Source organism: Thamnophis elegans, chromosome 13, assembly GCF_009769535.1.
Source record: "Thamnophis elegans isolate rThaEle1 chromosome 13, rThaEle1.pri, whole genome shotgun sequence".
In the NCBI taxonomy this organism is placed as follows: Eukaryota; Metazoa; Chordata; class Lepidosauria; order Squamata; family Colubridae; genus Thamnophis; species Thamnophis elegans.
Window position 1 is genome coordinate 22,684,102 of NC_045553.1, and position 103,266 is coordinate 22,787,367.

The 103,266-nt window shown below is 43.8% G+C and overlaps 1 protein-coding gene across 1 annotated transcript; it reads right to left on the reverse strand.

The window, feature by feature from the left end:
• Positions 1 to 8,787: 8,787 nt before the first annotated feature.
• On the reverse strand, positions 8,788 to 88,843 carry KAT6A (lysine acetyltransferase 6A). The gene is made up of 17 exons (XM_032229130.1): positions 88,741 to 88,843; positions 86,075 to 86,980; positions 63,053 to 63,161; positions 59,555 to 59,670; positions 56,737 to 56,818; positions 54,257 to 54,392; positions 44,016 to 44,332; positions 43,407 to 43,525; positions 36,951 to 37,066; positions 35,266 to 35,407; positions 34,451 to 34,612; positions 30,646 to 30,739; positions 21,481 to 21,712; positions 20,089 to 20,293; positions 17,524 to 18,234; positions 15,791 to 16,124; positions 8,788 to 11,472 (listed from the first exon to the last, which is right to left on the reverse strand). Exons 2-17 carry the CDS (start codon positions 86,675 to 86,677, stop codon positions 8,846 to 8,848), a joined length of 6,105 nt encoding a protein of 2,034 aa, XP_032085021.1. The 5' UTR covers positions 86,678 to 86,980; positions 88,741 to 88,843; the 3' UTR covers positions 8,788 to 8,845.
• Positions 88,844 to 103,266: the final 14,423 nt, after the last annotated feature.

The window sequence follows — 103,266 nt, forward strand, 5'->3', positions numbered from 1 at the left end:
TCCTTCTGGGCACAGCTCTACAAGGGGGACTCCTCCCTCTGGGCCCAGCCAGGTTTCAGTAATACATGCCAGGTCTGCCCTCTCGTCTAAAATTAAGTCCCGGACGAGAGGAGCTTTATGTACCACAGACCTGGCATTTAGCGACAGCAGCCTGAGTCCAGGGTCCTGACTACTTGCGCCATCTGGTCTCGGAGTGGGACTCATAGGGCCGGAAGGAGGGATCTCTGTAATGTAGCGAACCCTCCTTCCCCGGTAATGGCCTGCCCTAAAGTCCCCGCCATATCTGCCCCTCCCTGTTACGACCGTAATACCCCGACCCTCTCCCGTGTCTCTGGTCCCCTCAACCACCCCCATGGCCCCCGCATCTCCCGGCAGGTCCTCCGAATCATACATACCCATGCACTCCCCCAAACAGTCCCCACGTAAGAGTTAAAACACAGAAATTTACAACAATATAATAATAAAAGTGGGCCATTCATTCAATCACAACCAATCCCATACACTCATCATACTATTTAAAAAATTGCGCAGTTAGATGTGTAACAATGTGAAAAGGGGGGGAGAGGTACTCCGTTTCTCTCCCCTCCTATGTCCTGGGGAGACGTCCTTGGCCGCCAGATCAAAAGTGGATGATATATAAGGCGGCCGTATACAGGCAGGGCAAGATGTAGAAAGTAGAAAGTCCAGTGATTCATAGATGGCAGCCTTAACGATGAGTAAGTGCCCCAATCCAGGGGGCCAAAGTTTGGAACTAGCCTGAGCCACTTTAGCAGAGGAGGAGGGGAGTGCTGATGTTTTTGGAGCCCAGTCTCTGCCACCGTGGTCGCCATCCCCCATTACTCTCACACCAACTCAGCCACAATCCTACTCCCCTAGTGGCTGGAGCGGGAGGCAAAGAGCAATGTCCGGAGGAGGCCGCAATGACACAGGGCTCAGTTCAGGGGGTTTAGGGGGTCGTCCTCTTCCCCACCCTAGCAAGCACACCAGTCAGTCGAAACGGCGAGGTCTTTCCTAAGCCGTAGGGGCAGATAACGAATAGCAGGGTGAGCGAGATAGAACCGAGGGGGGGGGGGGCGTCTAAGGCGGCAACAAACACAGCCAAAGCTTAAGGTCTCAATAAAGCTTCCGACGCTTCCTTCTTTAAATGAGAAGTTGATTAAAGTTAAAACCCTCCAGGCTCACCAGTCACTAGGGCTCGTCAGGGCTCACCAGTCCTTCAGCGCGAACAAGTTCAAGCAGGCTGGCTAGGGAAGAGGCGTCCAAGATGTAAAAATGCTGCGGATCAGCTGTTTAAGATCGCCATCTTTCCGGACTACAATTCCCAGACGTCCTGGGAGCCTGGAAGGACGAGGTAAAGGTGGGAGCGCCGTGCAGAAATGCCAGGCGCACAGCTCTGCTTCCCCCTCGCACTTCCTCGGCTGCTGTGCAAGGAGGCATCGGTCGATCCAGCTCCCAAGGCAACAGGTCGCGCAGAAGGAAATGCTGCGGGGAAATGCAAATGGGGCATCACCCATCCCTGGCTAAAAATGCCTGCAGGGAGCACGCAGGAGGCATCCATTAGGATCTTTTCAATGCCATGGGCTCTGCTGTCTGGGGAACATGGGCACCGGGATCCATCCCCTGTTCGCAGGCTCTCCTTTGAGGCAGGAGATCTATAGGTTTTGTCTAAGCAAGGGGTTGGACTAGAAGACCTCTAAGGTCCCTTCCATCTCTGTTATTCTGTTCTGTTCCGTTTCTTACACACTTGAGGTGGGCAACTTCTAGGATGGGAACACCACGACTCCAGTAAATCTTTTGGTTCATCCCAGAACATGGCAGTCATGGTTACAGGGCATGCCAAGGCTCAGAAGGTGGCAGGTGTAAGCCTAAATTAAAACCTCCTTTCCGTCTCCTTTTCCATCTGCTTGTGCCAGTCCAAACCAGCCTTCGCAATGGGCACAACTGGCACACAGAATCGATGAGCCTGCAGCCCCTGAATCCCAGCCAGGGTGATTGTTTTGAGTCAAGGTTTAAAAATTCTTTGTTCTTGTTATTCAGCTTGTTCAGTTCTTTCTCCAAAGATGCCCCCCAGTGGTCCACCTTCAGAGCCGTCTCCTGAAACCAGGTGGCATTTATTTTATTTATTTTTTTAAGAATTTTATTTATTTATTTTATTCTCTGACATACCATTTTAAGTATACATTCACATTGTTATTCTTCTTTACATTTATCATTCTTATACATTTATCATTTCATTTAATAGGTTATAATATAATATAATAATATAGTTTGGTTGCTTTATTTACCATCCCTTCCTCCTGTTGTAACACCACCTTCTTTTCCCTTTCTTTTCTCCCTCCCTCCCTTCTCTACTTTCCTCCTTCCTCCTCTTTCCCTTCCCCCCTTTCCCTTCCTTCTACCCTTATCTTTCTCCTACTCCTACTTTTTCTCTTCCTCTTCCTACCCTCTCTCCTTCACTTCCTCTCCCATCCTCCTCTCCTTACTTCTTTCTTCTTTCCCCCATCTTCCTTTCATTCTCTCCTCCTCTCTCTCTTTCTTTTCTATTATTGTAGGGGTCTCTTTCAGGTCTCAGTTTATGTTTCCTTGGGATAATATTTCTGCAAACCCAATTATAATTTGATATCATTTCTTATTCCCTAATCTATCCTAACTATATTTCTCCCCTTTATGTATCACTCTTAGATATATACTTATATATTTAATATTTTTTCTGTTTTCTTCTCCCCCCTTTTCCATTTAACAGTGCCTCGTTTGGGTTCTATATCTTCTGCCTACTTTCTTTTCTAGTTTCCTTTCTTTAGCCAATCATAAAATCTTCCAAATTGGGTGGCATTTATGAAGAGTCCGGATGTAACTGCTAGGCACCGGTATAACACAATAACAGAGTTGGAAGGGACCTTGGAGGTCTTCTAGTCCAACCCCCTGCTCAAGCAGGGAATCATGTACCAGGGGTTCTCAAACATTTTAAACAGGGAGCCAGTTCACGATCCCTCAAACCGTGGGGAAGGGGAGTGGACTGGCTGGATGGGTGCGGCTAGGTGGGCATGTGACCAGGTGGGCATGGCCAATTTAGCAGTCCATTAAGCAATACACACAAATAAAACTTTAATTTGTAATGCTCCTGGAGGTGGAAAGCAGGGTAGTGAAGGGATGTGGCTGCCTTGAGGGGAGTGCGCCTCTCTCTCTCTCTTTCCCTCCCTCTGGAGGGTGGGGAGGGTAGGGCAGCCTTGTGGTCCTTCTCTGGCCTGATTAATAGCTTCAGCGGTCATATCCAGCCCCTGGGCCATAGTTTGAGGACCCCTGCCATATACCATTTCAGACAAATTGTTGTCCAATCTTTTCTTAAAACCTCCAGTGATGAAGCTCCCACAACTTCTGGAGGCAAGTTGTTCCACGGATTAATTGTTGACAAGCTCAAGAAATTTCTCCTTGGTTCTAGGTTGCTTCTCTCCTTGATTAGTTTCCATCCGTTGCTTCTGTTCCTGCCATTAGATGCTTTGGAGAATAGATTGGGGCCCTCTTCTGGTCTTTTGATCTCAAGATAATTTTTCGGTCCACAGTAGTTTTACTATTTAACATTTCCTTTTATCTATACATTATTAAATCTCTTTGTCCATCTGTAACCTTCAGTTAGACCAAATGGTGCATTGTAATTTTTTGTGGGGTGGGGGCGCGGAATCATGGTGCCTCAAATCCCCTAAGGTGAAGAAGGTGTGCAAAATCTGGGATCTCTTTTATGCAATTAAAATTTCAAGGATTGTCACACCAGTTGCAGCTGCTGCTGCAGTGTTGTGTCTTTGTGATTTCCAATGCTCCCCGCCAACTTCCCACAAGCAAAGCCAGTGGGGAGGACAGCAGGAAGTTGCCACTACTTCCACTGCTTGTTTGACCACCTGTGGTGAAAAAGGCTACGATGGTTAGAGAAGGAAATCTCTCTCAAGTGGGACCCGTGTTTTCTAGTTTTTACAAAAGGAAGCATAAAATTTTACTTACGAACATACTAGATTTGTACATTTTGTGGTGCGGTAGCTATAGGTGGAGCTCTCACCACAATCAGAAGGCTGTGAGTTCAATCCTAGGTAGAAGGCGATATTTCTCTCTCGGGGCACCATGAGAATATATCTGCTGAACTAAACTCCGCATTGGTGACAGGAGGGGCATTCAGCCAGTAAAACACTCTGCTAGCTCCATTCACTTGTCCAGACTTCACCCCAAAAGGGATTCTGGGGTCGTTAAAAGAGGATACTAGATGTGTATGTCTGAATGTTTATCCCAGGTGTTTTGACACACCCACTGTGATAGCTAACAAGCTATAGGACAGAACTTGCAAATAACCAGCAGCACTTCATGGCTCAATCCTTTCCATGGGTTTCATGCTGCCTTTGGATCTCGTATTTGAAGATTGTGTTAGAGCCGAGGTGGCGCAGTGGTTAAATGCAGCACTGCAGGCTACTTCAGCTGACTGCAGTTCTGCAGTTCGGCTGTTCAAATCTCACTGGTTCAGGGTTGACTCAGCCTTCCATCCTTCCGAGGTGGGTAAAATGAGGACCCGGATTGTTGTTGGGGGCAATATGCTGACTCTGTAAACCGCTTAGAGAGGGCTGAAAGCCCTACGAAGCGGTATATAAGTCTAACTGCTATTGCTATTGCTACTGATGCTCCCCTTGGGTCCTAGTGGTTTCTTGTTCTCCCTCCCTGGGACTATAGCTTGGGTATGTCCCACAGGTGACCACTCCCTCCCCTCCTCTGGAAAAAGAATGTTGGTCTTACCTGAACGTGTCTTTTAAGAGGAGGGGAGGGAGTGAATAACAAGAACAAAGTCTAACTGCTATTGCTATTATTTTCTCTTACATTTACTCATGCTGAGGTTCAGAAAATAAGCAAACGACAGTCACTTTGAACTAGGGGGGAAAAGATACATTTTCCAAAATGAAAACACCTCAGCTAAAGACAGCGGCAAAGCTCTTTGGAAGGATTGCAGCCAATTGTCAATCTCTGTATCAGAAAAGTGTTTTCAGCTTTCAAACTAAATCTTGCAGATTAGGGAAAACTAGGAACAGGAGAGCAAAAGGGAAGGGCAGAAAAATTGATTTTTTTCCCCCCGGAGTGAACAAATGGCAAACATCAAGAGAAAAAGAGAGGCCCGTTTTATGCGTTAGAGGCAACTCCATGAGTTATTTTTTTTTTAATCTACTGAACCTGTGTATAGTTTGCCAATTGCACAGTGGCAGATAGGACAGCACTCAAGGGCTAACGTTATTGCCCATAGAAGGAGTGGGCAATCTGCGGCTCTGGAGCCACATGTGGCTTTTTCATCTCTCTGCTGTAGCTCCCTGTTGCCGGTCAGCTCCACAATTGATAGGGCTCTCAGTTAGGACAGGTAGAGGGAAAAGAACGCTGCACTAGGAGAAGACTCTATGGTGGTGGGGGAACTGTACTTCTGGTTGGCAGAAGAAAAAAGGATGCCGCACTAGGAGACTCTATGGTGGGGGAATCGGACTTCCGGTTGGCTCCAGAATGGAATGGTTAGGACCTTTGTGACTCTTTGAGTGTTTGCTGAGGATCAGGGGTTCTCTCTCTCCTTTATAGCTCCCGCTACCTTAAGAAAGTTCAAAACATTCTTAAAGATCCATCTCATCCTGTGCACTCTTTTTTTTTTTTAACTTTTATCATCTGGCAGACAATACAGGACAATAAAAACAAGGGCAAATAGGCTGAAAAACAGCTTCTATCCCAAGGCAGTAACTATATTGAATTCTATTGTATAATAATGCAATATTAATGCATTAGGGGTTTCAATTCAATTGTGTAGAACGTGAAGGATGTGTGTTTGTGTTTTATTTTTAGTTACAATGTACGCTGAAGATGGCATTTAATTTTGTTGTACAAGCAGCGACAATCAAGCAAAACTAAATTAAAGCCTGCTCCGTTCAACGTTACCAGAGGAAGAAAGATTCCATGTGCAAAACCAGACCTCCAAAATGGCTCAACATAATTTATTTTTTTTTATGTTAAAATGTACAGAGTTCTTTTGAAAGTACTTGCTAGAAAGGGGAGAGGGAAAAAGTGATATTACATACAAGGAGAGGAAGAGAGGCCGACAGGCCCAGGAGCTCATGACATGGAGAATTACAAGGGTTTTCATCCAGGCACCCCCTTCCCCTTTTGAAGCTTACAAGTCACCAAGAACAAAGTACAAAGAAGTTACAAAACAGGAAAAGCAAATATAAACAGACAGGAATAGACGGCGGCTTCATTTTGTACATGCGGCTTTTAGAGGCATCTGGAGCTCTAGTCACACATTCTAGAGATCTCTTTAAAGAGAATTTTCATCTTTCTTAAAATAGTCTTTAATATTCTACAACAAAGATAAAAAATTTTAAAGATGGAATGAAATGAAAAAAGCTCTTTTTTTAAAAGGCATCAAAGTCACTAACAGTGAGTTTTTTCTTTTTTTTAAAATTTCTTTTAGAAGATTACCCAAGTTTTATTTTGCTAAAAATACATTATTATTTTCATTTTTTTCTTTTTTTTTTCTTAAACCAGAAGTGGAAAAAAAATGACAGGTACCAATATTACTGTGTTGGATAGTTTTTCTTCTTCTTCTTAATAATAATATAGAAAAGAACACCAGTTCATCTACAATAAGCTCTACAGTCACAAAGGTTTCTGGAAAAAACAGGAGCTGCCCCATTGATTAAAAAAAAAAGTAGAAAAATTCAAAATCAGGGGGGAAAAAGGTAACAGCAGATGGAATATATATATATATATATATATATATATATATATATATATATATATATATATATATATATATATATATATATATATATATATATATATATATATATATATATATATATATATATATATATATATATATATATAAAACGGCCCTTGTGCCAACAGCTTTGCTTTTGACACCCCCAACCAACCAGCTCCTACCCACCTGCATCCGGGAAGTGATGCCCGCCAACCGGTGCAGGTGATCTGAGGAGGGGGGCAGGCTGGACCACTTTTCAAGACAGATGAAGTGAGCCTGGATTGGTGGGTATTTACAGGGTCCCGGGTCCTACAGACACTTGGACACATGCTCAAGTACTTGAGAGAAAACGAGGGCTGGAAGCCCAAGGGATTCAGCCATTCCGTCCTCACGAGGACAGAGGAAGTCCACTTAGTTGCAGCTGAAGCTCTGGCCCCTCAGAACTGCCTTTTGGGTTGCTTTGAAAAAAACAAAACAAAAAATGAAATTTTTACACATCTAAGTCGATCTAAGTGCGTCTGTAGCTCTACAGGACTATACAGAGAAGAACTTTACATCAGGAAAGATAAGCTACATTGTTTCTCCTCCTCGCCATTGGCAGATGGTGTGGGCCCGCAGGTCTTGTGGTCCTTCGATCAGTTCGGTAGGATGGACTGCAATGCGGGGAAGGATCCTCCTGTCCTCATCCCCCACTCCACTCCCCAAAAGGAAGGCTCTCACACAAAAGGCAGTGGGGGGGGGGAGACTCCAGCTAGTGAACCTCCAAAGATGGAAGGAGGCAAAGGGGATTTTTTTTTAAAAAGGGGGGGCTGTTACCAGGAGGAGGAAGTCCTACGTGAGTCCTCGCTCCCCGCATGCTAGCACCAGGCCAGCCAAAAAAACCATTCTTTTTAAAATATTTATATATAAGACGCGACAACCTTTTAATGTTAACATCCCGACTTCCAGGAGTGGGACAGCTTTGCACAAGTGCCTCTGGGAACCGGGCCCTCCCAGCAGATTTCGTAATGCAAAGTCCAGTCGCTGGGTTTGGAGGGGGGTTCACCTCCAGAACTCTTGTTCCTCCCCCCACCCTCTGTTTTTGGCTGGACTGGAGCGCACATTTCCGGCTTGGATATATGTAATGGCTGCACAGTTACATTTAAACCGTTTTTCAGTTCACCCAGGGAGGGAGGGAGGGAGGGAGAGGGAGGGGGGAGAGAGGGGGAGAGAGAGAGAACGAGAGAGAGAGAACAAGAGGAGGATAAGAAGGAGGAAAAGGATTGTGGGGTCTTTGATGTTCTCTGAACTTGGTAGTTTTCTTGCAGATGTTTCATTATCAAACTAGGTAATGTTATCAGTGCCAGAAGGGAGCAAAGTAAGTGGAGAGGAGGAGGAGGAGGAGGAGGAGGAGGAGGAGGAGGAGGGAGAGAGAAAACAAAATATCAACTATTCAGAGTTCCTATATTTGGAGAAAATAGCAAGAGGTTCCGAAGATTTGCTTCGGGCTCCGTGCATCACTCCCAGTGCCTGCCATGAAGCCAAGGGCACAGAAGATGGGCAGGATCTGACCTCTCAGGATTGGGCCATCTGAAGAGCTGTGCACAAGGGTCAAGAAGAGAAGAAGACTCCAGCGCCTAAAAACAAAGAAACCACAGACTCTGCCCAGGTGGTTCTGGCAAAGTCAGGACTCTTTAAATTCAAGGACGGGAATATATTGTGTGCACGTTTTCAATCCCTCTCCTCCCCCCGAAGGGAACGGGAAAAAAAAGAGAGGAAAAAATCCCAAAGCCCAGTTCCCAAAATGGATTTGAATGGTGAAGTTTCCCCAGGTTGTGAAAGGAAGGAAAACTAAAATTAAAATAATCCAAGATCTGCAAGCCAGAGAACCAACCCCCCTCCCAAAGAACAAAAAAGAAGGAAAAATTAAAAAAAGACCAGGCCCCCTTAAAAAAATAAAATTAAAACCGAAAGGGAACCAAACCCTATCTAAGATCTACAGCAATATTTAACTGGGGGAGTAAAAGGATCCATTGTCTCTGCTTTTTTTGTCAGTATAAAAGGTTCCTTGATTGAGAAGAAGTTTCGGGGGGCTTGTCTTGCTCATCTCCTCATGTAGGGCCCATTGAGTGATTGCTTGGGGACCCCGGCAGCGTTCATGTAGCTGTGGTGCGAAGGGCCTGTGTACATCATGTTCCCGTGGGGGTTGGGCTGCATAGGCTGCTGGGGGTAGGCCTGGCTCCCCATCATCCCCATCTGCATCTGCATAGGATACTGGGCCGTCTGGTTCATGTAGGCAGGGTTGCTATGGTAACTGCTGTTCATCATGGGTTGGGGCATCCGGTAGCTGTTCATGGCGTTCAAGGTGTTCATATTCATGGAGTTGACGTTGTAAGGGGCCGTGGGCATCAGGTTCACCCCCATATTCATGCCCCGCTGAACGGCCAACGCCCGGGGACTGGCCTGCATGGCCACGGCTGGAGGGCTGCGGCCATAGAGCTGCTGCTGGTGGGCAGCCGCCGAGGGCAACGGAGCCGATTTCGACCGGATGGAAATGTGGCCCTTGACCGGCATCTGGCCTTGCAGCCGCTGGGTGTGAGGGATGCCGATGTTGGTGGTGGGCATGTTACACTGGAGCAGGGGAGAAGTAAGGTTCATGGTCGTGGAGGCCAAGTTGGGCGGGGGGGTCATGGTGGCTTGTGCTTGGGCCGCTCCGGCCAGAGGGTGAGAGGGGGCCAGCTGCGCCAGGCCCGTGTTTGACAAAGACACGCTGGTTGCATAGGAAGTCACAGCAGAAGAATGGCTGTAAGGCATGGCGTGTGGGTCCATAATCGTGTTGGTCAACTGCTGCAACTTGGCTAAGCTGAAAGTGGCCGAAGGCTGGGAGTAACCACCGGCCCCGAAATCCCCGGGGAGCCTCTCGTAGATGCTGATGTTGCCAGTGCTGCCGGATTCCGGGATTTCCATGATCATCGGCGCTGGAGTGAAACTGTTGTTCATGCTACACTGCGACAGAGACGGCTGCTGCTGGGGTGGCGGTGGCTGCTGCTGCTGCTGTGCTGGGGGCGGTGGCTGGGGCTGCTGGGCCTGGGGCTGTGGAGGCTGCGCCGTGGCTTGCTGGTTACTTGGGGGCCTCTCCACCACGCAGTTCTGGGGAGACTTGATATTGCAGTTGGCGGTCGGCTGGACGCTGCCTTGGGGCATGAGGCTGCAGCTGCTGCCCATGCCGGCCATTTGCTGGGTGACCACACAGCTGTTCTGGGTGAGGCTGCTGGAGGAGGAGAGCCCCCCGTAGGAGCAGCTGCTCTGCGAGGAGGCGTTGCCGCAGATGCTGCCCCCCATGGTGGAGTCGTAGCTGCTGGGGTTCTCGTAGTTCTCGGTGGTGCTCTCGATGCTGCCCAGGTCACTGAAGCCGCTGTCCACCACCTGCTGGGAATGGTCCGACACCGAAGGCACGTCCATCATGGGGCTGGTCTCCATGTTCTGCATAGAAGGGGCGGAAAGGGAGCCTTGCTCGGGGCTGATCTGAGTGTAGCTGCTCTCCAGCGCACCAGGCACACTGGGGCTGCTGACAGAGCGCACCGACTGGCTGGGGTGAGACTGGACTGAGGAGATGGGGCTGTTGTGTTCGGAGGCCTGGCAGTCTTCCACCATCGGCATCTGGGGGTCGTCTTCAGCCTGGGTGTAGCTCTGCAGGTTCTGGCAAGCAGCCAGGGTCTCCTCACAGTCCTGGTATGCCACGTCATGCTCGTGGTTTTCTTCCTCTTGGGTCAAGGACTGCACGGCCTGCACCGTTTCGAGGTCGAGTTCGCTGTGAGGGATGGGCTCGTCTTCCTTCAGCTCCATCAGCCCTTCCTTGGGATGCTGCTCTTCCTCTTGGTCATCTTCTGAGCCAGGAAGCAGGTCTGAGCCTACTGAGGTCTCATGGGACACCGGGTCCTCCTCAGAATCGGCCTCTCCTTCGCTCTTATTTTTGGCGTCCTCCTCTCTATCATCCTGTGTGCTTGTTTCTAAAAAAGGCTCCTGGACTTCCGGCTCTTCCTTCAGTCCTTCCTTCTCAGCCTGCTCTTCCAGCTCATCCTTTTTGACAGAGCCCAGGTGACCGTCGTCTTCTTCGTCATCGGCATCGTCGTGATCTTCGTGCTGGTTAGCGATGGCGGCAGCTTCCTCTTCTTCCTCTTCCTGGTCGTGCTCGGGCTCTTCAGCTTCCTGCTGCTCTTCTTCGGATGGCAGCCTCTGGTCTTCGAGGGCTTGAGGCTTCTCTGCGTCTTCCTCCAGTTCGGGTTCTTTAGAGTCCATTTCTGGACTGTTGCTGCTGTCCACGGGAGATGTTGCCCTCATTTCCCTAGCAGGCATAATATCTTCCTCTTCTCCTAAATCCCCGACTTCCGGAGGCCCATCATCATCTTTCCTTTCTTCAACACTGGGCAGAAGTTCTTCCTTCTCCTCAATCAGCTCTTCCTCGTCCTGTACTTTTGCCTTATGCCCCGATTTGGAACTGGCTTCCATGAGGTCGGTGGTCTCTTCCAAAGGAGGCACTCGGACTTTCCCCCTCCTCAATTGAAAGCCTGGCTTCCGCCCGGGCCTTTTCTTCCAATGGATGGGCTTACGGCTCTTGCCCTTGGGCCACCCTTTCTTCTTTTTCATGGGTGTAGAAGTGCCAGGCTGGAGCGGAGAATCCAGTGACTCGCATTTTCTCAGCAAAGGAACAGGCTTCAAAGTAGGAGAATCTGAAGAGAATACAAAACAGATGGCATCAATTTTGGAACAGCAATCCACAATTATTTATTGCTGGCATTGTCAATAACCGAGAGCTGATCAATAAGGTTTGTTTATGTTGGTGGTTTGTAAGGATTCAATAAGGTAACTATCATGCCTGGCAAGCCAGCTTTTCTTTTGGACTTCAGACCTGCCACACTATCTACTGTCTACTTTCTATTGTGGGAACATGGGAGGGGCGATTATACAGAATTGGATATGTAGCCATAACAACATTTTTCTTAGAAAGCCAAGGTCATCTTTGTCTCTGCACCTGGCTGGAACTGGATGGGTGGAAGCTACCAGTATCGCAGTGGAAGATTGGACCATGTGATTAACTTGTGGGTGTTTGGGGCAGGATCTTGAACTTTCAACTGGGTGGGAAAACCTGGAAGCTTTCAGATTTGGATTTTGCCAGATGTGCCAACATGGCTCTTTTAATAAGTTGGAACTTTGAGGAATCCTTTGCCTTGGACTCTGATTTAATTTTGGATGCTATTTAGAACCCTGACAGTAACTTTCTCAAAATCCTGACGTCTGTGAAATGTTATTATACACTATTAACGAGGACAATAATATTTATTTTCTCTTTTTCATTTTCTCAGAGACATATTTGGTCTGAAATAGTCAGAATTTGGGGAGGAGAACTATATCCCTTACTCTCACTGTTGCAGAAGATTGTCCCACACTATTGGCTGAGTAAGTGCGACCATATTAAGTAAACTTTTCAACCCTATATACTTGCATAGAATCACACAAGATTTTAGTCAACTATATTCTGGGCCAGTGTGATTGGGCCAGTGTGGTTTGTTTCACTGGGAAAATTAAACTTCTCAACTCCTAGACTCAACGCATATGCTACTGAAGCATTTCTAGAAAATAATAATAAAATAATAACAATAATCATAATAATGAGTGACCAACCATAATAACAATTAACTTAATACCATTAAAAATAATGATAATCTGGATATTGGACGTGGCAGAACCTGGAGACAGCAGAATAGAAGAGAAAGACCTGCAAATGGAAGTAGAGCAATTGTGCCAAAAGGAAGCAAAGGTAGTGCCAATCGGTGCCTTGAGTGCAATCCCAAAACAATCGGAGCACCAACTGAACACCATCAGCATTGACAAAATCCCCATCAGTCAATTGCAAAAGGCAGCTTTACATAGCACAGCTTACATCCTGAGACAATGCCTCTTGAACTTCTTCAAACATTCCTATCTGCCTATCCAGGTCCTGGGAAGGACTTGATAGGTGGATAAAAATACCAAATCTAAGTCTCAGCACCTGACTGAGCATCTGATGAACCATAGTAAGTTGAACTTGTATGCTACTCATCTCTCAACAACCTTGGGCGACTCACAACCATGAAACAAAGGGGGGGGGGGATGCAATCAAATCAATAAAAACATAAAAACCAAAGATAAGAGAATCTACTAGTCAACCAGAAAGAGAGATGGAATGTCAATGGAAAACTACTTTTTATTATGCATCTGTGTGTGCTTGGATATCATGATATCTAATTTGTCACAAGTATTTTGCATGCAGGCGATTAGTTTTTTAAAAAAAAAAAAACACCTCAGTTTGAGAGGCATATTCCAAAAAGCACTCAGGGTGGGTGGGTGGGTGACTGCTATTTTAAGATGTCAGCTAAAAGACTTGGGGGAAACATGTGGAAGGGCTAAGACCCATTTACACAACACCAGTTTCCCCACTCTGTTTTCTTCTGGCAAGGGAGTTCAGCCTGGTACATCTGAACAAACATAATTGGAAAGCAACCTTCTACTGGGCTAAAAATACATCATGCTACTTTCTAATTTTAGTTTAGTCATGGATGAGGTGAGGGTTGCAGAGGGAAAAGGTAGGGACAGAGAGGGATGCAAAATAGGTGCTTACGCCACTTCTTCTTCAGCGGCATCATTTTCTAGCCTCTATATCAGAATTTTAACCTTCATCTTTTGGAGGTTGTTCTCTAGGTATTCTCCTTTTTGCAGCATCTTAATTCTGGATAAGGTTTTCAAGGGATCTGTGAAAACTACAGGCAGCCTAAAAAGGCAAGACAGCTACAGGGAACAGCATGCCTAGCCTATTCCTGCCAGTTCTGGGCCCCTTAAGCAGCAGCTTTGGGCTGAAATACCAGGAAAGTGGGCTGGTAGGAATAATTCTGCTAACCTTATCAGATGGAACCAAGGTCAGAACTCTTGCTTGAGCTGCACAAGCACAGCTGCTTTGGGTTGTTTTTTTTATTTCTCTCTTCAAGCAGGAACATTTATTTACAGCGATTTCAGCAAATTTATCTCCAGCTAGCTAACTATTTCTCACAATTTTCTTGAAAAGGGAGGGAGTCATTGATGCTGAAGGCATGGAGCACTTTGGACAACACTTCTCACTGCCCGACAGTCCCTCCCTGAGTCTAGGTTTTGTATCTTGCCTATTCCCCACGTCCTCCTTGCTTCCCCCCCCCCGCCCCCTTAATTACTATTCACCATACAATCAAACCAGCCACATGACCACAGAAACGTCTTTGGACAATGTTCAGCCCCTGTTCTGACTGAGGCTTCCCAAGAGAAGGAAGCCAACTCCTTGTCCTGACAAAAAACCCTTTTATTAACTGGCTATGAATTCTGCTCATTCACATTCAGCGAAGTCTTTCGAGGGAGGATTTACAGTCACAGACCTTATCTGGCTTGGAGAGCTGCTAGGCCCATATCTGCAGAACTTGACAAGGAGTCTCAGAGAGTCACAAACCAATGAAGCCAACTAATTGTCTCCTGCAAACTCTACTCCCCTTTCTCTCCTCTATTATTTCCTCTGGGAGGGGCCATTCACTGTCCCCCTGTGGCCTTACTCCCAAGTCGACCCGTTCTTTAGCTGTTCCCTTCGTCTGGCAACTCTGTGCATGCGCACACTGGGAACAGGCTCCAGTTGTTCAGCTGCCTCCCTGATGTCCGACTCTGAAGGCAGCTGGTAACTGGGAGACGGCCCTAGCCCCCTCATTGCCTCCGACACAGAGCCCTCATCAGAGCCTTCCTCAGACTCCAGGACTGGCCCATGTTCTTCTCCAACCTCTTCACTGTTCGAATCTGCTGCCAGCTTTGCTGGCCGCTGGCGGGCCACAACAGTCCCTCAGCGAGGAAACGGAGATGAGTACTGCTCTCTAGAGGTAGACACAACTGAACAGGGGAAACCTTTACTTGTTTATATTTGGGGCAACCCATCTGTCACCTTTTGACCTATCTAGCTTCCTGCTAGCCGTATTTCCCCTTCCCTCCATATGGCAAACGTTTGGGGGTTTTGTTTTCTTCAAAAACAGAGGAGTATTTTGGTAAAGTAGGGCTGGTAGTTAGATGGGTGTCATCCTTACGAGGTAGACCAAACAGCAAACAAGACCAGGTAAGCTAATTTTACAGTATTGGAGAACTACATTAACACAGTCTTGCATGTACAAATCACCAGCCCACCTCCTTTACTGCCCATGACACTAGGGAGGGTTCTCCTCTGAGCTTCTTCTCCTGCCAATGTTCCTGCTGTGGACTCATCTGCCTTTTATCTGACCGTCACACGGTTGCATCTCTTTGCTCTGTCTCTCTCAAAGGCCATTCCCTCATACCAAGATATTGGGTATGCCCACCTAAGCCCCAAAACAATTACCGTGTTTTTTGGACTATAAGACGCACCAAGATTTTGAAGATTTAGAAGATTTATTTTTTTTAAAAAAAAAGTTTTTGCACTCTGCAGGCCTCCCAAACCCTCTGCACGTCTCGTTTTTTGTGAAAAATGGGGCATGCAGAGAGTTTGAGATGCCTGCAAAGTGCTCATGGGACTGGGGGAGGGAAAAAATGAGCAAAAAAGTCACCTTTTCACAAAAATGGGCCCATTTTTTGCAAAAAATAGGGCATGCATAGCCTTTAGGAGGCTTATAGAGTGCTCCTGGGGGCTGAAGGGGGGCAAAATTGAGCAAAAAAGCCCATTTTTCGCTCATTCCTGCCCTCCCCAGCCTCCAAGAACACTCTGAAAGCCTCCTAAAGGCTATGCACGGCCATTTTTGCAAAGAGGGCAGGGGTTTCAGGAGGTCAAAAATTATGTATTCAGTGTATAAGAAGCACCCAGATTTTCACTCTCTTTTTTGGGGGGGAAAGGTGCGTCTTTTACTCCGAAACATATGGTAACTCAAAATTTATAGAATATCAACCTTGGGCATTCTTGATCAGTAGATCCTAAGAAAGGGAAGAGATCCACCATCCTGGATTCAGATAAAGACAGAATCAAATTATCAGGAAACCTACCAGCCATATCGTCCGATTCCTCTGCTTCTTGACTTCCTCTCTTTAAGGAGGACCTGTGCCTAAGAGAATCCTGTGGAGAGAGACGGCGAAGATATCCTCGGGAGAACAACTCGCTCTCTTCCTCCTCCTCCTCCTCCTCCTCCTCCTCCTCTTCTTCCTCCTCCTCCTCGTCCTCCATTTCAAAGGTGGGCTCCAGCTGAGGCATGGGCCTCTCGGAATCAGAGTCCTCAAATGGCTCATCCAGGACCTCTGTTGTTTCTGAGATTGTTTCGGTAACTACGCTGCTGTTGTGGTATTTCCGCTTACGGACTCGCCTCTTCCGGGGAATGGGCTTCTGTACAAGACAGACAAAAGAAAAGAAAAAAAGAAAACAACAACAACAAAGTGAGAAAACACTGCGAAGTATCTCCACAATCTGCTAACTCATAAGCTATCAAGACTGCAGCCATCTTTTCTTTTGGATCTCATAATCTTCCTATTATGCTACTGTGCATTTTCTATTGTGGGAAAATGGGAGGGGGGATTGTACAGAGTTAGATTATATGCTGCCATAACAAAAACATTTCTAGAAAGCCAAGGTCTCTGCACCTCTGCACCTGACCGGAACTGGATGGGTGGAAACTGCCCATATGGCAGTGGGAGATTGGACCATGGGATGGACTTATGGGTATGGGGGGCAAGATCTTGAACTTTCAACTGGGTAGGGAAAACCCAGGAAGATCAGATTCGGGTTTTCCCAGATGTGCCAACATGACTCTCTTAATAAATTGGATCTTTGAGCAATACTTTGCCTTGGACTGATTTAATTTTGGATGTGAATCCTGACACAGACTCCTAAACAGCCCTTCTTTTACCAGTCTTGGAAATGCCAGAGACCCTTATGGCAGTATTGGGGAACCTTTTCGGCACTGAGTGGCAAAACAGGAGCGTGCGCCAGAAACCGGAAGAACCGCCTGGTGCGCATATGTGCGCCAGGAGGATGATCTTCCGGTTTCTGATACGTGCATGCACACTGGCCACCTTGTCTTCTGGCACGCATCTGCACGTGCGAAGACCAGCTGGCTGCTGCGCATAAGCCTGCTGGAAACCAGAAGAGCAGCCTCCAGGTGCGCAAGCCTGTGCTGGGAAGAGGATCTTCTGGTTTCTGGTGCGCACATGCGCACTGGCCAGCTGGTCTTCCGATTTCTGGTACGCATGAGTGTGCAAAGACCAGCTGGCCAGTGCGCATGCGCATGCCAGAAACCAGAAGATCCTCTTCCCAGCACACGCATTCGCATGGGGGCGGCTGTTCTTCCGGTTTCGGTTCTCCCGCGCACGTGAAAAGACCAACTGGCCAGCGTGCCATAACCCGGAAGAGCAAAAGGCAATGGCTCAAGTGCCCGGAGCAGTGGCTCTGCATGCCACTTCCAGCATGTGTGCCATAGGTTTGCCATAGGCTGCAGAGTTCAGCTTTCTGAGCTCATGCTTATTTTTTAACATAGCAAATCGCTGATCTCTGTCACATTTAAAGATAATATTGGAGAAATGATCCATAAGATTTCCAGCAGCTGCCAGTATGATCCCTTCCTTATCCTTCTGCTCCACTATGCCAGCTAACCAAACTCGGATGGAAAACCAGCAGGAACAAGGGGGTCCCCGAGAGTCCATGTGCATCCTGAGGCTGAACCCTTCTTATTTGTTTAATGCACTTTCATCTCCCGAGCCCTTTCAACAGTGGGGCAGCTGAAACGCACCTTCCGTTTCAGCGCTGGCTTGGTGAGAACCGGTGGGGAGCTGGAGCAGGGGCTGGTGGGCTCCTCGTCTTCGTCTTCGCTGCTCTCGCTGAAGTGCCTGAGTGCTGTGCGGTCCCCTTCGCTGTGCCGCCGGGCTATCCTGTCACACTGCTCCGAGACGCGGCTTTTCAGGGGCTCCAGAGCTTTCAGCTGCCCCTTCCAGACCTCCATGCCTTCGCTGCATCGCCTCTGGCCGGCGGAGGGCTTTTCGCCCTTGCCAAACGGCCCCTGGGAGGAGGTCGGCTTGTCTTCCTCTTTACTAAAGTGCCCTCGGGGAGTCGGGGTCTTTTCCTCGCATTTGCCGCACTGCCCCTGGGAGGACGCCATCTTCTCTTCGTTCTCGGCAAATCTCCCTCGAGAGGCTGCCACCGCTGCTGCCGCTGCGGCTGCCTTTTCCTGGCACTCGCCGCATCGGCCACCCCTGGCCATGGCCGACTTCTCCTCCAAGGTCAGTTTTGGGTCCTTCTCGGCGAAGGATTCCCGCAGCTTCTTGTTCTTGCGGCTCCACCGGCCCCTGCGCGGCGTGTGGCTGTTGGCGGGAAGACCACTTAGGGGAAGACTCTGCTTGCCAGATCGCAGGGCATTGACCGGGAGTATCTCTGGCTTTTTTTCACTCTCCAAGGGAAAGCAGGACTCTCGTTCTTTCCTCTCCCAGGAGACGCACTTTATCACCTGTGGGTGGCAGGGAAAAGGGGGGGGGGCACAAAAAGAAATTTGATTCTTTTTCAGGCTGCCATTGAAACAAACAAACAAAAAGCTCATGGGACTGGTAGAGCAGGGACTGGTAATTGTTTTAAAAGCGTGGTTATGAAATTGGTGAATGAAGCCATTGGAGTTGTGGAAGTCCCAGGTTGAGCAGGGACAGACTTTAAATGCCCTTCAAGCAGGGATGAAATCCAGCAGATTCTGACAGACCGGTAGCAGACATTTTTTAGGAGTTCAGAGAACCAGCAAATACCACTCTGGCTGGCCCCAGAGTGGGGTAGGAATGGAGATTTTGCAATATCCTTCCCCTGCCACACCCACTAAACCACGCCCACCAAGCCACGTCCACAGAACCGGTAGTAACAAAATTTGAATTTCACCACTGTCTTCAAGAGGTAAGCAAAGAAGTCAGCTTGAAGGGGAAAAATAGAGAATGAGATTTGTTTCCAGTAGGATTTCTGAAAAATTGCGAGACTCCTTTTCGACAACCGCTCTCTGAATTGCTAGACCATCATTTCTCAATTTCTTTGTCCCAAAAGGTGCTTCTTCAAGAGGCAACTGAACTTTCTGATTTTTTTCTTGGAAGACGTTTTGCTTCTCATCTGAGAAGCTTCTTCAGCTCTGGCTGGCTGCTGGGGAATGGAAGGATTTATGTTCCTTGCTGGTCATTTGCATCCTTTTAGAGGGTCATTGAGGCCTCTTGGAGATTTGGCTCTGTCCTCAGGGTCATCTGAGTGGTGCAAATGGGTGTGCAGCCTTTTTGGAAGTGCTGAAAGGACCCGTGTTGTAGACTGGAGCTGGACAAGGGGGGAGGGAGACGACATCATCTATCTCCAGTGTTCAACACAGTCCTTTCAACAGTTCCAAGAAGGCTCCACACCCATTTGCACCACTCAGGTGACCTTGAGGACTCAGATAAACCTCCAAGTGGCCTCAACGACCCTCTAAAAGGATGCAAATGACTAGTAGTCTGCAAAGAGTATAAATCCTTCCATTCCCCACTATCCTGTCAGAGCTGAAGAAGCTTCTTGGATGAGAAGCGAAACATCTTCAAAAGAAAGAAAAAAACAAGAAATTCCAGTTGCCTCCTGAAAAAGCACCTTTGGGATAACCATGACCTGGATGACTAAGAATCTCTACAGACTCAATCTCTTTGCTGTATATGGATATATAGACTTTGGTCTCAGAATTCCCGGCTAGGGAATTCTGGGAGCTGGAGTCTACAGGTCTTAAAAGTTGCTGAGATTGAGAGACACCATGTTAGAGGAGCCCGTAGGTGTCAGGCTGCGTTGAAACTCCAGAAAGCGTACAGAGAACAGCAACAGAGAGGATCATGGGAATGGAGGCTAAAACATATGATGAATGTGTCAACTGCCAAGAACTGCAGGCATGTCTGGTCTAACAAAGAGAAGATTAGGGTTGACATGATGAAATAGTATTTCTGTCAGATAGAAGATGGGGTGATAGAGAAGAGGGGTGGGGGTGTCAATCTATTTTCTGTCACAGAGAAGATGGGGGCCAATCTATTTTCCAAAGCACCTGAGGGCAGTACAAGAAGTAATGGATCATTAAAGAAAGATCTAACCTAGAACTAAGGAGAAACTTCCTGAGCGTGAGAACAATTAAACAGTGGAATGGATTGCGTCCAGAAGTTGTGGGTGCTCCATCACTGGAGGTTTTTAAGAAGAGACTGGACAGCCATTTGTCTGGGATCATATAGGGCCTCCTGCTTAAACAGTTTGTTGGACTAGAAGACTTCAAAGGTCCCTTCCAACTCTGTTATTCTATGATTCTACACTATCAAACGCCTTGCATTCTGACCTCAATGTCTCTCTCCCGTGACTGCTGTGGGACCTCGATTTCTGTCTCTTCGGGATCATCCTCTTCATCCTCAGAAACCACTGAGTTTGAGACGATGACAGGGGTCCAGCGCAGACATTCTGGGTCCACGACTACAGGCCGGATGTTCAGTTTCAGCTTTGCCATATGGTCTTGGATAAGTTTTTCCCGTCGAACAATCACAAATCTGAGGAAGGAAGGAAGAATGATGGGGAAAATTGTGAGAAATAGTTAGCTAGCTGGAGATAAATTTCAAATTCATGCTATCATCTTCTTTTAATGACCCCATAATCCCTTGTGGGGTGGAGTCTGAGCAACTAAATGGAGCCCTTCCTGTCCACAATGCGGAGTTTTATTCAGCAGATACTTTCTCATTGTGCCCAGAGAGAGAGAGAGAGAAATATCTGCCTCTACCTAAGATTGAACTCACAGCCTCTTGATTGTGAGGCGAGAGCTCCACCTCTAGGCCACTGCACTCCTCAGCATCATGTTCATGCTGTAAATATGTAAACGTAGGGAGAAAAAAGGTGATTGGGAGACTAGAAGCATTTGCTACTAAGCAGTGCAGCTGTTGCTCACCACTGTAAACCCGTGGCCTTCAAAATGTCACAGAGACTCTGGACACGGAATTATTCCACATTGGTTGGGCTCATAATAATGCATCATCCCATATAAAGAATGGTTGCAGAAACTGGGTATGTCTAGTTTAATGAAAAGAAGGACTAGGGGGGACATAATAGCAGTCTTCCGATATCTCAGGGGCTGCTCCCAAGAAGAGGGAGTCAAGCTATTCTCCAAAGCTCCTGATGGCAGAACAAGAAACAATGGGTGGAAACTAATCAAAGAGAGAAGCAACTTAGAACTGAGGAGAAATTTCCTGACAGTGAGAATAATTAATCAGTGGAACTCCTTGCCTCCAGAAGTTGTGAATGCTCCAACACTGGAAATTTTTAAGAAGGTGTTGGATAACCATTTGTCTGAAGTGGTGTAGGGTTTCCTGCCTAAGCAGTTGATTGGACTAGAAGACCTCCAATATCCCTTCCAACTAAATCTAATCTAATCTAATCCTATTCTATTCCATGTTCTGAGCTATTCTATTCTATTCTAGTCTACTCTACTCTACTCTACTCTTTTCTTTCCTTCAACTTCTCAGTCACTTCTCTGGCTCTCTAAATTCACCTTGACTTCTGAGATTGCAAAAAAAAAAAAAAAAAAGATTCCATCCCTCTCAATAAATCTTGATAGCACAAGCTATAAAAATTGAGTATTTAAAAAAAACATTTTCCATTTTTTGGGATTTTTGCCTCTTTGAGAGTAATCCTGCCACTTCCCAAAGTCCCCCGATTCCGTGAGAGAAGGAAGGGTGATGCTCACTGATCGTTACGGAAATCAAGCATGCGCAGGTGATGAAGAGTCGAGGTGATGTCTTGAGGACAGATGCCGGTAAGTTTGCTTAACTTCTTGATGCTGATCTGCTTGTCGTTTTGGTGATAAAGGCACTCCAAGATGACACTTTTCCAATATGCCATGTAGGAAAGACGACCCAAGTCAGACAGCGGCTTCTCGGGGGATCCGGCTTGGCCTTCGCGTTTGGATAGGAGATAACCTAAGAGAAAAAAGAGAAAGCACTCAGGACCAGGTTTGGTTCACACACAACCACACTCTTCCAAGTTTACTTGGAAGTTTAAGTTGAGAGCAACTAAGGGCCCATGAAAGACCACTAGTGACACCTCTGGTGGGAAGGGGATCACAAAACAAATTGTTATGGCCAACACATTGTTACTCTGGGCCTTATGAACATCAATCTCAGGGAGCTTCCCTTCAGCTCCTGCACAAAAAAATGGGATAGAAGTCTACCATATTTTTCAGAGTATAAGACACACTCCCCCCACCCCAAAAAAGAGGATGAAAATTTGGGTATGTCTTATATTCAAATGTAGCCCCGCCCACCCTTTGGCCTCCATGTGTCACGTTTTAGACTTGTTCCAGGTTGCAGGGATTGCCACAGGCCATTGCCGCCTCCGTGCATTGCGTTTTTGAACTTGGCTCATTGTGTTTTCAGCCTCCGTACACCCCGTTTTTGGCCTCTGTGTGTTGCATTTTCGGGTGGTGACCAGCAGCAATGTGCTTTGGCAATCCCCGTAGCCTTGAAGGTGTCTCAAACGGAGCGTTTGGAGGCTGAAAACGTGAGGTACGGAGACCAAAATGGCAACCCAGAACAGCAGCTGCACGAACTAATGTGCTGAAGCTGACCAGGCTGTTTGCTAAGGTCGCTAGCCAGATGACTACTGATGGATGCTAGTAGGCAGAGGCAGATTTCGCCCGCCCAAAAAACTAAGTGCATCTTATACTCCAGAGCGTCTTATACTCTGAAAAATAAGGTAATATGTATTAATAAATGCTATCTTCTCCACTGCTTAGTCAAGAAAGGGAGCCAGAACACCAAGAGAGATTTTCATAAAGAACTGAGATTTTTCTGGAAGACGGATGGACATGTGAAAACCATAGTAATATGGATCCCTCTAACCAAGATCTCAATTTTCAAGGACCACAAGTCATTCTTCCAAGCCACAGAGAAGGGCTTTAGCACCCGTTCTACTGAAGAATGATGTCCATGTTGATTATAAACATGTATTGGAAGGTCCCTTCCAAGGGCGGTGCGGTGGCCTAGAGATGGAGCTCTCGCCTCACAATCAGGGAGGCTGTGAGTTCGATCCTAGGTAGAGGCAGATATTTCTCTCTCTCTCTCTCTCTCTTTCTTTCTCTCTCTCTCTCTGGGCACGAGATTATATCTGCTGAATAAAACTCCGCATTGGTGACAGGAAGGGCATCTTCCTGTAAATACTCAGCTAGTTCCATTCAGTTGCTCAAACTCCACCCCACGAGGGATTATGGGTCATTAAAAGAAGATGATGATGATTGGAAGGTCCCTTCCTATTCTGTTAAAATATAAATACATTTCTGCATCTGAGTTTTGTTTGTGGCCACTAGGGCTCAGATACGCCTGTGATGATTAACAGCCTACCAACAAAATGCAAGAGGGCATCTACTCTCTTTCTTTTACAGTACATTCTATTCTGTCTATCGTCCGCCTCAAGATGGCAACAGGAGTCATGCTTAACTTTTAATATGCTGTTGTAGGATTACTTTTTGCTCCCTTAAGTTCTTCTACTTAAAATTCTGTACTATTTCTATTAAACTCTGCGTTCTCGTCTCTTTTTTTCTGTGCCTCTCTTCGGTACACACTGACCAACTGAGAGAAAGCAGGATTCTCTGTAAGATAAAAAGGCACCTCAAATTTTGGAAGGGGGGGGGGCTTACTTCTAAAAGTGGATACTTTAGAAGTTTCCCCAAGACGAAGAAATCTGCCTCTTCTCCCAAGAGAAGCATCTGCCATTCCATTCACCTCATCATGTGAAGAATTTGAACTCCACGTTCATCCCCAACTTGTAGGAAGGGGACTCAATGCACATTTTCAAATTATACATCATTTTATTGTCTTCATTAGTGTGTGTGTGGGGGGGTGGGGTGGCACAACCAATGGTGTGGTCTACATTCCACATAGGTGTATGTCATGGTGAATGTGCTGATCTTCAACCTGTTGTAAAAACCTTATTTGTCAAACCTTCTTAGGGTAAAGGTTCCCCTTGCACATATGAGCTAGTCGTTCCTGACTCTAGGGGATGGTGTTCATCTCCATTTCAAAGCCAAAGAGCCAGCGCTGTTCAAAGATGTCTCCGTGGTCATGTGGCCGGCATGACTAAACACCAAAGGCGCACAGAACGCCATTCCCTTTCCACCAAAGATGGTTCCTATTTTTCTACTTGCATTTTTATGTGCCACCGCGTCCCATACACCTTAGGGTAGGAATGAGCAACTACTGTATGGCAACTTTACGACTTGTAGACTTCCACTCCCAGAATTCCTGGGCCAGGCATGCTAGCTCAAGAATTCTGGGAGTGGAAGTCCGTAAGTCATAAAGTTCCTTTAGTTGCTCATCCCTGCCTTAAGATGTGCTCCCTGGGTGATTTGGAAGGCAAGCTACAGGCTGGATATGATTAAGTGCCAGTAACTGCTTTTTAAAGTTCCAAAGGGCAGCTCCCTGTCTAGGATGTTACAGCAGTCAAGCTCTCAATATCAGGAATATAAGTGACTGGGGAGAAGGAGCCAATGTCGCAATGATACGGACATGCGGTCTTGATGCTCCGAGACCGCAGCTGATACTTTTGCCACTGGGTGGTCCAATCGGACCTAAACCATCCCACAGAGAACAGGAAGCATACATCTTGCTGATCTCAGGGACATCGCAAAGTCCCTGATCGATCCAAGAGAAGTTCTTCAAGCCGGCGACAAAAAATCCAGCCATTAGGCTGATGAAGTCGGGGCGGCTCCAAAACGTAAGGATACGGAAAAAGTGTTTCCAGCTGGTGAGGAATTTTTACCGTTTTAAAAGTGACAAAAAAAACAAACTTTAAATTAATTTAAATTGGAGAACAGAAGAAATAAGCAGCGGAATTAAGTTTGGAATGGCTTTGGACAGTGGGACATCTTACTTTTTAAATGCTATCTTCATGGATGGAATTTATGCAAGCCTTTTAAAACGAATGGATTAAATTTTCTTCTTCTATTTTTTTTTTCTTTTATTATTCCTTGTAACCTATGGACTAAAATTCTCCTCTTTCATTACTGTGGGTGTTCTTCTAACTCATTCAAGAATCGGAGTTTTTTTTAACTTGAAATACAAAAAGATACAAAAAGAAACAAAGAAAATTGCAACAATAACACTGCTACTTGGAGGCTGGAGGTTTGTGTATTGGAAACGAAACACTCTTACTTTTCTCACTGATTATCCTGGCTTGGCACTCCAAAGTCTCACTGCTTGTTTATAGAGAGTGATAAGAAGAAAAGCATACAGATTAACCAGAGAAAAGTGAAAATAAAACGTTATTGCAAATCTATGCTTAATCTTGTTAAAACCTTCCAAGCTAGAGCAGCAGTGTTTGTTAGCTGGAGATAATGGCACAATTTCAACAGCAGAAAGAAACTTTAAGTTTGCAAAAGATATTCTCAGAAATACAGAAATTATCAAACACGTATGAGAGAATAGAGAAGAAGTTGGAAGACTTAGAGCATCTAACAGTAAAATATGATGAAGATGTTGGAGACGTTTATCAAGTGGGAAGAGGAAGAGGAAAATGAATATAAAGAAATTAAATTTGCTGATATTTATGGTGATTGGTTTGTCTCTGAAAATGGAAAGAGTAGAATACTGAAAGAGGAATTAAATTGAGGGGAAATCTACCCCAGGTGGCAAGATACAGAAGAAGAAAAAACAAAAGAATTTATGGATTTAAAGAGAGAAATTTTATTAACAATTTTGTTATCAATGATAACAAAATTTAAATTTTGTTTTCATTGATAACACTACCCACAATCAAAGATACGGTGATTAACGAAACAGAAGAAGGGCATCAAAATTACATGAGAGATTTTATAAGCTAAGTTGCTAAGAGGAGTCCATAGAAAGTTAATTAAGGAGATGATTAGAGGACTGACACCACAAATGGCAGAAGATATGAGACTGTTTTGCTACTGGAAAGATACAGGTTGATAGATGGAAGAGTATAATTTAAAACTAGTTAAACTTACTGAAATTTAGTGACAACAGATATAGTTAAATAAATAATTGATAATGATAATAATGTATACAATGTGTAATGTTATGATAAGTAATAATTGGATATGAATATTGAATGGTACCCATGAAAGGAAGATTAGAAATCCTTTTGGATTATATATAAAGGTTAATTAAAAAGAACTAAGTTAGCTACAGTTAAGTCTTGATTATTAGGGGGGAAATGTTATGATACAGGATATAGTTAAATAAATGAGGGATAAGGATAACAACGTATATATAGGTATAGATACAACATAAGGAAACTGGATGTAAATTGTAAACAGTGATTTGGAAAGGAGGATTAGAAAATTTTGTTATTAAATATTATGAATGTTTAGCTAGAATAGGACATAAGGATTCCGTGTTATTGGAGGATTTTAAAAATAGTAATTAAAAGGCCAGTATGTGGTTATGTATTAAATCTTGGTATATTTTATGATGAAGGACGCTTAAACAATTATAGTCAAATGAAAATGGAGGTATGATGATAGTAACATGTATAAATATCTGAATTAAAATACTTGAGTTAATATGAATCATGTTTGTTCTGTGGAAGAGATGCACGAAAGCCTTTTTGTAACCAATTGATACACTTTCTACAGTATGTAAAGAAGGATGTGTTGTGTTTGTTTTGAAAATTAAAAATAAAAATTTTTAATTAAAAAAAAGGTTTACAAGTGACTGTTTAGAGATACAAAGAAAGGGCTGGCAGCTGCTTGATTTTTCTGGTTACTGGTCGTTCTCGACTTACAACAGTTCATTTAGTGATGGTTCAAAGTTACAATGGCACTGGGGGAGGATGACTTATGACCGTTTTTCACATTTATGACCTTTGCATCATCCCTGTCAACATTTGGACCCTTGGCAATTGACTCATATTTATGAAGGTTGTAATGTGATTACCTTTTGCAAGCAGTCCATCGGGAAGCCAGATTCCCTTAACAATCGTGTCACTAACTTAAGAACTGCAGTGATTCAATTAAGACCTTTGGCAAGAAAGTTAAGTGAGGCTAAACTCACTTAACAAATGTCTCACTTAGCAACAGAAATTTTGGGTTCAATAAGTCACAGACCACTTGTATATTGGTGTTGTGGTCCGCCAGCAGCCAGTGGAGCTGGCAGCAGTCAGACAGTGAGGAGGTGGGGGAGGAACCTGGACCAGTCCTGGAATCTGGGGAAGGCTCTGATGAGGGCTCTGTATCGGAGGCAGAGAGGTGGCCAGGGCCGTATGCCAAATACCAGCTGCCTTCAGAGTCAGACATCAGTGAGGCAGAAGAATAGCTGGAGCCTGTTCCCAGTGTGCGCATGCGCAGAGCTGCCAGGAGAAGGGAACAGCTAAGGAAAAAGGGCCAACTCAGGAGTAAAGCCACAGGGGGATGATGAATGTCCCCTCCAAGAGGAAATAAAAGAGGTGCGAAAGGGAAGTGGAGCTTGCAGGAGACAATTATTTCGCTTAATTGGTTCGTGTCTCTCCGAGACTCCTTGCCAAGTTTTGCAGATCTCGGCCTGGCAGCTCTCCAAGCCAGATAAGGTCTGTGACTGTAAATCCTCCCTTGAAAGACTTTGCTGGATGTGAATGAGCAGAATTCACGGGTTTTTTGTTGGGACCAGGAGTTTGCTTCATGCTCTTGGGAAGCCTCGGTCAGAACCATTGATCAAATCAACAAAGCTAATTAGAATGATTCTTCACCTTCAAGTCAGGGAATCCATCATTCATTATGTGACCTGGCTTTATAAAAAGTAAACTTGAGTCGCTTCCTCCCATCCCAAGATCAACGGGATCAGTTAAAACAAAGTAGCTCTCATAATTAAGAGGGTTTTCCTCCCCAGACTTCAAATCAGTGTTTACCTTGAGCAAGCTGATGATGAAAGTCAATTTAGAGACTTGTTTGAAGCCCTAATATTCACTCAGCTTTTCAAATACACCAGACAGCAACAAGATGGTAAACAAGCAATTACTTAAAGAAGGTAAAAAAGAACGGGAATGCCAGCCAGAAATTGTTATCAGCGCATAGCGTTCGTTTCAGATAATGAGGACGGAAATGTCAGCATCCCTTTAGGGCACATTATGTGTGCAGCTCACTTTCGGAGACAGAGGAAGCTGCCTGCACAAGTGAGCGTCTTCTCATTTAAAGATGGGGGAGAGAATGAGTAAAGAGGTACTTAGTTTGGCTTTGAAAATGGAACTTCTCTTCCTCTCCAGAAAGCACTAAATTGCTTTATATTTCCTGTCATTGCCATCAAGTCCAGATAAGGTACTTTTGCTATCCAACTGAATTTGGCTACTAGTTGGCTTCCGTGCACAATTCAAGATGCCTTTTTCAAAATAAAACAATCTGCATGTATCAAATTTTTCTGGTCTTTTGAGATCAACTGAAAAGAATAATCAGCTTACTTCTTCTTTCTCAAATAATGTCTGAAGTTTCAGGTTGGTACAGAAGTACACAATTCATTTTTTCTAGACACAACAGTAGTTTGCAACTCAAACGTCACCTCTTTGTTCTGTCAACCAAGGTTCGAAGGCAGAATCACAGAATTGCCATCGATTCCTCCTTTGCAAAATGGATTACCGTATTTTTTCGGAGTATAAGACGCACCTTAGTTTTTGGGGAGGAAAATAAGAAGGGAAAAAACCTCTGCCTCTGCCTACTACCATCAATGGTATTCAGCTGACACAAGGTAACAAGGTCAGCCAATGAATAGCCATAGCAACTAAGTCAGCCAATGAGGGCTATTTGGATTCTGAAACAGTATTTGCTGTGTGAGCTACAAGGAGACTGGAAGGAGCCTGGCTTAGCTGAGTACTGAAAGTGAAACTGCTTGTGTTTTGCTTGTATTGACTGCTACCTTGGAAAACCTGCTTTTGGTATTGTATATTATTATTATTTTGAATCCTGCTGAATCAGTTACTTGTGTGTGCTTTCTGAATGTGATTGCTGCTGCAAACTTTGACTAGCCAGGTCAGCTTTAGCACTTACTGCAGCCTGATTCAGCACAGCTGATTGGCGAGTGCCAGAATAGCCCCAATCAGCTGTTCCAGGCTGCAGGGATTGCCACAGACCATCGCTGCCTCCATGCCTCGCATTTTTGGCCACTGTAGGGGTGAGTGGGGCTACATTCAGTGCATAAGATGCACCCAAATTTTCACCCTCTTTTTTGGGGGGGTGGGGGGAAAGGTGTGTCTTATACTCTGAAAAATACAGTAATCCAAACTTGGGACAAGTCAAAGGCTCTAGAAGCAGGGATGCCCAACCTTAGCAACTTTGAAAGCTTGTGGACTTCAACTCCCAGGATTCCCCAGTCGGTGGATAAATAGATATCATTTTGGTGGGAAGGTAACAGCGTTCTGTGCACCACGGGTGTATAATTATGCCAGCCATGCAACTATGAAAGTGTCTTTGAACAACCCTTGGTTAAGAAATGCAGATGAACACCGCCTCTACAGACAGACATGGATAGGGAAATCTTTGCTTGTTTGTTTGGCTGGGAACTAGCAAGCAACCACAGGGCATCTCCAGATAGCCACTGGAACTCCCCTCACATTCCTCTCTGAGATTCCAGCAGGCCACTCTGACCCCCCCCCCAAGGCTGATGGACCTAAACAGAGGTGTAAAAAGATAAAAAGTTTCCTTCACACATATGTGCTAGTTGTTCCCGACTGTAGGGGGTGGTGCTCATTTCCGTTTCAAAGCCGATGAGCTAGCGCTGTCCGAAGACGTCTCTGTGGTCATGTGGCCGGCATGACTCAATGCCGAAGGCACACAGAATGTTGTTCTCTTCCCATTGAAGGTGGTCCCTATTTTTCTACTTGCATTTTTGCCTGATTTCGAACTGCTACGTTGGCAGAAGCTGGGACAAGTAACAGGAGCTCACTCCGTTACGCGGCGCTAGGGATTCAAACCGCTGAACTGCCAACCTTTCTGATCAACAAGCTCGGAGTCTTAGTCACTGAATTACCGCATCCCTAAACAGAGGTGTAACAGCACCACAAGTCCATAAAGTAAAGGTAAAGAGTCCCTGTAGATTTTACTCAGCTAATTGTTGCTGACCATAGGGGGTGATACACATCTCAGTTTCAAGGCCATTCAGCCAGTGCTGTCTGAAGACATTTCCATGGTTCAATGGCCAGCATGATGTCACGGAATGCTGTTACCGTCACATCAAAGTGGTTTGTCTGTCTGTCCTTCCTTCCTTCTTTCTTTCTTTCTTTCTCCTTCCTCCTCCTCCTCCTTTTAGCCATTATCTATCCACTGCAGAATGAAGGCCTCTTCCATGTATTTCCAACAAATATAGTCCTGAGCTTTCTTTTCTTTTTATTTTCTATTCACATTTGCACGCTTTCAAACTTCTAGATGGGCAGAAGATGGGAAGAGGATGGGAGTTCATCCTATCACGTGGCGCTTGAGTCTCAAACCTCTGGACTGCCAGCTTTTCAGAGAAGCCCAGCCTCTTAACTGCTGAGCCACGCCACTATTATATAACTATGATCTAAATTAGCAACAATTTACCGGAATGGATGTCTGGATAAAAACAAGTTTCAGATTTAAAGCCGGAAGACTGTTAATTTAAGATTGCTGAAAGGACATGCAACGGGGGAGGGGGGGAGACACTGATGTAAGACACACGCAATAAATGAAACATTTATTTTCACAGAAAACAGCTAAGAGGCAGGGAAAAAAGGTTTCCTGGAATTGCAAAATAGAGCCAATTCAGGTAAAGAATCCTTTTGAAGTCACATCCTGCCAAATGAGTTGCAAGAGAATTGTACACTCTGTAAATTGTAAAGCCAAGTTTTAGATGAGGGGGATTTTTTTTTAAAAAAACCAACAATTTAGAAAAACAAAGAATAAGAAGGGGCTTACTGAAGTCAATGAGGAATCTGCCATAGCCCTTGCGTTGGTACTGGGGAAGAATCATGATGCAAGAGACGTTGTATTTCTGCTGGCAGTGCTTCTCCTAGGAAAAAAAAGAGAAAGGTGGGGGGATGAATCCACTTATTAAAAAGCACGGCCTTGTGACACGGAAGAGCTCTTTAGGACAATAATTAATACGGAGGGAATATTCCAGCTAAAGACCCAGCTATAATTCCATCGGGGAGTCAGAGAAAAACCAAGTGAAAAACATGTCTCTGATGGAAGAACAACAGTAAACCTCTAATTATTTGGGAAGTGGGAGGGGGGGAGATAATGGAGTAATGTTTTGGTTCCTGAAATCCAGCAATGTTTATTTCCAAAGGACTCTGGCTTCTCCCTCCCCCAAGGGTTTTGCCTCTTTGGAACTTTCTAAAATAGAAAGGCTATTCCCCTCCTCCCCACTTAAGATGGGGGAGAATATCTGGGAAATGTTGATACTGTTTGGATTCTAGGCTATATACCCAAGAGTATTTATTACTAGGAAAACAGTTTCTTCGGCAGCCATGGCTCCCTGAAGCTATGGAGCTGATCAATGGGGATAGTAAGAACTGGAGGAAACTACCCAAGTGTCTGCAGGGAAGAGTAAATGTAATGGGAATGAGGGAGTCCTCAACTTGCAACGGGTCCATTTAGCGACTATTCGAAGTTACAACAGTACTGGAAAAAAGTGACTTATGAGAACCCAACATGACCGTTGCGGCAACCTATAGTCACGAGATCCAAATTCAAAATTGCGACCTTCTGATAAGTGAACTGTGTTACTAGCTGCAGCAATTTATTTAACAGCTGTGGCAGGCAAAGTCATAAAATGGGGCAAAACTCACTTCACAAATGCCTCGCTTAGACACAGAACTTTGGGGCTCAATGGGACAAAGGGGGAAGCTCGAAGAGGGGCAGTCTTGCCAAAAGCAATAATGCAATGAGCGTGCGTGCCCCACCCTGCGCATGCCCCTCGCCCCCACGCATGCGCACAAGATGCCCCACGCAACCCTCCCCAAAAATAAGACCAGGACTTATATTAATATGCATTAGGTCTTATTTTCTAGTTAGGTCTTATTCTCTAGTTGTCTTATTTTCTAGTTAGGTCTTATTTTGGGGAAATAAGGTATTAAATGTGTCTGCCTAGTTGATGATTTTAATTGGGTCTTGTTTTGGGGTAGGGCTTATATTACGAGCATCCTGAAAAATCATGTTAGGGCTTATTTTCTGATTGGGTCTTATTTTCAGGGAAACAGGGTATTTAATTATACATGATATTATTGTATCACAGATTTGCAGGTGCGGATAGGACACGACTAGGACACGACTTTGGGCTCAGAAATCCCTTCAGTGTGTTTCTCCAGATGGGCTTTAATGCACAACTTGGGACTCCTTCTAAATGTACTGCTCTTGCTGGAAGAGTATGTGGCAGCTATGGTTAGGAGGGCTGGTGTAACCAATGCATTCTTTTTTTTTAGACTAACCCACTTTTACTATGGGCACTGATTCATTGCACCTCTCATTTGGACTATCACAGTGCAAAGCATATGTCTTGTCTCCTGCAGTAACTAAAGCTGGTCCAGAGTACAGCTTTGTGAGTAGCGCATCCACATATCACCTCTATGACAGGCTGCACCAATTACAGTTGATTTGGGGGTACATTTTGAAGTTCCAGCTGTGTTCTATAAAGTCCTTCAAGGATCAGGCTTCAAATTCAAGTTCAATTTTAGAATAGAGCTGGAAGGGACCTTGGAGGTCTTCTAGTCCAGCCCTCTGCTCAAGCAGGAAACACCATTCTATTTCAGATAGGTGGCTGTCCAGTCTCTTCTTAAAAACCTCCAAAAAACCTCAAAATCTAAAAAGAAAACCCTATTCAACTTCTGGTGTCCAGCTATTCCACTGATTGTTAATTTCTCCTTAATTCCAGGTTTGCTTCTCTCCTTAGTTAGGTGTCCATCCATTGTTTCTCATCTTGCCTTCTGATGCTTTGGAAAACAGGATGACACTCCCACCCCACCTTCTTTGTGGCAGCCCCTCAAATACTGGAACACTGCTATTATTTTACCCCTAGTCCTTCTTTGCTCTAGATTGGCCATATCCAAATATTCAGTATTTGTGGAAATGCTGGCCTCAGCATTATGTCAGTCTGTCCTATGAGACCTGGCATGCTGGGCATACTCCAGGCCCACCTATAAAATAATGCCACCTTGTGGGACGCTGGAGGTGTGTTGTCCCTGTTGTTGCTTCTCCCCTCTGGAGTAGCATTTCCCCTCAAAGCCCATTTGGACAAACACAGGTACACATACATAGATACACACAGAGACACACACCTGATCCTGCTGTTCTTCAGGGAAACAGCATTTCTGGGTCAATCTGTGAGCCATTTGAACAATAGCTGTTTGAATATTTGCACATTTCCCAAAATGCTATTATTTTATTTAGCTCTGCCTTGATTCCTAGGTCTTCTTTTGATATTGTTTTTAACCTATTCAGCATTGCCTTATCATGAACACACACACACACACACACTTTTCTTTCTTTGCCTTGCAGAGTGAAAATTGAAAGTCTGCAGTGCCTCCCAAAGAAAACAGAGAATTTGGGTCCTCACGGCAGACCTACCATCCAGCAGGCATACCCCATTCTGCAGGCAGGCTAGCTAAACTACACGGCCTGGTTATTTCCTCCCCTCTTCCCACCCACCCCACTGGAAAAATTTCTTCTCCAAGCAAAACAGCTTCTGCAAAAGGCAACCCTGAAGCCCTCATGCCTGGACCCCTTGTCTATGCAGGAGGAATACGAAAGCCATGTTTGGTCTCAATTGCATGTTTTTTTACCAGAGCACAAACAAAAGCTTTGCAATGAGATCAGCATCTGATTTGAGGAGCAGCGGGTTTGGTGGCGCGGTAACAATGAATGTTTACTTCACCAACTAGCTGTACTCTTTGCTACCCAAGGGATGAGGAAGTAATTTAAAACCTCCCTTTAGAACCGCGAAGCTGGAATTCACGCTCCTCAGAGGATACACTCTGTTCAAGGCAGGAAGAGAAAGCCAGACAACGTTAACTGCTTCAGTTCCCTGGATTTGTCTAGACAAGAGTCTTAAAAGGGAATAGGGAAAACTGCACCCAGTGCTTCAGAAGTCCCTCATGTAGTTAAAATCCAGCAGACTTTTGGAAGAATGACTGCAGAATCACTTTGAATTCACACACTGAAAACACCGGCCCAATTATAGCCACTGGAATGCTGTTTTAGACTAATTTCAAAGGTAATTTCCAGAGATAAAGAATCAGCACAGGAGGCTTAATACCACGGCAAAAAAGAAAAAGGCAGAGATAGGGGAAGGAAAAATTAATTATATTCTTGCACAAATCATATCTCGTGATGGCAGAGGTTCAGAAGTGGTGCTGGGAGGCCGGGGTGGGTGGGAGGAAAGCATGGGAATGGATGCTGAATGCAGCACTTACTATCCTTAATCACTAGCAAAACTACAAAGCATGTAAAAACTGAAATAAGCAGGTGAGGAAATGCCTGTTAATGCACATAGCTAGCATCATTTAAATGGATTTCCAAAGTCCACATTCCTTCCCCTACTTTTTATAGCAGTTTTTTTTACAATACATAAGCTATTTCCTTCTCTTAAGGGATCAGAAAAGATCCAATGGTCAGCATTGCAAAAATGAAACTAAAAGTCCCCTTCAAATGGAGTTCATTTATTTCTTGGTGACTTAGGAGGACACACTCATGAAAACCCAGGTTTCAAGGTCGGCACCCTCACCTTAGAGAAGTAGCCGACAAGGTGACAGCCCTTCATATCATTTTGCGTCAGCACGTAAAAAAGAAATGGCTCCACATCGTAGTAGAGAGTCTTATGGTCCAGGAAGAGTTTTGCCAATAGACATAAGTTCTGGCAGTAAATAGTACTGACGTTGCCATCCACCTTAAAAGAAAAGCAGGTTAATTAATCAGAAAACCACAATGAAATACCATATCCTGGCCAAATAATATTAGAGCAAACAAGGGAGATAACATCCATTTTTGAAAGCATTAAGAGAAAGAGTACAGTTGGAAAGCATCACTACTCTGACCTTTGGTCCCCCCAAGGCAACCCATATTTTTTAAGCTTAGCAACCACTTAGATTTGCTTATATGGCCAAGAATTTATAACCCTATTTAAAGAGTCACTAAAACGGCTATGCACTACTCCTAACTTATGAAACAGAACTCTTTTTGGAAATGGTATTTAAAAAGCCAATTTAGAAGGCAGAAATTTACAGCAGAAACATGTGAACATAAATTAAATTCTCACTCACAGTATCTTCACTAAAAATTGCTGACTGCCCACGTCTCTGCAAACAACATACTCAAAGACTATTCAAAATATATTTCTGTGTTCTAGAGCCAGTTCCTACTCCTTGGTTCTAGAACTTGCTGTCCAAAAACCGTGACCTGAGAATTCCCTCTGAAGGGGGTTGATCCAACCATGGGAAACAAAAAATTCAATGTAAACACACTGTATAGCTTATATTGTATATTACTATTGTACTAGTTGTAACACAGAACAAACAGCAGTTAAGAGCTGTTGAAATTTACCTCGAAAACTGAAACATTACTCTTTCTATATATTTCATTGGCTGGGGGATGAAACCAGCCACATTTCTTCGTGTGCTGCTGGAGAATAGTTCTGCTTTTCATGTATTTGAGACAGAATTCACAAATGTACAACTTGGGCAACCTGAAAAAATATAAACCAGTTAATACCCACTCAGCGCTAAAGAAAAAAGACAAAAAAATAAATGAACAACCTTGGACCAAAATACATACATGGTTAGGAAAAAATGATAAGGCAACACATTGATTTTAAACCAGAAATATTTTTGTTGGGTATTTTACTAGAACAATCTAATAAAGGGAATACATACTGCATTTTACATGTATTAACAGCAGCAAGAATTGTCTTTTCACAATAGTGGAAAAATGAAGAGATCCCTTTAGATGAAAATGTTATAAAAATATTGGCAGAGATGGAGAGATTAACACTAACAATAAAAGAGAAGGAAGAAAAAGAATATTTTTTAACATGGGACCTGTTTTACAATTGGCTAACAGAAACAGAGGTTAGAAATTAAACGAGACCAAGAGAGTGATTAATTATACAGGGAAAGCTTCCTAGTATGGACAAGCCAATGTTACTATTATGTGATTATTATCAATGTTATATATACTATGATTGCTATTATGCTTATTGTTTTTTTGTTGTTCAAAACTAACTGTATTCAGACAACACGCTATTCATATAGACATTGAGGGTTTTTTTATGTTTATTAAAGAAAAATGTATCAATAAAATATAGGTATAGGTAAAGTTTCCCCTTGCACATACATACTAGTTGCTCCCAACTCTAGGGGGGCAGTGCTCATCTCCATTTCAAAGCCGAAGAGCCAGCGTTGTCCGAAGACGTCTCTGTGGTCATGTGGCTGGCATGACTCACCGCCGAAGGCGCATGGGACGCTGTTATCTTCCCACCAAAGGTGGTTCCTATTTTCCTACTTGCATTTTTTAGGTAATTTAGAACTGCTAAGTTGGCAGAAGCTGGGAAAAGTAACGGATTCAAACCACCGAGTGCCAACCTTTCTGATTGACAAACTCAGCGTCTTAGTCACCCAGCCATTGCATCCCTTCAATAAAATATTATATCTATATCTCTATCTATCTATCTCTCTATCAATCTAGTGTTTTCCCTTAAGTAATTATTCACTGGACAGTATTGAACCAAAGAGATACAGGAGCAGATGGAGCCCTGTAGAGTAAGCGAAAGACTACCTAAGCTGACTTCCGGTGTGATACAGGGAGTCCAAGCTCAAAAGTGAGCAGTGTAAAAATGTTACAGGAAAGTAACTAGAGACTCAATATTGGATATTACCAAACCTATTAATTTAACTATACACCAAGCACAACACTCAAATAGGCTCTCTCATATAAAAGCATCTATTAAAAGGATTCAAAGCTCTTTTGAAAAGTGAATTTAGGAAACTGATTGTTGTAAAAACATTTTATCTGTATCTTTATTTCTTTATCTGCATCCTTCTTCTGCTTATTACACTGCTGGCTACTATTTCCTTTCTTCATCTGATACACACCCCATTTTTAGGAGAGGGCAAGAGCTTAAAACATGTGTACGGTAACAGATAAACATGTAATAGCTGTTATTTTATTTCCAGCAAAGGCAAAAAGTTCCAGTGGGCAGCACAACGCACATCATCAAAAGTGCTTCGTACCTGGAATATTCCTGTGGATATGGAGAAGAATACCAGGTGTGGATTTCATATTTTCCAAACTCGATGACTGATGGGCAGCGGACCTGGGGGTCATGTGCCCCTGACACTCCTACTTTCTGTAAAAAGAAATAAACAAATTTAATCCCCTCAATTTTACTCCACAGATTTGAGAATCTAGTTTAAAAAGCAACAGGTTTATGTGAGAAAATAAAACATTACATAGGAAAATGGTTATTAACCCAGTCATACTTCATATTTCTGGAAATGTTTGTTATTGTAATGATCCAGGCAATGTGCATAAGGAAATTAAATTCCCCTTATCATTCTAAGGAAATAAATGTCCTGGGATTGTATTTATTTATTTATGTTTCATTTATTTATTTGCTAAATTTGTATGCCACTCATTTTGCAGTTAGAATAGAATAGAATTATTTCTTGGCCAAGTGTGATTGGACATGCAAGGGATTTGTCTTTGATGCATATGCTCTCAGTGTACATAAAGAAAAATAAAATAGAATACATTCATCAAGAATTATAAGATATAATTAGTGAAAGTCATAAATTACTAATAAGCCATCAAATCATACTAGGAAACAAATAAAACAATAAAAAATTTAAAGATACAAGCAACATGGTTGCCATAAATGGAAACAGATAGGTAGCGAAGAATAATAGTAATACAGTCTTAGTAGAAAATTTGACAGTGTTGTGGGGATTAGTTGTTAAGCAGAGTGATGGAATTTGGGAAAAACTGTCCTTGTGTCTAGCTGTCTTGGTTTGCAGTGCTCTACAGCCTCGTTTTGAGGGTAGAAGTTGAAACAATTTATGTCCAGGATGCGAGGGGTCTGTAGATATTTTCATGGCCCTCTTGTTGACTTTTGCAGTGTACAGGTCTTTGATGGATGGCAGGTTGGTAACCATTGTTTTTTCTGCAGTTCTGATTATCAGTTGAAGTGTCTGTCTTGTTGGGTTGCAGAACCAAACCAGACAGTTCGGGGCAAATAAAGTGAAGAAGGAAAACTGTATATCAAGGGCATCTATAATAAACAGTGGGAATTGCCATAGGGTACTGAGTTCAATTTAAGAGCTATCGGTTGAGTTCAGGCCTCTAAGGGAAAGGTTATACGTTCTTTATTCGCAAATATGTGGAAATAACCCATCCACATTATCAACTTAGATAGATAGGACTTTTAAACGAGGACAAAAGAAACCTTCTCTCTACACATGCTATTTGTGACAGTAGAAACAAAGTTAGGAATTCCAAGAACCTTAAAGGAAACTGCAAAGGAAACAATTTCATTTGGGGAAGGGAAAAAATGGGGATTTTCTACAGGAAGACTGGAGGTCATAAAAGTTTAAGTGTTCTGGGGTGAGGAGGGGGGGGGAGTCATGCCTCTGCCTTTCAAGTGATCAACATAATTTTGGCCTTAATTATTACTCAGTTTTACTTCTCTGTAAAACAGAGGACTCCTTTCTTTCTCCTCTCTACCTACTACCCCTTTTCTCTCTCTCAAGCAGAGATGGTAATACCTTGCAAATTGCCCTAACATGCAGAGGCAGAAAGATGAAGAGAAAATGCCAATTAGGCTCTTTTAATCCTTTCCTGTTTAGTTTCTCCCGTGCACTAAGAACTTTAAACAATAAAGACTATAAATGTTTTACAGCTTTTCCTAGTGACAGGCATTGTTTTTTTCTCCCCTCTTCTTATTACTCCAGCTGATTCTTCTTAGGTACTAAGGTGTCTTGCTATCAGCACGGTATATTTGCACACCCTGCCAAAAAAAATATTCTTCACCTACAGATGGTTTCAGGTGTCCAGTTCTTGCACCTGAAAACCATTACCGCCAGAAGGTCCAGCTCTAGCTTTCTCTCTCTCTAAAAAGGTAAAGGTGAAGGTTCCCCGCACATGGCAGTCGTTCCTGACTCTAGGTGGCGGTGCTCATCTCCATTTCAAAGCTGAAGAGCCAGCACTGTCTGAAGATGTCTCTGTGGTCATGTGGCTGGCATGACTAAACGCCGAAGGCGCACGGAGCGCTGTTCCCTTCCCATCAAAGGTGGTTCCTGTTTTTCTACTTGCATTTTTTACCTGCTTTCAAACTGCTACGTTGGCAGAAGCTGGGACAAGTAATGGGAGCTCATTCCGTTATGTGGTGCTAGGGATTCAAACAGCTGAACTGCCGACCTTCTGATTGACAAGCTCAGCGTCTTAGCCATTGAGCCACTGGGTCCCCCTTCTTTCCCTCTGAACCCGCTCAATTTTTATTTTTTTCCCAGTTGAGGAAGGCTGTGCAGATGGCTCCTCGGTAGACATTAATTAGTTCATCTTAGGCAGCACTGAAACTCCACCGTAGAACCATTTCTTGCTGGTTGTTTTTCCTTTATGTCCCTTTTCTAGGGAATTACAGGAACATGTTGAAACGTTTAGATAAAAGAAGAAGGGTTGGGCCTACACAATTTCCCCCGTCCTCATGCACTGAACTGAACCACGGCAACGTGCCAAATCATTGTTTAGCATTTTAATCAGGCAAGCAAGCCTCCTGGGTCCGTGTGCTCCCTTTTTCGTTTCTTACTTCAGTCCCGTGGATTATTTTCTTTTTAGCTTAAGCCACAATTACTATGTCCCCTAAGATTTAGGACTGCCCTTCAACCAATTATTTAATCATCTTCTAAAGCTAGAGTTTGGCAGGATTCATTTAGAAGACCATGAAAAGCATGTATTTTCTGATTTAGGTTAACAAGGGTCTACTTTTACTGCACTGGAGCTGATCTCCCTCCAAGTGATAATTTGGCGGTGTGAAAAAAAGTTTTATGATGTCTAAAAATACCTATAAATGGCGTCTTCTTCTTTTCTTTTTTAGTAAATCAACAGAGAACGATGAGTTAATTTGTTTCCTCTTCTCTCGCTCCCTAGTTTCCAAATTTGTAGTTCAAGATTAAACTAAATTTCCAGAGTTGGATGTGACATGAAGCCGGTTAATGTCCTACATTAACCTACATTACATTAAACCTACATTAAATCCTCCATTATAAAGCAGGAGTGGAGAGATTACAACATACGTTGTAAGTCTAGGAAACACCAGTCTATTAAACTGAGGTAACTTCAGAATTCAGCACACGAAACTTTGGAACTGAATGAACATTATGTAATTTAGGTGTAGATGACATTTTATGCAAGATAAGGATGAGTTTTAATAGCTAGACATAATTTGTGTATTTAGGACCAGCAAATCTGATCAACATATACTGAGGATAAAACAAGAAATGGCTAGTTACTGCCATCCTGCCATGCTCACAAAACTGCTAGAGAGCTCTGGCTGACAAGTGTTTAAAAAGGATGCTACAGTAGGTAAACCTTTGATCTTAACCAACAAAGCAATCTGTGTATTCCTATACCAACCTCAGGGCAAAGCAAATCCATGAGAATTTATAGATGTGCCTTACTTACGCCTCTTTTATTTCATGTTTCAAAGAAGCAATGAGTTTAACACTGCTGTCTGCAAAAGTGCTTTCACACTTACCAATATACTAGCACACAACCTGCTAGATCTATTCACAACACGGCACAACAAAAGCTTTCTGTCAGTGTATCGCATTGCACACCAGAGGAAATTCACGTTCTCCAAATGTCATCGCTTTGCCAGAGTTCACCGACTGATTTCCAGCGCTTTCTTGCAAAAAGAAGAGCCTTAATCCTGAAGGATTGACTGCTTTATCTAGGGAGTTAGAGCAAATCCAACTAGACAACGTGTTTTCTTTGCAGTTTAAGAAAGTCTCTTTGTTTTGCCGGGGAGGGAACACAACAGGTAAATTGGAAAAAAGTTTTAATTCTACAATCTGCCTTCAATTAATTGCCCAGGTGCAAGTGCACTAACAAATACACTAGTCAGTGGAATAATAGCCTGTAAGAATACGCCCTACTGAATGCAAGGAATATCAATCCTTCCCCACCATCCTGTCAGAGCTGAAGAAGCTTCTTGGATGTGAAGCGAAATGTCTTCAAAAGAAAAAAACAAGAAAGCCCAGTTGTCTCCAGATGAAAAAACACCTTTGGGCCCCACTGTATCAATTGCCATTTCATTCCTAGTAGGAACGGAAAATGTGTAATTGTTTTTAACAATGGAAATTAATATAAATTTATAATCTCGCTACTGAAACTGCAAATATTTGTATTTTTTGGGTTGTCAAGATTTAATTGTACGCAAAGATGCCTCAAGCAGGAATGCCGCTCACTATACCTGTGATAACAGCGCGTGAGTATGCACCTTCCCGACAGCCGCGAAGCTTTCCTCCAACTGAACATCCGAAATAAAGGTGAAATCCCAGTTCCAATACAACTGCTTGCACATCACAACAGCCCAAATCCCCTCCAGATGGCCCAAGTTCCATCAAAAGCTGCCGATACCCAAACTGGCTACATCTGTTGTTTGAGATTCTTCTTGTCCGACAGATTCCCCAATAAATTCAGCGCGCCATCCTTGCATTTTTTACTGAGTGAATTCCCTTTTGCTCAGGTGCGGCCCTCTGGTCTACCTAGAGACGGACTGCGTCAGCTACTCAGCTGCACTTAACCCGGTACTTGCCAAAACAAACCAATTAGCAAAGTTGTAGCATGAAACAATAGATCTAATGTTTCCTAAAACCTATAAAATACATTTGCTTTCTTCCTAGCCCCACCACGAGTGCTTCACACTTCTATCTTGCTATAAAAGCTAAATTTTAGCATGTGTAGCAGCTAAAAAAATTGTTTTGAAGGTTTAAAGACATCATACATTAACAGAGATATGCATTTTGCCTGGCAGTAGCTCTTTGGCTAGTAAAATTGAGAGAAGTGCACATTTAACCAGTTCATTTAAGTTTGTATACTTTTGCATGCTTTTTTACCTTTGTGTTAGTTCCAAATAAGCCATAGCAATAGCACTTAAGACATATACCGCTTCATAGTGCTTTACAGCCCTATCTAAGTGGTTTAGAGCCAACAATCTGGGTCCTCATTTTACCCACCTTGGAAGGATGGAAGGCTGAGTCAACCTTCAGCCGGTCAGGATCGAACTCCTGGCAGCTGGAATACAGAATAAGCCTGCAATACTGCATTCTAACCACTGTTCCATTACAACTTTTGAGCCTTTTCCCCATCTTCACCTGTAAATGCAGCCCAAATTTCCCCCTCTCTCATAGTTTTCCAATGTGGTCAATCCTTCCTTCATTAAAAGAGGATAATGTATGGCTGTGAAGGTTGGACCATAAGGAAGGCTGAGCACCAAAGAATGGAGGCCTTTGAACTATGGGGATGGAGAAGACTCCTGCAAGTCCCTTGGCCTGCAAGGCGATCAAACCGGTCAGTCCTAGAGGAGATCCACCCTGACTGCTCTTTAGAAGGCCAGATCCTGAAGAGGAAACTCAAAGACTTTGGCCACCTAAGGAGAAGGAAGGATTCCCTGGAGAAGAGCCTCATGCTGGGAACGATGGAGGGCAAAAGAAGAAGGGGATGGCAGAGAAAGAGGTGGCTGGATGGAGTCAAAGAAGCAGTCGGCATGAGCCTTAATGGACTCCAGAGGAAGGTAGAGGACAGGAAGGCGTGGAGGAAGTTGTCCATGGGGTCGTGAACAACAACGTCTGGCTATTGAATAAGTGTTCCAAAAACATGAAACATTTTAGAGACTGACAAACCTTCTACTGAATTACTATTCCCTCCTACTCAGAAGTAACAAAGCAAGAAAACTGTACAAGGATCTCAAGGGAGCTCCCACACAACTAAGTGTGCATGAAAAAAGAGGAGCCACAAGAAAGTGCTCAGTTAAAATGTACTCAACCCTACAGTAGTAATTCCATATTAATCCTGCAACAATCAAAACTATTATTTTCCCTGGAACTCAGTCTGCCTTATGACATCAGAATCACAGTTAATAAATTGTGTATCAGTGGTCTGATACTCAGAAAATCTTGTGTAAATGATCTCCTTCAGTTTCCTGAACGGCAGAGCCCTATGCCAGTTATCAGTTGCCTTTAGAGTCAGACATCAGTGGGGCAGAAGCAGCTGGAGCCTGTTCCCAGTGTGTGCATGCGCAGAGTTGCCAGACGAACAGCTAAAGAACAGGGGTCGACTTGGGAGTAAGGCTACAGGTGGACAATGAACGGCCCCTCCCAGAGGAAAGAAAAGAGGAGCAAAAGGGGAATGGAGTTTGCAGGAGACTTTGCTTCATTGGTTCATGACTCTCTGAGGCTCCTTGCCAAGTTTTGCAGATCTCGGCCTGGCAGCTCTCCCAGCCAGATAAGGTCTGTGACTGTAAATCCTCCCTCAAAAGACTTTGCTGGATGTGAATGAGCAGAATTCACTATAAATTAATAAAAGGGTTTTTTGTTGGGACAAGGAGTTGGCTTCAGGCTCTTGGGAAGCCTGTCAGAATAGTGAGCTGCTTTGACTGTGAACACATTGGATGAAAGTTGACTTGACTTTACCTGCAGTGCTTGCTCCTGAATGTCTCTGAACAGCTCCATATCTTTCTCCGCCATGACATCTGGGCCTCCTAGAAGCCACTCTTCATTTTCTTGTTTTCCATCCCAGCCATCCTGATTGTCTGAAAACAGAACATTTAGAATTCCTTGATGGATTGTCGACAATTGAAACAGCAAGCAAAGTGATTTCTCATTAAGAAATGGCTTCTGAGCATTCCCTTGCTTTCAAACAAGACAAACACATCCTCCTTAATTTTGGCAAGAGAAGAAAGTCTTACTTGGTTACCGAGAGTGCTTTTCTTTCTTCTACATCCACCCAAAACCCGTCCTCAAAACAGCCCTGCATCCTCTCTTGATTTATGACAAAAGCCTCTAGTTAATAGACAGGGTAATTCCAACTAGTTCCCAATGCTCTTTAGAGTATTATTGACTAAAATAATAAATTGCAGCAATAAATCAAGATAATGATTTGCTCTGATCTTCCTATGATAATACAGCAGGTTATTTCTAATGGACAGCTTTCAAAGGTGGTTATCGCAGTTTCTTTATAGCCGTTCACCCAGATAACCTCCCAGTTCCATAAAACACAGAGTCAATCTCTCTCTTCGCTACCTGTGGGCCAATCTGAAGTGCTTGATTTCCTATTGTCCTTTCTCCTGATCCTATATTGCTGAGAGTAGTCCACGACTTCTCCTCGGGCTTTACGTCCATCGGGGGATGGTGTGAAGAATTTGGTAAGGCCATCGATAAGCCCTTTGGTTTTCTTGTTGAATTTCAAGGTGATGCTGGCATCCCCACAGAATTCCAGACCATCGACTTGCTCCAAGTAACCCCCATCCAATGAGCAAGTCGACTGACTGGATAAGGGGGTCTTACGCTTGCGACCCCGACCGGGTCCCGTCTGAACTTTGCTGAAGGGAGCTTTCGATCTGAAGAAATAATTGGAGAGGAAAAGAAAGGGTGTTAGAAAGAAGACAGAGAAGCATCAACCAAGCTTGCAAACAGTAATTGATTCAAAGTGTGTGTGTATATGGGTGTGTGTTTGTGTGTGCATACACAAACATATATACATATATACATACATACATACATACATACATACATACATACATACATACATACATACGTGACACAGTGGCTCAGTGACTAAGATGGTGAGCTTGTCGATCAGAAAGGTCGGCAGTTCAACGGTTTGAATCCCTAGCACCGTGTAACGGAGTGAGCTCCTGTGACTTGTCCCAGCTTCTGCCAACCTAGCACTTCAAAAGCTTGTAAAAAATGCAAGTAGAAAAATTGGAACCACCTTTGGTGGGAAGGGAACAGCATTCCGTGCATTTAGTCTTCAGCATTTAGTCATGCCGGCCACATGACAGCACTGGCTCTTCAGCTTTGAAACAGAGATGAGCACCGCCCCCTACAGTTGGAAACGACTAGCAGGGGGGAACCTGTGCGGGGAAAACATGTATGTATGTATGTATGTATGTATGTATGTATGTATGTATGTATGTATAAAGGAGTCTATGAAATGCCATGCAAAATCTGCCCATCCACATACATTGGACAAAATAATAGGAGAATAAATGCACACATCGCAGAACACAAGATTGCAGTCAGAAAAGAAGAAAAAACTTCCTCCCTTTTCCAGCACCTTAAAGCAACAGGACATGAAATTGATTTTGAAGGAACCAAATGACTCTCCAAAACTGAACTCTTCAACAAGAGAAAGAATGTTGGTCTTACATGAACGTGTCTTTTAAGAGGAGGGGAGGGAGTGGTCACCTGTGGGTATTCTCAAAGCCTGATTGGTCCAAAGACTGAGAGCAAAGTCTTAAATACTGGTGCCTTCCAATGCTGGCCCAGTTTCTCAAAGTCGAACGGTACAACTGAAACAACAAAAAACAACAACAACCAAACCCCCAGGATCACCTGGGCCCTCCCCTTGGCCCCAATGGAACACAACTCAGGGCGGCTCGTGACCACTCCCTCCCCTCCTCTTAAAAGACACGTTCAGGTAAGACCAACATTCTTTTTCCAGATGAGGGGAGGGAGTGGTCACCTGTGGGACATACCCAAGCTATAGTCCCAGGGAGGGAGAACAAGAAACCACTAGGACCCAAGGGGAGCATCAGTAGCAATAGCAATAGCAGTTAGACTTATATACCGCTTCATAGGGCTTTCAGCCCTCTCTAAGCGGTTTACAGAGTCAGCATATTGCCCCCAACATTCCGGGTCCTCATTTTACCCACCTCGGAAGGATGGAAGGCTGAGTCAACCCTGAGCCGGTGAGATTTGAACAGCCGAACTGCTGAACTGCAGTCAGCTGAAATAGCCTGCAGTGCTACATTTAACCACTGCGCCACCTCAGCCGCCACCCTCTGCAAGACCCTCTGACCAAACGACGCGTCCGCAGACGTGAAGCATCCAGACAGTAATGTCGGATGAAAGGCGTCGGAGAAGCCCAAGTGGCCACACGACAGATGTCCTCAAACGGGGCCCTCGTGGCCCACGCCACTGTAGTCGCGGCACTTCTGGTAAATGGGCCGTGATGCCCGATGGGGCCGGACGACCCGAAGCCCCGTAAGCTTCAACAACGGCCTGACACAGCCAATGGCCGATGGTAGCCAAGGACACCCTAGAACCCAGCGTCCCCGGCTGGAACGAAACAAACAAGGCCTCCGACCTACGGACTCCCTCGGTCCACCGGAGGTAGATCCGCAGAACGCAGCAGATGTCCAACCGATGCCAGAGCCTCTCCCTACCATTGGACGGACCAGGGCAAAAGTCGGGCAGGACGATCTCCTGAGCCCTATGAAAGGGAGTATTCACCTTCGGGATGAAGGTAGGATCAAGGCGAAGCACCACCCTGTCCTGGTGAAAATGGCAAAGGTCGTCCCTGGAAGACAGGGCGCCCAGTTCTGAAATACGTCGGGCAGAGGTAACCGCCACCAGGAAGGCCACCTTCAGCGACAAGAACCACAGATGAACAGACCGGAGAGGTTCGAATGGGGCCCCTGTCAAGGCCCTGAGCACCAGGGGAAGATCCCACGTGGGGAACCTGTGGATGGGGAGGGAGGCCTGAGATTAGCCGCCCCCTTCAGAAAACACTTGATCAGGGGGACATGGGAGAGGGAAGAAGAACCCCCCCCCCAAGGATCGATGACAAAGTCGCCACCTGGCAGCGCAACGTATTCTGCGAAAGCCTGCTTTCAAGACCCTTCTGGAGGAAGTCTAAGACGTTAGGAATGGTGGCCCTATTGGGAGAAATGCCCAGAGGAGAGCACCACTGGACAAAGGCCGTCCAGGTGGAATTGTAAATGCGGGTCGTCGATGGACGCCAAGACGCCTCGATGGTACAAATGACCACGGAGGTCAGATTAGCCCCCCTTAGAAGCCGCCGTTCAAGAGCCAGGCGGTCAGATGGAGCCACTGGGGCTCCAGGTGAATCAGAGCCCCCTGCAGCAAGACCACCTCCCCCTGTGGAATCCTCCACGGAGGGGCCACTGACAGTTGGACCAGGTCTGCGAACCAGGGCCTCCTGGGCCAATAAGGGGCCACCACAATGACCAGGGCCCTCTCCGCCACCACCTTAAATGGTGTAGTGCTTTTATGTTTTATGTTGTAAATTGTTTGTCCTTCCCTCCCCACTTTTGAACTGTGAGCCGCCCTGAGTCCCCCCAGGGAAAAGGGCGGCATACAAATAAAGTGAAACTGAAACTGAACTGAACCTTCCTGACGGTCAGCGGGACGAGGGGAATGGGAGGGAATGCATAAAGAAGGCCCGAGGGCCACTGGCTCCTGAGGGCGTCCGTGCCCTCCGCCGGCCTGGACTGGAAACGGGTGAAAAACCGAGGAAGCTGGGAATTCGCTGGCGAGGCGAACAGATCCACCAGAGGAGTCCCGAACCTCCGACAGATCCTCTGAAAGAGCGACGGGTGGAGCTGCCACTCGCCATTGTCCAGAGTCGCCCGACTCAGCCAGTCCGCCTGGACATTGGAGAGCCCGGAGATGTGTTCCGACACCAAGGACAACAGGTGGCTCTCCGCCCAGGCGCCCAGCCGCAGAGCCTCCAGCCAGAGGGCCCGCGAGTGGGTCCCCCCTTGACGATTGATGTGGGCCTTGGTGGCCACATTGTCCGTCAGGAGGAGCACATGGCATGGCATCGGACCTGGGTACCTGAGAGACCGCCTCCTGCCAATTACCTCCCAAAGACCGATTTGATCGCACAGGCTTGGCCTTCTCCAGATTCCATCTGCCAGCCAATGTCGGCTGGTGACCCCCCGGAGAAGGGCCTTCTCTGTTGCTGCTCCAGCCCTCTGGAACGAGCTCCCCGTGGAGATCCAGACCCTTACTACCCTCCCGGCCTTCCGTAAAGCTATTAAGTCCTGGCTGTTCCGGCAGGCTGGGGGCTGTTGAAGTATCTGGCCCCACTTCAATTGTGAATGTTGCTGTATTTTTTAATTGTCTTGTATTGTCTTATTTATCCCCTCTCCCTGTTTCATTGTAAGCTGCCTGGAGTCCTTCGGGAGTGGGCGGCATACAAAACCAATAAAACTCTAAACTCTAAACTCTAAACGTGACGCTCCTCCACCGAGGACTGAAAATGATGCAGAGCCAGGCGGGCTGCCTTCAGCTCCAGCCAATTTATGTTGTGGCAGAGATCTGAGGCCGTCCACCTGCCTGAGCCATCCGAGAACCCACCAGGGCCCCCACCTGAACAGACTCATGTCTGTGGTGACGGTCACCCTGTCCAGCTCCGAGAAGCAGCAGCCCCGCTGAATGGTCGGGGAAAGCCACCACGCCAGAGAGACCCGGACCCCCGTCGGGAGACGGAGAGTCCGAAGAGAGTTGCTCAGCCGCCCACTCTGAAAGGGGATGAGCTCCCACTGGAGAGGCCAAAGGTGAAGCCTGGCCCACGGGACAATCCCGATGCAAGAGACCATCTTGCCCAATAACTGTGACAGAGAGAGGACTGAAGCTAACCGCCTTCCATGAACGCTTTCCGCCAGTTGACAAAGGCTGCTCTGATGTTCCGGGGACAGCCACACCACCCCCGACACGGAGTCTATGACCATCCCCAGGTGTAGAATACGCGTGGAGGGGGAAAGATGGCTCTTGGTGAAGTTCACCGAAAAGCCCAGGCTCTGGAAGCTCCGAATAGTGAGCCGAAGATCCGAGACGGCCTGAGGAAGAGACCCCACCTGAACCAAGACATCGTCCAAATAACATTGGAGCCACACCGAGATGGAGCGCAGGTGAGCCGCCAGGGCCACCAGAATCTTCGTGAAAGTCCAGGGAGCCGAGGCCAGCCTGAAGGGAAGAGCCCTGTACTGGTAATGGCGGGTCCCGTGCGAGAACCTCAGGAACCGACGGTGAGTGGGCAGAATAGGTATGTGAAGATAGGCCTCCGTGAGGTCCACGGAGGCCAGGAAGTCCCCTTTCCTGATGCCCTGAAGGATAGATTTGAGGGAGGACATTTTGAAACGCCTGTACACCAGGAATCGGTTCAGGCGTTTGAGGACTAAAATCACCCTCCAGCCCCCCATGCTCTTCGGAACCACAAACAGATTGGAGTAGTGGCCCAAGCCCCGTTCCCCTAGAGGAACTGCCTCCACCGCCTGAATGTCGAGAAGGTGGGCGATCGCCTGATCCATCAGGCGGCGGCGCTCCCAGCTCCGAGACGGAGGGAACGACCTGAAGAGGTTCGGAGGGATGGAGAGAAATTCCAATCTGAGACCGTGACGAACCGTGGCTCAGACCCAGGTGTCCGAAGTGATTTCATCCTATTGATCCGCATAGAGGGAGAGGTGGCCGCCGATGGGACGACTCGCGTTCGAGTCACTTCCCCCTGAGGTAGGGACGGCCTCCTCCTCCACAAAAGGGCCGCCTGGACTGGTTCTGGAAACGATTCCTGTCCTGAAAGGACGACCCAGGGAACTGCCTATCAGAGTGGAAAGAAGAAAAACGCTGGTTATAGCCGCAATCCGCAGCCCTATACCTTGCCTACAGTAAGGGCGTGACTTAGTTTCGGGCTTCTTAGCATTAGAAGGAAGAACCTTCTTCTTGCCCTTATCCTCTACAAGGATGGGGACGAGGGTCTCCCCGAAAAGATTGGGCCCATTGAAAGGGGCAGCCGCCAAATCCCACTTTGCCTTGTTATCCATCTGCCAGTGACGCAGCCAAAGGAGCCTACGAAAGGTGACCGAAGTGGCCAGGGCACTGGAAGCAAACTTGACCATGTCCAGGATCGCATCAGCTGAGAACTGGCAGGCCGCCATGATCTTGAAGAGATCCTGGTGGAGCCGCTCGTCCTGGATGGGAATGTGCTCCTGGAGCTTCTTAAGCCACATGACAGTGGCGCGGTTAAAGTAGGAGGCAGAGGCCGCGGACTTGATAGCCCATGCAGTGGCATTAAAATTCTTCCGCAAGGTAACTCCTACCTATGGAATATTCTCAAACAGTACTTGGACCAAGAAAGACTGAGAGAACTGGGCCAGGATTGGAAGGCACCAGTATTTAAGGCTTTGCTCTCAGTCTTTGGACCAATCAGGCTTTGAGAATACCCACAGGTGACCACTCCCTCCCCTCCTCTGGAAAATAATTATGGAATCTATTGAAATAGAGAAACACCCCCACAACATGAATAAACGTGATGGTATCTCCTGCCTACCAGACATCTGGAAACTAGCCCTAGTCAATAAACGAGTCCCAGCCACAAAAATCGACACAGGACCCAGAACAACACAGGACACCATCACCAGACACCCTCACCAAACATCAATTCCATCAACCAATCAAGATGTGACAACACAGCCAACCAATCCGTTTAAAGCAATAAAGCCAACATTCCACACACCCTCATCTATATTTATAGAAAAACGGCAGCTCCTATCATGCTTTGCTCGCAGAAGCACGAAGCCAAAGGCACCAGCATGATGATGATGATGAGTGTGACCTCATCAAAACGTTGCAAAGATACTGTCAAACTTACACGGGAAAAGACATGAATACGCACGCGCACACACGCACACACATACACATATGTTGCATTTGTGCTGATAAATAAATAAAGGGAGACTAGTATAGAACTATTTCAAGCTATTTAGCTCTCATCGGCTAGCCATACTCTTACTGGGAATCGAACCCAGTAAGGGTATGGCTAGCTGGTGAGAGCTAAAGAGCTTGAAATAAATTTATTTATCAGCACAAATGCAACACAAATGTAACATAAAAAATGGCTTTCTGCCTGGATGGCTCCTAGGGTGAGCCGCAAGACAGAAAAGGGAAGCAGTCCCATATTTGGGCATACCAAGGGTTGTGACACAATACATACGTACGTACGTACGTACGTACGTACGTACGTACGTACGTACGTAACTGTTTTGTTTGGACTGAGAATTATACTTTAACATTCCTGCAAGTTTACTGGAATCCAACTCAAATCCAACTACGTTCAATAATTCAACAGAGAAATTACTTCCGTGTTACTGTGCAAATTGGCACCTGGTGCTGATTTCTTATGACTCTTTTGCATAAACGTAAAATACACCACCACTACAAATGTTGCACGCTTCCATTTTTGGTAAAGTATTAAAAATGTGTGTTTATGAGCAAGAAACGGAGATGAACACGACTCTCTATAGACAGCAATTACTAGGGGAGCAAAATGGTACTTCTTTACTTTTCTATGAGCCAGAACCTTAGGATCTGTTAAAGGGGTTCTGAAACAGTGGATTTAGTTGTAGGCAAAACTAATATTCAAGGAGGGAATATCCCAATATTTCCCAGAATGTCCCAATCCAGCTGTTCTGTTTTCCAGAAGTAAATCTTCCAGAATAAGGATAAGGTAAAAGTAAAGGTTTCCCTCACACATATGTTCTAGTCATTCCCAACTCTAGGGGGTGGTGCTCATCTCTGTTTCAAAGTCGAAGAGCCAACCCTGTCCGGAGACGTCTCCATGGTCATGTGGCCAGCATGACTCAATGCCGAAGGCACACAGAACGCTGTTACCTTCCCACCAAAGGTGGTTCCTATTTTTCCACTTGCATTTTTACATGCTTTCGAACTGCTAGGTTGACAGAAGCTGGGACAAAGAATGGGAGCTCACTCCATTATGCGGCACTAGGGATTCAAACCGCCAAACTGCCAAACTTTCTGATTGACAAGCTCAACAAGTATGTAATATTCTCTGTGTATTTTGGAACAGTGATGTGTCCCTGTTTTCACATCCCTGAATGAATGTTTTCTCATTTACGTCGCTTCGGAATATTTTTGCATTGGATTAACTGACAACCATCTTAATCATGCAAATGAAATAATGAACAAAGATTTCATTGTTGGGGTAACAATTTTGAACTTCTGGGGAGATAATAGGGCTCCAGGAAAGTAGATGGTCTTCTTTAATGAGTTCAATATCTTAGAACTGTTCTCTGTTTTGAAAGAGGGGCTAGAAAAGGATGCAAAAAAGGGGGGGGGGGGGTTGCAGAAAATAGTTTATGACAGTTGCAGTGTCCCAGGGTCATGTGATCACCTTTTGCGATCGTCTGGCAACAGGGAAGCCAAATTCACTTAACAACCATGTTACTAACTTGGCAACTGCAATGCTTCACTTAAGAACTGTGGCAAGAAAAAGAAAGTGTTAAATGGAGCAAAACCCACTTAACAAATGACTCCTTTAGCAACAGAATGTTTGGGCTCAATTGTGGTCATTAAGTCAAGGAGCGGTAATATTCCAAGCTTAAAACAAAATATGAATGTTCTAAGACACCCCCCACACACACAAGATTTCTTCTAGCAAAACATAAGGCAACTTTTGCTATTCTAACAAAATGGTCTGATGGAATGTTTCAAGCGAGACTCTTCTGTTAGAACAGAGGTTTTCAAACTTGGCAACTTTAAGACTTGTGGACTTTAACTCCCAGAATTCTCCAGCCAGAAAAACTAAAGTTGCCAAGTTTGGGGGCCCCTGTGTTAGAAGCCCAAAATAAAAAAATAAAATATTTAATGGACATCCCAAACTCAAAAGTTGTTACAATTAAATGTACAGGGCGGGGCATAACCTTTTCCTAGGGGGTCACAGCAAGATCGACAGCAGTTTACAACTTCCGCGACACCTCATTTTAAAGCCCATAAAAAACTGAATTGAATGAGCTATTAAATGTTAAATTTGCTTTAAGAATGGCTGGAAAATTCGATTCGGAAGAACAAAGGATCATTGACAGAATAAAATGCATTGCCTTTCGAGAGGCTCGCGATGCTGGAGCGACGTTTATCAATCGAAAATGGATTGCAAACAAATTGAAACGTCATCCGGATTGGGTTACTGATAATTGGAACAAAACAGCCCAAGAATGTTTCACAAAATTTGGAGAAGGGCGTCCTCTGCAACTGTCCCAAGAAAGCAAAGCCATCATTGCAACTGGCAATCGCAAACAACGAAAAGGAAACCGAAAAGTGGCCCAAGAAATCCTTCAAATTCGTGGAAAACGAGTTGATCAAAGGACAATCGGCCGATATCGAGAACGAGAAGGTTTGAAGCCATTCCACGTCATTTGCAAACCATTGAAAACTCAAACACACGTTCAAGATCGGCTTTGGTTGTGCGATTGGTTGTCTGAATGGACCGAGGAAGATTTTCTTCATTTGGCGCCATCTGACGAATTCTTCGTTTATGCCATTCGAAAACCGAATTTCCAGAACGATCGAATTTGGGCTAAAGACGTCGACGACATCGCCAAACATGAACGATATCGACAAATCGTTCGCAATCCGACTTGCATCGGGATTTTCGTCATTTTCACAGCCAAGAAACTGCATTGGGTTTTGAAGGATAAAGGGGAATCCTGGGATGGCAGTTATTTCCGTGAGAAAATTTTATTGGAGAATGTCATTCCATTTCTCAGTGATCCAGACAATGTCTTGGTGGTTGGTGAGGCTGTCTTTCTTCATGACAAAGCTCCTTGCATGCGTGCAAATGCGACTCAGCAATTGTTAAAGGAAAACAATGTCGAATTTTGGGGCAATGACGTCTGGCCGGGAAATTCGCCAGATCTCAATCCGGCAGAGAACATTGGGGCCATAATTAAGGATGAAGTGGAAGCTCTGATGATTCAGGAGCAAGGTCAAAATCGATATTCGGTTGAAACTTTGAGAATGAATTTGGAAACTGTGTTGAAAAATCTGGAAAATCGAACGGAACTGTTTGAAGATTTGTTGTGTTCTTATCCACCTCGTTTGAATGCTGTTCGAAGGGCTAATGGTGGTCATACTGACTATTAAATCGTGTCAATAAACTCAGTTTTTGATGGGCTTTCGAATGGTGTATGAATTATTTGTGTTGTTATTACAAGTGTTGCTGTGACCCCCTAGGAAAAGGTTATGCCCCGCCCTGTATGTTCAACATACGCTTTTCCCTAAGAATCAAAGCTAATGGCTCTAAATCAAATTGAAATCTGAACTCCCTGGAGGATTTTTAACCTAAGGGTAGCTCTGATGTAAAAATCCATTTCTGGCAGCGGTGTTCTTTTAGAAGGCAGAATTAAGAAATATCTAAATTGCCATCCTACAAAAGTGTTTCCCACCTAACTTTTTCCCAACCCTTCATTTGGCATAATCCAAAGCTAGAAATGGAAAATAAATGTAGAAACCAAAACAATGTTAAGTTTGAATATTATAGAATTAAGTGAATCAAAAAACAAATGTTTAAAGAGAAAATCTATTTAAAATTGAGGTAATACTAACCTCTTCCAAAGTAGGTACTAAGTCACTTGGTGTTTAAATTTGCAAAAAAAAAGGGGACATCTCTAACAGCAAAATTTCTTCAATCTCTATCAGACTTCAAGTCTCAAAGTACTTACGTTGCATTTTGGTTCTTTAATCTGTTTTTGGGACGTCCTATAGGGTTGGCATAACGCCGCTTAATCTGTGCTGCCTTCTTTTGGAGTAGTTTTCTTCCTTTTTTACGTGGTCGACATATTTGACATATCCACATGCCTGTAAGAGACAAACCTCGTCGTCATACAACCACAGTCCTGCTTGTTTGTGTTCCACATTTCTATCTTCCATCCGGAGATTCTCCCGCAGAATATAAAAGGTGAGTAAAACTGGACAGGGTATTGTTTCTAAAAACAATAAAAGCGTCACCCAGCCAAACAGAAAATGACTAAGAATAAATGCAGAACGTGAAGATGGCATACTAAAATCAATAAGAGAATTTTATTGGAAAACTCGGTTTTTAAATGTCTACAGAGATTCTCAGTCATCCAGGTCAGGGTTGTCCCAGAGGTGCTTTTTCAAGAGGCAACTGGATGTTTCGCTTCTTCCTTCCATTCCCCACCATGTGGGAATTCTGGGAGATAAAAGTCCACCCATCTTAAAATTGCTAAGGCCGAGAAACCATATCTTAGAGAAGAGCCCTATCTTCTTCAGAGCTGAAGAAGCTTCTTGGATGAGAAGAGAAACGCCTTCAAAGAAAAACCAGAAAATCCTGTTGCCTCTTGAAAAAAGCACCTTTGGGTCAGTTTTTAAATGCTTTCCGGGGGGGGGGGGAGGTAATTTGATCTCAACTGTGAGGCTGTTCCACAGCATCAATGCTGCCACCACACAACAGGGCCTCCTCCCTTTAGCCATCTGATCTTCCGAAAATGAAGAGTCGGTAATATATTTTCCCTATTAGACCTCATCAATTAGGCCAATATTCATTAGAGAAGGTAGCCCTGCAACTATCTGGTAACCAAACCATAAATGGCTTTAAAAAACAGCACCTTAAGTTGTATCTGGAAGCCAATTGGCAACCAATGCAGGGTTCACAAACCAGTGTTATATACATACTTCCAACAACAGACGCCAAAGAGTAGGCAAGCTGGTGCATTGTTGGATCAATTGTAATGTTGGGGTAGTTTTTAAGGGCAACCACAAACAGAGCACATTACGGAAGTCTAGCTAGATGGCGATAAGCAGGACAATTACTGAAGCTAGATTCATTGTGCCTGTTGTGGTCTGCAGGCAGCCTGCAGAGAGCTGGCAGCAGTCAGACAGTGAGGAGGTTGGGGAGGAACATGGGCCAGTCCTGGAGTCTGGGGAAGGCTTGGACGAGGGATCTGCATTGGAGACAGAGAGGGAGCTAAGGCCATCTGGTAGTTATGTGCTGCCTCCGGAGCCTCCAGAGTGTGGCATCAGCGAGGCAGAGGAACAGGGGGAGCCTGTTCCCGGTGCGCACTTGCGTAGAGCTGCCAGAAGGCAAGAACAGTTAAAGCAAAAGGGGCGACTCAGGAATAAGGCTTGGAGATGATTGGCCCCTCCCATAAAACATAAAAGAGGAGCAAAGGCAGGTGAGCCTTTGCAGGAAGCAATTTGTTCATTCTGGTCGGTTCAAGCTTTTGAGAAATCCTGTTTGACTCTGTGCTCAATTTGGCCTTGCAAAACTAACTGGCAATTAGGTCTCTGGCAGCGTTCCAAGGGAGATAAAGGTGGGTGCTTATCAGCCTTACCCTGAAAGACTGTGGCAGACTTCTGTTGGGCTCTTCACAGACTAATTGTGAATCATTACGGGCTGTGAAAAACATCATTCACAGCTGTTCAAATTTTAAAAAGGGGTTTTGGAGACTAAGTGTGTGATTTTTACTGTCTCAGGAAGCCTAGGTCAGAACAATGCCTGAGGTAGGGTTGCAACTGAAGCACCAGCTGAAGTTGGGAACATTCTAGCCATGACATCCACCCGCTGTTCCATCATGAATCCAGAAGGATTCCCACATTGTGAACCTGTTCATTGACAGGGAATGCTTGATGAGGTGCTGGAAAACTCCAGTGTGTTCACAGCAACTCAGATTTACCAAGCGCGTACTCTCTCCCATCCAAGTCCTGGCCATCCCTAGGACACCAATCAAAGATATTGATGATTCCACCACACCCTGAACCACCGAATGACATCTCCCCAGAGCTTCACATATAAAAGTAAGGAAGAAAACTACCCTGTTTTCCCGAAAATAAGACCTTCCTGGATAATAAGCCCAATCGGCTTTTGAGCGCATGCACTAAAATAAGCCCTCCCTCCCAAATAAGCCTTCGCCAAAAATATTGCAACACAGCATCAGCCATGAGGTGACCACGCTCGCTGCCTCCTGCTCCTCAAAAATAATAAGACCTCCCCGAAAATAAGACCAAGTGCTTATTTCAGGGATCAAAAGAAAATAAGACCTTCTTTTCTTGCATTGGAGCGCAAATATGTGAATTGTTTTGCCTATGAATTCTATCCTGCGTGCTCAAGATTTTCCACATAATCAGAAAAAGTTTACCTTTCCTTCTTGTATCATTTTTCACCCCGCCCCCTCCTCCTTACCTTTTGGCATCCTGGTCAAAGGAGGATCACAACACTCCATATGAAAGCCCCGATCACACGAGTCACAAAAGAGCATATTATCCTGTAACGGCACAGATGTTTCTGGTTAATGCATTGTATGTGCACACTCCGAGAGTTACAACATGGAGGCCATCAAAGCTTTTGGCCACGGTTCAGAATACCTAAGGGAGCCACTGGGATATAGCGGTTATAGCAACTTTGAGGCCATTCCCCAGCCACAAAAGTTCACCAGATAATTCTGGACCCATTATCTGCTCTCAGCCTAACCCAACAGTTCTCAACCTGTGGTTCATGGACCCATGGGCGGCCATGATGTCATCACGGGGGGACCACAAAGGCTTGAAGAAATGTGAGTCTCGGGCGTCCGTGGCCACAAAGGGTATTTAAAGGGGGTGTATGGTGAAGAAAAAGTGAGGAACCACTGGTCTAACCTATTCCCAGGGCTGTTGTGGGGATAAAACTGGTGATGGAATGTACTACTTTGCATTCTAAAAGGAAAGGCGGGATATAAATTTACCTTCTGTAACCAATTTATTTATTTTATTTGTAGCCCAAATAAACTTATTATTTTTACAAATAACTCAAAAGGTGGCAAACATACTCCTGCACTCCCAAACATACAACAACTCTGTGAGGTGGGCTGGACTGAGAGAGAGAGAGGGACTGGCCCGAAGTCACCCAGCCGGCTTTCATTCCTAAGGCAGATCTTGAACTCACAGTCTTGCACTTTCCAGGCTGGTGCCTTAACCACTAGACCAAATTGGCTCAATTAATGAATTAAGAGAATGTCTTCTTCATAACTGTCACCAGCCCTCTGATAAATAATTTATTTCATATGCCTTGCTCATATTCTAAAATTAGAAGACCAACGGAGGCTACCTTCTGTACGAAACCTGATGAAAAAACCCATTCAACAAGACAGCCAGGTGTAAAACTGGTTTTGCAATTTTTTTTTTCATTCAAAGCTGACTTCTGTCTATAGTAGTTGAAAATTATAAATCCTTCCTGCTCACGTTCCAGTTTGATTGTTTTACTGATGTATTGTCATTTCATTACCAATTACATTGTCATCATTTTGGAACTATTGCGTACAAAATTAACTTTTCAATAATTTTTTCACTATTGTGACAAGTAACATATTGAACTAAGAAGCATGAGAAGAAATATTTTGTTATTGCTCTTTTTAAAGTGTCAGCTTTTGTTTTCACATAGTTGTCTTCTGCTTTTCTATTTTTAAAAAACCATCTTAAATAATGTTTACATAAATAAAAATACCGTATTTTTCAGAGTATAAGATGCACCAGAGTATATGACGCACCGGACCAATATTTTGAAGAGGCAAATTTTTTAAAAAATTTTTTTTCATTCTGCAAACCTCCCAAAAATGGCCCGTTTTTCATGAAAACGGGCTTGTCCCCCCCCCCCCAAAAGGCATGAATAGCCTTTAGGGAGCTTGCAGAGTGTTCCTGGGGGTGCCCCCCAAATGTGCAAAAAATGGCCCATTTTTCACGAAAACGGGCCCGTTTTTTGTCAAAAAAATTGCATGCATAGTCTTTAGGAGGCTTATACAGTACTCCTCGGGGTGCGGGGGGGGGTGGCAAAATTGAGCAAAAAACAGCCTTTCTACAGGCTCTGCATGGTCATTTTGATGAAGGGGCGGGGTTTCAGGAGGCCAAAAATGCTGTATTCAGTGTATAAGACGCACCCAGATTTTCAGCCTCTTTTTTGAGAGAAAAAGGTGCATTGACTTATACTCTGAAAAATACAGTAAGTAAGTAAAATCAGCCAGGTTTCTCCACTATGTGCTTTGGAAAGAGAAGATTAAAAAGATCACCAAGTACAAGGACCACAAAAATGCTCTCCTGCAAACCAATTTATCTAATGTTAGCCACAGAATGACACAAAGCATCCCCTGCACTTGATGGTTTTAGAAAATGGTCAGGCCCACGGGAAATATAGTAGTTCACAGAATACAAGGCCCTTTGGAGCATTAAAAGGTAACCTGAGAGTTTTGGATTAGATCCAGAAACATGCTGGGAGTAAAACAATTGTTACAAAGGTTTCCTGCAGTAAGCTCCAGCTGGACTCCCCCCACTTTGTGCCAGCTGTAGTTTCCAAATAGTCCCAAAGTATCTTTAAAGTGCTCTAATTTGGATGTTACAAAGGTATACATGATGGTTGCCAAATCAAACCACAGTGTGCAAGTGCAAACAAGATGAATTCTGCAAAAGAGATTACTCTAAGTTTTATCCAGGCCAAGATCATCTTAGGAGCCATGGTGGTGCAGTGGTTGGAATGCAGCATTGCAGGCAAACTCTGCCCACTGCCAGGAGTTCGATCCTGACCGGCTCAAGGTTGACTCAATCTTCCATCCTTCCAAGGTGGGTAAAATGAGGACTTGGATTGTTGGGGACAAGAGACTGATTCTGTAAACCGCTTAGAGAGGGCTGTAAAGTCGTATGCAAGTCAAAGTGTTATTGCTCCCTTCCTTCCTGTCTGCCTGCCTGACCTCCCCTCCCTTCCCTTGCTCCCTCCCTCCCTTAGAATGCAGTATTGCAGGCTAACTCTGCACATAGGCAGCATTTCGATCCTGATGGGCTCAAGGTTGACTCTGCCTTCCATCCTTCTGGGTAAAATGAGGAGTCAGATTGTTGGGGGCAAGAGGCTGACTCTATAAACTGCTTAGAGAGGGATGTGAAGCACTGTGAAGTGGCATATTAGTCTAAGTGCTATTGCTGTGTGATGTAACTTCCAGACCACTGATTCAGCCAATAAAACCTTCAGCTCAGATACTCACAGCATTTTTGCCCTGGTCTCGACAGGAACTGCAGGTTTTGCACTCAATGCACTGCCATCGTAAGGCCTTCACCCGAACAGTTAATTCTGGGGAGAACTTCAAGCAGGATGGATGACCTGTACATGCCAAGGATACAGGAGGAATTTCCATGATGCCAAGGAAAAAACAGTAATATTTAGTAAAAGTAAGGTTACAGGTTCTAACGCAGTTCACTCTTGACTTCCAGAGAAGACACCCGGTTTGTCAAAAGAATTCAAAACATGTTCTCGGCACTTTGCATCAATTTGCAGGCTGTGTTTTCAAAAGGAAATGGGGTTTTTTTTGCCCAAGAATTTTATTTCGGTTATATGAGGAAAACTTTAGTCCCAAAAAGATTTTTGTGGATGGCTGAACCCAAATGATTTCAACATGTCCGTGATTCACACATGATTTTAAAGTACTATTCATACAATACTTGTTAAAATCTATGTCTATTTTCATCTGTGTAGCATTTTTAGACAAAGAAATGATTCTTGGCACTAAAAGTACTGCTCATAATGGAATGATCTGTCATCTGCTTTGAGGAAGCCATATATTTTGTTTTTGCTGTAAATGTATATCTAAATTCCATACAGACCACAACTGAGGGCAAAATTTGTTGCTAAGCATGACAGTTGTTAAATGAATCTTGCTCCATTCTATGATCTTTCTTGTCATCGCTGTTGAGTGAATCACTGCAGCTGTTAAGTTAGCAGCATGGCTGTAAAGTGAAGCTTCCCCACTGACTTTGCTTGTGTTGTGGCTCGCCAGCAGCCAGCAGAGCTGGCAGCAGATTCAGACAGTGAGGAGGTTGGGGAGGAACATAGGCCAGTCCTGGAGTCTGGGGAAGGCTCTGATGAGGGCTCTGTGTTGGAGGCAGAAAGGGGACCAGGGCCGTCTGCCAGCTATCAGCTGCCTTCGGAGTCAGACATCAGTGAGGCAGACGAACAGCTGGAGTCTGTTCCCAGTGTGCACATGTGCAGAGTTGTCAGACAAAGGGAACAGTTAAAGAACAAGGGGCGGTTTGGGAGTAAGGCCACAGATGGACAGTGAATGGCCCCTCCCAGCTGGAGCCTGTTCCCAGTGTGCGAATGCGCAGAGTTGCCAGACGAAGAGAACAGCTAAAGAACAGGGATCGAGTTAGTAGTACGGCCACAGCTGGATGATGAATGGCCCCTCCCAGAGGAAATAAAAGAAGAGCAAAAGGGGAGTGGAGTTTGCAGGAGAACATTAGTTCGCTTAATTGGTCCGTGACTCTCCAAGACTCCTGCCAAGTTTTGCAGGTATCGGCCTGGCAGCTCTCCAAGCCAGATAAGGTCTGTGACTGTAAATCCTCCATTGAAAGACTTTGTTGGATGTGAATGAGCAGAATCCACAGGAAATTAATAAAAAGGGGTTTTGTCGGGACCAGAAGTTTGCTTCCTGCTCTCGGGAAGGCTCGGTCAGAAAAGCTTATCCAAAAAAGGGGATCACATGATCCCAGGACTCTTGAACGGCCATAAATATGAATCAGTTGCCAAGCATCTAAATTTTGATCCAATGACTCTGGAGAATGCTGCAATGGTTTCAAGTGAGAAAAAGGGTCACAAGTCACTGCAAGTGTGACTTCAAATGGTCAATAAGTGAACTGTTGTAAATTGAGGACTGCCTGTAATCCAAGCACTTGTAGTTTTAGCCCATCATCCACCCATTCTGGCGGATGGTGTCATTTCAGCACTACTGTATGGTGATCGCATTGTTATTATGTCTACTTCATAGGTGAGCATGAGAAAAGCACCCGTTTTATTTTGCACAGAATAAAATCTATCAATAAATTGTCAGAAAACAAAAAGGTTTTGCTCGATGTCGTAAAATGTATAAATGGCAAATAAATAGGACACCAACTGAACAGGTGCACACCTATAAATACCCTGGAGTGCAATTTCATGCTTCCTTTTCCTGGCTTGTTCATTTTTCTTATCAGGCCATGTTGCAAAGCGTACCTCTATAGCTATTGTAAGATTTTAGCATCTGAAAGGAGCCAGTTATAATCCTGCAGCCTCATAAGGTCTTCCAAGCTCAAGGAGTCCCTCTGCTTCTTTATGGCTCCCAAATTGGCTCTTTTGCAAAGCTTAATGTTATTGAAACCCTCCAAAATAAAATGCATTAGAGCCACAATTCATGGTACTGACATTTATTAAAAATGTCATCCTACATACCGAACAGGCCTAGTTTCTCATGGTGCCTTTTTCTCAGCTTCTGGCTAAAGTTAATCCCATTTCCCATAGGTTTGGCCTCATTAGTATGTATAGATTGTTTTGAAATCATCATGGCTTGGAAAAGCCCTTGATAAAAATTCAGTTGCTAGATCTATGGAAAGTCTGTACTCGATAGGTTTTTTTAATGCTACAACTACCCTTAAGAAACTAATTTGGGATATAGATCTCCAAAACAATGTTAAGTAAAGTGTCACATTCCAATATTTATCATTTGCTTCCCAAAAAAATTGTTCCAGACTATTTAAACATTTATTGTGATTTCAAAATTTTGTTAAGGCCTTCACTGTAAGCCCTTTTATTAATTTCCTGTGAATTATGCTCATTCATATCCAGCAGTCTTTCGAGGGAGGATTTACAGTCACAGACCTTATCTGGCTTGGAGAGTTGCCAGGCCCATAGCTGCAAAACTTGGCAAGGAGTCTCACAGAGTCACAAACCAATTAAGCGAACTAATTGTCTCCTGCAAACTCTACTCCCCTTTTACTCCTCTTTTATTTCTATGGGAGGGGCTATTCATCATCCACCTGTGGCCGTACTACTAACTCGATCCCTGTTCTTTAGCTGTTCTCTTCGTCTGGCAACTCTGTGCATTCGCAGACTGGGAACAGGCTCCAGCTGTTCATCTGCCTCACTGATGTCTGACTCCGAAGGCAGCTGGTAACTGGTATATGGCTCTGGCCCCCTCTCTGCCTCCAACACAGAGCCCTCATCAGACCCTTCGCCAGACTCCAGGACTGGCCCATGTTCCTCCCCAATCTCCTCACTGTCCGATTCTGCGGGCCACAACAGTTATATCAACTCTAACTTCTAGACCCTGAGCCACAAGGACAAAGGAGCAGCATCTGGTTTAAACAGCGCACACTGACAGAGTCATGCATGATCTCCATTGAAACTCAAAAGTAAACCTCTGAATAGCTGGGAATTAATGCTCATAAACAAGAGCTGACCTCTGGGCCTTTCCTGCAACTGATAGAGAATCGCCTAGCAATCAATGCAGTTGAGAGGCTTGTGACAGTGCCAGGACGTTATAATAATTACCATTTATCTTTAGAAAATATTTACTTGCAATCAGGCCTATGGTAGTACAAAGACCAAATGGTGTGTGTGTGTGTGTGTGTGTGTGTGTGTGTGTGTGTGTGTGTGTGTTTCCAACCAGATGAACAGATCATCACCAGCGCCAACAAACCTTAGTGCCCCAAATTTTACATGGAAAGTCACCTACCACTATTGCCGCAATCAGCACAAGAGATGAGCTCCTCTGGTTTCTTTTCTCGGTTTTGTTCTTTTGTACCAAGGCAGAAACTGCAGATTGGGATTGGTTCAGCAACTGGCTGCAAGGGGAGGGAGGGGTGGAACAGGAGGGAGAAAGAGAACACAAGCTTTCTTTAATTAGCATGCTTGCAAAATACTGTATAAAAATGCCTGACTTTAACCTCAGGTGAGAGATGGTAGAACTTGGGGTGCTAGGACTGCTTCATTGCTTCTCCCATTCAAAGTCAAAATACTTCACAATGAACACAGAGTTGAAAAGAAACTGGATCCAAATCACACTGGCAGGAGAAAATATATGGGGGGGGGGGAGGGAAGTTTTATTGGCACCTTGGTCCAAAAGAGAAGCTGGCTGAACAATGGATGCTCCTTTACGCCCACATGATCCAGCCAGGATTCAGGTCAGTGGTTTGAGAAGACAAAGTCAGTCAATATTTCTGTCCAAGGATTATCATACAGGTGGTCCTCAGCTTAAACGATGGCAATTGAGCAGAGAATTGTTGCTGCTAAGTGAAACAGTTGTTAAGTGGGTTTTGCCCCCCATTTTACAACCTTTTTTACTGCAGTTGTTAAGTGAATCATTGCAGCTGTTAAGTTAGTAACATGGTTGTTAAGTGAATCTATCTTCTTTGCTAGTTAAAAAATCAGAAAGGGGAGTCATGTGACCCGGGAAACACCTCAACTGTAATACAATACAATACCAGAATTGGAAGGGACCTTGGAGGTCTTCTAGTCCAACCCCCTGCCTAGGCAGGAAACCCTATACCGTTTCAGACAAATGGCTATCCAACATCTTCTTAAAGACTTCCAGTGTTGGGGCATTCACAACTTATGGAGGCAAGTTGTTCCACTGATTCATTGTTCTAATTGTCAGGAAATTTCTCCTCAGTTCTAAGTTGCTTCTCTCCTTGATTAGTTTCCACCCATTGCTTCTTGTTCTGCCTTCAGGTACTTTGGAGAATAGTTTGACTCCCTCTTCTTTGTGGCAACCCCTGAGATATTGGAAGACTGCTATCATGTCTCCCCTAGTCCTTCTTTTCATTAAACTAGACATACCCAGTTCTTGCAACCGTTCTTCCTATGTTTTAGTCTCCAGTCCCCTAATTTCTTGGTTGCTCTTCTCTGCACTCTTTCTAGAATCTCCACATCTTTTCTATATCGTGGCGACCAAAACTGAATGCAGTATTCCAAGTGTGCCCTTACCAAGGCATTATAAAGTGGTATTAACACTTCACATGATCTTGATTCTATCCCTCTGTTTATGTAGCCTAGAACTGTGTTGGCTTTTTTGGCAGCTGCTGCACACTGTTGGCTCATATTTAAATGGTTGTCCACTAGGACTCCAAGATCCCTCTCGCAGTTACTACTATTGAGCAAAGTACCACCTATACTATACCTGTGCATTTTGTTTTTCTTGCCTAAATGTAGAACCTTACTCTTTTCACCACTGAATTTCATTTTATTAGATAGTGCCCAATGTTCAAGTTTGTCAACAAACTTGATAAAAATAAATGTTGCCAAACAGCTGGATTTTGATCACGTGTTCATGGGGATGGTGCAACGATCATCAGTATGAAAAACAGTCACTTATAAGTCACTTTTTCCAGGGTCATTGTAACTTTGAACAGTCACTAAATGAACTGTTGTAATTTAAGGACTACTGTAGGCCACTGTGTATATGGAACAAATTGTTCCCATACTTATTAATTTGGTCACCTTGTAATTTCAAGTTTACTGAGGATGGTAAATAATAAAATGCTGTTTTGACAAAATCGAAACAATAAAATGCTGGGAAAGACTTCTCTCTGTGGTTTGCTATAAATCAAATGTTCTTAGCACTTTACATCAGCTATATCAATCAGTCTCTTGACATTATCAGCAATATATCTCGCCCCTTTTTAACTGGGTTGATCAGAAAGTCATCTGAAAAGGAGGACAGCTCCTTAAAAAAGCAATTTTAGCTGCTAAGTAGAGATGGAGTGCACTATGTCCAATTTTTGCTGGAGATTTTGATTCTACAAACTCCAAACCAATTCTTATTATTTAATACTAGGACAGTGTTATTGAGTTGACTGTGTGCTGGTTCTAGATATCCCCCCCTTTCCTCATTCTGTTATGTAGATTCCAAAATCTCAACACAACCCATCCAACTAATATTGATGATTTTTAACGAAGATACTAACAAATAGTCAAACTAATCAGGCTTGATTCAAACTAAACCTTTTTGTAGGTGTTAAATCTGATGCCTAGGGTGCATTTCCCCAAACTGAATATACAGGAAGATCAGAATAAAATGTTTAAAAGATGTCAGGGGGTGCATCATCGTACAGGCAGAAAGGAAGGACTCTAACAGCTCCTTTCCACCTACTCCTAGCGGGAAAAGTCAGCAATGCATAAACGTCTTTTCTTTTGCAAAAAAAGAAAAAATTCTTTTTTTTTTTTTTTGAAGATTTGAGAAATTCTTGGAAAAGGTCAAATCAAAACTTCTGCCGCCCATCTCACTTGTTTTACACCACCTCACCTGACTCTTTTCTCATCTCTTCTGGTTAGCTGAGCAACAAATGAGCAACTCTGCAGGACAAATACGGAAAGACTCACGGCAGAGGGTAAGAAAAACATTTTTGAGAGTGTAAAAGCTTTCCTCTAGCTGGCATCCCTAAAGGAGTCGCTGAATAATAAACTAACAGTTTTTACAAGTGCAATCAACACCAGTACCTTCAGAAAGAAAAAGTTTATTGAATGCAGTTAGGATACGTGTAATTACAGAGAGTAAGTAGGCAGGGGGAAGACTAATCTTTTGAATCAACTATTATAGGAAGGGGTGTAAGATATCCCTGGTGATATACATAGGCAGCAAAGAAATCTGGAGACAGCGAGGAAAGAAATAAATGTACACAATTGAAGACCTGGGGGGAAAAAGACAAGGGACAACAGCAAGAGAATCTGGCAGACAGTCAACTCTCTCTCTCTCTCTCTCTCTCTGCTGTTTTCCTTTCAAGCACATCTATCGATGTAATGTCAGCACAGCCAAAGGGAAAATGGGAGGAGGGAAGAAGGAAAAGGAAGAGTCTGAGACTGGGGGGGGGGGGGGAGTGAGACTGTTTTAAGGATTGCCAGCTTCTCAGCGCACAACACAAAAGCTGTCTGGGAAGCCCACTTGCTTGACAGAAGGGAAGACTTAAACTGTTCCCATAGCAAAGCACCGAAAAGAGAATAATTTATGGAAAGGAAGGTTTAAAAGAAAAACACACAGAGATGTATACGTGGAGGTAGCCACCAACAATTTATCTTCTTCTCCAAGCGCAAGAGCTCCTTGAGTCTATTTTTGGAGTTCTAAGTCCAGATGCAGACCGGAATATCAAATCCTGTTTGTAGAAAAAGAGGTCCTTCCACATGTTATGCAATTTGCTGCATTTATTCCATTTCCATCCTTCTGCTTTAACTGCTTTAGGCAAACAACAGAAAGGGAGGAGGGAGCAATGACAGTCTGGGCACCCAGTTTAAACAAAAAACAAAAAACAGACAGGCACTCATGTTTACACACTGTAAGTACCTGGAGGCAGATTTACTTTTATGTTCTCAGAGCACAGGTAGGGAGTAGAAAGCCACTCTGCGAGGGCAGATATAACATTTCTCCCTTCTATGTATCACTCTTACTCAGTAGTAATTTAACCTTGGATGCATCATCTTTCATATCAGATCTTTGAAAATATATTCCTAATTCTCCTACCCTTGCATTACTATTAGTGCAGAATATTAGTCATCTGCACCTCAATAACTGTCTGGTTTGGTTCTGCAACAAGATAGACAAAGACTTCAGAGGATAATTAGAACTGGCAAAAAAAACCAAAAAACAATTACTACCAACCTGCCTTCTATTGAGAACCTGTACACTGCACGAGTCAAAAGGAGGGTTGTGAAAATATTTACAGACCCCTCACATCCTGGACATAAATTGTTTGAACTCCTACCCTCGAAATGACGTTATAGAGCACTGCACACCAAGACAACTAGACACAAGAACAGTTTTTTCCTGAACGCCAACACTCTGCTAAACAAATAATTCCCTCAATATTGTCAAACTATTTACTAAGTCTGCATTACTATTACTATTAGTCTTCTCATTTCCTCCCACTTATGACTGCAGGACTGTAACTTTGTTGCTTGTATCCTTACAATTTATATTGATATTGTTTCCTGATTGCTTATTTGTACTCTATGACTATCATTAAATGTTGTACCTTACAATTCTTGAGGAGTGTATCTTGTCTTTTTATGTACACAGAGAGCATATGCACCAAAAACAAATTCCTTGTGTGTCCAATCACACATGGCCAATAAAGTATTCTATTCTATTCTACACTCTATTCTATTCTATTCTATTCTGCACTTTCTAATCTACACTTTCTATTCTATTCTATTCTATCAGAGACAGGTTGAGAAGAGTGGCAGTGAAAACATCCCAAGCTAACTTCCTAAGATTGGCCGTCCATTCAGAATCACAAGGGTCTTTATGCCAGCTTGAGTGGAACTGGTAGTTTGATTTTTTATTTTTTCAAATGAACATCCCCCTTTTAACATCTCCAGATGAAAAGTATCATAAATCTCGAAATGCTCCGACAATTGACTACGCTCTGTCCTTGGCCAACTGTACCCTTGGAAATGGCAGGATCCTTTTAACGTGCAGCGGTTTTTCAGATCAGTCCCTTTTTTATTATTATCTATGGCTGCAGGATACAGAAAACGGCACTCAATTTTGACATCAGGTCCACAGCTTCAGAAGTGGCTGTGAGGCATTCTTTTGGGAATCCGTGTACTTTGAAAAAAAAAGAAAAACATTAGGGAACGATACTTGACTCAGCGAGTTCATAAATAAGTGTAATCTCAGAAGTCAAGCGTTTCTTTTTTGCTTCAGTTCTTGAATCAAACTGAAGATAAAGCTTGATTCATTACACTTGTCTTTTTATCAACTGCCTTCCAGATAGAAGTAAACTACAACTCTATCTGGCAGGCGTTAAGGGTATGCTTAGCGCCGGTCAGCCCAAACATAACACTACTGAATCTCCAGATGTGCCTTGACTACAACCTTTATCATTCACACCGGTGAGTATGGATGTGGATAATAAAAGTTGTAGTTCAACACATCTCCATATTCAGTAGGTTAAGACTTAAGCTCACTGTTCTTCAATCTTTAATGCAGCAGTGTCCAACTTTGGCAACTTTAAAATTGGTGCACTTCAACTCCCAGAAATGGGATTGAGGTCCACCAATTTTAAATTTGCTAAGATTGGATACCGTACTTTTCAGAGTATAAGACGCAGCAGAGTATAAGGCACACCAAGATTTTGAAGAGGTAAATTTTTTAAAAAAGTTTTGGTACTCTGCAGACCTCCTAAACCCTCTGCACACCTCATTTTTTTTTGTGAAAACTGGGTTATGCAGAGAGTTTGAGAGGCCTGCAAAGTGCTCCTGGGGGCTGGGAGGGGGGGGGCAAAAATGAACAAAAAACGGCCCATTTTTCGCAGAAACGGGCCCATTTTTTTACCAAAAAAGGGGCATGCATAGCCTTTAGGAGGCTTGTAGAGTACTGCTGGGAGGTGGGGGTGGGGGGGAATGAGCAACGAACAGCCCATTTTTCGCTAATTTTTGCTCTCCCCAGCCCCCAGGAGCACTTTGCAGATGTACATTTTTGTGAAGGGGGTGGGGTTTCCAGAGGCCAAAAATGCTGTATTCAGTGTATAAGATGCACCCAGATTTTCACGCTCTTTGGGGGGGAGGGAAAAGGTACGCCTTATAATCCTAAAAATATGGCACCGCTGCTTTTTAAGACTGCTTCTAAAAACATGCCATTGAAAGAGAGTGAATTCTTCATCACCGAAGACTGCATTCTTAGATCCCCTAATCTCATGGCACTTTTAAGTTCCTCTATCTTGGAAACATGACAACCAAATATGGTTTCTTATCATCACTTCAACGACTCTTTCAGGGTGAAAACAATTGTTATGAATATATTTTTAAATTGCTTGGCATTCTTACAGCAATCAGAATGATAGCCAGGTAAATAAATAAAATATGCAATAAAGCAGGTGTTATATATAACACCATAACATAACAGCGCAGCAGAAACAACTCACAGCTACTGCACCATGGGGTGGAAACAATATCAGCCTCAAATTGTAAAAAAAAAAAAAAAGTTTAGTATTTTACTACTGGTTCTCTCACTGGATTCACTAGAGTTAAAAGGAGAGAGAGAGTTCATAATCAAGGACATACCTCTTATCTGTTTTCAGTCATGAACAAAGAAACTGAAGTCAGAATAAAACAAGTTCAAGTACTGATCCACTGCAGGAAAGCACCTTGGACAAAAGAACGAATTAGTCTTCTTTTGAAGCCCTCTAAAGAATTCCGCCCCCCAAAATGAACAATGTTGAGTATCAAAAAAGTTCCCACTAAGGATCCATGGTTAATCTATTAATCCACGATACCTTGAGGATATCCTGAGGACATCTACTTCACTATGGGATATGTACTTCCTTCCTTCCCTCCATCCCATCCGTATGTGTGTCTGTTTGTGTGTGTATTTATATTTCTATATAAATTTATAGAGCTACACAACTCACACATAGGTGGTTCCAGGCAGCTTACAATATTTAAAGATCCATCATCATCACTGTCATTGTCATTATCCATCTCTACCTCACCCCCTCCCCCATGGCAGCAACAACACTATCAAATCAGCTCCATTCTACTTGAATTTATATAAATATCACCACTCACTGACAAAAGGATCATCGCCACTTGCCTTAAACCAACACTAGTCATTTCACTACTATGTGCCAAAGGATGAGTATTTATTGTTTTTAATTTCCACAATAAATTTCCAAGGCCTGGCTATTTGTAAAAGACACAAAAACAGACACAGTTCTTAAGGTGTGTGTATGTGCCTAAAGATTGGAACATTCCCCAAGATTTCAAAGTTGATCCACGGATTTTTAAAATTAACTCCGGCTGTAACAAAGATTCATGTTATTATCATGAACTGGCTTTTCTTGTGCCAAACAAGAAGAGGAAACATTTCTTATTTCTGTAAAAAGCATTTATTATTGGTTCAATGAACATGTTCTATCACATAAAGAACAACCATTTCAAAAACAACTTTATGGCTGACAGTAACTCAGTTCTGAGCTTCCCTTTGGCAATGACAAGGAAAGAAAAATTAGTTTCTAAACCAGGGACTTCAGTTGAACAAACAGATATAAAATATCCAAACTAATGACAAATGCCATAAAGTGAAAGGAGAGTGAAAGAGAGTGGATAACTTAGTATTTTTAAAATCCATGCTATAGTACTTGACTGGTTTATACTGAACATCAAATCAGAATGTGATTTTGTCCTTTTATTAGCCACGATTTGCACCGAAGCTCACATCAACTCTTGCTACTGACCATAGTGACTAGATTCCTCAGTGGAGCTATAGAGTTGCATGGCTATTTTGTCAATATATATCTGGGAAGACTTAATTCCTTCAAAGTTTGCAATTTACTTTTTACATGGCTGCATGCATCTTCTTTAACCTTGCTTGGGGTACCTTTACTTCTGAAGCCCCTGTTTCTTCCAAACTCCCCTTTATTCTATTCTCTGCATTCCAATACCCTGACCAACTACTGGGCAACAGCCCTGATCCTGGAGCTGCCTTAAACACACACACACAGCAACAGAAGTGCAATCCACATATTGAATCAATAACTAAAAGATAATCATAAACATAAGAATAAGCTTGCAAACATCACATCCTCCTCCAGCAAAGGAATAGCGTGATGAGATCACAGTGTTATACCTGCCCTCAAGTGTCTTCTTTTCCATCCATATTCTCTTCAATCCAATAGCATGAAAACAGAGGCCTGCTACAGCCCATTGTGAAACAGATAATCTACAACCTTCCATAATCTTCTTCCAGCCTTATTGTCATGTGCAGAGAAATTCCAACGGGTCTCAACACAGTCATAAAACAGCAGAAGGAATAAGTACTATACTCATGTTGAAACACCCATTTTGTAATTTGGCTGTTCCTGCATTGGGAAAGAATATCAACCTTTTCTTTTGCTTTTTAAACAGAAAATACAGAATTCCTGAACTGTGGAAGATGACACAAACTGCAAAAGTTAACTTATTTATCTCATCCTGAAAAATTGCTTACACTGACTGCAATCCAACCACGTTTTTTGCCAATTTCTGCAAAACAACTCTCAGAACACCAGATGAAAAAGTAATAAATAGTAAATATGCCTAATTTTCTAATATACATACATCATGGAACTGACCTCCATTTTTGGCACATAATTCCCATCAAATTCTAAAATGCTGAAAGGAAAAAATAATCCCTTTAAAATTTAAGTTTAAATTAAAAAATGCATAAGATGCACAGGCTTAGAGAAGAATACACTATAGCAATAGCAATAGCAGTTAGACTTATATACCGCTTCATAGGGCTTTCAGCCCTCTCTAAGCGGTTTACAGAGTCAGCATATCGCCCCAACAGTCTGGGTCCTCATTTCACCTACCTCGGAAGGATGGAAGGCTGAGTCAACCTAGAGCCGGTGAGATTAGAACCGCTGAATTGCAGATAACAGTCAGCTGAAGTGGCCTGCAGTACTGCACCCTAATCACTGCGCCACCTCGGCTCTATGCTGTGTAACCAAGCTGAATTTTATTAGGACATCATAAAAATTTGAAGGGAAACATTTTGGTAGATGATCATAGCAGAATGGAGTACTATACAGTACAGGTAGTCCTCGACTTACAACCGTTTGTTTAAAGATTGTTCAACAGCAAAAATGATTAATGCCCAGTTTTCACACTTACAATCATCCCTGTTATCACATGATCAAAATTTGGCCGCTTGGCAACTGGCATGTACTTACGATAGTTGCACTGACCTAGGGTTATGTGACTGCCATTTTTAACTTTGCCAGCTGGCTTCCAACCAGTAAGTAGAAGCCAGATGTGCTTAATGACAGCATAATTCACTTAACAACTGCACTGAATTGCTTACCACTTGTAGCAAAAATAGGTCATATAAAATGAGGCACAACTCACTTAATTGTCTTGTTTAGCAACTGAGATTTTGGGCTCAACTGGAGTCGTAAATCGAGGACTACCGGTATAGTAAAGAAGGAAATACAGACATAAGACCACTTAACTTTATGTAGGAAAAAGCAAACTTGGGCTGTAATTATTCCTGGGAACAGATTCAGCTATATTGCAGAGATCTTTTAGCATCTTTTAAATTGAAAGTTGAGCATACTTGTTCGTAATTAAACTTTTAAAAAAATATACCCCCCCAAATAGTGTTTTGAACCCCAGGTAACTATTTGTTACTATCTATATATCACAGTCCATATAATTAATAACAGGCTCATTGTTGTGAGAGGAAGACAGGGCAATTAACAGCTTTTCTATACATTGCTCATTCTTAAATAAGCTGGCAAATAAATCTGGAGGCTAATGGCTGACAAAGTTATAGCAGCCAATCTCCCCCATATTGGCAGATTGAACGAATCACCTTCCAATTAACTCCTCCCTACTTAGTTAGCTTTAATAAGCACAAATGAAGAGGGTGCATTCCAGACTATTAAAGAGAGTTTATGCCAGCACCAGAGTCCATTAACATTGTAATAACTGTTTTAACTGGGGGGAAATGTTTTAAGGTGTTATAGCTAGCTGCAGATGCTGTGTTATATCCATTAATGTTGGACTACCTTTGCAACTGGTTCAAGTTCAGTGCCTATAGCGACTCCCTTAACCAAATAAAGGCATTTTTCCACACTGCCTGTTTTTGGGGGGACCTCAGCTCCTGCATCTTTACCTAGATGGGGTCCTTTGCAGGCCTTTGGGACTAAATGCCAATAGTCTGTCGTGTTTCTTTGTTTAAAATTCCAACTCGGGCTCTGTTTCCTCCTGTTGCTTTGTTTCTCGTCGCTATTATGGAAACGCGCGGACGGATACCATTTGCACGATGCATTGTGTTTGTTATTAGGAATCATTTCACCTGTTCACCAACCCAGTGAAGAAAACTCAGACTAATTTTCTGGCACTGAGGTTTCCAGAGTTAAGCACAGATGGCGGCCATCTGTTGAGATCATGACTCCCCTTGTCAGATAAACAAGCTGGAATACAGCAACGCATCTAATCCCGCTCCACTTGGAACAGACCCTGCTCAAAGGGGTGTGAGGTCTGCTCTCATCTCACTACACTCCTCCGACAACCACAAATAATTTTTTTTTAATATTGGCTCCATCCAAAACAAACTATTCTATAAGCAATATGTCACTTTTCTGCTAGTTAATTATTGTCTCCAAAGTTTGCTTAGGAGGAAATGCAATATTAATGATATGGCAATGTAAAGAGCAAGAGATCACCTGCCTTTTAAAGATTTTCAGAAGTTTATTCTAGGCATGCCATTAGAGATGAATGACCTACTTGTTTAAGATACTAAAAATTCCAACAGAACATTGCAAACCTCTGTCTTATTTCTGTTGTTTTTAATCCCAGATTAAAATATATTAACCAGATGGACAGTGTCTTCTTTTTTTTAATGTAGAAAAAAGTAGATAAGAAATTATGGATCAAAAGCTTTTTGAAACAAGAAGATCATAGTTAGGCAGCTAATTTTTAATATGAAGTACATCCCTTTGAGAAAGCAATTCCATAATCTTGAGACTTCTAAACCTTTAATTAAATGGGTGATACTTAAGAAAGAAGATATTTGCTGCCATAAATTTGGATTGAGGCAAAGAGAACAGGATAAATTATGATTATACAAGTATTATATAGATCTTTTTTCCTGATAATTCCTCCCCACACTTTGTTGTCATATTTAGTTTATTTAAATTTTGTTGTATACATGACGTACAATGACAATAAAGGCTATAAAAAGGTCAAAATTGGTATACTGGAAGCTAAGGGAAGTCCATGGACAAACAACATACCATAATATTTTGATTGAGTAAGAGAGGCAGATAGTATTTGAAACCCACAAAACTGCCTGAATCATTTTTAAAGGTAGCTTCATTCATCCAATCTAAATTGGATGTCCCCAAGGCATAGCTCTACCTTCCAGGAGAAGGGCTAACGGATAAGACAGCACAAACCATCTTAAATAGGATTCACAGCATAACCTGGGTATATTTCATGAAGCTGATCTTAAAAGGAAGGTGTGATCTACTAGCCCAATGACTACCAATCATAAGCATAAATATAAAGACACAACTCCTCATCTGGATCGAATGAAAGGAAGAATTACCATCAGTTCACAGGAGCTCCTATGCAAAAACTATTTCCTCCAGATGTTTCTACATCTGTATATAAATCCATACTGAGGAACACACTGAACCCTTAGAACAACTATTGGGAATAGGTTTTGCATGACCTCAGATAGGAAAGCTAAGACTCAGAAGAACCTCCATAAGTCAATTCCCCAACTTCCAGCCTCAAAAAATGGGAAACAAAGGCAATCTAAAACTGAAACAAGCCATTTAAACCATCTACTCTAAACAACTAAAAAAATATTACTTTGGACTGTTAAACTTTTACCAATCAGTATTTAGATAATGTGTAATTTAAATAAGGCAGGGAGGGTAAACACAAAATAGTTGTTTTACAGCAACTAACTCGCCTTTCCTGTGAGAAAAGAAGCAATTCGTTAATGCTTTCAAAATGCTGTGTAAAACACCTAATGTTTCAGTTGCTTCTATTCTTAGTCGACGCCTAAGGAGCAAGCAAGGTTTCATTTCCTTCACACAGTGGTTAGCTGCTGCACCTAGTTTAACACCAAAAAATACCTTTCAGTTTAGAATCTTTCATGAGAAATGTTAGGAGACTGAAAAGGCGCTATGTCAACAAAAACTAAAATTAGAATTAGGTTTTAAGAGATACTTTGCTAGTGTAAACATACCTCACCCTTGATTTTTTTTTCCTTCCTAGGTTTTTTTTCCCTGCAAGTGAAAAGTCTTCTTTTTTTATCAATCAAGTATTGATCCATTGGTTGCAACAGTAATTGACCATCTGGCATCTCGCCTAAGTTTAATGTCATGGGGTTGAGAGAAAGTGACTATAATTCACAGTCTCCTGGTTTCTAAGACTGGTGCCCTAACTACTGGACCGAAATGGCCTCAAGCCTTCACCCTGATTTGTTTTCTAAATAATAATAAAAAAATCAAACTAAATCTATTTTGTCTTAGTTTAACTAAGGTTTTAACATAGTTAAGCTGAGTCTATAAATATCTATCCAAGCATAATTAGAACTGGATTAACTGGAGCTTGCTAAGAGGAATACAGATATTGTATTGCAGGTTGTGTCTTGAAGAAACTTTGTCCAAAGGTTGAGAAGACCTATCCTGCAAATCAGAGGCAATCCCAGGAATTATAAGTACAGATATAAATAGCTTGTTTACTTCCTCCCTAGGCTAAGCAGTATTAGCTATTCTCCTTTTGGCAAAAGGAACCGCAGCTGTATTACAAACTACTCTCATTAGTAAGAATATAAATTATTTGAATTATTTTTTTCTTGGGACTAAAGATTTCTCTGGTAGAATATTTTGTTTAAAATAGCTTTAAGCAACTCATCCAAAAATGCCAATAAAGCAGAAGATTGTAATAACATTGAGCTATCTTACCATTTAAAATGGATTAAAAACAGGGATTAAAATAGATTTTTAAGAGGCAGCCAATAAAAGAAAGTTGTAATGATCAGGTTTAAAATGAAATCTGAGTATAAATATGTTAAAACACAGCCACACAGAATCTTTTGGTGAAACACCGGTTTACCCACTTAAGGTTCTAGAAAATTTTGCATACTGAAAGACTAAGCAATTTTGCTAGGATTCACAAATAGAACCAAACAAAAATCCTTAATTCATAGATACACTCAATAAATATTTCATTTATTAAATTTCATTTATTAAATTTATAGGCCGCCCAATCCCGGAGTAGTGCCATAACGGAAATGGGTTGTATGGCAAGAAATCAGCTCATATTCATTTAAAATATAAAATATGTGGTTATTTAAAACACTTTAATTGTAAGAGCTAATCTGGAACATATATATCAAGTATCAGGGCCTAGCTAACCTTGGGTGATCTCAAAATGAAACCAAAGGTAGACATAGATTTTACTTAGATGGGAGACTACCAGGCTACAGATTAGGAAATTAAATCAAATCAGTCTTTATTTCAGTCATAGAATAGCAGAGATCAAGACGTTGAAAAAATATTCTGGAAGTAAGCTACCCTATTTTCTCAGAAAACTGCACTGGTGTCTCAGTTTAATCACTGGGAAATGAGTTTGACTCAAATGTAACTTTATCTTGTATTTTGCTTAGGAAATGTGTGCATTAGAAAGATGAAATTCAGGTAAGCCAATATGGTAAATTGTCTTGATTCATTTTACAAAATCAATGTATTTCATTACGGTTTTCAAATATTTGTATTCTAAGCATAGATCGTTGCGAATCATGCTACACACAGCAGGATTTGAAACAAAATGGGCATGAGTGCCAGAAACATAAATTACCAAGTCCTCCTCCAGATGGATCATCCTCTTATCTTTTGTTCCCTCCACAAGATTAGTGAGATACAGATACTTTGCAATATTAGTACAAATACTGTCAACTGATACAACTTTTTTCATTAAATCAAAACTGCTCTCTATTAAGTTAAACTATCACTTGGAAGTGGCAGTTCAGAAGAGCAAAAAAAAAACTGATGCACCAATTCATATAGTATGAATTTTACAATTCTTCTGTTAACTTGCTATTAAAATTGTGGTGCACAATATCTGGCATGTAGTCCTTGACTTACGACCACAATAGAGCCCAAAATTTCAGTTGTTAAGTGAGACATTTGTTAAGTGATTTCCGGAAGTGGTTAGTGAATCTGGTTGACTTTGCTTGTCAGAAGGGCGCAAAAGGTGATCACACGACTTTGGGACCCCAAAACATACATAAATATGAACCAGTTGCCAAATGTTGGAATTTTGATCACATGATTATGGGGACGCTGCAAAGGTCATTACTGTGAATAACGGTCATAAATCACTTTTTTCAGTGCCGTTGTAACGTTGAATGATCACTAAATGAACTGCTGTAAATCGAGGACTATTTGTATTGCTGAATTTGTCATAAAATGGGCCAAACTATATCTTTCCCCACATCATTTTCCCTGGTTCTTCTGTCCCAAAACAGACAGGACTTCTCCCCAGTTTCATGACAGTCCACAGTAGTAAACTTACAGTTTTATTTTCCTTTGGACATTGTTTAGAGAAAAAGCAGAGATAAGATATAATGCAAGAGGCAGAACAGTAAAAATACTTTTTGCTTGTAATCCTGTTTCCCCATCCACTCATTTCAAATTCCTGGCAAGAAACTACTAAGATTTTGATTCAGGGAGGTTGTGGCTATGAATAGCTCAAATAGAATCTGAAATGAATAGCTTACCAACGCCATTGTTTTTCTTTCCTTGTTTTTTTTGCCAATCATGATTCTATCAGGTGCTAGTGATAGCCCAATAGCACACATACACAAGACTTGGTCAACCTTTTGACTTGAAAACTATGATAGTCTAAGGACAGGGCTTGGATCTAAAAGAAGTTTGCTTAAGTGACTATTTGAAAAAGTCTGGAAACATTAAAAGACTATACTTCATGGTAGGGTAGATACACATCAAAGTACATGCACAGAGCAGAAGGCAGCAGTAGAATCACTCCACCAATAATTCTGTAGAATTAGGAGCATTCAAAAACTAACAGCTTTGACACTCCATGCAATAGTTTATGTTACACTGGATTTCTAAAAATGACTCAGAAAATATATGCAGGACATACAATAGGGATAAGCAGTCAGGCAATCCCCACCTGTTTTGGATCAGAACTCTCCTATTGCCTTGCAACTGACCATAGGGTCTGGGGCAGTTTGGGAATTCAAGATATTCAGACTCTCACCAAAGGCAAAGAAAAGTAAATTGCTGGAAATAGTTGAGCCAGTTCAATGAACAGCCAATAAATAAGGTGAGTATGAATTACATAGAAAGCAAACGTGGGAGATTTTCTACTTATTAAATTGGAAAATTACAGTTAAAAGCTGGGAAAAATATTAATGCCCTGCCTGGCATTAAATCATAATTTATTAGTTCGTCTTCGACAAGGAACTACAGCTAATGGAAGACTTCCTGGTTTGCTTGCCAGTTCATGAAAAGAGTGAAGGCATTCTTATATTTAGTTTAAGTTATTAAACTGAAATACAATGATCCAAATACAGCAATATCATCTAACCACTGTTTCAGGTTAATTAAATTTTGAATCACAAAGAGTTGTCTTTATGTCTTGGCACAATACATTGGCTCCCATGCAATGAATGGAGCCGTTGGTCAATATTAACATGCATTCTCCATAATTTACTAAATGGTGTTTCTTTTGAAGCATTGGGGGCCAAAGGAAACGTTTACTTGGAGAATTAGGAGCAACAATTCTAGAGGTTTTCCAAAACACAAGCATATACAGCAGCAAGACTTTCCTAACATAGGTCCCTCCAGCTGTTACAGACCACAAATTCCAAGAGAAACAAACCACAGGAGTTCCAGGCACAAAATATCTGAGAGCACAGTTTCTCAAATAATTTTCCCCCAAGGAATGATATGTCACTCTTTAAAATAAGGAAACTTTTATTCTACAAGAACTTTCAGAGTGCTATAGTTTAAAATATTTTATTACAAGGTTTCAAGATTGTCATATTCACTCTGAAAATTATGTTGGAGCATTTATGTATTTACAGGTAGTCCTCAACTTACAACAATTCATTTAGTGACCATTCAAAGTTACAACAGCACTGAAAAAGTGACTTAGGACAGCATTTTTCACACATAAGACCATTGCTGTATCCCTTGGTCACGTGATTAAAATTCAGATGACTTGGCAACTGGCTCATAGTTATTACATTTGCCCTGCCCTGCGAATCATGTGACCATCTTTTACAATCGTCTGGCAAGCAAAGACAATAGGGAAGCCAGATTCACTTAACAACCTTAATAACTGCAGTGATTCACTTAACAACTGTGTCAAGAAAGGTCACAAAACGGGGAAACTCACTTAACAAATGTCTCATTTAGCAACAGAAATTTTGAGTGCAACTGTGGTCACAAGTTGAGGACTATCTGTATTTGTTTTTGGCAGTTTCTGATTCCAGACCAGTTCTTCACTGACCTTACCAAACACATCAGCCCAGCTATTAAAGGAGATGAAATCTGTTAGCCAGGTAGCTGCATAGTTTAAAGACCACCGCTATGTCTCACTGTTTAAGGGCTGGATTTTAAGAAAATACTACCAAGAGTCTCTTTTTGGACTTCTAAAACAATGTTAATAAAAATGGATTTTCAGACTATTCCATTATATTAGACTTTATAGAACAAGTAGGCTCCATTCACAACACCATATTCAAGATGCTCAAAGGAGTTACAATTGAGAAATTAAACTGACAGATAATAAATTAAGTGCGGGTGCTGCTTACACACTAGTAAAAAGCATACACAAATATTCAAATGTTCTCTAAGAGGTGTAGAGAACGCTGCCTTCTTGAAAGAGATCGATAAAGGGCCAATTGTTTTGGATGTGGATTTGGAACTCAGCATGTGTTTACACTAGGTTTGTTTTTAACTGCTTGTCTGGTAGCCCACAAGCGAAGAATTCCATGATGATGAGTGACAGGTCTGGTGGAGGAGAGAAGAGATTCTTCCACTTGTTTCCCTGATAGCCATTAACAGGAAGAAAAACCTCTATACTCTGATCAACAAAGAAATACAAGCTAATTACTGCACTGGCTAACAACAATTCCTATAGTCTACAGCTGTGATGGCAAACCTATGGCACACGTGCCACCTGTGGCACACAGAGCCATATTTGCTGGCACGCCAGCTGTCAGCTCTGGCATGTATGCATGCGCCAGCCAGCTAATTTTTGCCCTTCCAGAGGGCCAGAGGAGGCCATTTTCTCCCTCTTCAGAGAAGAGCGTTGGTACTTACCTGATACGCCTCTTCTCATAGTGGGGGGAGGAGTATCCAGAATGGGTTGACCTTGTCCTCTCATGATTGGATGAGTCAGATAAGCTCTTTGAGCAACGCCCCCTGGCCACCAGGTATTCCCCATTATTGGCGAAGAACTCTATCCGACTCATTCAATTAAGATCACGTGAAGTGTTAATACCACTTTATAAGGCCTTGGTAAGGCCTCACTTGGAATTCTGCATTCAGTTTTGGTCACCATGATGTAGAAAGGATGCGGAGACTCTAGAAAGAGTGCAGAGAAGAGCAACAAAGGGGATTAGGGGACTGGAGGCTAAAGCCTATGAAGAAAGGTTGCAGGAATTGGATATGTGTAGTTTAATGAAAGGAAGGACTAGGGGAGACGTGATAGCAGTGTTCCAATATCTCAGGGGTTGCCACAAAGAAGAGGCAGCCCCACTATCTTCCATGGCACCTGAGTGCAGAACAAGAAGCAATAGGTGGAAACTATTGGCCTACTGCCAATTACCTCCACGCGACCTATTAGATCTCATCGATTAGGCCTCCTCCGAGTTCCATCTGCTGGTCAATGCCAACTGGCAACTACGCGGAGGAGAGCCTTCTCAGTGGTAGCTCCGACCCTATGGAACGATCTCCCCGTGGAGATTCGTACCCTCACCACCCTCCAGACCTTCCGCACAGCCCTCAGAATCTGGCGATCCCGTCAGGCCTGGGGCTAAGACTGTAACCCGCCCGAATGGTATGAATGTTGTGTTTTTAATTATATTGTCTTATATGTTAAAAGTTTGTCTCCCCCTCCCTTTTGGGTTGTGAGCCGCCCTGAGTCCCCCCAGGGAAAAGGGCAGCATACAAATAAATTTCTACATTCTACATTCTACTAATCAAGGAGAGAAGCAACTTAGAACTGAGGAGAAATTTCCTGACAGTTAGAACATGGAATCAGTGGAACAATTTGCCTCCAGAAGTTGTGAATGCCCCAACACTGGGAGTCTTTAAGATGTTGGATAGCCATTTGTCTGAAATGGTATAGGATTTCCTGCTTAGGCAGGAGGTTGGGCTAGAAGACCTTCAAGGTCCCTTCCAACTCTGCTTTTGTATTGTATAGTATTGCATTGCATTGTATTTTGCTCTTTGCCTAGCCGCCCCCACCCTTGGATGGGCCTTCAGGGGTAATCTCTAACCTGATTGGAGGCTCTTCTGTCCCTCCAGTGGAGCTGCAGCCTTTAGCAGCGAGGACTTGATTCCTGCTTGTCCTCCCAGCTGCAGGGGGCTGTCATCTTGGGCCACGTGGGGCCTCTCCTCCCCCTTCTTCCCAAATGGCTCTGCGGGGCAAATACCATAGCCCCGCCCTCAAGACTTAGCAACAAAAAAACAAAAAGCACAGCTTGTACTACTACTCTCCCCTGTGGCCTCCTGCTGATAACTGCAGATAGCTGAGACCCTTCTCCCCCCCCCCTCTTCTGTTCCTTAAAGGGGAAGTTTTTCCTTAAAGGGAAGAGGCTACTCAGGCAATCAGAAAAGGACAGAATAGGGCTTGCATAAATCGTGATAGCAAGGTTGCTGGAACACCGGATGACAAAGCCAAAGGGAATCCTCCCCTGGGGGGAGGGGTTCCTTTCTTCTACCCTGCCCGAGTGGCAATCTTTCCTCAGGTTGGGAGGGGGGGTTTCTTCCTGCTGCAGGCCTTGTGGCAGCTGTCTCTGTGATTCATCTTGGAGGTAGGCTTGGAGTGGGGGGGGGGATTGATCCACGGCCTGCCTCTTTAACCCCCTTGATGGAGATATGCCTCCTTTTGGCCTTTGCCTGCCTCCCCCGCCTTTGGCTAATGCCTCTGCGATGGTCTTTAACCTTTTTAAGGGCTCCTCAGAACCTCCAATGTTGTTGCTGCAGGGCTGAGAGCTCGGCTCCTGCCAGCCTCCTCTGAGCTGCTGGGGGCCGCCATCTTGGACCACGTGGTTTCAAGATGGCCCTGGCTCCAAATTCAAAAAGCTCCTACTTGCTGGAGCACATGGAAATGGCTTGTGCCTTTGCAGGCTGCCATGTGGCTGCCGCTACCGCTGGAGGCTCTCTCTCACCTTCCCCTGCCTCCCGCAGCTCTTTCTGAGCCTCTGAGCAGGCCCTCCAGGGCGTTTTAACAAGCCGTGGTTTGTCTGCTCCTGTGAACCTCTGTGGCAAGGGCTTGCCTCCAGGAGGCTTGTGCCCTCTCCTCCTGCTTGCCCGGCAAGGGTCCTTACTGAGTGACTCCGGTCTCACTCAGTGGCCAGGGCAGGGTGCCGCCCCAGGGGGCTTGTGGCAATCCAGTCCTTGCAGGAGGAGGCTGTGCGCAATGTAGGGAGGCAGGATTTGCCAGGTCCAAGCTTATTTTCCTTAATCCTTTGTAAATTACTGGAGGTCCAGAATGGTGCACCTTTCCAGTGAGTGGATGAGTCAAATAATGGGGAATACCTGGTGGCCAGGTGGCATTGCCCAAAGAGCTTATCTGACTCATCCAATCATGAGAGGACAAGGTCAACCGATTCTGGATACTCCTCCCCCCCTCACTATGGAGAAAGCCTCCGGAGGCTTGGGAGGGGTCATGCGCAGGTGGGCAGGGAGGATTAAACTGGTATGGGCATGGGCACAATTGTGGAATTTTGGCACACCATAAGAAAAAGGTTCGCCATCACTGGTCTATAGATTGGTATCACATATTGCCTGAGAAATAGTTTAAATAGTTGAGTAAGTCCTAATGGTAGGATCCATGCAATAGAGTACTATATAGCAAGTCATAAACCATAGTTTGTAAAACAATGTGACTATGGTCATACAACACACTAAACCAAAACCAAACAAACCACATCACAGGTTAGTATTAAATTCTGATCTATTTTTTTTTCTAAAAAAACAGCAAGCATCACAATGCCAAGTCCTAACTAGGCTTTCTTAAGAGATACATCACTGGACAAACTTTATAAACTTTCCTGCAAGATAATTTCAAATTGTAAAAGACATGCAATAAATATTCTTTATCTTCCTTTCTCAAACATATCCCACCCCACCCCACCTCACCCTAGACAACTATTGTATTCTGCTGGGCATACTGTAGCATAGCCTCAGTCTTGTCTGGACTGTTTAATAGAAATGTCCAAGTATTAAGGAGAGAGAAAAGAGAGAAGGGAGTTTTAGAAAAAAACAGGGCTGCTGCCACAAAGAATAGATGCACACCTAACAGGTGAACACTAAAATTATTTTGGGATTTTACAATCCTACGTAGACTTTGCTTGTGTCAATAGTATAGACATCAGGACAAACATGCAGAATTAGTAGTTAAATATGCCCCAGAATAAAGATGCTGTGTCAACATGTAAAAGGAATGATGGTGGCAACAAGGCACAAAACACCTTTCCACAATACAAGATGAATTGTTCAGTGAAATCCACATGCTTCCTTAATACTTTTCTTTAATCGCACCCTAGTAATATTTGGGGTTAATTGCCACAGGGCAGGAAATTAACCAGCAGAGAGGAAATTAACCACCCGGAGTCCTTCGGGATTGGGCGGCCTATAAATTTATTAAACATCAAATTTATTTATTGTTAAAAACAGTGCGGCAGCTAAGTGTTTTAGGCAGAAGAGCTGGATTCAAAATTCTCCTAACCTTAATCATAGGGTTACTTTTCTCAGATCAATCTATCTCACACAAGTTAACAGAGGAGGTAAAGCCAGATCAGCTATAATATACAAAATAGTTCCCCTTAAAAGGGAAGAATTGTAGGTTTCCAGAAATATAGAACTTCTCCATTTAAACAAGACAGTAAATGTAACAACAATCAGGATAGACACTAAACTAACACTGCTTGCAAGGAGACAGGCAGAGATAAGACTTGAGAAAAGCAGACTATAAATCTAACAAACAAATTTACACCCCAAGTTGTAAACAGGGTTACACTGTAATATTTGCATACACATCATTCTATTAGACACTACACTACATTGGCAATTCTTTCACTTCATTCTTAGATTTCAAATCTATCAAGGCTCAAAACTTTAAAACTGTCAACATAATTGACATAGTCTACACAGAAAAATCATTCAATGCCACTTTAAGACTCAAGGAGACCTAAGAATGACAGCATCATGTATGTAAGCGATATAGTAGACTCAAGCCCTAGCTTGCTAAATTCTCTGCCATAAGCTACCTCCTTGGCTAGCTTGACTCTTAATGGTCACATTGCTGCCCAACAGGTTGCCCAATACACTACTCTTACTCAATGCAAAGGTGAGCTGAGTTTAGGAGCCAACTATTTGTCATTGGACAAGTTTAGGCTTAGAAAAAACTTTGAGTAGCTTTCCAACTTCCTTCTGTGGATGCTTCATTGTCAATCTGTAACTGTTGCAGACGATTACACCATTTCTATTGGAATTATAGGCTCACCAAGCAAATATGACACTCAAACTTTCTTCTCTGTGCTGCTGTATCAGACTCCCAATTTTCTCCTACTACTACTTCTGAAAGCAACTGTGCTTTAGGACTACTAGTGAAAGGAATTCAAGCGCATAACTACCAGTAGGACTGTGCAGAGCTTTGGATCTGAAATACTCCAGCTGGATGCCACAGTTAATGTAGTACCCTCTCTTTAAATCAACTGCATCCTTTCCCACGTTCATCCTCTGCAGTTGCTGTGTGAAAAGCCATGCCTGATTATGAGGTACAGGCAGGTGCTATATTGATGTTCCAAAGTAACTTTTAGGATCTGACTGAAGCAATGCACAGCCCTATACTTATTACCACCATGATAAGCACTGAATAACACTCTAGTCTTAGTCAATGAAGACTAAGGGAAGAAGAACAGGTCAAAGTATATTTATCACATCATTAGAAAACACCGAAGTTAGAAAATAAATCCATACCTTTAATTCTGCTAGTAACCAGGGAGTAACTTAAAATTATGAATGCAGTTTCAGAATAACAGAGTTGGCGAAGGGACCTTGGAGGTTTTCTAGTCCAACCCCCTGTTCAAGCAGGAGACTCCTCTATACCACTCTAGACAAGGTAAGAGTTCTATTGCAGGAAAGATTGTAATAGCAAACACTGAATATATTTTATAACATTAACAGATACGATTGTTAATACCAATGTAGGGACACCTTGGGGCATAGCTTGATTTTTGATACAGATACAAACATCAGAGATTCTTGGCAATAATGTCAACATGATTTGCAATTACCACCTTGATTTCCCAATCAGAATACAGCCCTCGAGTTCCTGGTGGTCTCTAATCCAAATACTGCCAGCCCTATTTAATTACAAAGCTCATTTAAAACCAGTCAGGGGTTACCACCCAGGGTCCCATATTTAGGATTACGAATTGGTACCATTGTATTAAAATAAATGTGTGTCTTGCCATATTAAATCCATTCCTATTTTTGAGCGGATCTGGGAATCTGAATATATGTACTTAATAAGATAATGACAATATTTCCACTGACAAATTTTACTTTCCAATGAACCAACCAGTGCCAGTGACAATTATGCACTATATAAATTTAGTACTTGTGCCATCCTTCAGAAATGATTCTCCCAGGTTTTTTTTTTTTACAACACTGTAAAATTTACAATTTAAATATATGTATCAGATGTCCAGGCTGCTTATCACTTATATAACACCTTAGATAATTTACATATGCGTTCTCAAAAATCCTCTCAACAACTTTGCAAGGTAGCATTGGACTGTAACTTTGACACTGAGGATGGCACAACCTGATAAAGAGAGGACTTGATAGAAAGTCAGTTTCTGAGCCAAGAAGGGAACTGGAAAATTCCAGCATACACAGCTCACTATTAACATTTCTACAATTCCGCAACTCAAGGTAGGCCTGGATATCATTTGTTACCACTAGCAAAGATTCAGCAAGCATGCAATTCTTACCTTATCTTTTTCATGTGGAAGGAGTGAAACCGGAGGAAGACAAGAAAGAGACTCACAACTCTCTTTCCCGTCTGCGTGTGTGACTGCTTTCGTGTTGAGTTGATACAAAGGTCCATCTTTAAGGAGTCGGCCATGGCCAACAGCACGCTTAATGGCCAACCTCAACTGCTGGTGAAAGGTGGAAGGGGCACTGCTGGCAAACAAAGCTGAGACATCCTTCTGCCCTTTCAAGAAACGCTCAATGTTCTTCAAAGATGAACCAGAAGACTCTGCCAAGCCCTCAATTGCCCTTTTGATCAGTTTATTCCAGTCCACATTTGGTTTACCATCCAACTTTCCATGGTTCCGTGGTTTAGGAAGTGCTATTCGTCCAGGGTTATCTGGATCCTTGTAGGAGTTAAGTCCTTTATTAGAAACTTTTAAAATAGTCCCATCTTTAACACTCAGTTCCAACTGTTCCAGGACAGTTTTGCGATCCAAACCATGGGATGAAGAGACGGCATTGCAAATCCTCTCCTCTGATGGCCGTTGTTTTTGCTTCTTGACCTTTTTAATTGCCTCCAAAATCCACTCCGTGTACAGCGGGTTGGCGAGTTTTACCATGGTGAAAAATTCTTTATATCCATAGAGTCGTTATCCCTTATCCCTATGCTGAAGGAGTTTCACACAATGGGAAAACAGACGATCGGAGAAAGAGGGCCAGTTAATCATAGCATATACGTTTTTGGCCCCAAATTGGTCTTGTTTTTTTCGAACATCAGTATTTCCTATTTCTGATTCATGTTTTCCAATACCCACCCCAAAAGAAAACCCAGATGAAAAATATGTATCCACACAAGTAAAAAGATGTCAATACATTTCATTCCACTGCTTGGTATTCCCAATTTGACAGGCAAACTGTGCAACCTGCAAGGAAAGCAGGAAAGAGAGAAAAAAACATAGATTAAGCAATTTAACACAATCTGAGAAGATATTGTAGGATTTGTTATCTCACAACAGCACTGTTTATAAACACCCCTCCCCAATTACCTCTAAGAACAGTTACTTGCTGTACAACTGAAACTGAAAGCATTTCAGAACTTTATTATTTTAAACAGCAATTGTCAGTCCTTTCTTCTTCCCCTCCCACCCCCTCCCACCCAAACAACTCTGAATTTTTGGCAGCCAGATGCCATTGACCAAGCTCCAAATTTATACCAGGGAGGCAAAACCCCTTCCAAAACATTCTTTCTTTAGCCCACAAAACAAGAGAGTTGTGTTTTGCAAGAAAGACTGTGATATTGTTTCCTGATTGCTTATTTGTTACCCTATCATTGTGTTGTACCTTGAATCTTGAAGACTGTATTTTATTCTCCTGATGTACCCTGAGAGCATCTGCACCAAAGACAAATTCCTCGTGTGTCCAATCACACTTGGCCAATAAAGAATTCTATTCTATTCTACATTCCAATATTTATTCTATTCTCTTTCCTATTCTTTCCTATTCTATTCCGTATTCCATTCCATTCCTTATTCTATTCCACTTCTTATTCTATTCTATTCCGTATTTTATTCTGTATTCTATTCTATTGTATTCCTTATTCCATTCTATTCTATTGGATAGCAATCATTACATACAGCTGATCTCCTTTACAACACGAACAGACACGACCGTTCTATTCTTTCAAAAACACACGCAAAGCCATGGGGGCAACTAACTGGCAAACTTTCCCAACTCCCCTCCCGGATTTATTTATTTATTTATTTTTAAAAAACGGAGAAAGGGGGAAGAAGAAAAAGGACTGAGAGATAAAAGAGAAGCGGAAAAAAAACCTCAAAAACTGGGGAGCCCTGACGGGATCCCATCGCTGTCCAACCACCCCGGGCTACCTAGGCGGAGAGAGAGGGGGGAGAGGAGGGAGAAACCTTTCCTGTGGGAAAGTAACTTTCCCTGGGAAAACTTTCCCTCTCTCCTTCTCTTCGACGACCTCCTGTGGCGGGACGGCATCCCGGGATCCCTCCGCCTCTTCAAACCACCGCGGCGAGGAAGTGGGGGATGGGGGAGCCTTTCGGCCGGAGATGAGGAGAGGACGGCCAAAAAATAAAGAATAATTAAAATAAATAAGCCTCGTTCTGGAAGGGGGGAGAAGCGGCGGCCGGGTAAGCAGGCAGGGGACCCGGATCGGAAGCAAGGCGGGAGGGCCGCGGCCAAAAGAGAAGCGAACCAGCCCGCAGCGGCGGCGGCGCCTCAGTTCTCCTCAGCCCTGCCGTCCACGGAGCGAGAAGCGAGGGGGCTCCCTGGCCGGGTAAAGGCGGTCCGAATTAGCCCCCCCCCCCCGGCTGAGGAAAGCGAGCGAGAGGCCTAACCCGCGACGCCCGAGCAGGGCCTGGCAAGAGCCCCTGAGGCCGGCTGGGCGTGAGGCGACGGGCCCGCTGCGGGGAACGAGAAGCGGCCTCCTCTCCACCTGCCGCGGGGGGCCTGGCGGGGTCGGCGCGAGCGAGCGCCCGGAGCAGGCCGCGGGGCCTGAGGCGGAGGAGGCCTTTCTCTCTCGCGCGCGCCGCCGGCTCTGAGGAGACGCTCGGCCGGCCACTCCGGCGCCGTCCCTTCCCGCCTTCTTCCCCCCCACCTTAGTCTCCGCCGAGGGCCGCGTCCGGAGCCCCCCGCGGCGGCGGCGGCCGAGCCTTACCGGGGCCTAGGAGAGGCGGAGCCCAGGCGGCTCAGGCCAGACGGCAACGAAGACCCAAACTGACACGGCGGCCATCTTGGGTCCGTAGCGCTGCGGAGGGCGGAGAGGCCCTTTGGCAGCGGAACAGCCTGGCGAGGGGGGAGGAGCCGGCCGCGGGGGAGGGGTGTGGGAACAGCCTCAGAAAGAGAGAGAGAGAGAGAGAGAGAGAGGAAAGAGCGGCACGGAACTGGGAGCAGCAGCAGGAGGAGGAGGGAGGGGCGGCGGGTTGAGGGAGCAGCCACGTTCTCTCTATGTATATACACATATGTGTGTGTGTGCGGTTTGGAGAGAGGGAGTATGGCCCAGTGGGGGGGGAGAGCACGCGGTTCTGCGCAGGCGCGAAAGCAATCCGCGCAAAAAGCGGCGGTTCTGCGAGCCGGCAAGAAGGATCGGAAGTCTCTGGGTCGCTTCCTTGCGCGTTTACTCCGGAGTAAGCCCCGCCTGCTTGCTTTAAGCTTTGCTACTAAGCAAGGCTGATGGAGGAACCACCTGCAGGTCATCTAGTCCAACCCTCCCCCCGCATCTTCCTTTACCTAGGATCGAACTCACCACCTCCTGGTTGTGAGGTGGGAACGCCACCTCTAGGCCACGGCAGCAGATGCAGCAACTGCCTTCTCTTTTATCTGTGTTTTTTACCCTCTGCGATCCAAGGGTAAGCCTAGCAGATGCACATCGGCAAGGGGGGTTGTGCGGCCCCTTTCCAGGCTTCTCCAGCAGTCAGTTCGAGGGGTGCTGCTTCCCCCCGGATAAAAAGAGGGCATCCCTAGCTTGCAAGCGCCCCATGATCCCTTCCTTCAAGCATCAGCAGGCAAGGGCTTGGAGTCCTTGCCTCGTCCTTGGCTTCTAAAGGTAAAGGTTTCCATCGCAGATATGTGCTAGTCGTTCCCGACTCTAGGGGGCGGTTCTCATCTCCATTTCAAAGCTGGCATGACTCAATGCCAAAAGCGCATAGAATGCTGGTCCCTTCCCACCAAAGGTGGTTCCTATTTTTCTACTAGCAATTTTTACATGCTTTCAAACTGCTAGGTTGGCAGAAGCTGGGACAAGTAACGGGAGCTCACTCCATTACTTGGCGCTGGGGATTCGAATCACTGAACTGCCGACCTTTCTGATTGACAAGCTCAGTGTCTTAGCCCCTGAGCCACCCTTTTTGTCTCACTATTCTACAGAATTTATATACCAGTGGTGGGTTTCAAAAATTGTTGGAACCTCTTCTGTAGGTGTGGCCTGCTTTCCGGGTCCACTGGTATATATATATGTGTGTGTGTGTGTGTGTGTGTGTGTGTGTGTGTGTGTGTATGTGTATATATATGTATGTACATATATGTATGTATGTATATATATATATATGTGTGTGTGTGTGTGTGTGTATATGTGTATATATATGTATGTACATATATGTATGTATGTATATATATATATGTGTGTGTGTGTGTGTGTGTATAATTTGCGCCTATGTACTAGTCCAAAGGAAGGGGAGTATTAAAGAATTAAACAGAAGCTCTAAAATTCACCTGCTTGAGCTGGTAAAATATCACACTTTAGCACACAAAATCAAATAAGGGTAGCCCAGGCATTTCAAAACCAGAGAATTCTGAATGCCTGGAACAAAATCAAAAGAAGACTTTTATTCGTAGAGGACTATATCGTTTGCCATCTTAAACATGAATAGGCAGGCTGGCTCTTTTAAAGTATAATATTCTCGGGGAACGTGGCTTAACAAGAGTTTTTTCTCAGCTTGAGTTCCTCCCCACCCATTCTGAGACTGGCAGAAAACTAGACCAGCCTGAAATTTTTCCCTGCCAGTCCACGTCCAGCCCTTCCTTCCTCTATTCCCAGCGACTGCCTTGGCTATTTTCCAGACCCTGGAGCAGATTTCTACGCAATTCGAGGCTGTCCTTGGTCAGAAAAAGAAAAGATTAACCTCGCCACCAGGAACAAATCTTTACAATCGCAGAAAGCACCACCTATACCCGAGTTATAATAAAAAGAGGGTACAATTGATAGGTAGCCCTTGAATTTTGGCCCACAATTGAGCTCAAACTTTCTGTTGCTAAACGAGGCATTTGTTCAGGTGAGTTTTGTCCCATTTTACCCCCTTTCTTGCCGCGGTTGTTAAGTGAATTATTGCAGGTGTTAAGTTCATTTTTATTTTCCTGGGTTCCAAGATCACCACAGATGGGGATTGCAGCCAATAATTAAAAGAGGCTTGCTCCTGGGGAGGAAAGCAATGGCAAATGTAGACAGCATAGTACAAAGCAGACACATCACCCTGCCTACAAAAGTGCATTTAGTCCAGGCTATGGTTTTCCCAGTTGCAATGCATGGCTATGAAGGTTGGATCATAAGGAAGGCTGATCGCCAAAGAATGGAGGCCTTTGAACTCTTGTGCTGGAGAAGACTCCTGCGAGCCCCTTGGACTGCAAGGCAATCAAACTGGTCAGTCCTAGAGGAGATCAACCCTGACTGCTCTTTAGAAGGCCAAATCCTGAAGAGGAAACTCAAATGCTTTAGCTACCTGATGAGAAGGAAGGACTCACTGGAGAAGAGCCTAATGCTGGGAACGATGGAGGACAAAAGAAGAAGGAGACGGCAGAGAAGGAGGTGGCTGGATGGATTCACTAAAGCAGGAGGCGTGAGCTTCAAAGGACTCCAGAGGATGGTAGAGGCCAGGAAGGCCTGGAGGAAAATTGTCCATGGGGTTGCGATACGCAATTAACAACAAAAGTTGACTTTGTCAGAAGGTCGCAAAAGGGGTATCATGTGACCCATGAAGTTCACTTGGCTCTGGCACCAACCTAAACCAAACCAATCTTTTATCTATACGGCAGCATTTTTTAATGCTTCTTCGAACGGCAAGGGTAAATCTTACAAATTTGGACTGGACATATTCCCTGGTAAAAATATAAATATGAGCATCGAATTTGATCTCGGCACAGCTAAAGCTTGCCTCATTCATTCATGGGCTCAGATATATATTATGCCTATGAATGTAATGTATTGTAGTGCAGTGTATTAATGTAATGTAATATATTTCATGTAAATTAGAATTATAATGCAAATATTAACATAACTAAAAAAGATGATAAAGAGTGTCCCTGCTTCATTACCTCAACCAAGTTTGGATTTGCTGGTAATTAATAATCAAAGGAAACAACCTCAATGAACTCACATGAATTTTGAAGCTGGATTTTTTAACCCTAAAATAAAACTACTCCAGTGCAAACGATGAAAGTATCCTTGGAGTTTTTTATAGAGTCTCTTTGGAGAGAGCTGAGGCCCGATGGCCTGCTTCATCCATCTCGTTTAAGTTATGGTTTCTGTAAGCCTGATCTGAATAACAGACGGCTCAGTTTGTGAAATATGCTAAGCCATATGGAGGGTTTTCAATTACAAATGGCTAAGGTTCAAACAGTACACTTGGCCAAAGCTACATCGTATTATGATTTAGTGCGCTGCATGAGGGAGACCAGTGAACACTTCCCTCTGTTGAGATGTGCAAAAGGCCTCCTCTCACTTTGAAAGTGGCACAGTGATGTCAGCTTGTGGGGTACCCCAGACAAGAAGCATCACCCATGGTTACAGGTAGTAAGTCCTCAGGATACAACTGCAATTGAATTTATGTTGCTATGCGAAACGTCTGCTAAGTGAATGTCCTTCCTTTTTATGACTTTTCTTGCCATAGTTGTTAAGGTGATCACTGCAGCTTTTAAGTTAATTGCATGGTTGTTAAGTGAATCTGGCATCCCCATTGACTTTGCCTGTCAGAAGGTTCTTACCGAGGCTTCCCAAGAGCCTGAAGCAAACTCCTGGTCCCGACAGAACCCCTTTTATCAATTGACTGTGAATTCTGCTCATTCACATCTAGCAAAGTTTTTCGAGAGAGGATTTACAGTCCCCAGACCTTATCTGGCTTGGAGAGCTGCCAGGTCGATCTCTGCAAAACCTGGCAAGGAGTCTCAGAGAGTCACGAACCAATTAAGCAAACTAATGGTCTCCTGCAAACACCACTCCCCTTTCACTCCTCTTTTATTTCCTCTGGGAGAGGCCATTCATCGTCCATCTGTGGCCGTACTACTAACTCGATCCCTGTTCTTTAGCTGTTCCCTTCATCTGGCAATTCTGTGCAGGCGCATACTGGGAACAGGCTCCAGCTGTTCTTCTGCCTCACTGATGTCTGACTGTGAAGGCAGCTGAGAACTGTCAGACAGCTGTGGTCCCCTCTCTGCCTCTGACACAGAGCCCGCATCAGAGCCTTTCCCAGACTCCATCTTCCTTCCCAACCTCCTCACTGTCCAAATCTGCTGCCAGCTCCTCTGGCCGCTGGAGGGCCACAACAGAAGATTGCAAAAGGGATCACTTGAATCCCGGACACTGCAACCATCATAAATATGAATCACTTGCCAAGCATCTGAATTTTGACCATATGATCATAACGATTTTGCAAGTATGAAAAATGTTGTAAGAGTGAAAAATGGTCATGTCTTTTTTTTCTAACACAGTTTTTATTTGTTTATCATATGACCCACAAAGAGAATACAAAAGTAAATATTAGGGAAATCAGAGAAGGAAAAAGGAAAAAGTGGATAGTGGGTGGGGAAAGCAAGAGAAAAGGGGGGGAGACAGTCCTTCAGCACAATAAAATAAGGCATCAACAGCTACCCACAACTTTTTTTCCTTTCATAATATAAGTCAGTGATGATGAACTTTTATAAAGGTGTGCAAAAATTGTGTGCGCCTTAGCGATAGCGCGCGTGTGCCCACACCCGAAATGCAATGCATCCCGCCCACGTGCGCATGTGGGTGCAACCCCTTCGCATTTGCATGCAGACCCCCTGTATATGTGCATGCAGCCCCACTCGCATGGGGGGGGGGAGTTTTCACCCTCCCCATGTTCTGGAGGCTTTCCTGATGCCTAAGGAGTGCGAAAATGCCCCCCCCCCCCCCGGAAGCCGGAAACGGATTGTTTCCAAACTTCCAGTTGGCCCGTTGTACCCGTTTTTCACCCTTCCCAGGCTCCGGAGGCTTTCCTGAATCCTGGGGGGGAGGGGGGAGGTTGAAAACAGCCTTGCCCAGCTCTCTGGAAGGCCAAAAATCATGTGGCCGGTGTGCACATGCGCACTGGAGCTGACGACTCACGTGCCAGCAAATATGGCTCTACATGCCACCTGTGGCATATGTGCCATAAGTTCGCCAACACAGGTATAAGTCATTTTTGTCAAGGCTGTTGTAACTTGAAATGGTCACTAAATGAACGGTTGTAAGCCGAGGACTACCTGTACTTTTAAACTGATAGAAACTTCCTTCCTCTTTACAGTCCAAGAAACTAGGGAGGGTCCCTTCTGAGGCATTTGCCATGCCCCTTCCCTTGGGTGTACTCTGCTCCTCTTCTCCGACCATTATTTTAATCGTTCTCATCCCTGAAGCCATTCCCACAAATGGCCATTTAGAATAGCAAAGTTGGAAGGGACCTTGGAGGTCTTCTAGTCCAGCCCCCTGCTTAGACAAGAAACCCTACACCACTTCAGACAAATGGTTGTCCAACCTCTTCTTAAAAGCTTCCAGTGTTGGAGCATTCACAACTTCTGGAGGCAAGCTGTTCCACTGATTCATTGTTCTCACTGTCAGGCAACTTCTCCTTAGTTCTAGGTTGCTTCTCTCCTTGATTAGTTTCCACCCATTGCTTCTTGTTCTACCCTCAGGTCCCTTGGAGAATAGTTTGTCTCCCTCTTCTTTGGGGCAGCCCCTGAGATATTGGAACACTGCTGTCATGTCACCCCATCCATTGCTTCGTTGCATTAGTTTATGGAACAAGCAAATCATGGAATGGAATAGAGAATAGAATAGAGAACAGAATAGAGAATAGAATAGAATTACAGGGTTGGAAGGGACCTTGGAGGTCCCCCTGCTTAGGCAGGAAACCCTACACCATTTCAGACAAATGCTTATCTAACATCTTAAAAACCACCTTCTTCTTCATCGTCTTAATTTCTCACTTTGCAGATCTGCACCGCCAACACCAAAAAGTGAGAGAGGATAGGAAAAGTTTTTGGAGTGTGCCGTTCGAGCAGTCATCCGGAATGTGGCATTTCAGGTTACAGTAAGCCAGCTTTTGAGATGATGCCAGCTACTTTGTGCTAGAGGCTGAGCTGAACTTTAATTCCGGATTAGGTGTCCAGCAATAAGTCAAAACTTATTTTAGAGACAGTCCACTCGATTCCTTACAGTAGGCTAAAAAGTACTGTCATGTGTATAGGCGGTCCTTAACTTACAGCCGTTTAGTCATTGTTTGAAGCACTGAAAAATGGGACTTAGGATCATCCATGGAGATTCTCTGTCATAGTTGTCCCCAAAGATGCTTTTTTTCAAGAGGCAACTGGGCTTTCTTGGTTTTTCTCTGAAGATGTTTTGCTTCTCATCCAAGATGCTTCTTCAGCTCTGTGTCTTTCCTTGGAGGATTGAGTGAAGGATGCCATATTTTTCCGGATGTCGCATCACATCCAGCAGGATAGGGAAGGGTGGCAAGGATAACAGCTAAGAAAGGTAATAAAAGAGCCAGTTTTGTCAAGTGATTAAGGCACCAGACTAGAAAACAGAAGTGTTAATACCACTTTATAAGGCCTTGGTAAGGCCACCCTTGGAATCCAGCATCCAGTTTTGGTCACCATGATGTAGAAAAGATTCTGGAGACTCTGGAAAGAGTGCAGAGAGGAGCAACAAAGAGGATTAGGGGACTGGATGTTAAAACATATGAAGAACGGTTGCAGGAACTAGGCATGGCTCATCTAGCGAAGAGATGGACCAGGGGAGACATGATAGCAGTCTTCCAATATCTCAGGGGATGCCCAAAGAAGAGGGAGTCAAGCTATTCTCCAAGGCACCTGAAGGCAGAACAAGAAGCAATGGGTGGAAACTAATCAAGGAGAGAAGCAACTTAGAACTAAGGAGAAATTTCCTGACAATGAGAACTGATTGTGGAACAACTTGCCTCCAGAAGTTGTGAATTCTCCAATACTGGAAGTTTTAAATAAGAGATTGGACAACCACTTGTCTGAAATTGTATAGGGCTTCCTCCTTAAGCAGGGAGCTGGACTAGAAGACCTCCAAGGTCCCTTCCAACTCTGTCTTTCTGTTCTGTTCTGTTCTGTTCCATTCCATTCCTCCCTTCCCTTCCACTCCATTCCATTCTATTTTACTCTATTCCTGTTCTTATTCTATTCTATTCTTCTATTCCTCTATTCCTATTCCTTATGCCATGCCATGCCATGCTATGCTATTCTAATGTCTTATTCTATTCTATTCCATTCTATCTCTACTCTATTCTATTCTTCAAAGAAAACCAGAAAGTCCAGGTTGCCTCTTGAAAAAAGAACCTTTCGGACAACTGTGACCTGGAGGACTGAGAATCTCCATAGACATGTAGCTATGCACAGAGCTGAAGAAGCTTCTTGGATGAGAAGTAAAACGTCTTCAAAGAAAAACCAGAAAGTCCAGCTGCCTCTTGAAAAAAAGCACTTTTTGGGGTGACATAACTGTTTTCCCCCCGAACATTTCAGCCTCTCCGTAGCCACATGATCAAAATTCAGTTGCTTGCCAACCTGTTCATGTTTACGCCCAATGGCTGTGTCCCAGGGGTCACCGATCCCCTTTTACGACCTTCTGACAAGCAAAGTCAATGGGGAAGAAGCCGGTTTCACTTAACAGCATTGCTAACTTAACAACCACACTGATTCCCTTAACAGTGACCTCCAAAACTGCAGAGTGAGGCAGCTGTTCAATGAGTTTTGCCCCAAGGGATTTGGGCAGCCAAGGGGTTTTTCTAGATGCTCAGGGTCATGACGGAGGTTTGGTCCCCGACTGGCCGTGGCGGGGGGGGGGGGGCTGCCGCACAGCAAGAGTTAACCTCAATGGCAGGCTGCCACTTCAGGGCACCAGCTGCTTTCGCCCTCCTCGCATTCCCAAGGCCCTGGGGATAGCTGAACCATCTCCTGTAAACTAGGCAGGGGGCCTGTGTTGTAAGCAACAGCCCTTGCACAAAGAGGTTCCTGCCTTCTGTTGTTCAGCTACTATCTTGTCCCAAAATCTGCAGGTTCCAGGAAGGTTTAACACTGTGGGATAGGGGTGGGGGCGGAGAGCAAAGATTGTTCCCACTGCATAGTTTGCGAATGATTTGAGGCTGAAAGCTGCTGCTGAAGATTAAATGAAATGTTCCCAGGCTTAAGGGATGGCTGTCAGTCTTCTGTATCTCTGTCAGTCGTAGAAGAAGCCACTTTCTTTTGCTTCTTCCTGTTGCTCCCTCCTCCTCCAACTCTTCTCTCCCCTCCACTGCCCTCCCTTTCCCTTTCCTTCCTCTTCTCTCCCCTCCCTCCCCTTTCCTTTCCCATTCCCTCCTCCTTCTTCCATCCCCTTCCTCATCCCCTCCCTCCCTCCCTTCCTTCCTCCTCCCCTTTCCTTTCCAATACCTTTCTTCTTCCCTCCCCTTCTCTCCTTTCCTCTCTTCTTTCCTTCCTTCTCCCCTCCTCCCCTTTCCCATTCCCTTCTTCCTCTTCCCTCCCATTCCACTTTTCCTCCCTTCTTTCCTTCCACCTCTCCCCTCCCTTCCCCCCTTTCTTTTCCCATTCCCTTCCCCCTCCTCTGAATAGTCAAGCTATTCTCCAAACCACCTGAGGGCAGGACAAGAAGCAATGGGTGGAAACTAATCAAGGAGAGAAGCAACTTAGAATTAAGGAGAAATCTCATGACAATTAGAACAATGAATCAGTGGAACAACTTGTCTCCAGAAGCTGTGAATGCTCCAATACTGGAAGCTGTTAAGATGTTGGATAACGATTTGTCTGAAATGGTATAGGGTTTCCTGTCTAGGCAGGGGGTTGGACTAGAAGACCTCCAAGGTCCCTTCCAATTCTGTTATTCTATTCTATTCCTCTCCCTCTCTCCTTCCCTCCCCTCCTCTTCCTCTGCTGTTTCCCCTTTTCCCCTCTTCTTTTCTTTCTTCCCCTCTCCTCCATGTGTCTCCCCCGCCCTCTGGAGCTCAGCTACTTGTGATACTTCTCCCTTTTCCCTGGTCCAAAAATGGCTTTTGCCACAAGAGGCCGAGACCATGGTGACCTGCCCAAGGAACAGCTGTGACGCAGACTGGAGGTCAGGCCCGAAGGACAAGGATGCACAATCCACATACAAAGAGACATCCAGTCCCTACGCACCAGCAACAGAGAGAGGCCATCGCAGAATTAGGAACTACATTTGATTCCTCCAAAGTCAGCTTTGGGGCTGGCTGGCTGCCTTGCTTGTGGGACAGTGGAGCGCCCCAGACAGTCTAAAGCAGGGGTGTCAAAGTCGATTTCATTGAGAGCTGCATCAGGGTTGTGTTTGACCTTGGAGAGGAGGGGGGGCATGGTCAGTTCGACCTTACTTGTATCAGGGGCACCTGTATTGGCCAAATGCTAAGGCAGGACTTCCCTCAGATCAGGAGTGAAATTCAGCAGATTCTGAGAGATTCTGAAGAACCGGTAGCTGAAATTTTGAGCAGTTCAGAGAACCAGCAAATACCACCTCTGGCTGGCCCCGCCCCCATCTATTCTGTGCCTCCCGAGTTCCAGCTGATCAGGAGGCAATGGGGATTTTGTAGTATCCTTCCCCTGGAGTGGGGTGGGAATGGGGATTTTGCAGTATCCTTCTCCTGGAGTGGGGAGGGAATGGGAATTTTGCACTACTTCCTTCCCCTGGAGTGGAGAGGGAATGGGGATTTTACAGTATCCTTCCCCTAGAGTGGGGAGGGAATGGGGATTTTGCAGTATCCTTCCCCTGGAGTGGGGAGGGAATGGGGATTTTGCAGTATCCTTCCCCTGGAGTGGGGAGAGAATGGAAATTTTGCAGTATCCTTCCCCTGGAGTGGGGTGGGAATGGGGATTTTACAGTATCCTTTCCCTGGAGTGGGGAGGAAATGGGGATTTTGCAGTATCCTTCCCCTGGAGTGGGGTGAGAATGGGGATTTTGCAGTATCCTTCCCCTGGAGTGGAGAGGGAATGGAAATTTTGCAGTATCCTTCCCCTGGAATGGGGTGGGAATGGGGATTTTGCAGTATCCTTCCCGTGCCACGCCCACTAAGCCATGCCCACAGAACCAGTAGTAAAAGAAATTGAATTTCACCACTGTCTCAACCCTCCCTCCCTCTCATTATACTCTTTCCTTCCTTCCTTCTTTCCTTCCTTTTCTTTTCTCCTTTTTCCTTCTTTCTTGCTCACTTCCCATCTTCCCTTCTTTTTCTTTCTTCTTTCCCTTTCTCCTTCTTGGATGCTCAAATCCAAAAGGGGAAACATTTCTCCTTTTTTGTTTTGTTTTTAGTTTGGTTTGCTAGCCCTCTGCCAGTGGGCCGGTTCTTTGCTGTTTCCGGGATGGCCCCGTGGGCCAGATCTAAGCACCCCGTGGGCTGGATCTGACTCATGGGCTTTGAGTTTGATACCCCTGGCCAAAAACTTCCTTCAAAGGGCCGTGTTCTCTCCACAGACAAACTATTAGGAGCAGGGTTACCCATATTACTCATCAGGGGTGGATTGCTCCTGGCATTACTGCTGGTTCAGTGTGCGCAAACATTTTGCTCCACAAGAGATACTCAAAAAGATCTATCGAAAAGTAAGAGGGAAAACACAGAAGAAAAGATATGAGACACATAAAAAGAAGAAAAAGAGGAAAGAAAATTTAGAAATAGGAGAATAGTAGAATGATATGATCTAGTAGAAAGAAATATTGCAAACAAGGTAAAAATATGTTTTTAACTAGAATGTATGGGAATCATATTAAGAACCTTAAATAATTGTGTTACGTTGATTATATAAAACTTGAAATTTGAAGAGGCATATTGTTCATGGAAAATACATGGAAAAGAAATGATAAATTGTTTATTTTTAAAGAGAAGAAAAAATGATCTTGTTTGTATATGTTAAAAATGAGAAATTGGAAAATATGAGAAGAAAAGTAATACGGCTAAAATTAGAAACGATGGAAATATAATATAAAATGAGGGGGAATCTGAACAACGCTCCCTTCACAAAAGAATTTTTATTATGCAACAAAAAATAAATAAATAACTTTATTTTTTTTTAAATTGCTCCGTGCACGTGCACATTTGCACAAAAATAGGTCGGCACATGTGCAAAACAATAAAAAAGGGGGATTAAATTTGTGCAATTAGAATTGTTGTGCACATGCGCAGAACAGAAAATCAAGATGGCAGCCCCGTAAGAGAACCAGTTTGGGGGCATGGCAGGCCGCCAAACAACTACCGGTTCGCCCAAATTGGTCCCAACCGATAAGAACCCACCTCTGTTACTCATTTATTTCCTTGCTTGCAAAAGACTCGGAGGCGGCCAATTTGTTGGCTGCATGCAACTTGCAACGCTAAATATTTTCCAGCCTGAAAAACAATATATTGAAATCTCCGCTGTTAATTAAGGCTTGCTTTTTTTCAAAACCTTACCCCCCCCCAAGAAAAGGCCACTGTTTTCATCCGCCTGCCAAAAAAGAGGGGGCTAATGGGACCTCCGAGAGAAGGGGTGCCATGAGAAGGCTGTCTACCATCTGCCCTGATGCCCTGGGGACCCATAACAGCCCCTCGGATGAGATTGTGTAGGGCGCTGGGGTGGACGTACCAAGATGGACCCCCCCTCTCTTTCATTCGGGCCAGACTTCCCTCTGGCTAGCCGGGGGGGGGGGGGCTTTAAATGCCAGCTAGCCCTCCCTCCGTTTTGTTCCTATTCTCCTTTTTCCAAGGAGCGTCCACACAGTCAGAAAACTCAAAATTTTAACCATGAGCTGCGATTAGATGTGGAGACTCTAGAAAAAGTTCAGAGAAGAGCATTAGGGGACTGGAGGCTAAAACATATCAAGAACGGTTGCAGGGATTGGGTAGTCCCATGATGGGGAATCTATGGCACACGTGCCCAAAATGGCACACAAAGCCATGTCGCCCGGCACGCGTGGCCTTGCCTGTTTGTCTTCTGGGCTTCTGCCACTCGTGTGCATGTCGATCAGCTGTCCTTCGCCTGGTGTATGCAGGCACACCTGCCAGCTCATTGCCAGGCATGTATGCACGCTAGAACCTGGAAGTTCAGCTTTTCCAGAGCGAAGCCTTGATGAGCATGCGTGCGCGCGCACAATTTTTCTCCGGAGCTTTTCGGCAGTCAGTGCCAAAAAGGTTCGCCATCACTGGTCTAGTCTAAAGAAAATAAGAATTGGGGGACAGGATAGCAGTCTTCTAATATTTGAGGGGCTGCCACAAAGAGGAGGGTGTTTGTATCTATCTATCTACATATCTATATCTATCTATCTAGCTATCCATCATCTATCATCTATCTAACTGTCTGTCTGTCTATCTCTATCGCCTATCTATCTATATCTATCATCTATCTATCATCTATCTATCTATCATCTATCTATCTATCATCTATCTATCTATATCATTATCACTATCTCTGTCTGTCTATCTCTATCTATCGGTTCCACCACAAAACCGCGGAGGACAAAATCGCACTCGACGAAAGCGCGCATTTGATGTCATCACAGCGCGACGAAAACATCGCGCTGTGATCGAAAAATGTAAAAATAAAGCGAAAACCTTACCCTAACCCCCCCAAACCTAACCCTAAACCTAACCCTAAACCTAACCCTTAACCTAACCCTAAATCTAACCCTAAACCTAACCGTTAACGTAACGCTAAACCTAACGCTAACCCTTAACCTAACGCTAAACGTAACCCTAACGCTCTAAACCTAACCCTAACCCTTAACCTAACCCTAACCCTAAACCTAACCCTTACCTTTATGTGAATCGGCTTGCTTTAATTTTAATTTTATTTCAATTTTTAATTTTTTTCGTCGCGCTGTGATGACGTCACATGCGCGCTTTCGTCGAGCACAATTTTGTCCTCCGCGGTTTTGACGGGTCACGCTATCTATCGCCTATGTATCTATGTCTATCATCTATCTATCATCTATCATGTATCTATCATCTATCTATCATCTATCTATCATCTATCTATCATCTATTTTATCTATATCATTATCACTATCTCTGTCTGTCTGTCTATCGCCTATCTATCTATCTATTTATCTATCTATATTATCTATCTATCATCTATCATTTATCTATCATCTATCTATCATCTATCTATCTATCTATCTATCATCTATCATTATATCATTATCTATCTATCTATCATCTATTTTATCTATATCATTATCACTATCTGTCTATCTGTCTGTCTATCTATCTCTATCTATCGCCTATCTATCTATCTATCTATCTATCTATCTATCTATCTATCTATGATTTATCATTATCTATCTATCATTATCTATCTATCTATCTATCTATCTATCTATCGCTCTCAACCATTTGTTTAGTGGCGATTCAAAGTTGGAATGGCCCTGAAAAAGTGGCATGACCAGTTTTCACACTTTTCCACTGTGGCTGCATCCCCATGGCCATGTGGTCAAATAGGCTTCCCTGATATAAAGCCTTTACTTTATAGCGCTTCAGCCATGAAGGAGGTTTAGAAACACGATGGCTGTGGGGTCACCAACTCTTTGTTGCCGCACAGCTGGAGCAGAGTGAGGATTGCTATCTTTGACTATTCAGGAAACCTTCACTCAAGAATAAAGAAGTCATCTAGCTCTCAAGTGAAAGCTTTTTTCCTGCTTTTGGTGGAAAAAGTGCAGAGAAAAGCCACTAAGATGATCAAAGGCCTGGAGACTAAAACATATGAAGAACGGCTGCAGGATTTGGGTTTGGTTAGTCTAAAGAAAAGAAGAATTAGGGGTGACATGATAGCAGCATTCCAGTATTTGAGGGGCTGCCACAAAGAAGAGGGTGTCAAATTATTCTCCAAAGCACCAGAAGGTCAGATAAGAAATAATGGATGGAAACTAATCAAGGAGAGAAGCAACCTGGAATTAAGGAGAAATTTTCCTGACAGCCAGAACAATTAATGAGTGGAACAGCTTGCCACCAGACATTTTGAATGCTCCATCACTGGAGTTTTTTAAGAAGAGACTGGACACCCATTTGTCTGAAAGGGTGTAGGGTCTGGACTAGAACAGGGGGTTGGACTAGAGGACCTCAAAGGTCCCTTCCAGCTCTGCTCTTGTGCCATTCCTATTCTGTGGGGTATGAGGTAAAACTTTAGTTGCCCTGCTGCAGCCACCATTTTGACTTTTTTGACCACCACCCACCCGTCATTTTCCTTGGGTACAGGCAGTGTGCAATTTAAATTCATTGAACGACTGCTCAAAGTTACAACAGCATTTAAAAATGTGAATTAGGACGGATTTCCACGCTTAGGACCCTTGTAGCATCCTCATGGTCACATGATAAAAAACCAAATGCTTGGCAACTAGCATATACTTAGAATCAGAATCAGAGCAGAGCTGGAAGGGACCTTGGAGGTCTTCTAGTCCAACTCCCTGCTCAAGCAGGAGACCCTAAACAGA

What these genes read in the sequence shown, in the direction of transcription:
- KAT6A (XM_032229130.1), bottom strand. Translation starts at nt 86,677, where the DNA reads ATGGTAAAACTCGCCAACCCGCTGTACACGGAGTGGATTTTGGAGGCA. An exon ending in TTCAGGAGCAAGCACTGCAG is followed by an intron (nt 37,067 to 43,406) that starts GTAAAGTCAAGT and finishes TTCTTTTTACAG; the next exon opens with AAAGTAGGAGTGTCAGGGGC. An exon ending in TATCCACAGGAATATTCCAG is followed by an intron (nt 35,408 to 36,950) that starts GTACGAAGCACT and finishes ATATTTTTTCAG; the next exon opens with GTTGCCCAAGTTGTACATTT.